Source organism: Cryptomeria japonica, chromosome 5 (assembly GCF_030272615.1).
Source record: "Cryptomeria japonica chromosome 5, Sugi_1.0, whole genome shotgun sequence".
Taxonomy (NCBI): domain Eukaryota; kingdom Viridiplantae; phylum Streptophyta; class Pinopsida; order Cupressales; family Cupressaceae; genus Cryptomeria; species Cryptomeria japonica.
This window is the reverse complement of record NC_081409.1, coordinates 457,219,131-457,363,309: the sequence shown is the minus strand read 5'-3', so window position 1 is coordinate 457,363,309 and position 144,179 is coordinate 457,219,131.

Genomic DNA, 144,179 nt, shown 5'->3' with positions numbered 1-144,179 from the left:
GACCCTATCTGGTTCTACTTGCTTTTCCTCTTTTCCTTACACTCCATCTTCTTCTTCACCTACTACATCTTCTACCATTATAGGAAGACTGAGGTCTTTTTGGTGTTTGCAACTTGTTTTATTATTAACCGATTCCCAGTAGGCTACACCCGGTTCATCTTTTTCTTGCTTGTTGTAGGTTTCCTCGAGCTCCTCAGGGGATTCATCAACCCTTACATTGATACTTTGAACAATTTTCTGAGTCCTTTTGTTGTAGCATTTGAGAGCTTTTCTTTTAGTGGAATATCTCAGAAATATTCCTTCATCACATTTAGCATCAAACTTGCTTAGATGCTCACCTCTCCTAATATAGCACTTACTGCCAAACACTTTAAAATAACTCACATTAGGAGTTCTTCCATTCTAGTACTCATAAGGGGTTTTGTCTTTACCTTTCTTAATGAGTACCCAGTTCATGGTATAGACTGCAGTGCTTATTGCTTCTCTCCAAAAGGTGTGAGCTACTTTTCCTTGGATCAGCATAGTTTTGGCCACTTCCACTATAGTCTTGTTATTCCTCTTTGCTATAACATTCTACTATGGTGTCCTTGGGGCAGACAACTACCTCTTGATGCCATTCTCTTCATAGTACTTGTTGAATTCATCATAAGTGAATTCACCTCCTTGATCAGTTCTTAGGCATTTTATTCTTATGACGCACTCCTTCTCCACCAATGCTCTGAAGGCTTTGAACTTTCCAAATGCCTCAGACTTGTCTTTCAAGAATGTGACCCACATCATTCTTGAGCAATCATCAATAAGAATCATGAAATATTGATCTCCCTTAATGCTTCTAGTTTTCATCGGACCACACAGATTAGTGTGCACTAGATCAAGTAAGTTCTCTGCTGAAAAAGACTTACCTTTGAATGTTGAGGAAGACATCTTCTTAAGTTGACATTCTCTGAATAAAGCATTCTCTGGTTTGTTCAGCAAAGGCAATCCTCTTACTGCCTTGATCTTACTAGCCTTTACAATATTATCAAAATTCATATGACAAAGTCTCCTATGCCATATCCAACTATCATCAAACCTCACCATCAGGCACTGACTAATCTTAGCATTCAGCTGAAACAGGTTTCCTCTGGTTTTCTTACCGATGGCAATAAGTTCACCACTTTTTCCAACTATTCATGCAGACTCCACCTTTGAAATCTGGAATGATTCCTTTGTCATTCAGCTGAGTAACACTCAAAAGGTTGTGCTTAAGGCCTTCTACCCAGTAGACATCATATGCACTTCTCTTTCCATTTAGTGAGATGGATCCTTTTTCTTTCACCATGCAAGGTTCATCTTTGCCAAACCAGATAACACCTCCATCATATTCTTCTAGAGACAAAAGCTTTCTCTGGTCACCGGTCATGTGGTGAGAACACCCGCTATTAATGATCCACTCATTAGAGTTGTCAATGCCCGAGACAAGGGCTTTTTGATCAGACACCTCCTCCTTTACAACTACAAACACTATGTCTTCATTCTCTTCATCCTAAGATTCTTCATCAGTAACACCTTCATCTACTACAATAAGACAATTTATCCTACCTCCTCCTTTATACTCTCTAAATCTTTCCAGTTTATCCTTATTGTCATTGTTAGGATAGTTAACAGCTATATGTCCTATCTTATTGCAGGAAAAACATTTTAGAGGAAGCTTACCTCTGTATTTTCTGGTGCCTTTTGGAAGTCTCTTGGCAATAAGAGCTTCAAACTCCATTAGAATCTCCTCATCATCCATATCTTTTCTTGGCCTAGATTCATAACTGGTACTAACCTCTTTTCCTTTTCTGGTTGGTGCAAAGGAAACAGATGCTCTAAAGGCTGACTCTGTCTTCTAAACACTACCATCATAGCTATTCAATCCATATGCAGTCAACTTTGCAATGATAGATTCTAGAGATACCTTTGTCTTGTCGATAGACCTTAACTCCTGAATAGTGGCAACCTTGATTGCATAGACCGGTAACAATAATCTCAGAACTTTACTGATAATGTTGGAATCGTCAGTTGTTCCACCAGTGCTCTTGATATCTCCAACCACAGTCTTGATCCTTATGCCATATTGTTGAGTGGTATCACCTTCAACCATCCTCATATCTTCAAATTTTCCTCTGAGGCTTTCTTCCTTAGCCTACTTGACATGCTCATCACCTCCATTAATGGTTTCCAGTGTGTCCCATACATCCTTAGGATTGCCCTTATCTTGTACATCAATGAACTTAATATTGCACAGGCTGCTAATAAGGGCTTCCATGACTTGCCCATTTTCTTGAATCTCTCTTTTCTGATCATTGGTTAGAGTGTCAGTGGGGATTACATAGGTATTCTCAACATAGCTCCAGTATTGAGCACCCAAACTCTTGATATAAATCTTCATTTTGTCCTTCCATATTTTGAAGTTATCCCTATTGAACTTAGGACCTTCCCTCTTCATCATTAAAGTGGGATCTTTTGCCTCAAGCGGTTAAGCTTATATCACTAAGGACCTGGAATTGCTCTAATACCAATTGATGAATAATGATGAGCAACTAAGGTCCTGACCGGTACTGAGATGGGGGTGGGGGGTGAATCAATACACACAAAAACTTCACAACATTTTATCATATCAAAACACAGCTGACTGGCTGTCTTCACCACTTAGAATAACCATGGCTATACCAGTTAAGCATAGATACTTTAGGCAGCATTCTACAGATCTCAAATCTTGATGACTACTTTACTGATATAATCATGCATGAGTTGTATCTATAATACCATAAACATTTAACACTGCTTGCATAACTAACTTAATCAGAAACACACAATCATCACATGAAAAACTCACAACCCATAACATAGAGATTTTTCACATGGAAACCCAAATGGGAAAAACCACGGTGGGGATGAATACCCACAAGCTTGTTTTGAACTCTTTTGAAGTCCACTTTGTTAGGAGCCTAGTCTGGTTAAAGACTTTACAATAAGGTTTTGTTAGGAACTAATCATGTTAGGGATCACCCGGTTAAGGGATGGCTATAAACCCTATTAAAGGTTGAAACCCTGTTAAAGGTTACCTCGCTAGAGAATTTAAAGAACTCAATGAACTTGAGTCACCTGGTTAGAGGATTTGCAACAATCCTATTAAAGCTACCTGGTCAAGGGATTTTCCTTCTGTTGAAATGGTTAGAATTCAACAGGTAAAACTCTGATCTGATAACAACACTACTAGCTAAGGCAGATCCTTTTCAGCTCTTCTCCTCTGCAATTAGACTCTGCAGATTCCGCACTCTGGTTTGGCAAGTATCTCAGCATGAAGACACAAACACATCATTTGCCAACCCAATCAATAACAAACATCATGGACCTTATAGATAACAATTAGGTCGGTAGCATAAACCCTAAACCCTAAACATTTTAGGTTTACAATTACAAGCGGTCCAATACTGACCGTTAAATCTATTGCATAGAATGAAGCGATCTAAAATAGATCTCAAGTCATTCTGCATCGTCCAATCTTCACCACATCTAGAAAATGGTAACCCATCATGCACTCTTCATACACCACTCATAACATTGTGCATTCCCGAGATAGGCATTCAATGCATTCGATCTTCACCGCAAGATCCTCAAGGAAATTCTTCATGTGCACATAGCTGATGTGGCATCCCGATCCTTATCCTTATTGTTCAGAAAACACCATCAGTTGCATCGCACAGGCCATACCGGTAACCCTAGAGCTGAACAAAGATTACCAACCGGTAGTCACACTTAGTGAACCCTGACACCGGTCCACTCCATCCCAGTTGACCATGACCGCTTCCAATCTTCATACTGGTGCATATTGGTTCACCTGCTTGAGCATATATTGACATCAATGACAACATACATTGTCACTGCTTCATCATATGCCAATAGAGGTATGTGTGGCAATTTCACCTTAATGTGAAGGCACTTATCACAGACACCCAGTTGATTAGATTTTCCAGATCATCGGTATCATTCCTACAAGCATAAAAGAATGAAAATATTATGGCCCCAATCCTTGCTCCTCTTAGTCAAGATAGACTTCCTCGAGTTGCTCAGATGGATAATAATCAAAAACCAATATAAAACATAGCACACAAAGAAAATTTCATGCATAGCTCAAATTGTTTAGTGATTGTTTTCAGTAATGTTGTTTGCTTGTGTACTCAGTGATAAAACTCTTTAGTAGTCAAGAGACAGGTGACTGACTCAGAGTGGATGACCAGGTTTCACTGATGTAAAGTTGACTTGGTTGATACTGCTTAGGACATGTAATGTGCTCTGTTGATTAACCTAAGACTAGGAAATTAATCAGTTTCAAACCATGAGGGTTCAAACAAACAAGGATGTCACAAAACTGATTGAAATATATACACAAGCGAAAGAGAAGATGCATGAAAGAGGGAATGCCAACATTGCATTGATAGATGGAGCGCTCGAGTACAAGAGGTGCCTGTTTGCCAGGTTTTCACCTGCTTGGCAAAGATCTTTTCTTTTTTTAACAAGGTGCATGTTTACCAAGTTTTCACTAAGGCATTTTCTCTCTTTTTCTTTTTTTTTTCTTTTTCTTTTTTTTTTTTTCTTTTTTTTCTTTTTTTTTTCAGGTCTTTTTTTTTCAAGACTTTTTATGATTTTTAGATTTTTTTTTTTAATTTTTTTTCTGGACTTTTTATGATTTTTTAGGTTTTTTTTTCAGGACTTTTTTGCTGTACAGGTTGTTGGAGCAGAGAATACTAGGTGAAGAGCTTTTTCAAGTGGATGGTGTTAATCAGTTCACGGAGCTATTCTCCTTCTGATGTTGAGAGCTGATAGGCACCAGAGCCAAAGACTGCAGTAACGATGTAGGGATCCAACTAGTTGGGTTAAAACTTCCCTTTGTTGTCTCGAAACTGTTAATTTTTAGGATTTTCTCTCAGAACTAGGTCACCAACCTGAAATTCTCATTGTCAAACCTTCTTTTTATATCCTCTAGACATTATCTTTTGATACACTTTCAGATGATCAAACGCCACTTGGTGACGTTCATCCAACAATTCGAGTTCTTGCAATCTAGATATTCTATAGTCTTCATCAGTAACAAGACCTTGCAAAGAAACTCTTAAAGATGGTATTTCTACTTCAATAGGTAATACTACTTCGGACCCATACACCAAAGAAAAAGGTGTATCCCTAGTAGGTGTTCTAATACTTGTTCTATAAGCCCATAATGCAGGATTGAGCTGCAGATGCCAATCCTTCCAAGATTTATTCATTGTTTTGTGTAAGATAGTCAACAGGTTTTTGTTACATGCCTCAGCTTGTCCATTACCTTGAGGGTAATATACGGATGACCGGTGTTGTTTAATTTTGAATTTCTCACAAAGCCCATCTAGATCTTTATTCTTGAATTGTCCTCCATTGTCAGTCACGATGGATGAAGGTATCCCATACCTACAGATGATATGGTTAAGGATGAATAGAGCTACTTGTTTACCAATTGCTTTGATGAATGGAACCACTTCTACCCACTTAGTGAAATACTCAGTGGCAATTATGATAAACTTGTGTCCATTGGATGATGCAGGATATATTTGACCAATGGAGATCAAACACCCATTGCTGAAAAGGCCAATGTGTAATGAAGGGTATGAGATCCTTTGCTAGAGCATGTATGAGATTCCCATGTAGCTGACACTTCTCACAAGTTTTAGAAAACTTTATAGCGTCCTTCTCCATGTTTGGCCAGTAATAGCCAGCCCTTAGTAGTTTCCAAGCTAAAGTAAGACCATTCGAATGAGATCCACAAATACCTTCATGGACTTTTGATAATGCATGTTGGGACTCTTCAATTTCTAGACACCTAATCAAAGTACTATCCAAACCTCACCTAAATAGATTGTTAGTGATGATGACGTATCATGAATCGTTTCGGGTTAGGTTCCTTTTCTCATTGTGGGTAAGGTTTTTCGGGGATAATTTGGTCATGCAAATAACAGTAAATGTGGTTGTAGTGGGATGAGTCATGTCCAATAATAGAATAGACTATCTGGGACTTAGGAGAATCATAGGTAGGGTAATGTAACTCTTCCACAAGGAATTCAAAGCGAAAGTTAGACTCTTGTAACTTTGGTATGGATGCCAAGGTGGCCATAGCATCTGTTGCTCTATTTGCGGATCTGGAAATCTGTTGGAATGATACAAAAGTTAAATATTTCTTGAGATCATCCACCATTCTCTTATAAGGCATCAGTTTCTCATCTCGAGTCTAATATGCATCATTGATTTGATTGATGATTAGCTGAGAGTCTCCATATATGTGTAATTCCATAACCTTCCATTCGATAGCCAACTTGATCCTATTTACCAAAGCTTCATACTCTGCAATGTTGTTTGTACAAGGGAAAAGAATCTTATAAGCCTTTGAGATTGAATACTTTTGAGGAGTAATAAAAAGTATTCCAGAACCAGAACCATTTTGAGTGAAAGACCCATCAAAGAACATCTTCCATGATTGTTGAGTAAGGTGCATTATTGATTCATTTGGAAATTCTATATGCAGCGGTTGAGTGTCTTCAAGTGGAGCATCAACATGTTGATCTTCAATTACCCATCTTTTGATGGCTTTGTGTTCCACATATTCAATATCAAAGTCTGTAAGAACCATGACCCATTTAGCCAATCTTCCTGTAAGTGTTGCTTTGTTGAGAAGATATTTGAGCGAATCAATCTTAGCTACTAGCTTGATGGAATGTGCTAACATGTAGTTTCTCAATTTTTGTGATGCAAAGACCAATGCCAAGCATACTTTTTCTATTATATTATAGTTCATTTCATAAGACACCAATGTTCTACTGATGTAATATATAGATCTCTCTTTTTTATTTTCATCCTGTTGTGCCAGAAGTGCCCCCAGTGATGAATTAGTAGCTGATATGTATAAGATCAATGGTTTACCCTAAATTGGTGGCATCGGTATTAGTGGATTGGATAGGTATTATTTGATTTGTTGAAGGTGTTGTTCACATTCATGATCCCAGTTGTATATTACTCCTTTCCTCAATACTTTTGTGAAAGGTTGAGCTTTGTCTGCTAGCTGAGAAATAAATTGTCTGATTGATTGGAGACGTCCCTACAAACTTCTCATTTGACTGATGTTCATTGGAGGTGGAATTTCCATTATATCTTGGACCTTCTCAAGATCAACCTCTATTCCCTTCTTTGAAATGATGTATCCAAGCTATTTCCTTGATGTTACCCCGAATGCACACTTTTTTAGATTTAGCTGGAGTTTGAATTTTTCTATTTTGTCTAGTATAAGACCTAGCTCTTGAATATGTGTGGATCTCTTCATAGTCTTTACTAAGGTGTCATCAATAGAGTCTTCCATATTCTTATGCATCATATCATGAAAGATAGTAGTTACCGCTCTTTGGTAAGTTGCTCATGCATTCTTTAGCCCAAATGGCATGACATTCTAGCAAAAGGTTCCCCATGCATAGGTGAAAGCTATCTTTTCTTGATCCCCAGGAGCTATTTTGATCTAATTATAGTCGGAGAATCCATCCATTAGTGAGTACATCTCATATGCAGCAGTCATATTGACTATCATATCAATGTTTGGCAATGGAAAGTCATCCTTCAGACAAGCTTTGTTGAGATCTCTAAAGTCTGTGCAAACCCTAATAGATTTGTCTTCCTTTGACACTAGTACTATATTTGAAATCCATTCCGCATAGTCTATAGCTCTGATAAATCCAGCTTTTAACAATTTTTCTATCTCAGCCTTGACTAGCAGTGCCATGTGAGGGTGCATCTTACAGAGTTTTTGCTTGACTGGTTTAACTCTTGGTGTGATAGAAAGATGGTGCATGATAAGATTAGGATCCAGGCCTAGCATATCAGAGTACATCCATGCAAAATTTATCTTCTTTTCTAAAAACAGATGAGTGAAATCTTTCAATTTTTCTGCTAATAGTGATTGAGCTAAGTGAATGATGTGTGGTGTCTCTTGACTCCCAATGTTCATTGGCTGAGTTGGCTCAATCAATATAGAAAACCTTTCCTAAAAATGACTTGGCAGTATATCAAGTATCTCACCTTCAAGCACCTCAAAGAGGTTTTCACCCTTAGGTACGTCCTTTATTTTCTCTTTTTTAGATTCTGACACCACCACAATGTGGTTTTTGCCATCAGATCTTAAAAATTTTATTTTTCAGATTTTTGCGACTAAAATACTTGATATCTATTTCAGTCATGTTCTCACTCTGTTCACTGGTGGAAGAGTCAATGGGTTCAACTGTGTTGAGGTAATAGGCTAGCATGTATTCATTGGCAAAAGTAGGTACACTCATGGGTTGGTCTTGTACACTATAGTCAATTAATTCATGATGTACCAAGGATAGAGTGTAGACAGGTTCAAGGGAGTTCACAGTATTGTCATCACAACTACGAATCAAAAAGTCAAGTTCTAGAAGACTACCTTGCGTAAATGTCTCGAGACCAGGAAGAGTCAGGACATGATTATTAAAGTGTATGTTAATATTTAGTTGACCTAATCCAATAGACCTACTTGTAGCATCGTTCTCTATGCTAGACTGGACTTCATATCATGGTTCGATAGTAGCAAGATTAGTAGATAGATTCTCATCATTTACATCATATGATTCAGAGGTTGATGTTGAGTAAACATTGTCATAAATAGGACTATTGTCAGAGTCATCTGAGCCATCAGATGAAGTTTCTAAGTCTTCTTCAAGTGATTGAGTGAATGTTTGTATGGTATCAACACCTACATCTTTAGTGTTGCAAGTTCCTTCAAGATTTGGCTCATTTATCATTTGTATCTAACATACCTATTGACATAACCTTGATGGTTTTGTGAGTCTCAATCGTCTACTCCATTCAGCTTCCTCTAGACTAATGACTGGTTCTTCTTCTGTAGCTTCCAATTCTTCTTGTGTAGTCCCAGACCTGATTCGTTTAGTCTTATTAGAGGGGTATATAATAGATGAATTTTTTTTTGGTATTCTTCCTTCTTTTAGCCCTTGTTCCTAGTCTTCTTGTCTTTTTAGTCTGATTTCTCGTATCTCTTTTTCTAGCTTCAAGTGCATCAGCTCTTGAGTGTCATCTGTGATATCACTGGACTTTTTTGGAGTTTCTATAATGGATATATCAAAGAGGTAGTCTGGACCCCATTCATACTCATTTAATTCAGTTTCTAAATCATCTACTTGTTGCCTACTAGTGTATGTGACTAGAACTTTCAGTGGTGCAAACAATTCTCTGATTCTTTCTACTTCGTCTCTCATATCTTCTAGAACTTCAACTCTTGTATTGTTGTAGCTGACACATCAAAACTTGAGTACTGACTATTTCTTCTCTCTTTATTTCTAGTTCCTCTTTTTTATTTTCCACACTCTTCTTGAGTTTGTTTAGTGTTGACTTCCTATGATGTTGAAAGCGATCTCCTTTTCTTCCACTTAGACTTAGAAGCATGTTTTTGGTTTGATGTCTTTTTGGGATTGTATCCCAGTCCAACCTTATCATTTGTAGATTTTGTTTACAGCTAAATTGGTTCAATAATACCCTCTTGATGTTTCCCAGGGGACCAGTACCTGAATATCCCATGCGTTGGATCATTTTGTAGCCGGGACCATATTGGGTTGGGGAAATCTCACAATGTCATACTTCCTCTTTTTGACTATCTTCCTCGAAAATCCACTTAAGAACAACATCCTCTTCTATTTTATCTGCCAGGGAAGTAGAAGACTATACAAAAAGACCATCTTATATGATATTCGAAGTTAAAGTCTATGTTCTCATAGCCTCTGATGGTTTGCCCAACTGGTTTAGTGATGGAGGGAGAGAGACTAATGAAAGTACTAGTTCTATCTTGTATCCATCCATGCCAGCATCTGTGATTTTTAATTTGTTTTCTAAGTCCTTCATCAAGGTTTCTGGACTTTCATTTGTAGAGGTTTCTCTATTATGAGGCACAAAGGTATCAACATCTTTTGTCAATGCATTATAGGGGATATTTGTATCAGCAGGAATACTGACTTCAACTCAGTTATAAGGAAATTTTAAGCATTGATGGTATGTAGATGGAACTGCCTTCATTTCATGAATGCATGGCCTACCCAATAAGATATTGTAGATATAGGAGGATCAAGTACCTGGAAAATGGCATCTCTTTCTATAGGTCCCACCCTGATTGGTAATAATACCAGACCTTTAGAGGTCCTTTCTTTTTTATCATAGGCTTTAGTTGTTATTTTCTTTGTCGGATCAATGACATTTTTAGAAAATCCTAGTTGTGTAAGTAGACTGTAAGTACATATATTCAACCTCATGCCTCCATCTATCAAAACACGTTTAACTCTGTGTTTATGGATCATGGCTTTGATATGCAATGGTTAGTTATGTGGATGATTTAGCGAGTTGTCATCTTCTTAAGAGAAGGTCAGATAAAGAGGTGAAGTCAGATGACGCACCATAGATTGAAACTGATCAATATCTAAATCTTTTGGAACATTAGTGGTGAGCAAGGCCTTGTCCAAGATCTCTTTGTGAGCAGAAGATATTTTTAGTAATTCAAAGATGGAAATTTGAGCATTTGTCCTTTTTAGTTGGTCAACAATGCTATATCTAGAGGATGATGATGAAGTTAGCTATTTAAATTTATCAAATGTTGTTTCTTTTTGTTTGTTTGATGAGGTTGGTAGATTTGATGGTGTTTGAGCCGAAGTTGAAGAACTAGCTCCTTGGAGAGTGACTTTCTTTTGAGAATGGGTCATAGCATTTGCATGTCGTGATTCATGTTGTTTGTCTTTGATTATAATCAAATTGCAATATGTAGGTTGGGAAGACTCAATCATGTTGATCACATTGTCATTGCTGGTATAAGTGTAATTTACATTGGCACCTCCTTTTGTCTTTGAGGAATCACCTTGTCCATAAATAGGTAAAGTATCTTTAAAATTCTTTGTGATTAGCATTTGTTGGGTGATTCCCAACATCAATTTTACCAGTGTCTATGGGATCTTGAATCTCATGCTTGAGCTCCATGCTTTTGTTTGTGTTATGACCTTTGTTTCAATGGTAGTTGCAGTATTCATTTTCTCTCCACCATTTTGGTTTGACTTCAGGATCAGACGACAATTTAATAGTCTTCTTTTTCCCTAGCCATGAAAACCTTCATCATTTTTTGGAAATCTTTATCCTTTTGACATCTATGAATGTTAGTTTCTAGAGGTTTAGAGTGTTTAGATTCACTTGATGAGGAATCATTATCGGTACCATGAATACTAAGGTTGTCTTTGACATTTTGTTCTATTCCAGATATAGTGAGAGATAAAGGTTGATCAAAAACTGGTATATTTGATGATGAAGGTGTATTAGTGAGTGGGTCCTTTACGTAAAATGGGCTATCTTGATATGAAAAGGATTTCCCTTTTCCTTTGGCATCTTTCTTACAAGAACTTCTGGTTTGAACAGGCATTTTTATTGACTGATGTGACCTAAAGTTGTTTGTGATGCAGAAGTCAAGATCAAATTCAGAGCTAGTTATTCAGTTAACGTATTGATTGAGAGAAGCAACTAAGATTTACTTTGGTTTCAGGAATGATCTATCCTATGTAAGACATTTATCTAAGTTGATTCGAGAGAAGTGACTAAGACTTAGTCTGGTTTATGGAACAATCTATCCTGTATAAGATGTTATCTAAGTGACTTAAGTTTGATAAGTATTTGATTGAACTAGCTGAAAGATGATCAAAAACATCGTGCAACACAAATGGCAGAGGTACACTATTTTGATCTGTTTATGCTCAAGATGATGATAACCAGTTTTATGCTCGCTGTAGATTGTTTTAGGCAAGTTTGACTATTCTGGACTAACAAAATCAAAGATTCGTACGATAGGTTTTACAGGACCAGATGACAATTTAATAGCTTCAGGATGATGAGAATAGTGTTTCGTACGAGTTGTTGCCTAGTACCGTACGACGGATGGGTATGTCTGAAATGACAAACTGATCAATGCAAGGGTTTATTGTATGACACAAGATGTAGGCTCAAATGACAGTTTCCTAAACAAGACAATAGATAATAAGGTCTCATACGATACAGAATCAGGATAAAATGACAGACTATTAGGATTGATGGAATCTCATACAAAAATATGTATGTAGCAGGATGATAAATCAGAAGACTCATATGACTGTTTACTGGACAGAGGCAAAATTTTGAGTTTTCAATGACTGAGTATGACCAATTTTGACGTGGACTAAGTTTCGAATAGGATAGACTAGTTTTGACACAAACAGTTTTGATCACTAAGTTTGTTTCTTGTTTTCTCCAGTTTTGGTATTCCAATTTTAGTTTGAGGGATGAAAACATAGAAAACATGTAATATGAATAATAACTCCAATCACAGCATGCAAACCCTATGAAAATTGGTGAGAGAAGAAAACCTTTTCTTGTAGACTCAGGTACACACCCAATAGCTAATCAAAATACGGCCGCTGAGTCTCACACAATGGATTCTCAATGCTGTATTAGCCGACTCCAAATGCTAATGGGGGCACAAAATGAAAAGTATCTTGGGAGAGTTACTATCTCTCTTGCACAAAGATTATCCCCCCTTTCAGAGATGAACTGGGTAGCTTCTAATTTTAATTGGAACTAGTAAGGGATTCATTCGACACGTCGAAGTATAAACTCAATTAAGAGGTCTAACAACCTTGAAAACCAAGGTTTAATATACCCAAAGGTATAGAGGAGAGCTATTCTTGAGCACTGTCATTGACTTGATTTTCATCAAATCACATTTGTTTTATAGTGGGTTGGAGTACTTGGTGTTTAGTCGTTCCCACTTGGGTCGTTCCCCTCTCACTGACCGTAATGGCTATAGAGTTATTAGCTCCTCAGGAGGGTAGGCCTACTAAAGATATACAAATCTCAAACTTAAAGAAAATGCCTCAAGGGTCTGGATTTTTTATTGTCTATACAGACAAGAGCATACTCTCCTACCTCTTAGAATTTTCTTAAAACACAAAATACAGATTTGTTCTTTAACCAGATAGAAATTTAGGTGCCTAAAAATTGAATTTAATGAATGCACAATGTTTGCTTGAATCTCCTCAGGCAACCTGCAAAGACAATGAATCAGTAGTCATATTGTCTTTGTGCGACAAGCATATTCTTCAACAGGTGTTTTGCAAAAACTGATTAGGCTGTAAAAATTTCTCAGATAGATAGATAAAAAGCCAGGGTCAGCGTCAGTATAATCAAAATTGAATAGAGAACCTAAAGAGTGAAATCTGCCTTTTTTTTTTACCAAAAAAATACAGATCTGTAAGGCAATTTTCACCGACTCATATGATAATTCATACAAGATCGTACGATAATTGCAGTTTATCATCTAGAACTATGGGAAAACTCATATGACAATTCACAGAAACTGTATGGATGAAAATCTGAAAAAATTAAAAATCTAAAAAATAAAAATTAAAAAGTTAGTCTCTGAGGCCGAAAAATTAGTCTCTGAGGCCGAAAAATGTAGTCTGTTGCCCCACGGTGGGTGCAAGAAATGTGTGTGTGAAAAAGTGAAATAAGTCTATAAGCTGCAAGACACAACACTTGAATTAAGTCGTTACATGTATGGTTAGACATATATAAGCATGAATATGAAAACCATAACAAATCGACCCATTTCCTTCTAAAAGATGCGAGTATAAGATTGCTCTCAGATTTGTATAAGCAATACCAGTGACTAGACTACATCAAGACGAAGGATTTAATTTATATGAGCATGATATGAAGCTAAATGGATGCAAGATGGATGAATAGTAAGCTATATGAATTCAAGTAATATGGATTCAAGCAATATGGAGTAAACTAAATATGAAAAAAAGCTCAACTAAGATGAAATAATCTCAAAAAGCAAGCACAATATATTCAATGAATCCAGAGAAAAAAGTGTATAATAATAAACCTCCAGGGTGTTTTGAATGAGACCTGAAGGCTGAATTTATAGAAATTCACAAGAGAGACCAAGAAAAAGCACAATTTAGGATAATTGAAATAACGAAGAAATTAGATTCAGTTAACCTTGAGATAGATTCCAATTATAGTTTAAATGAAATACATTTAGAAAATAAGTTTGAGTTTGCATTAGAAATATAATTCAATTAATTCCATGCACTTGAGATGAAAATAGGTAATTCCATGCATATTCTTTGATTTATTCAAGAAAAGAGTCTTTTCAATGCAACTGAACTTCTTTTTCTCAAAAGCTTTGAGTTCTAATTTTAGAGAATGATTAAATTCCTTTAAAATGCTTTTCTAATTTCAAGTTATCTCAATTTAGAAGAAAGAAATAATATCTAAAGTTTGATTTCTCTTTTAATTCAATTCTTTTATTTTATTTTCAATTTACTCTTGCTTTGTGATTAATTCCTCTTTTGTGACAAATTAATTTATTTTTTATGATTAAATGGCAAATTTATTAATTAAATAAATATGCTAGGATATTTAATAAATTAAATAGGATAATTGATCAAAATGATATTCTTGGAATGATTTAATTAATTAAATAAATATTTAATTAATATAGAATAATTCACTTGCCATGTGACATTTAATGATTAAAGAATTAATAATGCGCTCAAAGTTGATTTAATTTCTTTTGGTTAGGACCTTGGTGATGTTGTCAAAAATAGGGGCCCGTGGTTTAGATGATCATTTTTAGGGTATTACATGTACACTATCTCTTTTGAAATACGCCTCAGCACAGGTACTTCACCGGTTGCATAAAAACTAGTTACAACTTGAATATCTTCCTTGGTTATAGTATGAGTCCTTTCTAAATACATGTTTTCTCCATGAACTCAACACAAAATAATTCGGATATGTTCTTCTTCAAAATCTTCAAGAAAGTAAGTTGCGTTATGAAAACCTTTTTCATAAACCCTAATATATTCTGATTGAATCTTCATAATTTTCATCACAAAGGGATTTCAACTGAGAATATATTGACAATGATCCTAAATCCTCAATCTTGTAGTCAATGTAGCTGGATAAATCTCCTTTCACTACAACACCACTTGGAACTTGTGATAAAGCATTGTAAGACACAACTTGTTCCGCTTCAACAACTTCCATAGGTTCAGATGTAATCATTAATCTCTCTACTAGTTTAGAAGATGATGCCATTCTAGATAAACTAGATTCAAAGAAGGATTTTTCAAAGAAATACCTTATTTCATGAACATTGCCTCTTTAACCGGTTGAATGCTCAAGTGCACACCAGTTCAGTCTTCTCCAACCTTGAAATTTACTTGATTACTCAAATCACAATGCAACTTCGACAAATATCAGCCAACAATCCTTTCTCAACTCTGCAAGAACTCAAAAATTCTTTCTCGAATGCGTTAGGGTAAAAATAACAAAGTGAAAACTCATTTTTATCCTTTTTACCTACTGCATTAAATGCTCACCCATTAGGGTTACAAACCCTAATTACACTGCTTAATGATACAGAGATGTAAAACCGATTGATAACCGATTGACAAAGAGTTATCAAAATTTTATTCATACAAATTCTCTTACCGCTCATTCGTTTTTAGGGATCCAGAGGTGGATTTATTGTTAAGTTCCCCTTAGTCATATTAAAAGGCTTAATTCACCAGTGCAGGATTTTCCACATTTGGGGAACAAACATTTTCTTCTCCAAGTGAGTCATCACTTTTCTTCTTCCATTTTTGATTCATTTCTTCTCTGGTTTCTTCAACATTAACTTTTTCCTTTCCTTTCTAATCTTTAGAAGGGTTGACTAGTTTTCTCTTTCTGGATCTACAAAAACTTTCCAAGTGTCCCAGTTTGTAACATTGATAGCAGGCCATACCAGATGATTTCCAAGGTCCTACATTACCACTCTTGGTTCTTCTTCTACAATTCATAGCCACATGACCAAAGTTGTTACAGATGGTGCAAATGACATTTGTTACCTTTTCCATCTCGAATGGACTAAACCGGTTGTCATAGGGTCTTTTCCAGTTCATGTTGACTCGGTTGTCAAAATTTCTCAACCAATTACCATTTGGTTTTAAATGCATATGTGGTAATGGATTATTCGCTCCATATCTGCATTCAATTTATCTATGTCCATACATTCTACATGTGAAGCAACAACCTTCAAATTTCTTAGACACATACCTAACATTAGTATTGTAGCTTATATTTCTATTAGGTTTGTCTCTACAAACATTTGCAGTGCGACTAGGTTTATGGCAAGAAAAACAAACAGGTTTAAAGACCTTCTTACCGGTAGGCTTTTTGACCTTAGGAGAAGATTTATTCTTAAGAGTGTTGCTCTTGGTACGAGAGGATTCACCTTTTTTAGATGTGTGAAAACCAAGTCCAGAGGTATCACCATTCATCCTTTTTGATTGAATTTGTTCATCCAACAAGATAGAGCTTTTGTTGAACTTCTCCAATTTCCCATTTGCTTCAATGAGCTGTATGGTGAGATCTTCATTATGTTTGGACAGGTTCTATCTTAGAGATGATGCTAATTCAAGATGTAGTTGTAGGTTCTCTTTTTCTTCTCTTTCTGCATTCAAATGCTCATGCAAGGTAGCATTCTCTCACTTGATCTTGGAAATCTCATGATCTCTCTCTTTGATAAGATCTTCAGCATCTCTTCTGGCTTCCAGTTCCTGACTCATGCGGATAGTAAGACCTTCTATCTCTCTCCTTTGATTTAGCTTTTCACTATTTAGTTTTTCAACTTCCTCAGCTAAAGCATCAATATCGGCCTCATCTGAAGAACTATTATCAAATATTTCTAACAGTTGTTCAGTTAGCTCTCTTCTTTTAACTTGAGAAGCTCTAAGTTTGACCCTTAGGGTTTCAAGCTCATTCCTACTAGCCTTAAGCTCTCTAGCCATCTCAAAGTAGCTCCTATCCCCCATGATAGCTTTAGGGTTTTCTTCTAAGCAATTAGCCTTTAAGGAAGTTAGGCATTGATACCAATTGATGGACTTGTAAAGTACTGAGAGGGGGGTGAATCAGTGATACCAAAAATAGTACTATTTTAAACACTGGTCGGTAGATAAACTTAACAAGTTTGTTAAACAATATGCATATAATCAAAAATGATATAACAACATCCACAATAAGTAAAACATCCACCATAACATAAGTGTTTATACGTGGAAAACCCAAATAGGTAAAAACCACGGTGAGATGGGACTCACAATTTAACTATATGCAGTAATAGATAACTGACCAGTTAGGGTCTACAAATGCTCTACTAGGAGTGAATCATGTTAAAGATCCCAAGGCTTAGTTAAAATCTATACCCTATAAAAGGTAGTACCCTGTAAGGAGTAACCTCGGTGGAGGATTTCTAAATCCAAACTAATGGATTACCTGGTTAAGGGATTTGAACAATGAAGCTTGTTAGAGCTTACCCGGTTAGGGGATTTGATTGTTGCAGTGGTTAGAAAACAACAGGTGATGTGATCTAGTGGTAGCACAACTTACTTGTATAGATCCTCTTCTGCGCACTTAACTCCTCTTTACCAACATACTCTATGATTTAACACTTCTGCCTTTACACATAGCATATCACTTTCACTCATTTTAAAAATAATTCATTGTGATGTCAATATATAGACATTTAGATTTCATGTCGGTCTCTAGAAATCATAACAAAATTACCTAGGTGTAGTGTATCTGTTCAAGTGATCATAACTCATCACAAAAATACCACCAAATCTTGTTGGTGAGGATAACTCATCATGACTTGTGATAACTCATCACATAATCAGCAAATATCGATTGGAATAATCAATACTGGTTGGAGTTAAACATATAAATTGTTATCCTTGATGCTCCTATGGTAATCTCTACTAGATCTCCATGTTGTTACTGAGTTATGTCGATCCACCGGTTGTCTCCTATGCATATACTAGTTGTCACCAAGTACCAGTTAGAAATAAACCTCTAGTATACCGATTGTAGTATATACAACTTTGAGTTACACCTATAGAAAATATAAATATATGTGTGTATATGTGTTTCATCAATGACAACATATGATGAATTAATTACAATCATCATCAAGCCAACAATTTATACAAACCCTAAGGCCTAAATCAATTGGTTGGACACCTAAAGATATTACAATAAGATCATTACATGATTTCATATTACAATGATATACCATGTCGGCTTAAGACCAAAACAATAATAACAAATCCATAAATCATCTCAAGGCATCCCGGTAATGTGTAGAGTACACGTTAGCATGATACTGGTCCATAACCTAGATAGGTACCGGACCTATTCTGGGTCCACCACGCCAAAGCAATGTATTCAAATAGTTGAAGAATGATCAAAGACATCTTTAGCATCCTGAAATCCATGAAGAAGCTGCACCAACACCAACTATGCATCCTATCATGATTCCTTAATGAAAGCTCTATCGGTAAAGCCTTGAACCAGTGCCGGTAAGGGTTTACCAGAGTGTATAATAGCATCCAATTACCAAGCTAGTACCAACTAACCAAAACATGCTCATGGAGCATATAACACATGAAATCAAACATACTTCACTGATCCAAACATGCCGGAAGTGTCCAACAGATAGTCTCTTCTGCCAATAACACTATATCTTCTACCATTAACCAAAACTTGTATGTTGGTAACCAACCATAACAGCTAGTGTTGACATCAATGATAAAACATTAATGCAACACATAATCAATTCATCCATAATGCCAACAATCTCCCCCTTTGGCATTGATGGCAACACTAGATGCGAAAAACACCCAAGTACCAAGAAATGCCAAACAAGTCTCCCCCTGTGGAAGACAACCAACAATCAATAGTTCTCCCCCTATGAATGATATCTTTGTAAGGTTCTGAATTATTTTTCACATTACTATCACTCCCCCTTTGACATCAATGCCAGAAACCTGACAAAAATATCAAAGAAATGATATAAACCTCTGATTCTCAAAGCTGACTACTCCCCCTGAGTATTAGCACCACTCATCAATGTCGAAATGAATAGTATCTCTGATAATACATGTCGGACTGATGACAAAATTCATCAATCAAGTCTCTATCAGAGGGGCAGAAACCCCTAACCTGTCTCTCAAATACTCAAATAATTTCTTAGATAGTGGTTTAGTGAATATGTTTGCAATATGTTCTTTAGTTTTCACATAAACCAATTTGACTTCCTTTGCTTCAACCTTGTCCTTCATAAAGTTATACTTTATTGAAATATGCTTAGTCTTAGAGTGAAATACTGGATTCTTAGACATGTCAATAGCTGCAGAGTTATCACAGTAGATAACTACCAGTTCACTAAAATTTACCCTGATATCCTTCAACATTTGCTTCATCCACAAGACTTGAGTTTGTTGCAACATACTCAGCTTCTGCAGTAGATAAAGAAATGCATGACTATTTTTTGTTGATCCATGAAACCAGTTTCTTTCCAAGAAAGAAAGCTCCACCAAAATTTCTCTTCCTATCATCAATATCTCCTACCCAATCTAAGTCAGTATATGCACATAAAGTAAAATCATCATTTCTAGAGTACCATAAACCATATTCTATTGTTCCTTGCAAATACCAGAATATCCTCTTTACTGCACATTCATGATTTTCTTTAGGATTACTTTGATAACTTGAAATAATACTTACTGCATTCATAATATCAATTCTAGTCTGAGTTAGATATAATAGACCACCAATCATAGACTTACACCTTGTTGGATTTACCGGTGTAGAAGTAGCCTTGATAGATAATTTCTCACTTGTAGCCATAGGAGTACTTACCAGTTTGGAATTCTCTATACCAAACTTCTTCAACAATTCCCTTAGATACTTAGTTTGATAGATAAAAATCCCTTTATCACTTTGAGTAATCTCCAAACCTAAGAAAAATTTCACCTCACCAATCATGGACATTTAAAATTCATTCTTCATGTTGTTAGCAAATTTCATGCACAGTTTATTTTCTCCTCCAAAAATGATATCATCAACAAAAACTTCAATAATCAAAATATAATTATCAGTAATCTTATAATATAGATTACTATGAGCACTACCTTTAGTAAAACCAAGCTTCAAAAGATATTTATCCAACCTTGCATACCAAGCTCTAGGAGCCTATTTCAAACCATATAAAGCTTTCTTAAATCTACAAACCATATCTTTATCATTTGTCAGTTAAAATCCATTAGGTTTCTCAATGTAAACTTCTTCCTCAAGCTCACCATTCAAAAATGCACATTTAACATCCATTTGATAAACCTTATAGTTCTTATAAGCTGCATAGGCAAGAAATAGGCTAACAGCTTCAATTCTAGCTACAGGTGCAAATGTCTCACCATAATCAATTCCTTCCATTTAAGAATATCCTTTACAAACTAATCTAGCCTTGTTCCTTATAACTTGACCATCCTCATTCAATTTATTCCTAAAAACCCATTTAGTTCCAATAACATTCTTATTTTTAGGCCGGGGAACTCTGAAGCTTAAAATAACTTCTAACTTGCTTACCCAATTGACATTCCTTACATACCGGATTATGAGGCTTCATAATCTTAGGTATAACTCTAACTGCCTTAGTTGAATTGATCTTAACAATAAAATCAAAATTAACATGACACAACCTTTTATGCCATAGCCAACTCTCATCAATATGAGCAATCAAACATGTCTTATTACCAATGTTCGAGTGAAAGATATTACTTCCTGTCTGAATACCGGTTGCAATCTCCAAACCAGTCTTGTTAATGATTTTGCATTTTCTATCTTTAAACTGAAGTTGAAAACCCTTATCAACCAATTGACCAACACTCAAAAGATTATGCTTCAAACCTTCTACATAATAGACATTATCAGTGTTATGCTTGCCATCCAAAGAAATAATACCTCTACCTTTGATCATATATGTCATGTCATCTCCAAATCTAACTTGACCACCATTGTATTCTTGCAGGGACAAAAATTTCCCTTTATCTCTAGTCATATGATGTGAGCATCCACTATCAATTACTCATTCATCCTTATCTTCAACTTTTTCTACCAGGGCTTTTTCTTCATTCTTAATAGTCGCTTCTGGTTCATCTTCCTTCAAAGCATACAACACCCATTCCTTTCCATTTCTAGATCCACTAGTAGAGTCTTTTGTCGGTTCATCTTTAGAGTCATCAGTTACTCCTTCCTCATCTGCTATGTAGCATTGTTTACTCTTCTTGAATCTATATATGTTCGGGTTAGGATTAAAAGATTTCTTAACTCTTTCCTCAAACCTTGTATTCCTTTAAGGACATCTAGATGCAAAATGACCAATCTTATTACATGAAAAACATTTAAAAGGTGATTTTCCTTCATATTTACTTCCATTTGGTCCTTTAGGTACTCTTCTAGCAAATACGGCTTCAAGTTGCTCAAGTTCTTCATTTTCTTTCCTCATGTCTTCCAATTCTTTTGCATATAGGGCTTTCCAATCACTTTTTCTGGTAGATGTTGATGATGATGCATGGAAAGTAGGTTCAGACTTTGCAGCTCCAGAAGATCCAAATTCTTCAAGATCAAAAGCAAATAATTTTCCAATCAGAATGTCTCTATTAACTAAAGTGTTTGCCATTCTTCTTAACTCATTAATTGCAGTTGCATTCATCTTGTAAGGTGGTGGAAGGGCTCTCAAGACTTTGGAAACTATTTCATCTTCACTTAGAAATCCTCCACAACATTGAATTCCCATAACAATCTCATTTACTCTTTCCATAAACATTGGAATTCTTTCATTATCTTCCATTTCCAAGTTTTTATATCTTACCCGATAACCATCAAGTTTAGCAATTTTGATAGTAGGGTCACCTTCATTTAGAGTTTGCATTTTGTCCCACATAACCTTAGCTGATGATTTGTCATTCAATCCCATGATTTTCTAATCAGTAATTGCATACAAGAGGGCTTCTCTAGCTCTGCAATCATTTTCAATATTCGTGTTCAGGTCTGCAGTAGCAGGATTGCCAGATGCCCGATCATAAGGTGTGTAACCTTTCTCAATGATCTCCCAAATATCCTTGCCAAGACATATATGATGAGTCTCCATTCAAATTTTCCATATCCCATAATTTTTTCTATCAAGCTTAGGGATTTCTCTTCTGAAAATAGTTATCGGTGGATTAGAAGTGTTAGCTACCATAGGATCTACCTCAAGCGGTTAAGGTTTACAAAAGAGGACCAAATCTTTGATACCAACTGTTAGGATAACTGGTGAATGACTGAGAGGGGGGTTTGAATCAATTGTTAATAGATTATAACTTTTAATCCACAATACAACCTTAAACAAATCAAGTACCGGTAAAACATATAAAGATGCTGGTAGGAACAGATGCTGGTAAACAATACAACTTAACAATTAACCAGATAATTAATGCAAAGAAACCATACCACATAACACCATGATTTGTACGTGGAAAACCTGGAAAGGAAAAAACCATGGTGGGAAGCCTACCTATAGTTAGATGATACTTCTGCAGTATGTATATGTTACAATGAGGGGCTTGCACTTGCAGGAAGGAAAACTACCTAGAGTGTATCGCTCATTACAAAATATTCTCACTGACTACAGAGAGGCTGCAACCATCTCAAGATAAATGGACAACAATCCAATAGAGTGAATTGCTAGAAATAGAATCTATCATGCCTGATTACAATCTTGGTTAAGCTCAGTGTCAGAGGACTAAATCCTTTTTTGAATCCAATTTTATCACCAATGATCGACCAACTCTTATACCTGAATGATATTACAATATTCACACATTACATTCCTTGACCATGACTTTTCCAATAACCATGATACGCTAAAAAGAGTTTCTACCTCTTATTTATATAAACCCTAATGCCTAAACCAATTAGGTCAGCCACCTAAAGATATTACAATGATATTCCATGTCGGCTTAAGACCAAAACAATAACAACAAATCCATAAATCATCTCGAGGCATCTCGGTAATGTGTAGAGTACATGTTAGAATGATACCGGTCCATAACCTAGATAGGTACCATACCTATTCTGGGTCCACCATGCCAAAGAAATGTCTTCAAACAGTTGAATCACAATCAAAGAACATCTTCAGCATCCTGAAATCCATGAAGAAGCTGCAAAAACACCAATTATGCATCCTGTCATGATTCCTTAATGAAAGCTATGTCGGTAAAGCCTTAAACCAAAGTCGATAAGAGTTTACCAGAGTGTATGATAGCATCCGATTACCAAGCCAATACCAACTGACCAAAAAATTCTCATGGAGCATATAATACATGAAATCAAACATACTTCACTGATCCAAACATGTTGGAAGTGTCCAATAGATAGTCTCTTCTACTGGTAACACTAGATGTTCTACCATTAACCAAAACTTGTCTGTCAGTAACCAACCATAACAGCTAGTGTTGACATCAATGACAAAACATCAATGCAACATATAATCAATTCATCCATAATGCCAACAAGTTAGGTATGTAGATTGGTAGTGCTCCAATTCCAAGTTTTTCTATAAGTGGTACTCAGCCTCAGGCGGTAGGTTCCTCTAGGAGTCATCCTTTATTGTTCAAGGGTTGACATAATTAGCCAAAGAAGAATTTTAAGAGTCAAAACTATTCCCATGGTGAGGAATCTCAAACAGGGAAGGATCATAATTAGAAATGCCATAAGCAATTTCTTTCTAGTCTACCGACACATAGTTCTTAGCAGAACTCCAATAGGGGAAGTTTCCAATAGTCTAATGCACCTATGGCAAGATGAGATTTTAGTAGGGTAGGTTGCTTCACATATTGGCAAAAAGGCCACATTGTATTACATTGTCCTTACAGATTAGCACAGATGTATGGTTAGAGGTAGGATGTTTCAAAGCCTACTATGGGAGATGCAGGGAGATCCCATTGATTTTTTGTGTCGATTGATAACTGTCAAGTCGAGCATTAGGGTACAATTGTGGAGACTTCAGGTGTAGGTGATATCTCTTTCTCTATGTTGTTTGATTTGGGAGGTTCACATTCCTTTATTTCTCCTTCTTTAGTAGAGTGATGTGGGCTCTCGATGGAAAAGCAAACCAATAAGGGGCAGCTTGAGTTAGTTATTGGTTCCAAGGTGGTTGTGGATTCTTTTGTTCATGGTTGTACATTGGACTTAAGAGTCATAACCATTGCTAGTGATCTATGTGTTCTTCCATTGGGTTCATATTGTGTTTTGTTAATCATGGATTGGCTTTAGGCACACCAGGCTAGCATAGATTACTGCCAAAAGATGATGTGGTGTTTGGGAGATCATGGTGAAAAAGTAGAGTTAGTGGGAGTGTAGTGACCCGTTTCTCTTCATATGATTTCTACTATGCAATTGAAGTGGTGTTTGTGGCAAGGGTGTTAGTTTTTTAAGTGATGGTGAATGACTTGGATGAGGGAGAGATTCAAGATGGTTCTCTTCTTAGTCATCCTATTCTTTGGGAGTTTTTAGATTTTTTTCCTAGTGAGATTCTAGGTATGCCACCTAAGCATGGAATTGACTTTTGGATTAACATATCTCCCAAAGAAGAGATCTCTAGAGCGCCTTATTAGATGACCACTCAAGAGTTGAGTGAGCTTCAGTTATAGTTGAAGGAGTTGTTAGCTAAGGGGCTCATTTGTCCTAGTATTTCCTTGTGGGGAGCACTAGTCCTATTTGTTAAGAAGAAGGACATATCCATTCATTTGTGTATAGACTATCAATAGTTGAATAAAGTGATGGTGAAGAACTATTATACCATTGTTGAGGATAGATGATCTATTCAATCAAATAAATGGTGCTAAGGTCATTTCTAAGATAGATCTTAAGTCAGGGAACCATCAACTTTGAATTCATGAGGTGGACATGCATCGAATATCTTTTCACACTCGCTATGGGCACTATGAGTTTATAATGGTTCTATTTGGGCTTACCAATGCGCCCTCCATCTTCATGAGTCTTAAGAATGGGGTGTTAGGACCTACCTTGATATATTTTTACTTGTGTTCCTAGATGACATATTTATTTATTCAAGGACTATGGAAAAGCATGAGGATCATTTGAGACAAGTGTTGTAGTGTGTCTAAAATAACCATCTGTATGCAAATCTAGCAAAGTGGGAGTTCTTCTAGACTGAGGTGAAGTACTTGGATCATGTCATTTCCAAATAGGGTATTGTTTTGGATCCTTCTAAGATTTAGGCGATTGTGGATTGTCCAGCACCCACTAATGTGGTCAATTTTCATAGTTTAATGGGCCTTACAGGATATTATTGATGGTTTGTTCAGGGATTTTTTGAGGATAGGGCATCCCATTACTTCTCTTCAAAGGAAAGGGAATAATTTTATATGGATAGAGTAGTGTAAGGCAAATTTATATACTATTAAGTAGCATCTAACTAATGCACATATTCTAATAGTGCTAGATCTAGCAAGAGATTTTCTTATGTTTATCGATGCTTCTCTAGAGTGACTGGGAGCAATGCTCATGTAGGATAGACATGTAATAGACATGTAATTGCCTATGGGTCTTGCAAACTCAAGGACCATGAGATAAATTATCCTACTCATGACTTGGAGTTAGCGGAAATTGTTCATGCTTTGGTAAGGTGGAGACATTTTCTTCTTGGGCATTGGTTTGAATTGCATAGTGACCATTGAAGTTTGCATGCAACTCAACTTGAATTCCAAACAACGGTGATGGATGGAGTTCCTCTACGAGTATGACTTTGAGGTTAAGTACATTCAAGTGAAAGAAAATGTTGTGGTGGATACATTGAGGCATAAGAGACATGAGTTGTCAATGATGACTCTTAGTGAGGATTTGAGGAGCTGGATTCTCAAAGAACTTCCTTCAGACGCTTGGCACTAGGAGGTGAGAGTGGAGATTGACTCTGGGGAATTTCTAGAGGGGAGATATGTAGATTATTCATTGGAGTTAGATGGTCTTGGTTGCCATCTAGGCCATATTTATGTTCTGCCATCAAAGGGGTTACACATTTTGATTTTGACAGAGGTACATCATGCACCTTACTCGGCACATCTAGGTGTCAAGAAGATGCACACAAACCTTTGACAGTTGTACCATTGGTCTGGTATGAGATGTAATGTAGCAGATTTTGTGTCTAGATGTTTGGAGTTCCAAAGAGTGAAAGCTAAACATCAACATCCCACAAGGTTATTGCAGTCGAACCTAATTCTGGAATGGAAATGAGACATCATTTCAATGGAATTCATTGTGTGTTGGCCAATTTATTCTTGCAGTCATAATGATATCATCATCATCATTGACAGGTTGACCAAGGTGGCACAATTTTCTTTGATTTTATTTTCCTATAATGCAACATCATTGGGTTGAGTTTTCATGGACGACATCGTGAGGTTGCATGGGATTCCCCATTAGATTATTGTAGACGTATAAAAATGACCATATTCCTAAATGAATATTTTATGTTCATTTCTCTATTTAATTAAATCCAATTTAATTAAATTACCCGCATTCCTCTATTTAATTAAGTAAATTACTCAATTTATTTATTATTCAATTAAATCCCCCCTATCCACTTTTAATTAAATTCAAATTTAATTAAATAGTTATCCTAAATTGAATAAATCTAATTTATTTAATTTCCCCAAATTGCAACCAAATTGAATTAAATGAACTTTATTTCAATTAAATCCTATTATCCCTCCATCCACTTGCATTTTCCTACATCTCCCACTTGCATTCTAAAATCCCTTCCTAATTTCTTCTAGACTCTTCTAATCGCTTCTAATTAGCCTAACCCATCTTCTAAACCTTGTCACATCCCTAAACAAGGGGAGGTCACTTCTCAAACCCTTAAAGTCTTTGATAACCATTAAAGGCTTCAAATCTTCAACCACTTAATATCCCCAAAGTCTCCCAAACCATTAATGATTAATTCAACCCTCTTACATGGTTAGAGACTTTTTGCCTAACTTAACCTTCATCCAACCCAAGGGTCTCATCAAGCCTTTAATGCTTTGACCATGATTATCTCTTAATCATTTTCACAAGGGTTTATCCTTGGATTAACTCTTAATCCAATGGGTAAGCCTAACTTAAGCTTAACCCTTATCTCTAGATAACCATAAGGTCTTCTCAGGCATTTAATGCCTCCAACCCCTTCTCTCAACCCAACCCTATGTTGACACTTGTCACCATTTCATTGGTGCAAATTGTAAACATGGATCCCCAACTTTCAAATTCAACCCTTGATCAACTCTTTCAATCCTGACCATCCATTGCCCTATTTTTGCTATAAATAGAGCTCTCATTCCTCCATTTTAAAGGATCATCAATCCAAGTTTGTAGTATCATACTTATGCTCAAATACATTCAAGCTTTCATTTCATATATGCTCATCATTTTAGCCTCTCTTTTAACTAGGAATTAGTTTAAATATGCATGTTTAGAATACTTTCTATTATCATTAGCTTAAATCATAGACTAATATATCATGTTAGGATAGTATTTATATTAACCTTGTCATCTTATAATATAGTTTATTACATTTCTAAAATCATGCATAGCTTAGGATGCATCTCATATTAAAACCAACAAAAGCATCCCTCGTTCTTGCATTTGTCATCCCTAAACCATTTTGCTCAGTGATCTGAGAGAAAAAACATTGGTTTGAGGGACATTGTAAGATAGAGAACCATGAGACCCACCTTGGGAAGCTGAGTGATACTTCATTACTCCATAGCTTGCACCAAGAAGTCCTGTGGGTGTGTGAGCAAGGCTCCCTAGAGCTCCGTTTTCCACATATTGAGTTCTATCGACCCGCTTTTCCTGCATACATTTCTAGCGCCCACCGTGGGGCTCGACCCCATATATCAAATTGGTTTTTGAATTTAACCACTTTTGCAGGCACGTGCGAAAAATGAATTAGCACGTTAAGTCAACTGTTTAGCGCATCCGGTTAATAGCCTAGCGCATTCAGTTCGTTGTTCAGTGCATGGAGTCCATCATCTAGCGTGTGAAGTCCATATATTAGTGCATGACTTCCACTAATCTTTTCCTGTAGGTCTCGGCGCGGGAGAAAAATAGAGCAGCGCTTTCGGTGCACAGAGTAGCACATCCCAAAGACAGTATAGCGCATCACAGGTTTTTTTAGCGCATCACTGAGATTTTGTAGTGCATACAATTTGTTCTATAGCGCATCACAGATAGAAAAGAAAAGAACTAAAATTTGTAACCGAAAGTTAAAAATTAGACTTGTGGAAGTCCACCAAATCATCTAACGTTTTTTTTTCTCTGGTTTTCTTGCAGGATTCTAACAAATTTGTTGCAAAAAGGAGCTTAATCTTAAAATATTTAGATAGTTAGGATTTTCACTAACTTAGTTAAAGTTAGTTTAAATTTTTAAACGTCTTTTATTCTTAAAATTGAACTCACTTATTTCTTTTGGGCTATAAAAAGAACCACTATCAGAAATTTTCTTGCTTTTATAGGAGAAAAACTTTATTTTAGGCTCTAAAAAGAACAATACAAACTTTCCTTTTTTGCAAAAGTAGAAATAAAGGGAACCTCACCATCCTTTGGTGTATAAAAGGATTCATTTTCAAATTTTGCAAAGGAAGGAACGTCACTTACGAAGTTTTGTTACAATCAAAAGAGGGAAGTTATTCCCCTTTTTTCGATTTTCTTTTGTTGACCATATCGAAAATTTTGCTTTGTCGACCAAGTTCCTTCACTAGATTAAATAATCATTGCTTTGAGGAACTAAAAAGAACACCATGTTTTTTTGGAGCAACATCTCCAAGTAGAGATTAGCAAATCACTGAATTGAAGGCTTAAAAAGAACTTTGATTGCCTTGTCCCGAAAGTGGAAGGTGTATTATTCATATCCAAACCTATTAAAACATTGGGGATTTGAACACATCCTCGTAGAACATACACTTTTTGTTAGATTAGGCAAAATGGTTGTACTTTTTGTGTCGTGCTTGCATTTACTACTTCAGAAAATCATCCATCAAACCTAAAAAATTCACAACAAAATTCCAAAATTTACAAAAGAAACCAACCAAAGGAAAAATCAAGGTAGTTTAGCGCATAAGAGCAACTTCTTAGCGCGTGAGGTACTTTTGTTAGCGCATCCAACCATTAAGTTAACGCATCGGTTCCAAACAGTAGCGTTTTTATCCCAAAACAAAACAGTGTGAAAACATTTAGTGCATCAGAGAAATAGTCTAGCACATGGAAGCACCAGCTTAGCGTGTGGAGGCTAAACATTAGCGCATCAGGTTCACAAGTTAGCGCATTACAGGCCCAGGCTAGTGCATGACTTTTTAAATAGATAGAAAACAATTTTTGAACAGTCAAAACTTTAGCGCGTGTCTGGGGGCAGCCTAGCGCGTGTGGTCCTTATTTTAGCACGTGAAGTAAATTGGGTAGCGCATCTTGTCTCTATTTTAGCACGTGACCAAAATCAAAAAGGCAAGGGGCAAAACAGTGAGGAATTTTAAAATTTTTGAAAACATTTTCAGAAGTCTTTTTCCATCAACATCATTTTTCATCAAAAGAAGAGTGGCAAAAACAAACCGTTAAAAACTATTTCTTGAGCTAAATTTGTGTCAAAATAAACGTTGTAAAAATCCTAAACTGATCGCACAATAAAACATATCTATCTTATCATAATCCGGAAACCTCATCATCAGTATCAAGAAAATCCTTTACCATCTTACGGATTTCATCTCAAAAACACTTGTTTAAAAAATTTCAAGTTGTCAAATCAAGTCTCCATATCGGGAGACTTTTATCCATATCATTTGACATGCTTTGTCGTGAAGGGGCATCTAAACCTTCACTTTGATAGAGTAAGATTTGAAATTTTTCAAACAAGATCAACTAAATCCAAACAAATCAAAGGAAACCATTGATCACTCATGCATGACTAATCCCCATATTCTGAGAAGAAAGAACCTTTATCGTAACATCACGTTGAAGAAACAACAACCTAGTTTTTCCAAGTTCATCAAGAGAAATAAGTTTTTATACATCAATCGTCAACTCTTCAAATCTCATCGGGTATTCCTTCATCACGTCAAACATTATATCCAAAACAAATCCAACGAATTTGACAAAGAACCTTTAAAAACAAGAGCCTACTGTCAAAAGTCTGCTTTTAATCAAATCATAAACCGCGGGGGAAAGATCAATCCAACATTCTTGCCCGACGAGTGTATCACTTATAACACATCTTGACCAGAACCACCCACCCCTGAGCAACATATCAACGAGGATTTTGTCCCCTTCATCACTGAAAATTTTTACTAAAACGCCTATTACTCGCTCTCAAAGAAACCAACAAAGCGAGACACACGCAGAGTCTAGTATGAATCGAAGGTTGTCAAATCCTTTTGAAGTTCCACACTTGGAAGAGACTGAAATTTCTGAAGCACTTCTTCAGGAATGTCAAGAAAACCCTTCATTCCAAAAGCTTGTAGAAAGGCTTATGGAAAATGACAAAGAAAAATATCTGCTCATGCTCACAAGTAAAGGCGTTAAACTTCTCAAAAATTTAGACACAAACATCTTTCAAAACAGTTCTTGACAATATGCATATCAAGAACAACAAAGAGAAGAAGAAGCTCGTAACTTTGAACAACACATACCTGAGCAACACATTCTAGAACAATGCATACCAGAAATGCGTATACCTAAGCTAGAAACTCCAGAGCAAAATATACCATTTAACACACCTTTTCAACTGCGAACTAATACAAGGGAAGAACTCTTCCCTCGACAAGACAATATACTTTTGGCTGCTCTTACTCAACAAATGCAAATGTTACAATGAAAAATACATGACATGCAACGAGGGACAATAGTGCGGTACTCTTTAAATGAAATATGTCCTTATCCATTTGACAGAAGATTGAACATGGTGCCTTTTCCTCCAAACTCAGACGTTCCCAAATTTGATAAATATGATGGGAAAAGTGATCCCCGAGATCATGTTCGAGAATTTTGTACAATGAGTCTTGAATTTGCTCATGATGACACCTATCTGATGAGGTTATTCCCAAGAAGCTTGGGAGGGCAAACAATGGAATGGTTATCCAAAATTACACCACCTATCAGATCATTTGATGAATTGGTTAACAAATTCATAACCCAATATTCCTATAACATTCAACATGCCATAACCATGCTAGATGTTTGCAACACCAAACAAAAGAACAATGAAACATTCATGATGTACCTTCAACGCTAGCAACGTATAGTGTCCAGTTATCCTCAAGATATTCCTAAAAAGGAAAAAATGGAAATCTTCATTGACAATTTGAATGGTGAAATGAGTTACAGGCTAAAACTTCAATGCATACCATCTTTCGCTAAATTGATTGAAATGGCATCCAAGTAGAGGAAGCATGTGTCAAAAAGGGAACACTCAAATTCTACAAGGAAGGAACAAACTCATCAAATTACACTAACCAGAACAACACCAACCTAGACAAATCTTGATTTTGGACTCGAAACAAAAACGAAGGCAACAATGAATCATATGATCCCAAATCAAAGCAACCAGTGCTTCCATTATCCAAAAATTCTTAGGCTATGAAAAATCCTAAAAGTACTAATCCAAATGCTAACACATATGCACCAAACACTGATCAAGGACAACTCAACACAAACAACACCAATGATACTCAAAACAAAAACATGAATCCAGGACCTAACAACAATTCACGGAACAACACATTCAATTTCCAAAAGCGTATCTTCACACCACTGGGGCAATCACTAGAATTCGCATTCAGAGAACTTTTGGCAAACAAGATTCTTTCTTTGCCTCCAATCAGCAACTATGAACCCCAAATCAAACCACCTTGGTGGAATGGTTCACACTATTGTGATTACCATTGTAACAAGGGTCATCAGACAAACGATTGCATGAGATTGAAACACATGGTACAAGATATGATTGATCGAGGTGACTTAATGATAGATGGTCTTAAAACAAATGGTGATCATAGAGCCTTTAAAAATCCTCTCCCAAATTACAACAAAGATGGAGCTTCAACCTCGGATGATACACGCGGAGCTCGTATCAACCATATCTACAACAACACCATAAATCACATATCAGCTAAAGATCATCAAGTAAATGTCATCACCATCCGAGATCAGCATAATCATGAATCTGTCAATGTAACAACCCGAACTCAAAAATATGTCTTAAAAGGACATACGTCATCTGCAACTACTACATCAAAAATCCAATATGACTTGGTTAGCCAACTATGCAAAACTCCAGCTCAGATATCTATACTAGAATTGCTGAAACTATCACCAAAGCACAAAGACATATTGGAACAAGCACTATTGGAAACCAATGTACCTCAAAATCTGGATACAGACAGATTTCAAGCCATGGTCGCCCATATGACAAGACCTCATAACCTCACCTTCTCAGAGCATGACAATACTTCCTTGAGCCATCCGCATAATACTCCTCTCCATATCGAAGTCAATGTTTGCAAACACTGAGTAAAACGAGTCTTAATAGATGGAGGAGCCGGACTTAATATATGTACTTTAAAGCTTATCCATGCATTAGGCTTTTCAGAAGAGTCTATTGATCCTTGTAAGAAGATTACCATAAAGGCATATGATGATGAGAAAAGGTCCTCTAAAGGAATTGTGATGTTACCCATTCAAGTAGGACCAGTGCAAAAGGATACTATGTGTCAGGTCTTAGACATAGATCTTACCTACAATATTTTGTTAGGACGACCCTGGATACATGAAATGCAAGAAGTGCCTTCTATGTATCACCAGTGTGTCAAATTTCCATATGATGGACAAGAAATCTCCATATCTACTGATCACAATCCATTTCAACATTGCAACACAATGGGGGCAGCCCAAGACAGTTTGGTTCCTCATAATAGAGAGAAACAAAGATCTTTAACATCAGATCTACAAACAGCAAAGTCCAACTCCTTCTTTGGAGACTTCAAACAGAAAATGCAAATCAAAGACCAAGGCATAGGAGAATACTCTTTGGAGCCCTTATGTTTGGCCAAATTGCCAACATCACCTAGATCTCATGGATTGCCTACTACATCAACACATCTGGTCACTCAGCCCATCACCAAATTTGATGGTACCTTCATCCAATTGGGCACACTAGCACATGAATCAGAAGACAAGGATGTTCTTAGCTGGTTATACAAAGATGAGGAAGAAGATAACAGAGCAGCTACTCTGGACATTGTTCTACCAACACACCTATATGGAAAAGGATACTTAATCATGCAGCAAATGGGATATGATGGTAAAGGACCTATTGGGAAATGCAAAGAAGGAGTCACTGAACCCATTGATCTTCCTTCACAACCCAATAGAGATAAGATAGGATTAGGTTGTGAACTCACTTTCCTATTAAAAAGACCACCCCGCCTAACTACAAAACCTCAATGGAAAGTAAAGAAGAAGTACAAAGAAGAATCCTGGCAGGAAGCACTCTTTGAATCAGCAGAAACAATCCGCAAGGCACGGGAACGTCAAGATCAGAAGTTTAATCAGGAAAAGCTTCTAAACCACAAAAGGGCCATATCTGCAGCAGTAGCTCATATTCAAACACCAATATCTCAAGAACCAATAAAATCATCTCTGGATACCTTTATTTCTCCCTAAAAAGGCACAGTCTATGAACAAATCCAGAAATTAGAAGCCGGATCTGACACAGAATCAACAAAAACTATCAAAATGGTATCCATCATCAAAGATTTGTTTTCACCATACAACATACAAGTTTACAGCACTGATAAAATCTGGGATGAGGCCTTTGAGACTGATTCCAATGAATATGAATGGGGTACCTGCTCCAATGCTACTACAGATATCCCTAATGATACTGATTCCATATTCCTTTCTCAAGAAGAACATAACGCAGAAGATAGACCTCTTGAATTTGGACCACAAAATATCTATGACACCAAGCAAAGCGAACAGAAACATTATGAACAAGTCTATATGGAAGATAATACCATCGAAGACCTCGACAAAATCTTGGACTTCTTTAAAACCAAGAACAATCACGATGAAAACTCTGTCCTAACACTCACAGTAGCAAAAATTGATCCACCTAACGATTTCTTACCGCTTGTCTTTCCTGACCTCATCGACTGGGATGAACCTGAAATCCATGATATACCAATTTTCCCAAATGATGAATCTGTTATCCACTACCTATGTACCGTAAATCCGGAAATAGGCTCTACTAGTGAACAAAGTAACGATGTCTACAAACCAGGGAGTGCCAAGTCTCTCAATCGCAAAAATGAACCAAGTAAAAGATCTAATGTTGAAAACCAGTCAATGGCAGCTCTAGATCACAAAAAAGTAAAAATAGAGGATGCATCTGAGGGTGAAAACCTTTTTAAGGCACCTAACGATGGGAGACTTGACACTCTTCCTGAGCACTTTCATGAGCAATCACCTATATTGATTGAGCCCACTCAATCAATCAACATTGGTACCACAGAAGTAGTCAAAAACATACACCTTGTAGAATCTCTGATAGAGGAGGAAAGATCAGCATTCATCATTTTCTTTAAAGAACAACAAATTAACTTTGCTTGGTCATATGCTGATATGCTTGGAGTTGATCCACACTTGATCATGCATCACTTATCCATCTCTTCAGGAGTTAAACCAGTCAAGCAAAAGCTACAAAAGATGAATCCACAAGTGGCACTCATGGTCAAAACTGAACTAAAGAAATTATTAGACATTGGATTCATCTGACCCATTGACTATGCAGAATGGATTTCTAACATCATTCCAGTATCAAAACCAGATTGTAGTATCAGAATATGCACTAACTTCAGAGATGTCAACAAAGCTTGTCCAAAAGGCGACTTTCCTTTGCCTAGTATCGACATAATTGTAGATCTCACAGCAGGCCATGCAATGCTCTCACTAATGGACGTTTTCTCAGGCTATAATCAAATCAAAATAGCTCCAGAAGATCAAGATAAAACCGTGTTCACCTGTCCTTGGGGAGCGTACTGTTGGAATGTTATGCCTTCTAGCTTAAAGAATGCAGGGGCCACTTATCAAAGAGCAATGACAACAATATTCCATGACATGATGCATACCTTCATGGAAGACTATGTGGATGATTTATTAGCTAAATCCTTCACCAGAGCAGAACATCTCAGCATCCTAACAAATATCTTTGATCGATTGGAGAAATTCCAAGTCAGGCTCAACCCTAAGAAGTGTGTCTTCGGGGTTACATCAGGCAAGTTACTAGGCTACATAGTCTCAACTAAAGGTATCAAAGTAGATCCAGCAAAGGTACAAGCCATTATGGAAATGCCATCACCAAAGAATATCAGTCAACTCAGATCTCTCCAAGGATGACTTCAATCAATCAGGTGATTCATTGCTCAGCTAGCAGATAAAAGTCTACCATTTAACCATTTACTACACAAAAATGTACCATTCAAATGGGAGACCAAGTGCACAGAATCTTTTTACCAAATCAAACAGTACCTGATGAATCCACCAGTTCTAGTACCACCAGTCGCAGGAAAGCCACTTATCCTATATATCTCAACAATAGATATATTGTTGGGCGCACTATTGGCACAAGAAGATCAACAAGGAAAGGAAAGAGCCATATATTACATCAGTAGGACATTGAATGGCTATGAACTCAACTATACATTCATTGAAAAGGCTTGCCTAATAGTGGTCTTCGCATCTCATAAGTTCCAACATTATCTGCTAGCACACACCATTAAGCTGGTCGCAAAAATTGATCCTCTCAAATATCTACTCAGTAAGGCAACTCTTACAGGCCGATTGGCTAAATGAGTCATGATTCTTAGTGAATTTGACATCCAATACACAGAAAGATGAGCCATCAAAGGACAAGCAATTGCAGATCAGCTGGCTGAAGCACCACTACCAGGAAAACAAACCATGGAGATTGAATTTCCGGATAGGGACGTTCTTGCTCTTTCTACCAAACAATGGACCCTATACTTTGATGGATCCTATACACAACATGGTTCAGGTGCTGGCATTCTCTTCATCACTCCTGAAGGACACACTATACCAAGATCATATAGGCTTATGTTTCCATGCACAAATAATGTGGCCGAATATGAAGCATTTGTTATAGGTATCAAAATGGTCATAGAATGGAAAATCATAGAGTTAAAGGTCTATGGAGACTCACAATTAGTCATCCATCAAATCAACAATGACTATCAGACAAAAGATGACAAATTACTACCCTATAAGCGAATGGTAGATGACTTCAAACAGTATTTTGTGTACATCACCTTTGAGAAAATACCAAGGTTGAACAACAAAGCAACCGATGCAATGGCTACTATTGCCTCATTACTACAAATTACAGAGCAACAGAGTTGTTAGAAGTTCTTGGTAGAGCAACTGTTCTCCCCCGCCTATGACCACTCTGAATCCCATGTTATCTATGCCTTGACTGGTTTAGATTCTTTGTTATATGGACCAATATACGACTACCTCAAGAAAAATATCTTACCCATTGACCAATCCCATAACCAGAAACGTAATTTTATCCGGCAAGCTGCCCGTTATACCCTTACTACTAATACTTTGTATTGTCAAGGTCTAGATGGTACTCTTCTTCGTTGTCTTGATCGTAATGATTCTGATTCTGCTTTACACGAGCTTCATGAAGGTATTTGTGGCACACATTCAAGTGGTACTACTCTTGCTAAAAAACTTCTAAGAATGGGATACTACTGGCCTACAATGGAGAAAAACTCATATCACTTCGCCAAGAAATGTCCTAAATGCCAGATCCACGGTAATCTGATACATGCACCAGCACAGGAACTGCAGCCATTTACAACATCCTGGCCCTTTTGTCAGTGGGGACTAGACTTAGTTGGCAAAATTCATCCTTCATCTTCAAATGGACACAAGTTTATTATAATAGCAACGGAATACTTTACCAAATGGATAGAAGCAGTTCCCATGACCACAGTGACTGGGAAACAAATTGCCTCTTTTATCCTCAATTATCTAATTTGCAGATATGGCATTCCAAGTTCAATTATCACGGATAATGGATGGCCTTTCAAAAACCAAGATGTACAAGAACTATGTGAACAATTCAAAATCCAACATCTGTTCTCTACACCATACTACCCACAGGGAAATGGTCAAGTGGAAGCATCTAACAAGACAATACTGAAAATCCTCAAGAAAATAGTAAATGATGTCAATAAATATTGGCACGTCCAACTCAATCCAGCACTTTGGGCATATAGAACCAGCATCCACACACCTACAAGAGCAACACCATACTCATTGGTATATGGATCAGAAGCCATTTTACCCCTGGAAGTAGAAATCCCATCTCTCAGAGTCTCTTTGAAAGGTTTAATCCCAGATGAAGAGTATCGAGTTAACCGACTGCGAGAACTTGAACTATTAGATGAAAGACATCAGCATGCTTACACTCATTTCAAAGCATATCAAAAATGCATGTGCAGGAGCTACAATCACAAGGTCATCCCCTGCAACTTCAAAGTTGGTGACCTAGTCCTCAAAGAAAATCCAAGAAATCAACAAGATCGAGAAAAGAAAGGGAAATTTGAACCTAACTGGTTGGGTCCCTGTGTTATCATATCAGTCTATGGATCAGGTGCCTATCAGCTAACAACTTCAGAAGGAGATGTGCTCAACGAACCAACTAACAACATCCATCTAAAAAAGTACTACACTTAAGTAGCCTAGTGCACGGAAAAAGCCAAAACAAGCAAAAAAAAAAAAAAAGATCCAGAAAAAGCAAAAACACAAAGTACAATAAAAACAAATGGTGAAAACCTAGTAAACAGGCGCTCTTGTGAAAGAATGGCTCCTCTATCTATCTCCATACCATTTTATCCATACAAACACTATCGGCCATCACCCAACACTTAGCACATATCCATTCAGGACATACTTAGCGTAGTCACTATCTTGGGTTATCCATATATATACTTTTACCACATTCCACCATGGCTTGGAAATCACTGTACATATTCACATCAAGAGGCACACTCAAACTAGGGGCATTAAAATTGTCAAAAATTGTGAGCATTCAAGACATCAAAACTATTTGCAAAACACAGAAGCATGGCATCCAACAACCAAAACTACACTTCATCGCAAAGCAAAACAAAGAAACACAAATATACCTAGGATGGATGATTTTTTGAAGTACTGAATGTTGCATTATCACATACAAATCTTGACTATTTTTGCATTTTGAACTTTTTAAATTATTGGATTCTCTTCCTTTTCTCACTAAATGCTTCAAAGCTAGAGATCATGGGGAACTTCCAATATTTTCTTAGTCTTCTGTCTAGGAGCCGATCAATTGTACTGTGTGAATACTTGCCTCGAGATGTGATACATCGAATATCACTGAAGGCCTGATTCCACTTCATGCATACAAATGATTTACTCTTGTCTGTTTATACACAATACGCACTAAGGTCATCCTGGTTCAATTATACCTTGATGCTTGTGCTATCTTGCAAAATCAAATATCATGTAAATTTTTCTCAGGTCATTATGGTTCAATTATACCATTGTGCTTGTATAAATTTTCAACATATCCTAAACAAATCAATGCTCAATGATGATACCTACAAAGAAAGAAAACAACATATGGCTATATCGGATGACAAATACAGAAGGAGGATGCTACCAAAAACATAGTTGCATATCATTTTAAAATAGCTGCATATCATTTTACAATTAATTGCATATCATTTTAACATAGTTGCATATCATTTTACAATTAATTGCATATCATTTTAACATAGTTGCATATCATTTTACAATTAGTTGCATCTCATTATCATACATCTCACAAGATACATTTCATAGCATATAAAATCATACATCTCATTTTCAAGATACATTTCACAAAGCATACATCCTGCATCATACATTATATCATATATTTAAGCATTGCATCATCATCACATAAACGAAAAGAACACATAAGCACATGCAACCATATCAACATACCACATGATCAAAGATAATGATGCCGTATATATATATCTCAAAAATGATCAAAATGTACACAATATATCATCACTATGTCCAGTGCGAAGAATACAATGATCAAAAATACAACAGAGACCATGTCTCTCAGGTATGGCTATCCCTTGACAGAGATGGTTTGGCTCCAGATGTGCCCACCCCTGGATCTCCAGGAGGGTCCTGTCTCGATGGCCCTGTCACACCTCAGCTCTTGGACTGCGACCCAATATCTCGAGATCGACTGGATCTCGACTATGTGAAGCTCTGTACTCGGCAATCCCTGGGTACCGCAGCCTCATAATGCCACCAGTAATACTCCACCTCCTAAGCTCTCAATGATAGATCTCTTAGGGTGTCTCTCATCGGACCACCTGCCACTGCTCTCTGTACACTGGCTGCAAGCTCCTCTACTCGCCCCCTCCACTCTATCTCTATATCCCGCTCAGTGGTCAACTGTGCAATCTACTACTGATATGTCAAAACCTGTGCCTGCAGCTGCTGTACAGTCACCTGCAGGGTCCGAATCTGAGCATCCTCAACATGAGTAGGGACTCGAACCTATAGCGGTACCTATGCAGGGGCATCCCCTCTCACTCTACCTGTCCTCAGTGCTGGAGGTGGGAGCACATCCATCCTCCTCCTCTGTGTTGGTCACATCACCTCATTAGTACCCCCCACTGTAGCTAACACCTCCCCCACCCTCCCCTCTCCACCGACTCCAATAGCTAATCCACCTCTTCGTCTGTCTATCACCGCCTATCTAACTGCTCTCTCCACACCTCTATCTCCTCTCCTTCCTCTATCTCCTTGCCTCCCTCTCACTTCTCTCCCTCGTCGACCTCCTCCATCCTCTCCATCATCCTCATCATCTCCCTCTCCATCCTGATCGTCATCATCGAATGTCGGCCGCATCTCCTCAGGATCAGATATCCTGGCTACCGCTCGCATAGCAAACAATCTCGTGAACTCATCAGTCATGCCCGCATCCAAAATCTCTGGGGCATAATCCCATATCTAACCTGCTATACTAGCAAACTCCTCCACTTCCACCGCACTATCAATGGTCAGGCCCCACTCTGATATGTCCTGCTTCCGCCGTGCATATAAGCAAGCCCCCTGAGGTATGCCTTGTTGTCGACCAAACTGTCTCAAAACTCTGGTCACCACAAACCTCTCAATAACAAATGGGGTCCTCCCAATCAGGTATCTCGTCATAAAAATGTAAGAAATCTCCAGCCCGTCCTCCGCCCACACCTCACACCCTGTATACGGTCACCATGTGACCATATTGATGTCATCCAACACCCTCCTCCTATGCTCTAGTTTGCCCAGCTTCCGCTGGACAACTAGACCCCTGTATCCATATGCATATGCACATCCCATGGGCCTATCTCTTTCTGCTAATGGCCTAGCAGCCGGAATGTGCTCCCAGCACCATACCTGTAACAGCGTCACGCCAGCCGATAAACTGCCATAACCTAGGTATACCACCTCATGCAGGCCCCTGTACAAATGGGCTAGCATAGTCGATCCCCACGAAAACCTATGGCCCTGTGTAACCATCTCCTCTAAAACAAACCCCCATCCCATAGAGAATCCCTTTGACTTGTGATCAGGACAAAGGAATCCACCAATAAACCCTGTCAGTACTGATGGAAGTGGTGCATAATCCAGGTCTAAAAACTCCTGCCATGGGATCTTGTATCCATAGACTGTTTCATCGTGAAAAATGCGGTGCAGTGCCTTTGTACCACCCTCCTCTGACTGCTCATATGGTAGTAGTGCACCTACTACTGGTATGCGCAGGATCCTGTAGCAGTCCTCTGGTGTGACTGTCATCTCACCTGTGGCAAAATGAAAGGTGTTCATGTCACTATGCCACCTCTCTGCAAGTACTGTAAGTAGCCCTCGGTTCACAGTGAACTAAGGCATATCCAATAGGGATGTCAACCCACATCTCTCAATGATCTCGAGGTCGGCCTGAGTCAACTGCGGTATCAATGTCCACAGCCTCGAAAATCGCTCCCGCGACTGAACCACGCCTAATCGCTCCTGTCAACAAGCAAAACAAATTCAATATCAGTTTCCACATCAAAACAAAGATATCAAAAACAAACTCACATCAACAACATGAAACAATTTGCTCATCTACATCAAGTTCAAAATCCTATCATTTCATATCAACTTGTAAAACAACTCAAGTTATTAGAAACCATATCAAAACTTGTAACACAACTCAAGTCTCCAAAATCACATAAACTTGTAAAACAACTCAAGTTTCCCACCCATATCAACTTCTAAAACAACTCAAGTTTCCAACCCATATCAGCTTGTCACACAAATCAGGCTTCACACATTGAACTTGACACAAGAGTGCAAAAACATATCATATTTTGATCAACACAACACATTGATATCTATACATAACTCGACATATCGCAAATCAAAACAAGTTATATCGACTCTCATATTGGACAAATCCATAAAAATCATAACAGCACGACACAACAATTTCACAAATCAACTCATCTTGCAAAAAAAAATTTGGATGCGCTAAAATAGGTTCCCGCTGCGCTAAAATCCACCCACGCGCTAGGCTATTTTTCCTACGCGCTAATCTATTTACCCCATGCGCTAGACTGACTCTACATGCTGATCTTTCCCCCAATGTGCCACCTACCCTACCCTATGCTCTAAAACCTATTTATGCGCTAATCTATGCCTCGCTGACGCTACCTATTCGACCCTATGCGCTAGGTCTACCCTATGCGCTAAAACCCCTAACCCATGCGAACCCCTGCAACCCCCATGCGCTCGGTCTACCCTACGCGCTACCCTGCTGACCTGACGTGCTACCCTATGTTTGGCATGCGCTATTTTAACTCCCTGCACTACCCTACATTCGGCATGTGCTATTTTAACTCCCTGCACTACCCTAGACTTTCTATGCGCTACCCTATTTTGTTTCGAACGCAGCCCTAAAAATCAGCTTCATGTGCTACCTAAATTTTCGTATGCGCTACTTTGCGACTTTGACGCGCTAAAATGCTAAAACCAAATTTCAAAAATCAAAAAATGATAAAAAATGACCAAATCAAAAATAAAAAAAAGGGTCAAAAGTGTTGACTTACTGGTGGTCCATATGCGGCAGGTCTCCGATACCTCTGAATGTGCTCAAAACGATGCTTGGAATACGGAATAGGCATTTTGACTTTAGACCAAATTCTCTTTCTCCAAAGTCAACAATGCACAAATGAATCAAAGTAAAACACCTTTCCCCTTTTATAGGAGGAAAATGAAATTAGGGTTAGCCAACCGGACATGTAATGTGGTCGGGGTCTCCCCTATACCCTACACAATGTACATTATCGGAAGATGAATCAAATTCCACATTTCATATCAACAAAATCATACACACCAAACACAAATCGCCAAATCAAATCAAAATTTTCAAAATATTGATTCATCTCCTGAGGGGGCATCATGCATCAAATCAAATATGGGGCACAACTTGCAAGAGCGACACAAAAATTGCATTTGATCATAAATCATGATAACACATCATTTTCTTTGAAATAACATGTGCACACACGTCACTTCAAAGAGGGGCAAAATGTAGATGTATAAAAATGACCATATTCCTAAATGAATATTTTATGTTCATTTCTCTATTTAATTAAATCCAATTTAATTAAATTACCTGCATTCCTCTATTTAATTAAGTAAATTACTCAATTTATTTAAATTAAATTCACTAGACTTCTTTTTACCATTTAATGAATAAATCATTTTATTCAATTAAATCCCCCCTATCCACTTTTAATTAAATTCAAATTTAATTAAATAGTTATCCTAAATTGAATAAATCTAATTTATTTAATTTCCCCAAATTGCAACCAAATTGAATTAAATTAACTTTATTTCAATTAAATCCTATTATCCCTCTATCCACTTGCATTCTAAAATCCCTTCCTAATTTCTTCTAGACTCTTCTAATCACTTCTAATTAGCCTAACCCATCTTCTAAACCTTGTCACATCCCTAAGCAAGGGGAGGTCACTTCTCAAACCCTTAAAGTCTTTGATAACCATTAAAGGCTTCAAATCTTCAACCACTTAATATCCCCAAAGTCTCCCAAACCATTAATGGTTAATTCAACCCTCTTACATGGTTAGAGACTTTTTTCCTAACTTAACCTTCATCCAACCCAAGGGTCTCATCAAGCCTTTAATGCTTTGACCATGATTATCTCTTAATCATTTGCACAAGGGTTTATCCTTGGATTAACTCTTAATCCAATGGGTAAGCCTAACTTAAGCTTAACCCTTATCTCTAGATAATCATAAGGTCTTCTTAGGCATTTAATGCCTCCAACCCCTTCTCTCAACCCAACCCTATGTTGACACTTGTCACCATTTCATTGGTGCAAATTGTAAACATGGATCCCCAACTTTCAAATTCAACCATTGATCAACTCTTTCAATCCTGACCATCCATTGCCCTGTTTTTGCTATAAATAGAGCTCTCATTCCTCCATTTTAAAGGATCATCAATCCAAGTTTGTAGTATCATACTTATGCTCAGATACATTCAAGCTTTCATTTCATATATGCTCATCATTTTAGCCTCTCTTTTAACTAGGAATTAGTCTAAATATGCATGTTTAGAATACTTTCTATTATCATTAGCTTAAATCATAGACTAATATATCATGTTAGGATAGTATTTATACTAACCTTGTCATCTTATAATATAGTTTATTACATTTCTAAAATCATGCATAGCTTAGGATGCATCTCATATTAAAACCAACAAAAGCATCCCTCGTTCTTGCATTTGCCATCCCTAAACCATTTTACTCAGTGATCTGAGAGAAAAAACATTGGTTTGAGGGACATTGTAAGATAGAGAACCATGAGACCCAACTTGGGAAGCTGAGTGATACTTCATTACTCCATAGCTTGCACCAAGAAGTCTTGTGGGTGTGTGAGCAAGGCTCCCTAGAGCTCCGTTTTCCACATATTGAGTTCTATCGACCCGCTTTTCCCGCATACAATTATATCAGACCGAGATCTCATTTTCACTATATATTTATGGAGTTCTCTTTAGCATGCCTTGGGAGCTCAGCTAAATTTTAGCTCAATATATCATCCTAAGATGGATGGGCAAACAGAGAGGATGAAATAGGTACTTGAGGATATGCCTAGGATGTATATCATGGACTAGCAGTCTCGATGGGAGGATTAACTATATTTAGTGGAGACTACTTACAATAATGGATATCATAGTCCTTTAAATATGTCCCCTTTTCAATCTTTGTATGGTCATCCTTGTCGTACACCTTTGAGTTGGAATTGATTTGAGGATCGAGGTTCTTTTTGGACCACATATACTTAAGGAGATAGAGCAGTAGGTAACACATATTCGTGAGAATTTTGTGATGATGCATGATAGGAAGAAGAAGTGTGCATATGCTCACTATGTGGATTGACAGTTCTCCGTAGGTGATAAGGTTTTTTTTAGAATTCGCTCATGAAAGAGTCCTATTTGTTATGGAAAAGGCTCTAAATTAGCACCTCACTTTTTTGGTTTGTTCGAGATTCTAGAGAGGATAGGTCCTTTGGCTTAATATCTTGCTTTGTTTCCTAGCTTGACTTGCATCCATTATGTGTTCCATGTTTCAGTTTTGAGGCCTTATTTCCCTGATGTGACCCATATATTAGATTGGAATGCTTTGTAGGTAGAGGATAGTCAACTTTCTTTGGAGCCTTTGCACATTCTTCAGCATCGGAGGTTCACCCTCAAGGGTCATGACATAGAGAAGGTAAGGGTCTAATGGGACCTGAATGATGAGTCTTCAACAACATGGGAGGATGTAGCATAGATGAGAGAGCTATTTCCCTATTTGTTCTTAGGCTTCCAGGAGTAAGCCTAGTTCTACTGGGGAAGAATGTAGTTCCCTTCCATGATACACTCTTTTATGATGTTCATGATGGATACTTATGGACTTGTTTATATTTTTTCTACTTATTGCTTGATGTTAGACTCCTTATGATGATATTTGATGCATTATGTTTCTATGTTGGACGATGTTATACTTATAACTTGTGAGGATGTTAGGGTTTATGTCTAGCTACTTGTGTTTATTCATCATTTAGTAGATGTGGTTCACATTTATTAATTATGTTGACTTGTTATGTGCAAACCCTTATTTAATGATTATATTAGATATGATGTTGATGTTATCGATGATGTTATGTCCTTTCCATGACGTCTTATTATTGTGGATGTGAAAGGGATAATGTCACATCACTCATTTATAGTAGGGTGTGATCTTGTGATTCTCTTTCACATGTTTGGGGTTGTATATATATTGTGTACATATGTTTGGTTTTATGTAGGCTGCAGCTACTAGGCATCGACTCCACCTGGTCTCACGGGTTAGAGTGTGCCTTTAATCCCAATTGTAGTTGATTGGAGGTGACATTAGGGTCCTAACACATTCTAATCCTAGTTAGTGTCATGTGTGTTCCTATATTCTTGACTTGAGTCATCTTGTTAGGTTTTGTGTGGTTTAAGTATGATGTATTTTATTTAATTTTATTATTGGTTTGATATTATATGGTTGGGGAATAATAAATATATTATAATTTATAGCCCTATGTGTGAGTAATTAATTATGTGATATATATTATGTCTCATATTATTATATTAATATTATTTTTGTGGATTATGTTATTTGAGCATTTATGTTATATATGGAATTAATTACTTATTTATATTTTATGGCTATTCGGGAGTTGTAATTGTTGATTGATATTATTATCTTTTCTTTTCAATTGTTCATGGGGAGTGATGTTGTGTTTGAATAGAGGGTTGCTAAATGAATCTTGAGTGTGAGAGGAAAGTGTGGTTTTGGTTTTAAATGTATTTGGTCATTTTTGGTGGAGAGTGGTTTTGTGGTTGGTAAAATTTTCATGATGGTGTTTTTGCTCAAGTTTTTAGAAAATAAAAATGTTGAAAGAGTTTGAGGATCTACATTTTGTTTTCAAAGGTTGAATCTTGATCTTTGGTTTTGAGGGAGTTTTCTTGTGCATGCTTCAAAGTGGATTTGGAGTCCTCAGATTTCATTGTTGTTGTGTGTACATTAAGGAAGTTGGATTTTTGTGGATTGATTGGTGTGTCAAGGATTGATCATGTGGGATCATTTTCCTTCTCAACTCTTTTATCCTAGGGCGAACCCACAATAGTGGGTTACACTTTTTTGCCAACTTTGAGACTGAAATATTCATTTTCAGAAGAAAAAAAAAAACTTCAGATTCAAACACCTATTACTTCTAAACCATAAGGAATTTGTAGATGACATGAACTAGTAATTTGTTTCATTTTGTATGTAGATTCTAGAAATAATTTTTTGATAATTTTTGGAGTCAATTTTCTTCCATTTTTCTATCTCCCTCTAAAACTAGTTTTTTTCAAAAAACAACATTTTTAAAGAGTGATACTCACTTTGTATAGCATAACTTTTTTTCTATAATAGATATGAATGTGATTCTTTCGAATTTGGTTTTTAAACATCCATATCTAGTGTTTAAAATTCATTTTGTAACATTATCTTCAATATTTCATATTTTATTAATATTTGAAGTTGAGTTAACTGTAATTTTGGCATATGTCCATTTGATATTACATAACTTGTTGTATATGTAACGAAAATAAATTTTATTTTTTATGTTGGAAAGAGGACTTCAATACCTAGTGCATAAATATTTTTCATAATTTTTTGGGTGACGTTTACTATTTTCCCATAAGCATTGAAAAAAGAAGTTCATGCTTGGTGAAAACCCTACATTCATAAGAAATAAAATAAAAAATATATTAATTAAATTAAATATATTAAAAATTATACTATTTGGAAAGCTTATAATAAGGGCTAAATACTTAAAAAAACAAAAGTTCTAAATGAATTCATTTTACCCCCCAAAAGATAATGTAAAATTGCTTTTTTTATCAACATTTGGTAGATGCAAAGGAGACTACATTGCAAGTATGATTTAGAAGTAGAGAGGTTCTATCCAAGAAATTTTGATCTAAGAGCCTTTGATCTTACTCTCTTCAATTAATTACTTAAAATGGGACCTCTTAAATATTAAATCATTATATTTTCTATAAAAATTATGATTTCACCAAAAATCGGGATGTAGGAAAAAGTGGGAACCAACATTGTGAGTTCACCCCCTATTCTTCTTTCTTTCAGTTTGGTGTTGTGTTTTTCTCTCAAATATGTGTTTTTGCTTCTAGAAAAGAGAAAAGTTTGTTTGTTTGATTCTTGTATGATATCTTTAAAGTTCTTAAAAAATTCTAGGTCTTCCTTTTGTATTTTGTTGATTAGATGTAAAGGTGATGCAAAGTACACAACAAGAAATGTTCTCAATGGGCCACTTCTTGGTTTATACACCCAACGATTGATTTCTCACTCCTAAGTGGTCCAATGGCTTCCTAGATGGAAAAACTGATCTCCTAAGTGTGTTTCACACCCCACACTTCTCCCATAGATTCTAGGGACCTTACACAACTCAAACCAAAATTGGGTTTTAGGGACACTTTCCCTAAATTTAACCAAAGTATGGAAATCTGGCCTCCAGTCTACAAATCCTAAATCTAATGATTGGGATAGTTTATTTATGTCTATTATAAGAAAAATCAACCACAAATTGGGTCTTGGACCTCCGCAAGGCTAAGAACGCTTATAGGGCTAGAGGATCCTAGTAGGTCTCTTTAGCTGGTTTATGGGCAAGAACTTGTAAAACTCCCAAAGGACTAGACAAAAAAAATCATTTTTTTGGATACAATTTTAGGACTTACAAAATATCCCAAAGTTGTAGGAATTGAGCCTATTCCATCATACCCCAACCCTTACTATGTTCACAGACCTAATAGGCCTAATTAGGCTTGGTTAGAAAAGTAAGTATCAAGGAATGGGTGCATAGAACCAATGTAGCACTTTGATTGTGTTATACTACTTCAAAATGAACAAAATCCACTATCAAACTGGTCACCTTGCTTGTTTGGCAGATTGTCCACACAATGGTCTCATCGCTTAAGCTAAATACATAGAGATATTTAGCCTAGGACTTGGTGGTTGAGGAAACAAACAAAATCCTCTAATCTTGAGCCTTCAGGGTCTTACTATACACTCCCCTAACTTGAATTTTCCAAGTGGATATGGGATTCCACTACAGAAAAGACAAGTTAGGGTTACATCTCTACACTAACCCTGAAATTAAGGGTTTCTAGAGCAGTCTGAACAGAACGAAGATAAAATCTCCACTCTGAGAACCATAGGAAAATAAGAGGTAATATAATTCACTAACATTCCATGCCCAAGTTTTTGGTTTGGCAATCCATACTGGATTGTACTACCTCAGAAGAGAGAAAATTGCTCAAGAAATTCAGTGCTTTTCATTCAATTTTCCACCAAAAGTGTCATCCAATCTCTCTAACCTTCACATGGAAGGCTTCAAATGCTTACATAGACCCTTTTCAATGAATCTAACCACCTTTTTGAAAGTTTATGACCATTGGAACCAAAATGCAACTTCTCGGAGCAATATTACAAAAAGTTGTTGACAACATTTTGACAATTTTGCAACTTTTGGCAATTTGCATCCTCCAAGATTCAAAAATGTTTTAGGTTCTATTCTAAAGTTATTTATTTACTAAAATAACATCAAAACACCTATGACATCCTATTCTAAGGTCCTATTGGTCTAATGAGGCCCAAGGTTGTCTTCAGGTACCTTTGGGACTCTTAGCCAAACAAGTTGGACCAAAAACATTATTAGGTGGATCCAAAGGAACAACACCATGATTACACCCTTTTAACCTCTTACTACAACCTAGTGATCTTAAAGGGTCTAAGATATGTCTTGGGTGCCCTGCACCAAAAGGGTACTCTCATTTTGCTTCTTTAAGAGGCTATTTTTGATGTTTTTGTCTTTTGAAATTAATTTTTGGTCTTATTTTTAAAATTATGTTTCTAGGTAGGAAACACACCCTTCTCAAATGGGAATGAGTCATTTTTTGGGTTTAGTGTCATTCTTCGAGTCTATTGGTGGGCTCAAATTTGACCTAAGGTTGTGATCTTACTTATGTTGTAAATGCACTAGATCAAGAGCGCTAAAAGAATTATCAAAAGCGCTAGAAGAAATGTCATATGCACTAATTCATGGGACAAAGGTTCTACTTCACAGTTTTTTATTCTTGGCTTGTATTTTAGGGTCCATGTCACTATAGGTTAGACTAGAGGTTTGCTCGGGGGTCTATAAATTTATGTGGTAGTTTTACAAAGGCTAAATGATTGATTGTGAGGAATTTATGTGTTATAATTTCTTTCATATGTATTAATTTATTGTGGCTTGTTTGTTTTGTATTCTTGATGATACTTGTGAACTATTGGGATTGGGTAATGTGTTATGGATTAGTTATGATGTTGTGGTTCAGATTTTATTATTAAACCAATGTATTAAAGATTTAAGTGGATGTGTGAGTTTTTTTATGTTTATGATTTATGATTTATGTTTGAACCCTAGGTTTTAGGAGCATGTTAGGGGAAGTGGCTTCCAAGTGGGTGTTGGGGCCCTAAGTAGCTACCATAGAATCTCATTGGAAGTTTCCTCAATCAAGTGATAATCATAATTAATGAATTATGGGGTTGGGTAATTCTCACATTAAAAAAATAAGTATATTTCCCCACTCATGTCCTAGACTACTAGTTTAGGTTTAGGATGAGTTTCGGAGGGCTTGTTAATATGACCATTCTTCCATGTCTTCACAAAAGGATGAGTGAATTCTGCATGGGTATCACTTGGGCATCAGGGTCTAGTGAGAGACTACCAAGGAAACCCTTGTTGATGGAATGCGATGACACTCTTCCCTATGTGTGTCCTAGGACCTTAACCTCTATGTTGTGTGAAGCCTCTGGTGAGCCTGTGGTTTGTGGTTAAGCCTATGTCTTATGATGGCTTTTAGTCTTTCAAGTATATTAATATCTTTGTGATTGTATATGTTTCCATGGTTGTGCAGGTGTCTTCCTAGGTCTAGTGTGTGTCTGGGGCCTTATGGCATTCTCCAGAGAACATGGGGTGGACCCTTTTGGTTCCACATGGTCGGGTGGTTGATGTATTCTTCCATTGGGATATCTTGTGGATGTTCGTGAGTGTGATGGATGTTCCTACTTCTATTCAATTCTAGTGATATGGATTCATGGAGTGGATGTGATCTTTATTATGTTAAATAAATATCTTTGTACTGTTTAATTTGGATATCTTTCATGTAATTGATGTAACATGATATTCTATTTATAATAATTGATGTATATCTATAATGTAAACCATGTACATGATGTAATATGTAATGTCGTGATGTTTCATATGATTCATTCTATGTGGAATTTGTATTGGCAATATTTTAGGGATGTGTTGATTCATTGTATATATAAGGTTAATAACTTAGGAAAATTTGATAATGGTGTATTAAAATGATGTAATATCTTAGTAGCTTTAGATAAGTTATATTTTATGATTAAAATTCTATGGTTGAAATGATTACTTTCTTATGCTAAGTTTAGTGAAAAGGCATAGTTTAAGTAGGAATGTATCATGTATCATGTTTCATTATAAATATTACATATATCTATACTATTGTTGCATTTCAGTATTGTCGTTACAATACCCTAGGGAATGGTAGTAAACGATGTAAGCTATCTTTCCCTTGTGCTTAAGGTTATGTAATAATTTTAATATGTTATATGCATTTTCTTTGCTTCAATGTAATGTTGCATTAAATTAAAAAAAAAACTCTAAGTTATCTAGTTAGGTGGTTAGTTGGTTAAATTCTCTATGGTTTCTTGGTGGGTGTTACACAACAAAAAATGAGACTATGGCTCAATGGAATTAGGGTTAAGAATAGGTTTTAATAAGGTGGAGGGTTAAATAGGATTAGGTTTAAGATTAGGTCAAGGTTAGGGTTTAATTAGGGTTAGGTTAGGGTTTTAATTCCATTAGGATTAGGATTAAATTAAAGTTTTTAGAATTAGAATTAGAGATAGGAATACGGTTGGGGTTAAATTAGGGTTAGGATTAAGTTTAAATTAGGTTTTACATAAGGTTAGAATTATGATTCAATTAGGGTCAAATTTAATGTTAGATTAGGGTTAAGGTTTTGGTTAGTATTAATATTAGATATTTAGTTTAGCTGAGATTATAGCTAAAATTAGGGTTGCCATTAGAATTAGGGATAGTGTTAGGGTTAAGGTTAAGTTAGAGTTAGGGTTAAATAGGGTTAGGGTTCAATTAGGGTTATAGGAGAAATATTCAAGTTAGGATTACAATTAGGTTTAATATGGTTAGGGTTAGAGTTAAATTATGATTAGGATTTGAATAGCATTATGGTTAATATTAGATAAAAAAAAAGGTTAGGTTTGAAATTCAATTAGGGTTAGGGTAAATGTTATCTTAGGGTCCAACTAAGGGAAATATTTGATTTAAGGTTATGGCTAAAATTATGGTTGTAATTATAATAAGGGTTTGGATTAGGGCTGGAGTTTAATTAGGGTTAGGGTATAATTAGAGTTATATAAAAAATATTTGAGTTAGGATAAGGTTGTGGTTAAATTATAGTTATGGTTAGGGTTCAGTTAGGGTTATGGTTAACATTACCATGGGTTTAGATAGGGTATGGTTTAAGTTTCAATTAGGGTTATATTCAATTTAGATTAGGATAAATGCGAGGGTTAGAATTACAATTAGATATAGGAATAGGGTTAGTGTAAAATTAGGGTTTCGATGAATATTAAATTAGGTTAGAATTAGGATTAAGTTTCAATAAGGATTAAGGTTAGGGTTAGGGTTTAATCAAATTTAGTGTTAGTATTATGATTAATATTAAAAATGGATTAAATTATTAAAATATTTATCCTTATTTCTAACCCCAATTCTATCTCTAATTATAACCCTAAACTTATCTCTAATCATAACTCTAATCCTAACCCTACCCCTAGATATAATCCTAACCCTAACTCAAACCCTAAACCTATTTATATCTCTAACCCTAAACTTAACCCTAACCCTAGTCCTAACCCTAAATGTAAGCCTAACCCTAACCCTAACCCTAACCCTAACCACAACCTTATCAAAAACCCTAATACTAATGTCTAATCCCAACCATAATCATAACCCTACTACTAACCCTAACCCTAGACCTATTTCTATCTCTAATCTCAACCCTAACCATATCCCCAATCCTAAATCTAATTATAATGTAGAATACTAGCCATACCCTCAACTGTTACCTTATCCAAAACCCTAACCCTAATCTTAACCCTAATTTTATCTCTAATCATAATCCAAACCCTAACCATGACCCTATTGCTAACCCTGATTCTATATCTAACCTTAAACCTAACCCTATTCCTAACCCTAATCCTTCCCTTACCCCTAATTATACCTTCAAATCCAACCCTAATCCAGTTAATATCTTATGTATTGTAGTGTGACTGTTGCTACCACACACACACAATAAATTTTAATCTAAATTAAATATGTCAATATATATCGAGGCATTTAATTCTTTCATCGTTAAAATTTAATTATAAAGTATTAAATTTAAAAAAATCAACCCCTCAATATATCTTGACATATTTAATATGAATTAATATTTAAGATATATATGCTAGTAAAACTCATAATTGCAACTTTTGCAACAACTTTATTTTATTTACTTCTTACTTTAACCATATATCAAAGACCCTATATGACTCATTATTTTTTTACATTAATTAGTTTACTAACTTATTTATTTACTATCCTTTTTCAATAATAATTTATTAATTTATTTACCTAATAAAACAAATGTTAAATAATTTCACATGAAAGATAGAAAATATTACTAATTTACATATTACTAACAAATGCTAGATAATTTCACGTGAAAGCTAGTTAATTTTACTATTATATTTTATTGGGGAGGAAATTTGAACTCCCAAACTTTGTCTTTAAACTACAACACTCTAACCATCATAGCAAGCACTTTGTATATCAAGTAAAATGAAATGCATATATTTGTCTTGCACTCATTGCTATGTGATATCAATGGCATGTCACATTCAGCATGTTTAGTATTTAATGGTAGTCTAAGGATGTTTTTCTCTTTTGATTATTCTTCTATGTCAATGTAAGGAAGTTAATTAGTAAAGTATGGATATTGTAGACACTTAAATTAATTACCTTTTAATTAATTTAACCTTACTACATAATTAATTTATTTAATTATGTTAGCCTTTATTCTTCTCAGTATTAATTCAATTTAATTTAATTAATCCTATCACTATAGTCCATATAATTGATCTATTAAATAAATCAATTATTCCCTATTCTTCTAAAGTTATCTAATTAATTATTTCTTCTAAAATCCCCTTAGTTAATTGATCTAAATTAACTAGCTAAATCAAGTGATTCCTACATGTTGGTGAAGTCAATGCAAGAATCTCAAATCCAACCAAAAAGCATAGAGAGAAAAATAAGAGAGTTGATGAGGAGTTTCAATGAGTTAAATGATACACTTATGCCAGGGATTTTGGATGAGAATGGAGTTGTCAAGCCTTTGTAGCTATGGAAGGAAGAGGAAGAGAGAATCATCAACACTCAGGTGGAACTAATTTGTGAGGATTTGGATGCTGATCTGTTGGAGAACATTATGGATAAAATTGTATGCACAGGAACATTCTTTGAGTCTTTTGAAAGAGAAGCAAATCAAGTTGTTGTAAAGTATACTCCATATAGGGAAAAAGTTGATGAAGTCATGAGTTTTAGGTGGCCATTTGATGAAGAATACAATGAATGGAGCAAGACATATTTGAATGAGGAATAATGACTGCAAACAGTTAGTTAGCCAACTTATTGATGTGACAGTTTGGCAAACAGTTTTTTCTTCTTGTAGCGGTTACCTTTTTAAACGTGAGTAACAAAAAGGTGGGCCCGTATTAGGATATTTTTTGGCAATAACAAGGAAGACAAAGTGCATAAAGTGTTATAATGAAGCAGTTAAAGATATTTGGTCTTGGTTGTGACATTCCTCAAAAAGAATATATTGTAACAAGAATCATGTCTGTCCAATCATTTTGATGACAAATGTATCCTCTGGCCCGAAGCTTTTTTGCTCTCGTATTTTCTATAAAAGGGAATTCAAGGCCAAGAGATGGGGTTCCTATTCCAACTTTGTACCAAGTTTTCTAAATCAAAGTCATAGGTTCCATTAGCCAGTTTTAGGTGCAAATGAGCAAAGTGTAAAGTCTTTTTTGCAAAGAAAAAATAGAATGAGTCTTGTGTCATATTTTGTGTAGGTTTTGAAGGACTGAATTGTATATTGTCTTATGACAGAGATAGCATTTGAGGTAATTAAATATAATCCAAACCTATTTCTTTCCATTGTATGATTCTACTATCTTTTGAATGAATTATAATCAAGGGTTTATTTCATTCATTGTATTGTTGTGAAGTATGTGATTTGTGTTTATGTTGTGATCTAAGGGATCAATTAAATGCTTAAACAAAATTGCAGAGTGGTAGGCTTGTGCAGGGATTTTGATAAGTAGTTTGGGTTTGGGTCGTAGTAGAGATATATTGTAATGTAATATATTCTTAGTTCAACATGCTATTAGATAAATTCTATTGTAATTCATCTTACATTTCATGAGTTTGACTCCCCAATGGAATAAGGCACTAGCTATAGCTTGTCTTAGTCTTTACAGTTAGTTTTGTGCTCCGTTCATATATATTTGCTATGAATTATTGAATATCATAATATATTTTATTTCATGTTTGTTACTCTATGTTTTCTTTGTCTCATGCTCTAATGGGTTGAGGATCACTGAATAATTTTCCATTCTTGAGCATTCTCCCTCTTTGTTGAGCCTGTATATGAGATTATATGCTTTGTTTTAGTCCAATTTATGAGTATGGCACAAAGATTATAAATTCAGTAAGGGATCCCCCTCTCGAGTTTTTTAGAGCCCAAAGTGTAGAAGGGTTTGTTGAATCCTTATCACTTGGTCTAGGTTCTAGAGGATATTGATAGTTGGAGTTGGGTTCTCCATGGATATTTGAAGAATCAGCTTGGTTTCTACCTTTTGCAGTGTAAACCCTTTGGGGAACCAACAAAATGTATCAAGTTGGCTATGAACATTGAAAGCAATAGAAGAGCTTCTAGTAAGCTTGGAAGAAGAGCGGATCCTAGGTTCTCTAAAACTGTAAAAGATAAAGTGGAGAAACCTTTAGGATCAAAGCCTAAAGAAGAAGATAAATGGGACAAGGTGCTTAGTACCTTCAAGGATCTCAAGTTAACGATTGCAAAGAATGACAAAGGTACTACACTAGAGAGGAAATAGTTTAATGAATTTAACATACCCCTAAGATTACAAGACTATCCATACAACACAAATTGGAAGGATGGTAAGCCAATTTAGCAGCAACAAAAGAACAAACAGGAGCAACAGACTCCTGATCCATTGCAGAAACACTCAATAAATATAGTTGAAGATACACTTTGGTGTATTGTCTTCTAGTCACCCCACTCACCTGAGTATTGTGTAGTTGCACAATTTATTGATTTCAAAGAAGAACTACAAGAAGAGAAAGAAGAAGAAACATTTGAGGATAGCAACATTGACTATCTCACAACCACTTCTTATCTTGAAGGAGAAAAATATTTTATGATATTGAAACTCAAGGTTTGGATGCGAATAACCAAAGGCAAAGAAGTGAATCATATCATCAATAGGTTTTTTCTAATGAAGATCTTGGTGTAGATGATCGAGTGTGTAATGTTAAACAAGGAGAGGATACAATATCCTTGAGAAGACCTTCTGATGAGGAGATTGCCTAAATAACAGCTGCTATGGTGGCTCAAGTTAAAAGTAATTACCAGTAAAGAAACAAAACAATCAGTGAAGATCAAGGTAAGCCTTCTGGTCTATTCATCAAAGATCTGAAAGTTAATGGTGAGGAGGTAAAAGAAGATAATTCAAAGAAGGATACAATCAAAATCAAGGAGGTCAAGAAAAGGGAATGGGCTAAGAAAGATCAAATTTTAGAGCCTAATGAGGAATTTGCTGCACCCAAGGTGAAGACAAAAGCAATTAAAAAGTCTGCTACACCTATTGGAGATGACCTGAAGTAGAAACAAAGTATTGAAAGCAACAAGATGAAGAAAAATGAAGAAAAACCAGGTATGCCTCTTTAATTGCCAGATTACACACCTATTGATATGTTGGAGTTGCTTTCTCAAATTATAGTTAAGGTTCCTCTACAAGAAATGTTAAGAATAAATTAACATAAGGAGAAAGCCATGGCTTGGTTCTATTGGTAATTGGAGGAATTGATTATGTGTTGCATTTATTTTTTTGTCATTGATGGCAGCACCGGCTATTTTGGTTGTTTACTGATTTCTGGTAGGTTCCGATAGAGCAATTGGATTATGATATTGATCTGGTATGCTTTGGTATGCTTCATTTTGTGGAAATGGTTTGGATATGTCATTCATGCTATTCAAATATGTATCACGATCAGTTGGTTTGGGATTTGATGACTTGGGAAATATTATTTGTTCTAGTAAGCCTTTTGGTCACCGATAAGGGTTCTACAGGCAGAGCTTTGTTGAAGATCTTTTGATGCATGTGATAAGTGGTATTGGCGTCACTTCTATATGGCTTTTAGGATGCTAGTGGTTATCTTGTTCCTTTTCCTATTGATCAATGGTGTTGTATTTGGGTCCAGACCTAATGCTATCTTATTGGCTAGGTTATGGACCGGTTTAGGTAATGTGTTGGTGAATGATCCCGGTGTGTTTTTGGTTGGATCTATTGATTAGATTATGTTGTTTTAGTCTTAGGCTGACTTGGTTGATCATTGCAATGTGGGTTTATGTTATGAATTTATTGTATTATTTTTTAAGTGGCCAACTTAATTGTTTAGGTCCTTGGTTGTTATAAATATGATGTAAGATCTCTTTGCAGATCGTGGGTTTTCGGGTTATAGGTTTATATGTGTGTGAATAAGGTTGTAATCATATGTAGAGCTTTTGGTTGATCATAGGTGATAGAATTGGGTTTGTGTAAGAGGTTTAAGACCTCTGGTACTGAGCTTAACCAGAACTGTATTCAAGCATAGGAGATGTTATTCTTCCAGTTCACTCTTCTTTCAGGATTGTAGTCTGGATTTATTTTGTAGTCAATGAGGATCCTTTTGTGATGAGCAGTGCGCTCTAGGTTGTTGGCCTTCCTGCATGTGCAGGACCCTCTTTATGTAATCACATACTTACTACAGAAGTATTATATGTATGTGGGTAGGCTTCCCACCGTGGTTTTTCCCTTTACCAAGTTTTCCACATACAAATCTTGGTGTTATCTTTTGTGGATGGTTGGTAAATGTTTTGTGGATTATATTTGTGCTTAACTGTTATATCTATTATTCCAGTATTTGGTTTATGTATTCTGGTAATAAGGTTTGAATGCTTAAAGTTCTATAATTTGTTAACAACTGATTCACCCCACCCCCCTCTCAGTTGTTCACCGATTATCTGAGTTGTCTAACAGGGTCAAAAGTGTTTCCTCTTCTATCAAAATTGAACATAAGAGTGATATTCTTATTGTAAAGGAACAAGGAAATAAAAATGAGATTAAGGAAAAGGAACTTAAGGGAATGGTTTCACAAATTCTTCAAATTTATCTTGAGGATACTGTAGATGAGTGTTCTAGAAATGTGGATCCCTTTTTCTTAAGTGTTATCACAAATGGGGGTGTATTGAAGAATTGCATGATTGATTTTGGAGCCTCAAACAATGTCATGCTAGTGAGAATTATGGTGGCCATGGGTTGAAATGTTGATACCACTCAGGACAGATGTTGTGTTATGGATTCAAGAGAGGTACCTGTGATAGGTACTATAAGGGCACTGCCTTATAAGCTTGCAGCCTTCCCTGAGAAGGACTTAACCATGAGTGTCTTAGTTGTAGACATACCACCTTATTATGGGATGCTATTGTCAAGAAAGTGGAGTGCTTCTATGGGTGGAAGCTTGCAGTGTGATTTATCTTATGCAACCTTTTGTATTGATGGTGAGAATGTAAAAATTGAGAGAGAGCCAAGGGTATCATATATGGTGGTGCATGACTCTGATGAGGACATGACATGTTTTGTAGACACTAACATCAATGCATTCAGAATTGAAGACTCCCTAAGAGAAGAAAAGGAACAACCTGCACCATTGGATAAGGAGGTAGAAAAATCATTAGATGATGAAAGCTTTTGGACAATGTATTTTGATGGAGCTAGTCCAAAGGAAGGTTTAGGTGTAGGTGTATTGTTTATCTTACCCCATGGAAAAACTTTCAAATTTTCTTGTACTCTATACTTTGCATGCCAGATAATGTGGTAGAGTATGAAGCATTACTTTTGGGATTGACATTAGCTGGAAAAGCATGGGATAAAGAATCTCAGAGTCATTAGAGATTCGGAATTGGTCATATCCCAAATTAGGTCAAAGTATGCATCAAAAAAAAAAGATTAAAATAGTATAGGAATGTTGTATGGGATGAAATTGAGAACTTTGATGCATTTGGCATTGATTGGAAAGAAAGAAGTCATAATACGATGGCAAATTTACTGGCTAATATTGCGTTAAGGCCAGAAGATATAACTTTTGCTGGAATCTGAAAATTTGAGGTTCAAACTAGACCATCAGTCCCTGACAACATTGAAAGATGGAAATTTTTCAATGATGATGATGATATTCTAAGATTCCTACATTGTGTCGATGAATATGAGAATCAGGAGATTGATTTTGGTGCTTTTGTACAAACACTAGATGGAAAACAAACAATTTTTGGGAATGAGGTGATACAGCTGAAGACAAACAAGATTCTCAAAGGCTTGGTTGTGTTAGAAAGAGTGTTTCATAGTCAGGATGAGGCTAAATTTGCTAGTACTACCCCACATCCTTGGGATTTGGAAGAATTTAACCTTGGAACTGAGGGAGCACCAAAGAAGGTGTATATTGGTAAATAGATGTCACCTAAGGTGAGGAAAATATTGATTGATCTATTAAGAAATCATAGACATGTATTTTCTTGATCATATGATTACCTAAAATCTTATAGGGAAGACTTATTCCAACATTAAATTCCTTTGAAGGAAGATGCTAAGCCTTTCAGACAAAAGCAAAGGCCAATTAATCCAGCCATAGCACCCAAAAATGCAAGAAGAATTTTTCAAGCTTAGGGATGATGGGATTGTAACACCTATTAGACATTCATCATGGGTGTCTAACTTGGTACCTATAAGAAAGAAAAATGGAGATATTAGACTGTGTGTTGACTTCAAAAATCTTAATATATCTTCATTAAAAGACAACTATCCATTGCCTAACATGGAAGCTATGTTGTAAAGGATCACAGGATGTGAACTTATGTCCATGATGGATGGTTTCTTAGGTTACAACCAAGTAATGGTTAAGGAATCAAAGCAGTATAAGACAACGTTTACTACACCTTAGGGAACATATGTTTATGTAAGAATGCCTTTTGGGATAACAAATGCAGGAGCAACATTCCAAAGAGAAATGGATGTTGCATTTTCTGATATCATCAATATATTCCTGGTTGTTTATTAGGATGATTTAACAACTTACTCTAAGAAGGAAGATGATCATTGTGGCCATCTTGAAAAAAAAATTGATAGAGTTGTTGAGTATGGTATATCCTTAAACCCAAAGAAGTGTGTTTTTGGGGTAATTGAGGGTAAGTTTCTGGGCCATATTGTGTCAAAATATGGTGTAAGGATTGATCATGAAAGGGTACTAGCAATTGATAAGGTACCTCATCCCAAGATAGTGAAAGGTATTCAATCTTTCTTTGGGCAGATAAATTTTCTCAGAAGATTTGTCACTAGTTTTGCTGAAATTAGTAGACCTATTTCTAAAATGTTGAAGAAGGGTGCAAAGTTAGAATGGGAGGGAGAACCAACTAAATCATTCCAAGAAATAAAGTAAGCCATTAAGAATGCTCATGTCTTGAAAATGCCAGATTATAATAAACCCATGAAAATTTTCTCATTTGCATCTTTCCATACTGTTGCTGCAGTTTTGTTGCAAAAGAACTCAGAGAGTTTTGAACAACCCATTACATTTTTTAGTAAACCTTTGCAAGCTCCAGAACTAAATTATGATTTAAATGAAAAGAAGGCTTATGCACTAGTGAAGGTTGTTAAAGCTTTCAGGAGTTATCTAATAGGAGCAACAGTGGTTGCATATGTGTCTAGTGCAATATTAAAGGACATCTTCACACAACAAGAGGTGTCAGGAAGAAGATGTAGGTGGATCACTAGGATCCAAGAGTTTAACATTGATATACAAGTCACTAAATTGGTGAGAGGACAGGAATTGGCCAATTTAATGTCTCAAAGCAATCTAGATGCCAATCATATAAACTTTCAAAAAGAAGAGAACAAAGCTTATATCTATGATATGGATGGTTGTGAGTGGTATGATAATGTGACATATTACTTGTAGAAGATGAAATATCCTGAAGATATGAGTGATAACAAAAAGAGGAAATTGAAGTTACATGCTATAAAGTATGCTATTGTTAATGGAAATCTTTGGTGGAGAAATAGTCATGGTGTTATGCTAAAATGTGTTGACCAGGACCAAGCTCAGAAATTGTTGACAAAAATGCATGGTGGATTCTGTGGAGGGAATTATATGGCCAGAACAACTACACATAAGATATTGAGGCCTGGGTTTTGGTAGCCAAAAATTTTTAAAGATGTGCATCAGTTGGTTAGAAACTGTGATCCATGCCAAATCTTTTCTGGGAAATTGAAGCTTTCAAGGAATCTGCCATTAAAGCCAGTAGATGTACAAGCTCCATTTCAGCAATGGGACATAGATTTTTCTGGAGAAATAGAATGTAAATATAGTGGTGGTCATTCTTGGATTTTGGTAGCCACTGATTACTTTACAAAGTGGGTAGAGGATAATCCAACCAGGAGAGAAACTAGTAGGGTTATCATTGATTTTCTTATAGACAACATATTGACAAGATTTGGATGTCTTGAAAGGATAGTGTCTGACAATGCAATGAGTTTCAAATCAAAAGAATATACTGATTTCTACATAAAATATGGCATTCAGATATCTCACTCATCACCATACCAGCCACAAGGAAATAGAAAAGCATAATCAAGCAACAAGAGCTTGATGAAGATTATCAAAAGAGTCCTAGAAAAGAACAAGAAGACTTGGGACAAAGTTGATACTTGCAGTTTGGGCAGATAGGGTAACAGTGAATAAAGCAATAGGATGTGCTCCTTTTGGCTTGGTTTATTGAATGCATGCAAGGTTTCCCCAAAAAGATATGATGGGCATGTATAAGTTTGTCCAAATTTATGATAATGATATAGATGATGATATGCAGTTGATGGTTGAAGCATTGATAGAACTAGATGAGATTAAAAGAGAAGCTCATGCTAAAAATACAAAGTTACAAATGAAAGTGAAAAACTTATATGACAAAAGAGAAATTGCAACAAAGTTTCAAGTGGATGATTTGGTTCTGATGTGGAATGCCAGATTAGAAGATAAAGAAAAACATGGCAGATTTGATGCCATTTGGCTTGGTCCATATCTAATTCAGAGAAAATGGGGAGAAGATTCATATTTTCTCCAAGAAATAATTGATGATACTCTTGAATTGCCTGTTCATGGACAATTCTTGAAGCCCTACTTTTTCTTAAATTAGTTCTTTTCCATGAGCAAAAGGTTAGGTCATGTAAATAGTAGAGTAGATTTCCTTTTTATTTGAGTTACCTCATCTAGGTAACTTCTTGTTTTTGTCTGCTCTGCAAATGGTTTGCTCCACCTGAGATTCTGAATTCTTGCTTCCAGTGAAATGAACATCCCCAACGAAAGCCATCGATAGTCCTACAAAATGATAGCAAAAATTTGATGTTCTTGTGAAAACTTTGGTCATTTTGAATTAATTATGCTCTTTGTTATTTCCCTCAAGCTTAGGGTTTAGGGTTTATGCATTTTTTATTAAGTCCTATTGTTAAACCCCTTAAACCTGTTATAATTATGCATTACTTTATTGACTTAAGTCTGAGGATCATCTTGTCGTTGAAGGGGCCATGTCATTTTCCTAGGCATTAATTTGTTTGGTCGGCCCCTTGTTATTTTTCTTAAGTATAGTGTGCTATATTTTTAGCCCCATGGTCGAGTCCCCTTTTATTTTTATTAGTGAGCGCTTTAAATTTTTCGTAAGTTTGAGCCTTATATTATTTTTTCCAATGTCTTTATGCTAAAGATTGAACTACTAAAGAATATTCTAGTTGCACATGCATTAAATGGATGGTGATGTTTTAATCATAATCAAAAAGGTTCTCGATGGTTAAGCGGCTAAAGTTGGCAGTCACCATGGCAGTAAGATAAGGTTTGAGCATATCAGACAGTCCTTGCGACCCTGCAGTCAAAGATGCGAGGAGGAAAATCACCTCGGCATCACGAGATGATGCCATGTGTCCAAGGTGGACCGAGGTAACTCGATGGTGGGACTGTTGACTGCGGTGGGATGGCAATGAGCTGGATGTGCTACGTCATACTTTTAACAGGTTCGCTTACCATATATGATAGTCAATGTCAAATTGACCAGTATGGTTTATGCGATTTGCTAGCATGGAAATGATCAATGGTTGAGATTCAAATTCGATTCAAATACAAATGGAGCCATTTTCTTCACTCACACGAGCAGTAATGGCAGATAGGATGGTGACTCTTCATTCCAAAAAGTAATTAAAGGCATTTTCTGGGCTATTTTGAGTCACCAAAGCATTCAGAGGAGATCGAAGAGTGATTCCAGGGCCAAAGAAGATTTGAACGATATCCTGTAGTGAAAATTTAGGGTTTTCTGGTGAGTTTAAAGAAATAAGTTTGTTTGAGATTTTCTCATCTGTTTCAAAGAAATTAAAGTTGTGAATTGCATGCAAATTGTAGGGAAAGAGATAAATTGTTCTAAGGCTAGAGATTAGATATAAAGAAGTGAGAAATTTCCTAAATTGTTGTTGGAATTAAGTTTTCATGCTAGCCCTAGTCTTTTCCTTCCAGATTCAAAGAGCTATAGTAGAAACCCTAGTCTAAGAGATGGAACCTCAGAGAAATCATTCAAGACAAATAGAATATTTGAAAATAAATCTTTATGATGATTTCTTGGATCAATTGGAACCTTCAACCAATGATAGATATACAGGATAGAGGTTGGTGAATGGTAAAACCCTAGGGGAGTGTTTGGTAGATAAGGCTTTTAACATTGTAGATGCTCAGGTGCCTATGTCTAGAATTGACATGTTCAAATTGTGGTCTGGGCAGAGGAATTTAGCTTCTCCATTATCTAGTACATGGCAGTATGAATTAGGCAGATTGGTGGTGCCTAATGTGTTCATGGATGTTGATCTACTCAAAGAAGTTACAAATAGATACGACCATATTCTAAGGGTCATAAGAGGCAATTAGGGAGAAATTCTACTATATCACAAGAGAGGAATTTCAAGAGGTATTTGATTTATATGAGCCCTCTGCTCTCTTGGTACCTATAAATTTGGAGGAGTTGAAGGAAGAATACCAGAAAATGAAAAAATTTATCAGACCTAACCTTCTTCCAGCCCATTTGGCAAAGGTAGGTGAAACAAAATTTTATGTTGGCCCCAAGTCAGTCGAGCCATTTCCAATTGATGCCTTTTCCCCATATTTCAAAGCAACAGTTTATTCATTATATCAAGTCTTAGGATTACATCCTATTATAGTTATGCCTATGGCATTCATGCACATGGAAATTCTGATTCAACATCCTGATTTCATAGTGGTTTTTTACTATGCCCATTACCTTGAAGACAAGATTCATGAGGGGTTGTAGGACATTAAGAGTGGTGTGTTGGATAGCCATTTCTTATGGTATTCATTGTTGATGCACATGTTCTCATATAGGAATGTAGATTATTTTGAAGGCACCATGAATTTAAGAAGGATAGTTGATGGTGAAGAAATTCTAGTGCAACTTTGGAGTATGGACATGTCTTGGGATAGGCCAAAAGCTAGCTTTATCAGATTTGACAACTATTTTGCATCTAGATTAAGGGAAAGATTGATAGTGAATCCACCTAGGATTCCAACATAGTTTTATGATTTTTTAAGACCTAAGGGAAGGTTGCCACTTTTGAGAATTGAGCATAATTGGGGGGATGTTATCCCCTACCCTATCAGCACAGTGATTAGAGTGTATAGTTTCCCTGGTGAGCCTCATGTGTTGCCTTTTCATGTATCTTTTAGACTAGGATTTGCAGTGGTAATTTGGAAAATTGGATGCATTCATGACAAATAATTGAAAGGGAGAGGTAAAGGAACCATTTTCCCTAATTTCACAGTCATCCCATATTTCATGATCACTAAGGGAGGGTGGATTCATTTTGACAAATTGTTTGCACCATATCATATGGGGGTCAGCTCAACAAGACACAGTGATCCTAAAGCTTTCTACATTTTGTTTAGGACCATAATCAAAGGAGGTCCACTTCCACATGAGCATAATTTCCCTAAGGATATAATCAGGAATGAATTTGATTTTATGGTTCGAGATGAAAAGAAGGAAAAGTGGGTTTCTTATAGGAAACTGTGGAGTATTGTTCAAAGGATGGATCCAAGTTATGATCCATTAAAAGGTTTTAGCCCATTATTTGCTAAAATTTATTTTTTGATGAATAACTTTGAGGAGTTAATGCTCACCCTAAAAGATAAAAGAGCTAAGCTAGAAGAAATTAATGGCAAGCAAGTTGAGAGAAGAGTTCAACAGGCTCCGACACCACAAGAAGTAGCCCTGCTACAACAAATGAGAATAACACCACCAGGCCCACCACCTTTACTAACACATAAAACTAGTGGATTAGAAGAGGATAGACCTGTCAACTCACCTTTAGCTAGTAGGCCCTTTTTCAAGAGGGTAAGGAAGGAAACAGACAATGAGGAAGAAAGCAAAAGTGAGAGTGATGAAATGTTGAAGAGAAAAGGGAAGAAAATAATGAATAAGGAACCACCCCCTAAAATGCAAGTAAATCCACTTAAGGGGATTAAAATAATTGATCTTGAGGAACCAAATAGGAGTCCTTCACCACCACATGTGCCCCTTTCACCTCCAAGATAGGTAGAAGAACAAGTTATTGAACAAATGGAGGAATCACATATAGAAGAACAACAAGAGGAGTATAACATTGTTGTAACAGATGCAAATTTGCAGGTTGGTATCCCTCCTATGCCAAGGATTTTGGAATTAGATTTGACTCCTTTGGATATCCAAGGCAGAGCTTTCAAAGATGCAATAAAAGAGGCTTGTGATAAATTTATTGAAAATGAGGCGTTTTTACAAAGCCAAGCTTTCTTCTAGCTAGTATGGAAGATGAAGATTGATGAATACAAAAGGAGATATGAAGAAAGGAAATCTCAAAAGCCAGATAAAACTGATCAGGACAATCAAGATGAAGTAAAGGGTGAGATGATGGAAGAATTTAGGAGAATCATTATTGAAGAAGGTAGAAGAATCGTCAGTCAAGCAGGGGTCCTAATTCTACCTGACTAGGATATTGTCGATGTAGTGGCCTTTGATGCCATCAGAAAATCAAAATAGCATCCTTTGAATTCTGAAGAAGAAGCTAGGTTGGCATTAAAAGGATCTGAATTTGTGCAAGATTATGCCATACTAGCCATTTGGTTATTAGAACAAGGGCCTAGAAGACCTGATATTGGTGATATCAACCCTAATTTGAGGGGAAGTTTAATAATTAAGAGAGCTGTGGATACATCAAATGTGGAAGCTCCAAAGTTAACTATGGATGCAGCCAAATTGGCCCATGAGACCACTAAGAGAGAAGAGATAGAGAAGCAAGAACTTATGAAGAAGTTTGAACACCTTTTTGGTAAATATAATAAGGTGCAATAGAGATGTACTGAGTTGCAATCTAAGGTTCAACTTTTGGAACAGAAACAATTGGAAGCATCCCCTATTGCCCCAATAACTACTTTAGCACCTTCAACATCAAGGTTTCCTCCTATTACCCTTTTTGATGTAACAATTCAATGTTCTTCATCAAAGCCATTTGTTGAAGAACCAACCAGGTCAACTGATCCAACAAGGTCTCAACTATTGGAGAAGATCACGAAATTGGAGAATAAACTAAAGGAATCAAAGGATCAGTCTACCTTTGAGCAAACAGAAATAGTTAGCTTTGTGTTAACTCATTTGAATGAAAAAGTTGACAACAGGTTGAATAGTATTCATTCTTTATATTCTTTTTTGTTTAATATTCAAGGTTTTGATCAAGATAAAGAGGTGGCAATACCTTTGTTTACCAAATGGTTACAAAGGATAAATGAGCTTAGACTAATGTCAATGGCTTCTAAATATCATGTTGAGAGACCACCCATACTTCATCCAACCTATTTATTGGTGAAGTCAATGCAAGAAGCTCAAATCCAACCAGAAAGCATAGAGAGAAAAATAAGAGAGTTGATGAGGAGTTTCAATGAGTTAAATGATACACTTCTACCAAGGATTTTGGATGAGAATGGAGATCTCAAGCCTTTGCAGCTATGGAAGGAAGAGGTGGAGAAAATAATCAACACTTAGGTGGAACTAATTTGTGAGGATTTGGATACTGGTCTACTGGAGAATGGTATGGATAAAATTGTAGGCATAGGGACATTCTTTGTCTTTTGAAAGAGAATCAAATCAAGTTGTTGTAAAGTATCCTCCATATAGGGAAAAAGATGATGAGGTCATGAGTTTTAAGTGACCATCTGATGAAGAATACAATGAATGGAGCAAGAGATATTTGAATGAGGAATAAAGACTACAAACAGTTAGGCCGTTAGCTAGCCAACTTATTCATGTGATAGTTTGGTAAATGGTTTTATCTTCTTGTAGTGGTTACCTTTTTTAACATGAGCAACAACAAGGTAGGCCCGTATTAGGATCTTTCTCAACAATAACAAGGAAGACAAAGTGCATAAAGTTTTATGATGAAGCAGTTAAAGATATTTGGTCTTGGTTGTAACTGTTAGGATAACTGATGGACAACTGAGAGGGGGGGCTAATAAGTTATCAATAGACTATTAAACTTTAAGAACACAAAACCTTTTACTAAAATGCACATATATAATTAAGCATAAACATAAATCATAGAACAATTATCAACCATCCATAACACATAACACCATGATTTTTACATAGAAAGCTTGGTAAAGGGAAAAACCACAGTGGGAAGCCTACCCACAGTCAGATAATACTTTTGTAGCAAGTATGTGATTACAATAATAGGGGCCTACACATGCAGGAAGGCCAATAGTCTAGAGCACACTACTCATCACAAAAGGAGCCTCACTAACTACAAAATAAATCTAGACTACAATCTGAAAAGGTGAATGAACTGCAAGAATAGCATCTCCTATGCCTGAGTACAGTTTTGGTTAAGCTCAATACCAGAGGTCTTAAACCTCTTTCACAAACCCAATTCAATCACCTATGATCAACCAAAAACTCTACATATGATTACAACTTTATTTGCACACAGATAATCCCATAACCTATATACCACGATCTACAAAGAGATCTTACATCATATTTATACCAACTCGGGACCTAAACAATTAGGTCAGCCACCTAAAAGATCACTAGTACATTCGGGGCTAATTTTCGATGGCCTCTCATTGGAATTCGGACTTCTTTTCATCAGACTGTCGACAAATGAAGTCGTCAAAAACTCATCATCAGACTTCCCGATAATTCCATTTAACGTTGGAATTCCAATGATATCATGAACTCTTCTGATGGTGGCCATGATCACTCCTCCGGTCAAAAATATCATTGGATGGACGTCATAATTCTGACGCTCCCCCATGAATATGCATCGATGGTCGTCTGACAAGGAAGTGTCGTAGGACATACAGCATCCTCGTCGGATGTTTCTTTAGTTGGTGTCATAATTTTGACGGATACCAAAAACTTTGCACCAAAGAGAATGTTGTTGGTCCGACAGTTGGGCCATTAGTGCAAAGTTTAATTGGGGTCAAAATTATGACGACTATTTGTTTAAAAAAAAAAATTGATTATTTCGTACTGTGACTGCAACAGGGGGTAAGCGATCATTCAATTTGATTATTATGTACTGTGACTATAGCAAGATAAGGAAGGTGGTATCAGCCAAGTGTTTACTTAATGTATTCTGACTTACTAGAGTGGAGGTGTTTTCCATAGTCTAGATCCTCCCGAATACTAGTGTATCAAGCTGGAGGGTGGGTGTTGTCTACAATCTATTTCAAGTGGTGTCCTCATCGATCTACACATACCTTTGTTGGGGCATCCAAGAGTGATATTCAAATATATATATACGGTTACCAACTATCTCTATATATACACCATCCCTCTAAAGTATATCCAGGAGTGGTTCTCCTTATCTAGACATAAAGCACATCTCATTGATATGTACAAGGAATGATATTTTATCCCCATCAGCTACCAATAGGGGGCATAGGTTTCAAGATAATATGAGGGGCACTAGTTTCAAGCTAATATGAGGCACACCATGGTTGAGATGGTCCAACTCCTAAGAGGATTGTATGAATCACTGAGTACTGGTAAACCTATTAAAAATGCGATCAAAGGGAGCAGCTCTGGTGCTAATAGGGAATTAGCTAACCCAAATACAAGAGCCTTTAAAGCTAATTTTCTAGAAAAGGAAGGGACAACACCAATGGAATAAGAGCAACCCAATTAGGGAGATGAAATGACAAGACTTCATAATAAATACAATGCCCTAAGTGATGGCATATAAAGCGACACTTCCTTTAAAAAATAGTATGAGATGAAGACAAGGAATCACAATTCTCACCTTTACTGTATCTGATAGCTCTTCAGCAAGATCTTGGTTGCAAAAATTGGCCGCATGTTTCCTTTTGAATCCTAAGTTTGAAGAAGAGGCCATCAAGTTTGCCAACTTGCATCTTGAGGGGATGACTCACAAATGGCGGTATCATGGCATGATGGCCCAAGGGAAAGATTCAATCACTACCTTAGAAGATTTCAGTGAGACATTGATAAAGTGATTCGATAGAAAGGATAGAGAAATTCATTTCAAAAAGCTAGCACAATTGAATCAAGAGGGCATAGATAAATAGAGAATACATAAGATTTTGAAGGAGTGGCGAGACTAAACCAAACTTATAATTGCAAAACCTAAAGGCTAGACCTAGTGTCTTGGGGGCTCATCATAGATGGCCTTGCCTATGTGAAGGTGCAGAGACTTCGTAGTTCTTGAAACTATTTGAAACTCATCTAACATGATGGTATATAAAGGAGTGGGTATGCAACCCTTTCTAGGGTCCCTTTACCCCAGACAGTTTTCTTGTCAACTGCCACCCACTTAGGTGAAACAGATACGATGACCTAGCTAAAACAAAAGGTCCATCTATAACCCATAAACCAATGTTGATTGTAAAATAGTGATAAAAGTAAAACCAGTCTATATGCTTCATCAATGGATTATCTCTACCACAGTTATGTGATCTCCCAAGAGTTATAAACACAATTTTGATTCTTACAACTCTCATGATAAGAATGACTCTTAAATCATACAATTTTCAAGTGATATAAAGTACATGATTATACTCATATTTACAAAACATGATCATTAACCATTACTAGTTACCCCCTAATGAACACCCCACTCAATTTGCATTATGGAATCATATAATAACATTGATAATCAAAACAAGATCAATATAATATACCTAAATTTGACATCATTTCAATCATCTAGTAGGAAGCAATGGTCCTAAAACCATCATAATAAATCAACATATGACTTACGAATCTGCTACTTCGGAACCTTGAGAAGAATGAGAATAATTAAGAATCTCAAACTTGGAATCTTTGAATATGGACCTGATGGTTCCAAAGTCCTCTTTTGTTTGAAATCTTTGAATATGGACCTGAATGCTACACCAACACCAGATGAAACTCTCAATGTACCCACCCCTAAAAATCATAGTTGTTGTCACCTCATGAAACGTTATGATTTCAAGATAAGCATAGGATGGGTTTGTTAAAAAGGCTTTAGAATCTTTCAAGAAAATGTGGTTGGCATGCTGAAACCCTTGTGAGAAAAAAACCACACAAAAGATAACAATTCTTATGTTATTCCTTCAAATGGGATACAAGAATACTTCTCTCTAAATTCCTGTAGCACTTTACTACTGCTACAACCTACAAAACAACTTGTCTAACCTCCGAGACCAAGCTCCAATTCACAAAATAAATAAAGGTGAAAACATGGGATGGTTTTGCAAAACATTTTACAAGCCCAATTTCACATCTCACCAATGTAAAAGGTATGCATTTTGATTTCACAATATAGAATGGTTTCTCAACTTGTCTGTTATGTTTGTCACTTGAGGATAGGCCAATGGGGAGATTGTTAAATTTATTTGTTGAAGGGTTTGGGGGAACTCTATGAATCACTAAACACTTTCTTATCAATAATGAGATTTGTGGTATTTTTTTATTTATTGAGAGGTAGAAATCTTTATAGCTTCTCTCATTAAAACTTCCAAAACACATTTGTTTTTGCTAATTCACATGGTTTGATGGTGCAGGAGCACCCTAGGGACCTAGGTTTGGCCAAAACGGTCAAAATTTGATTTTTTTTTTTTTTTTTTTTGGTGTTATTTCATGTAAATAAGGCCATTTGAGGCCATTATGATGTATTTGGACCTAATTGGGGAAGTTTGAGGTGCATTGGGCAAAAATTGTAAAAAGTTGTCATTATTGTCATGACAACTTTTTAAAATTTGGTTGGGAGGTTTCTTTTGGCGGTTTGAGATTGTAACCCACTTGGATGGGTATAAATAGGCCTTTGTCACACCACACAAGTTTGTCTTGTTGAATTTTGAAAGTTTTACTAAATGAAGTTGGAGATTTTTGTTGATACAAAAATGTTTTAGTTTGATTCTCATTATTTTTAATTGTGAAATTCATCATGTTTTCATTACAAGTTGATTAGATATGGTAGAGAAGTGAATTACCTTCATTTCATATGTTGTAGCATTCAGATCCATTGAAATTTGAAGAAGATATCACTACTTTTCCAGAAACTATCAAAACCCTCACTGGGGTTTCCAATGATTGGGGAAAAAATGTATTTTTGGCCTTTTCACCATTAAAACTCACACCACTAGTTGAAAAGGCTCTTGTAAATATGTATTTTCATTTATCTTTCTTGCAGGTCTCCAAAACCTCTAAGACACATGCTAGATTTGATTGATTGGTTTGATATTCATCATGTATCAGACCTCTGGGATAGCAGCATAGAGAAAGTGGAATATATGATAGGTGAGAGTGAAGTGTCTTGGATGGAATGTTGGAAGAGATGTGTAGGACCCCTGCACACCCCATAGAAGAATTTATAAGCCATAAAAATATGCCATATACCAAATATTAATGACTTTCCTAAGGGTACCAATTGTGATAGTCACAATTTTACTAGTGATACTACCTACTCAAACAAGTTGTGTTTGGAAACCCCGGGTGTGGATATGTAATGGTAATGAAATGTCCTAAGAGTAGCCCTTACACCAGTATGCACAAACCTTGGTGTCACAACGGTGTTGGTGTGGCCTTGGGCCAATGGTGATTGACTGTTACAATTAGGACAATGATCTCAAACACAATTTATGGTGTTTATAACTCTAATGTCCCAATCTACTTGTATATATTTTCACAAAACAATGAACAACCCAACCATAGCTATTAATAAGATTTCCCCATAAAATGCATGCAAAACATATCATCATTAATAGGATAACTAACTTGCATTTAGTAAGAGACCTCAATTAGTGGAGTTTCATGCTAAAAAGAGTACTCGCAATAAAGATATTGAAATCAACGAGACATTATGCATTCAAAAATCCACAAGGAAGATCTAATATTTATGAATGAAATTGCAAATCAATCTAAGTTACATGTTTGATATCTTACTTCTATCATCGCAACATAAAATGTATATATGCACTCAACATACCTCTTTGCTTGTTTATTTGAGAATGTTGCTAGGAATTAATAGGTGAATGATACATTGATCTACACATGAATCACTTGTACTTTTTGTAATACCCTAAAAATGGTCACCTAAACCATGGGCCCCTAATCTCGACAACATCACCAAGGTCCTAACCAAAGGTATTAAATCAACTTTGAGCACACAATTAATTAATTCTTCAATCATTAAATGTCACATGGCAAGTGAATTATTCTATATTAATTAAATATTTATTTAATTAATTAAATCATTCCAAGTAAATCATTTTGATCAATTATCCTATTTAATTTATTAAATATCCTAGCATATTTAATTAATTAATAAATTTGCCATTTAATCATAAAAAAGGAATTAATTTATTACAAAAGAGGAATCAATATGCAAAGCAAGAGTTAAATTGAAAATAAAATAAAAGAATTGAATTGAAAGAGAAATCAAACTTGAGATATTATTTCTTCTTCTAAATTGAGAACTTGAAATCAGAAAAGCAATTAAATAAATTATTAATCATTCTCTAAAATTGGAACTCAAAGCTTTTGAGAAAAAAAGTTCAATTGCATTGAAAAGACTCTTTTCTTGAATAAATCAAAGAAATATGCATGGAATCACCTATTTTTATCTCAAGTGCATGGAATAAATTGAATTTTATCTTCAATGCAAACTCAAACTTATAATCTAAATGCATTTCAATCAAACTATAATTGGAATCTATCTCAAGGTTAACTGAATCTGATCTCTCAATTATTTCAATTATCCTAAATTATGCTTTTTCTTGAATAATCTCAACCGCTCGTTGCTAATTGATCTTGCTCGTTGGTCTCTCTTGTGATTCTCTATAAATTCAGCCTTCATCTCTCATTCAAAACACCTTGGAGATTTATTGTTATTATTCAGTTTTTGCTCTAGAGTCATTGAAGATATTTTGCTTGCTTTTTGAGATTATTGCATCTTAGTTTAGCTTTTTGCATATTTAGTTCAATTATGATTGCTTGAATTCATATAGCTTACTATTCATCCATCTAGCATAATCTTTCATCCATCTAGCATAATATTTCATCCATCTTGCATCCATTTAGATTAATCTCATGCTCATATAAATTAAATCATTCATCTTGGTGTAGTCTAGTCACTGGTATTGCTTATACAAATCTAAGAGAAAGTCTATACTCACATCTTTTAGAAGGCAATTGGTTGATTTGTTATGGTTTTATAATTCATGCTTATATATGTCTAACCATACATATAATGACTTAAATGAAGTGTTGTGCCTTATAGCTTGCAGATACTTATTCCACTTTTCACACACACCATTTCTGGTGCCCATCGTGGGGAAAAAGACTACATCTTTTCGGCCTCAAAGACTAACTTTTTCTTATTTTTCAGATTTTTAATTTTTCGGATTTTTGTCTGTACATTTATTGCAAAATATCATACGAGATTTCCCATATGCCCAAACGACAAACTGAAAATATCATATAGTCTCATACAAATTATCGTACAACTCAATGAGAATCGTTGTACGGTATTCTATATTTTTGGGTTAAAAGCATATTTCATTCTTTAGCTTTTCTTATTCAATTTTGATCATATTGACACTGACCCTGGCTTGTTGTTTGTTTTTTCTGAGGAATTTTCACAGCCTAATCAGTTTTTTACATAACACTTGTCGAAGAATATGCTTGTCAAACAAAGACAATATGACTATTGATTCGTTGTCTTTGCAGGTTGCCTGAGGAGATTTGAGTAAACATTGTGTATTCTTTAAATTCATTTTTAGGCACCTAAATTGCTATCTGGTTAATGAAGAAATCTGTCTTTCATGTTTTAAGAAAATTCTAAGAGGTAGGAGAGTATTCTCTTGTCTACATAAACAATCATAAATCTAGACCCTTGAGGCTTTTTCTAGATTTGAGATTTGTGTACCTTTAGCGGGCCTTTCACAGAGGGAAAAAGTAATCACCCTGTGAGAATGACCCAAGTGAGTACAGTCGGACCTGGGCATTCTAACTCACTATAATAAATAGGCCTCTGGTTGATTAAAGTCTCAGAGGATGGGATTATTTGTGTTTTCTCTTTGAGATCTCTCATATCAAGCATTTTGTAGGGCCTCACGGTCTCAATCATGTTTACGTGACTACAACTTGTTTTGGTACCTTGTTGGGCTATAGGCCTCAATCATGCTTGCGTGACTTCAAGGGGTAATTTCAAACGGAATTCCTGACTAATAACTATAAGATAGAGGCTACCTGGTTCACCTCCGAAAGGGGGGACAATCTTTTTGCACGAGAGATAGTAACTATCCCAAGATATTTGCCATTTTGTGCCCCCATTAGCATTTGGAGTCGGCTAATACAGCATTGAGAATCCATTGCGTGAGACTCAGCGGCCGTATTCTATTAGCTATTGGGTGTGTACCTGAGTCTGCAAGCAAAGGCTTTCTTCTCTCACCAATTTCCATAGGGTTAGCATTTTGTGATTGAAGTCATTATACATATTGCATGTTTACTATGTTTTCATCCCTAAAACTGAAACTGGAATACCAAAAACTAGAGAAAACAATAAACAACTCAGTAGTCAAAACTCCACCTATATCAAAAACTAGTCTATCTTAGTCAAAACTTTGTCTGTATCAAAAACTAGTCTATCTTAGTCAAAACTCTGTATGTATCAAAAACTAGTCTTTCTTAGTCAAAACTCTATCTGTATCAAAAACTAGTCTATCTTAGTCAAAACTCTATCTGTATCAAAAACTAGTCTATCTTAGTCAAAACTCTGTCTCTATCAAAAACTAGTCTATCTTAGTCAAAACTCTGTCCGTATCAAAAACTTGTCTATCTTAGTCAAAACTATGTCCGAATCAAAAACTAGTCTATCTTAGTCAAAACTTTGTCCGTATCACAAACTAGTCTACATCAACTGTCAAAAAAACTGTCCATCTCAAAACTGGTCATCGTCAGTCATTGAAAACCCTGTCTGTCAAAATTTTGTCTCTTTCCAGTAAACTACCGTATGAGTCTTCTAATTTATTGTTCTGCTAAATACTTGTTTTTGTACAAAATTGCATCAAGTCTTATAGTTTGTCATCTGAGTCTCAATTTTGTGTCGTACGAAATCTGATAATCTATCATCCTGCTTAGGGAAGTATCATTTGATCCCTATTCCTATGTCGTACGAAAAAATATCGTATTTAGCAGTTTCTCATCTAAGGTATACCCACTTGTTGTACGAACCTAGACAGAAACTCATACAAAATACTATTTTTATCATCCTGAAGCTATTTAAACTGTCATCTAGTCTTGTAAAACCTATCATACGAATCTCTGATTTTGTCAGTCCAGAACACCCAAACTTGCCTAAAAATAGTCTACAGTGAGCATAAAATTGGTTATTATCATCCTGAGCATAAACAAATCTAAACAATGTACTTCTGTCATTGTATTGCATGATTTTGTTGATAATCTTTCAGCTACTTCAATCAACCATTTATCAAACTTAAGTTACTTAGATAAATGTCTTACATAGGATAGATCTTTTCCAGAAACCAGACTGAGTCTTAGTCACTTCTCTCAAATCAAACTAGATAACTTAGATAAACATCTTACACGGGATTGATCTTTCCTCAAATCAAACTAAATCTTAGTTGCTTCCCTTAATCAATACGTTAAATGAACAACTAGCTCCAAATTTGATCTTGACTTCTGCATCACAAATAGCTCTAGGTCACATCAGTCGATAAAAATGCCTACTGAAACCAAAAGTTCTCATAAGAAAATTGACAAAGGCAAAGGACCATCCTTTTCATATCAAGATAATCCATTTTACGTAGAGGACCATGTCACTAATAAACCTTCACCATCAGATATACCAGTTTATGATCAGCCCTTGTCTCCCACCCTATCTGGAACAAAGCAAGAAAGACGAGCTACTAAACACAATACTTATGATGATCTTAGTATCTAGGCTACTGATAGTGATTCCTCATCAAATGAATCTAAAGCCTCTAAACCTACCAAAACTGATATTCATAAATGTCAAAAGGATAAAGATTTCCAAAAAATAATGAAGGTTATCATGGCTAGAGGAAAAGAAGACTATTTTCTAGAACTAGCGAAGCAAGGTGCTAAACTTCCTACTGGTTATAACATTGAGGTTCTCACCACTAAAGAGGAAGAGACACCCTTAGCAATGGTAAATAAATAATTACAAGCGTTATAGACTAAGATCACAGAACTAAAAAACAAGGATAAATCATCAAAACAATATTCTTTGGACACAATATGCCCATTTCCATTTGATAAAAACCTTTACATGCCTTCATTTCCTTCACAAGTGGAGATTCCAAAATTTGACAAATATGATGGAAACTCGGATCCTCAAGACCATGTGAGAATTTTGTGCTTTACGTATGGAGTTCATGCATGAACAAACATATCTCATGTGCCTTTTCCTGAGAATTTTAGGAGGGCAAGCTATGGAATGGTTCTCAAGCCTACCTATGGGAATAAAAACTTTTGAAGAATTAATCCAATTGTTTCTACAACAATACTGCTATAACATTCATCACCCAGTCACTATGATAGAACTTTGCAATACCAAATAGAAAACAGGAGAGCCCTTTCTCACTATCCTCCAAAGATGGAGAAGTTGTTCTCTAGATATTCACGGCCTATTCCAGATTTTGAGAAGATGGATATCTTCGTCAACAACTTGATCCCTGAATTGAAATAAAGTATCCAAATGCAATTATACCCTTCATTCAACAAAATGGTAGACAGTTCCCTCAGAATGGAAGATGTGCTTATAAAGAAAGGAGATATCTCACTTTTGAAAGAAATGCAACAATGTTCTAGTTCCAAAGAAAAGAACAAATATTGGAAATATGGCAAAGACAACAACAAAAACATTGTTAATGATGGAGTGGTAGACACTATTAAAGAAAAATCAAAATCCATGATATTTAACTTGGCTAGTGGAACACAAGCACTTAAAGCAGCTGAAACTACAATACAAAATCCTTCGAAGAAAGTAAAAGAGTGGTTTAAAGAGAAACCTTGGCTTTCGAAACCTACAAGCGACTTCACTCCTCTAGAAGAATCATACGAATCAGCTTTCAAAACTTCATTGGAAAATGATCTTAGAACCTTACCAAACAATTCTATGCCATATGATCCCGAAGTCAAACCAAAATGGTGGAGAGAGAATGAATATTGTGAATACCATCGAAACAAAGGTCATAACACAAACAACTGCATGAAGCTCAACCATGAGATTCAAGATCTCATTGACACTGGCAAAATTGTTGTTGGAAATCACACAACTAATGTTGATCACAAAGATTTCAAAGATCCCTTACCTATTTATGAACAAGGTGATTCCTCAAAGTCAAAAGGAGGTGCCAAAGTTAATTACACCTATGCCAACAACGACAATGTGATCAACATGATTGAGTCTTCCCAACCTGAATATTGCAGTGTGATCATAATCAAAGAAAAATGAATCACAAAATGCAAATGCTATGACTTGCGCTCAAAAGAAAGTCACTCTCCAAGGAGATATTTCTTCAACTCCTTCTCAAACAACATCAAACCTACCAACTTCTTTGAACAGACAAATAGATACAACCATGGCTAAATCCAAACAGCGAGCTTCATCATTCTCTCTTGGTTATAACATTGTCAAACAATTGAAAAGAACGAACACTCAAATCTCCATCTTTGAATTGCTTAAAATCTCTTCTTCTCTTAAAGAGATCCTGGACAAATCCTTGCTTACTACTAATGTCCCAAAATATTTAGATATCGATCAGTTTCAATCTATGGTGGGTCACCTAACTTCACCTCATTATCTCACTTTCTCCAAAGAAGATGAAAACTCGTTGAATCACCCACGTAACCAGCCATTACACATTGAAACTATGATCCATAAACACTGAGTTAAATGTCTTTTGATAGATGGAGGTGTTGGGTTGAATATTTATACCTATAATCTGCTTACACAACTGGGCTTTTCTGAAAATGTCATTGATCCAGCCAAGAAAATAATGATCAAATCTTATGATGAAGAAGAAAGAACCTCTAAAGGTCTGGTACTATTACTAATCAAGTTAGGACCTGTAGAAAGAGATGTTATTTTTCAAGTTCTTGATATCCCTCTTTCATACAACATCTTACTGGGCAGGCCATGGATTCACAAAATGAAGGCAGTTCCATCTACATATCATCAATCCTTAAAATTTTCTTATAACGGAGTTGAAGTCAGTATTCCTGCTGATACAAACTTCCCCTATAATGCATTGACAAAGAGTGTTGATACCATTGTGCCTCATAATAGAGAAGCCTATATAGCTGAAAGTTCAAAAACCTTGATGAAGGACTTAGAAAAGAAATTGAAAATCACAAATACTGGCATGGATAGATACAAGATAGAACTAGTACTTTCACTAATCTCTCTTCCTCCATCACCAAGACAGCCAGGAAAACCATTAGAGGTTATGAAGCCACAAACTTCCACTCCAAATGTCATATATGATGGTCTCTTTATACAATCCTCTACTTCTCTTGCAGATGAAATAGAAGAGGATGTTGTTCTCAAATGGATTTTCAAAGAAGATAGTGAAAAAAAAGCAGTAAGACATTGTGAGATTTCCCCGACACAATATGGTCCAGGATATAAGATGATTCAACACATGGGATATTCAAGTACTGGTCCTCTAGGAAAAAATCAAGAAGGTATTATTGAACCTATTCATCTACAAACTAAGTCTACAAATGATAAAGTTGGAATGGGATACAATCCAGGAAAGACATCAAACCAAAAACATACTTCCCATCATCAGTCTAAGTGGAAGAAAAAGATACTACTTTCAACATCACAAAAAGTAAACACTCAACAGACTCAAGAAGAGTATGAAAAAGAACAAGAAGAACTAGAAATAAAGAGAGAGGAAACATCTGATAATCAAGTTCCAATGGTATCAGCTACAACACTACAAGGAGTAGAAGTTCCAAAGGATATGAGAGAAGAAGTAGAAAGAATTAGAGAATTGTTTGCACCACTGAAAATTCTAGTCACATACACTAGTAGACAACAAGTAGATGATTCAATGAGTATGAATGGGGTCCAGATCATCTCTCAGATACATCTAGTATAGAAACTCTAGAAGAGTCCAATGATATCATAGATGACACACAAGAGCTGATACGCTTAAAACTACAAATGGAGATAGAAGAAATCAGACTAAAAAGACAAGAAGACTATGAACAAAAGATGAAAGAAGGAAGAACACAAGAAAATTCTTCACCTACTATATCTCCCTCTAATAGGATAGAACAAATCAGGTATGGAACTAGACAAGAAGAATTGGAAGCTATAGAAACAAGACCAGTCATTAGTCTAAAAGAAGCCTAATGGAGTAGAAGATACAAATTCACAGAGCCATCAAGTTTATGTCAACAGGTTTGTCAGATACAAGTGATAAATGAACCAAATCACGAAGGAACTTGTAGCATAAAAGATGTAGGTATTGACATTATACACACATTCACTCAATCATTTGAAGATGAGGCACACACTTCATCCTATGACTCTGATAGCTCTAACAATAGTCCTATTTATGACAATACCTATTCAGCATCAAACTCTGACTCCTCTATCACAAATGTTGGGAATCTATCTACCGATCTTGTTACTGTCGAACCACGATATGTAGTCCAGTCTGGCATAGAGGATGATACTAGAAGTAGGTCTATTGGATTTGGTCAACTAAATATTAATGTACACTTCAATGGTCATGTTGTAACTCTTCCTGGTCTTAAGACATTTACGCAGAGTAGTCTTCTACAACTTGACTTGTCAGTCCGAAGTTATGATGATAATACTGTGAACTCCCTCGAACCTGTTCAAACTTTATCCTTGGTACATCCTGAACTAATTGATTCTAGTCTCCAAAACAAACCTATGAATGTACTTATATTTGCCAATGACTACATGCTAGCCTACTACCTTAATGCAATTGAACCAATGGATTCTTCCATCAGTGAGCAAAGTGAGAACATGACTGAAAAAGATATCAGGTATCTTAGTTGCAAAAATCAAAAAAAGAAAAAATAAAAGATCTAATGGCGAAAACCACATTGTGGCAGTGTCATAATCAAAAATAGAGAAAATAAAGGGTGTACCTAAGGTGAAAACCTCTCTGAGGCACCTGAAGGTGAGATACTTGATATACTACCAAGTCACTCCCAGGAAAGGTCTTCTATATTGATTGAACCAACTCAACCAGTATATATTGGGAGTCAAGAGACACCACATATTATTCAATTAGCTCACTCATTATTAGTAGAAGAGCTAAAATATTTCAGCAATCTCTTTTTAGAAAAGAAGATCAACTTTGCATGGACATACTCTTATATACCAGGCCTAGATCCTGATCTTATCATGCACCATCTTTCTATTACACTAGGAGTTAAACCAGTCAAGAAAAAACTTTGTAAGATACACCCTCATGTGGCACTACTAGTCAAGGCTGAACTAGAAAAATTGCTAAAACTTGGATTTATCAGAGCTATAGACTATGAAGAATGGATTTCAAACATAGTACCTGTATCAAAGGTAGACAAATCTATTAGGGTTTGCACATACTTCAAGGATCTCAACAAAGCATGTCTGAAAGATGATTTTCCATTGCCTAATATTGATATGATAGTGGATATGCTTGTTGGATATGAGATGTACTCACTAATGGATGGATTCTCCAATTATAATCAAATCAAAATAGCTCCTGCAGATCAAGAAAATATAGCTTTCACCTTTGCATGGGGAACCTTTTGCTGGAGTCATGCCATTTGGGCTAAAGAATACATGAGCAACTTACCAAAGAGCAGTAACTACTATCTTTCATGATATGATGTATAAAAACATGGAAGATTATGTTGATGACACTTTAGTAAAGACCATGAAGTGATCCACACATATTCAAGAGCTAGTCCTTGTTGGCATTATGTGAACCAGTATTAGGAAATAATGACATTATGTGTTGTCATTGATGTCAATATGGTGAAGAGAAGAGAACCAGTATAACATTGTGAACTGGCATTTGTGCCAAAGTGAAGCGGTGTGTTTGTTCAAGGTGAACCGGCATATGGTTATGGGAACCGGCACATGGAAGCGTTGTATGACTACCGGTAGGTAGTCTCAACTACAAGGTTTCCAGTTGAAGTGCTTAAAGCCTGTGTGGCTCAACTGGTGACTGTTTGTGATGAGTTAGCATGATAACAAAGAACAAATCATGTTGCCACGTAAGCCTTGTGTGCATGAAGGAGATTGTTCCTATCTACCTCAGGAATGTGTGAAGTCTATAAATGGTAATGACGTGTGATGGGTTATCAGCCGCTATGAAATTGGTGGAAAACAAACAATGGAGAAGGTCTTGAGATTGGATCAAGACTATTGTATTTAATGCAGTGTGCTCAACAGTCAGGATTGAACTATTTGAATTCCTTAACCTAACAGGTTTAGGGTTTAGGGTATATGCTACCAACCTATTCCTATAAGGTTGATGTTGTGATTCTTTCTAGGGTTGTTGGCAAAAAAATTTTGTGTGTATCCAAGAGAAGAGATACGTGATTCTTGCCAGACCAGAGGAGAGAAGTGATACCTGTAGAGTGTAAGTGCAGAAGGTGAAGAGGAGCTTAAGTGGATCTACATTGGCATTGAGTGTTGTTACCAGATCATTGTAATACCTGTTGATCTCTAACCATCTCAACAGTTGGAAAATCCCTTAATAGGGTGGCTTTCACCGGCTTGCGGTAAATCCTTTAACAGGGTGACTCAAAACCATTGAGTTCTTGAAATCCTCTAACAAGGTAACCTTTAACAGGGTTTAACCCTTAACTGGGTATTCTAGCCATCCCTTAACCGGGTGATCCCTAATAGGATCGGTTCCTAATAGATCCTATTGTATCAGTCTTTAACCAGACAAGGCTCCTAATAGAGTGGACTTCTAAAGAGTTCAAAAACAAGCTTGTGGGTATTCATCCCCACCGTGGTTTTTCCCAGTTGGGTTTCCACATGAAAAATATGTGTGTCATGTGTTATGTCTTCTCCATGTGATGCTTTGTTGTTTTCTGTCAAGTGGTGAATCAAGTTGATCTAGTTGCTCATATGTATATCTTTGATGGTAGATTACTTGTTCATGCATAAGGGTGAAATGGAAATGAAGTGCTAGATTGTATGAGAAGATAAGTGTCAACCAGTTTATGCTTGTCTCAGTTATTCTGAGTTTTTCTGGTTGTACTCTGTTTAAGGACCGGTGTTACTATTTGTGTGTCAATGCACAGTGTCTGCTAACAAACTAGTTTAAGAGTGTGTTTTTGTCTGTACTGATTCACCCCCCCCCCTCTCAGCACCGGTTTGGTACTATTTGTTCATCTTTGAGTTATTAATTGGTATCAGAGCATCCTCCAGGTCCTCTATGTCATAAGCTTAACCGCTTGAGGTAAATATCACAGTCTAATGATGAAGAGGGAAGGTCCAAAGTTTAACAGAGAAAATTTCAGTATATGGAAAGATAGAATGAAGATATACATCAGAAGCATGGGTGCTCAACACTGGAGCTATGTTGAGAATGCCTATGTTGCCCCTATCGATACTCTCACTAATGGCCAAAAGAGAGAGATGCAGGAGAATGGGCAAGTCATGGAAGCCCTAATTAGTAGTTTATCTGACATTGAGTTTATTGATGTTCAAGATAAAGTAAATCCCAAAGAGGTATGGGATACACTTGAAAATATCTATGGCGGTGATGAGCATGTTAAACAAGCTAAGGAAGAAATCCTTAGAGGAAAGTTTGAAGACATGCAGATGGTTGAAGGTGAGACCATTCAATAGTATGGAAAAAGAATCAAAACCATTGTTGGAGATATCAAGAGTGCAGGTGGTAAAATGGAAGATTCCACTATGGTAAGCAAAGTCCTGAGATCCTTATTACCGGTCTATGCAATAAGGGTTGCTGCTATTCAGGAGCTGAGATCAATAGGCAAGACTAAGGTATCCCTAGACTTCATCATTGCAAAGTTGACAGCCTATGAGCTAAATAGTTTTGATGGCAGTGTTCAAAAGACTGAATCAGCTTTTAAAGCTTCTGTTGTACCATCCAGAAAAGGAAAAGAAGCTAGCACCAGTGGTGAACCAAGACAGAGCAGAGAAATAATGGTCTCGCTCTGGAATTCAAGAATGGAGTGTGAAAAATCAAAGGAAATAATGGTGAATTGGTGGCCATCGGCATGTAGACCAAAGGTAACCTATTTCAGCTGAATGCAAATATAAGTACATGTCTTATGGCTAAATTTGATGATAGCTAGATATGGCATAGGAGACTCTACCATGTAAACTTTGATAACATTGTGAAGGCTAGTAAGATCAAGGCAGTTAGAGGGTTGTCGATGCTAAGCAAACTAGATAATACCTTATGTAGAGAGTGTCAATTAGGGAAAATGTCTTCCTCAACCTTTAAAGGTAAATCTTTCACTGCTGACAATTTGATTGATCTTGTGCATACTGATTTGTGTGGTCCTATGAAAACTAGAAGTGTGCAGGGTGATGGGTACTTCATGATTCTCACTAATGACTGCTCAAGAATGATGTGGGTCACATTCTTGAAAGATAATTCTGAAGCCTTTGTAAAGTTCAAAGCTTTTAGAGCATTAGTGGAGAAGGAAAGCGGTAAAAGGATCAAGTGCCTGAAAACTGATCAAAGAGGGGAATTCACTTTTGGTGAATTCAACAAGTACTATGAAGAACATGGCATCAAGAGGCAACTATCTGCCCCCTAAACTCCACAGTAGAATGGCCTAGCAGAGAGGAATAACTAGACTATGGTTGAAGCAGCTAGAACCATGTTGATTCAAGGAAAGGTAGCTCACACTGTAGACGTCTAAAAATGGTCAATGCTTGTGGAGTCATACTTTAACATTTGCGCATTGCCTTATTTTAGGGTTCTTGCATCGCATTAACATTTCTTCTATGTTGTGCAATTGGTCTTTATCATTTAAATGCATCGAGTCCTTCTTCTGCATTCCTCATTTTTCTTGCTTTCGAATTAGGTCTTGTCGACAGCAATCTTCAGTCATGATTTTGGTCGATCTTATCCTGTCGCATCATGGTGCGTGCTCATTTATCATCATTTTGGACATCATCAATCCTAATCGATGATAGAATTAGGGTTTTGTCCTCTTGTCAATCTCTTCATTTTGTGATCGATTCGTCATCGATCCTTGTCCTTGTCAATCTCGTCATTTGGTGATCGATTTGTCATCGATCCTTTTCCTTCTCAATCTCGTCATTTTGCAATTGATTTGTCATCGATCCTTTTCCTTTTCAATCATGTCAATTTGGATCGATTAGTCAGTGTTCCTTGTCAATTGGCGCCTATCAATTTGATCTCCTTGTCAATCTTGGTCAATTTGTCATTGATTTTTGTCAACCAATCTCAATCATTTATCAACATTGGTCCTTTGTCAATCAGAATCATGATCGAACCTACATTAACTTCTTGTTGTCTTGACCTAATTCCTTGTCCTCTTATTTCTAGGGTTTTATGATTTGTTCATTTAATCCTTTTCTTCTTCTTTGTGGGTTAAATAAATCTATTTATTTAATCCTAGGTCTCTTTCTTGAATTAATTAATGGATGAAAACCTATTAATTAATTCACCTAATTTCTATTTCATCTTTTTCCTCAATTTTCTAATTTGCTAATTTCTCCTAATTCCTAATTTCTATTTCAATCTTATCATAATTTGTCATAATTTGTCATACATTTTGCATAGCAACTTGCCATAATTTGTGCATAATTTGTCATACACCTTGCATAGAAATTGTCATACATTTGTCATAATTTTTACATTCTTGATTTGAATTTCCTTTCAAATCTCTTCATGCTAATCTTGTCCTCTCTCCAATTTGTCTATAAATTGGATGATTTTCTTCAATGAGGAGAGAATCAATCACATTTTCGAGTAACCTTATGCTATGAATTTCATCTCTCAACAACTTGCTTTCCACTTGCATTTTGCACTTGTAAGTGAGATCCACATCAAATTTGAAGGTGAAAGAAGAACAATGGAGCCACATGAAGGAGATATCTGCATCGGTTCACTCCGATTTCATTTGATTTGAATATTTTTTCTTTATGTCTTCATTGATTGGATTGGGATTGCTTTCATAGTAGCTTTAGGTTTTGTGGTTGTCCTAATTGCTATTGTTTTGATGATTTTCAATTTCCTGATCTACATTTTTGGTGAACCCGACGTGAACTAACCCCTTAACCATTTTTTGAGTTCTTTTGAGCTGTTTGCAGGTGAAAAACTCAAGAAACAAGGTGACTCAGAGCTATCTGGACACTTTTGCGCCTCTGTTGACATTTTCTGCGCCTGTGTTTGATTTTTTTGCACCTGTGTTTGAGTTTTCTGCGCCTGTGTTGAAGTTTTATGCGCCTATGTTGATTGGTTTTGCACCTGTGTTGAGGCATTCTGCGCCTATGCAAGGCCAGAAACAGAGGTGAAATCACTTGTTTTTGCTCACAAATTTGTTTGTTTTCATTCTGTTTCTTGCATTCTGGATTTTCTTTGGTACTAATTCTCTGTGCAACATCTTGGCATTACGTGTGATGAAGACTAAAAATGCAACTACTAATGAATCTTATGCAGGATGCGGTCAAAGACTCTCATTAAAACATATTGGTTGTGATTTTTAAAGTAGTTGCACATTTCATTTCTTAAAGGTTAATGAACACCATGCATGCTTTGTCTATTTTTAATTTGATTGCATGTTTTAACCCTTAGAACTGGGCCTGCCTCCCAATTTGCCTGGCACTTCGCACAGGCATTGGTGAGAGGGAATGACCCAAAGTGGTGATGGGCTAAAGCCAAGCTCTTCCAAACCACTCTAAATAACTGTGCATGTAACGAAAGTTGTAGACAACGAGTGCTGGAATGGTATTGCGATGATTTATTCACCGGATCAATACCCACCCAAACGAATTCCCTTACTAGAATCTCTTGTTTTTAGATGCCAAAATCCTTCTATTTGTTGGCTCAGGCATTGTGATACGCGCATGCCAAAGACACCTCTCATGTACTCCTCAGTTAGAGATAGCAAGTTCTTGGGAAGTGATGCCCCTTGAACTCGAAGCTTGGTATGCCCGAGAAGTGAGTGCACTGTAAGGGGGAGCCAGTGCTACCAAGCATCTAGCTATCTAGCTGAGTGTTGTATTTTATGGTTAGAGGATTCAATAGATATTGCCCTTGCCAGCCATAGGATTTGTTGTGAATGTGCTTGATTGTCTTGAGTCAAAGTCAAACAAACATTTTGTCTTCCGTGATTGTCAAAAGTTAAATAAAAAACAAACTTTCAAAAGTGCTCATAATCAACTTGGGTTTTCAAAATCACCAACCTTCAATTCAAAACAAAAGTCCAAATTTGTCCAAGACATTGAATATCTTTGTTTCAAAATTCATGTCACTTTAGGCTAGGTTTTGCATAGTCCAACTTAGGTCCTAGGGCATATTGTCATCTCCCTTCATTTTAGTTCTTTTCATTGCAAGCGTCCTCATTTTGCACTTAGGTTCAAAATCATTTCCCTAAGTTTGCATTTCATTGTCATATCCAAGCTAGATTTCCATTTAGGTGACATTCGTGCATTGTCCTTTTCATGCTAAAATTAGGTCTTGCCTAGGTTGCATTTTGCATATTCCAGGTCATTGGTCTTCGCATATCCTTATCATTGTATTGTCATCTTGTCCTGGCTTCATCTTGTCATATCATATCCTTAGATCATTTTCATGTCATATCCTAAGTCATTTTCATCATCATTGCCTTCTTGCATTTAGTCTCAAAAATTTGGTTTGTCAAACTTAAAAAAATCAAAACTTTGGATGATACCCTAAGTTGTTGTTAAGGAGTCTTGACCTTGTCTAAAATTTGTTCTTTCATTAATATCATTTTTGTCAAACCTAGCTTAGTATCCAAGCATATAGGTGAGACATTGTCAATTTGTCCTATTGTCATTTGGTCCTTTGTCCTTTAAGGTCTTCGCTTCATTCAACTTCCCAAGGTTGAGTCTTTAGGTTTGCATTCCAAAAAGTTTGTCAAAATCTTGAAAAACAACAAAAACATAGGTTGCATTCTTGCCATAGATTGCATTTTCATCTATTTAGGTTGCATTTAGTTGCATATCATACATCATCCTTTTAAAATAAAAAAAAATCCCAAAAATATTGCATTTGCATAGTGACATGCCTCTTGAAACAAGGTCAAAATCTAAGAAGATGGGCGAACCAACATATCAACCCATTGACAACATATCAAACTCACAGTTTCAACCTAGTCAAACATTACAAATTGAAGGTTCGTCAAACACATTATTAACACAATATGGAATGGTTCAACTTGGACCACCTCCATTATATGAGCCAGTGTTTGTACCCATGAAACCGAGATATGGGAGTGTTCCACCAACGCCAAGGGAAAATGCACCTTTTGACTGGAATCAACTGAACCTGCAACATGAAATTCAAACTCAAACTTTTTATGATGAAACAAGTCTCCAAATACAAAAACTAGAGGAGAAACTAGCTCGAGAAACAAAGATCATTGAACAAAAGGAGAAAAACAGTGAGAAGATTAGATCCCAAATGTCCAAAACATTTAAAAAATTTCAAGGTCCAAACCCAAACTTTGAGCCAATTGATGTAAGATCTCTTATTGAACAATCAAACATACCATCTCTCCTCTCACAAATAGAGACGATGAAACAATTTCAAGAAAAGAGACAACAACATTATGTGCCTCCACAACAAGAACAAGAAGGTGTTTACTATCAATCACATTTTCAACCATCACAACCAATTTTTCAACAATTCAAACATTTCCAACAAACACAACCAATGGTCCAACATATACAGCCAACACAACCAATGGTCCAATTTCAGCAATATGTCCAACCAACTGTTAATTATCAACAACAAACTCAGTATCAACAGCTACAATCACAAATTCAAAAACAAAACTTGCAACATGCACCAAGCCAAATTTTGAACATGTCAAACCAATTTGATCAACATCTAGTTCAAAATCAGAACATGACATCAGATCAGAACCAACTCCTTTCCAAACAAGTTCAAATTCCAGATACAACTATGTCAAAACCTTGAAAGAAAGGTGACCTTATTGCAAGGATCTTAAGGAAATTACCAAGTGAGTTCTTTGAGGAATATCAAGATAATACACTTATGTCTAGCAATGCCTCATCCCCCCACAAACAAATTGACTCTCCAATGGCATCTATCCCTACACCTTTAGACGTTTCAAAAGAACCTTCCATATTGTCCTCATCAAAAAATACACCCAAGGATGAAATTATCCAAGGGCTATCCATAATTGATTGCCAAGATAATCCAATTAATGATGCACATCCTTGTCATGTTTCAAAAATACTAGACCCAATGTAACCATGCACTTTATTGCCATTACCTATTTTAGAGGACCCCATTCAAAGTCCCTCTTCCTCATGTTCAAGCATTGATTCCTTACCAAAATCCATCACAAATGTTCAAAGTGCATTTCCTTCATGCCAAAACATTGATTCCTTGTTAGAATCCCCCATGCATATCCAAAGTCCAACCTCATGTCAAGAGGATAATTTAGAGCATGAAGAAATGAGTCCTTAAAAAATCAAGATCAAGATCCCGAAACCTTATCATCCCATCCAATTGTTGACGAGGACCCCATGTTCCCAGACACTCATGATGATTCCCCTATTCTTGTCCATCCTATCCAAAGTCCTATTGACACTCCATTCCCCAAGCAAGATCAAGATATCCCAGTCCATCCAATCCCAAATGATCCCCTTCCATTTCATGAAAAAAATGTCCTTTCAAATCCCATTGGCATTCCACTTCCTAAGAAAGATCAAGATATCCTTTCCATCCTTTATGATGATCCCATTAAAAGTCTAGAGCAAAGCAACTTTTAAGAGGATTCCAATGATCTTCCTCCTTGTCAAGATCAAATTATTCCTTTAAATCCTCCACAAGATCCTTTTGTTCCTCCATCTCCTTGTCTTAATGCTCCGTATGCAGTCCAAGATCTCATTTCTTTTCATGATCCCATTATTTCTCCCATTCCATCTCTTGAAGAGCCTGTCATTGAACCATGTCCACTACACAATCCTAATCCCCCTCATGATTCTAACGTGTTAGTGCAAGATGTTCATGTACCCTCGACATGCATAATGGGTTCTTCCTCTTTGGTGCAATCTGATCCACTTCAAGATCTCATTATTTCTCTCATATCATATCCACCTCATAATGGACTTGCGTCTTCTTCCCCAAGAAAAGAGTATCCTACAAGGCAAGATATTCATAAAGGCAAAGGAGTAGATCTCCATAAGCAAGAATCCCTTCATGTTAAAGAAAATATTAAGGGTCATGGCCTCAGTGAAATTCCTCAAGACATGGGTACCCCTACTAAATCCAACATCCCTTCAAAATCCAAACATATCCCTTCCCCTTTATCCCTTCCATCCATCTTAGGTCCTTATAATATCCCTGCATCTTGTATGCAAGGTCAACAAAGGCACACATATTTGAGTAACTTTCATCCATGCAAAAGACCTCCACTTCATTCTTATCCATCCATGCATTCCTTTCCACCTCCAAGCAATTTGGATGCCAAGCATAAAAGTCATAAGTCTAAAAATCCACATGTATTCAAGGATCAACATGTCCAATCTAATCAACATGTCAAAGAAAAGGAAAATATGCTCCAAAAAGAAAAGGAAAAATCCAAAAGGTCACAAAGGCCCATTGCTCAAAAACAAAAGTTAAAATCTATATGGGTTCCTCAATCCCTTGTGTTGGCAATGCACTCCAAGGAACCACAAAAGCATGAAAAATCAAAAACCATGTGGATCCCTAAGCGGCTCCTTGAAGCACAAAAGCCTAAAGAAACATCCAACTTGGCATCCAAAGTTTCTATTCCTCCATCCAACCCTCTCAAATTTGTTCCTCCATCACCTTCTTCATCCATTTTGGGCCCTTATGTTCCAAAATCCCAAGCTATTCCTCCATCCAAATCTCACAATCTAAGATCCATTTTTCCTCCATCAATCCACCACCCATCAAGGTGTGTTCCAATGTTGATCTTGCCTTCATTTCCATCCAGTGAAGCCCAATTCTTCTAATACCCTATCCATTATCCAATGCATATTTTCCATCCTTCGATCCCTTTGGTCCAATCCTTTCCTTAGTTCCATCTCATTTTCCATGTCCTTATCCTACCAACGTCTTTGAGCATACTTTTATAGGTCATGGTCCATTTTTTTTTCAAGGCTACAATCCAAACAAAAAGATGCTTGAATCCTTCTTCCATCCCCTATCATGTGTCCATTTTCGACTAAAATGTCAAAATCAAAAAAAAAGTGAGAAAAAAAAAAAAGTAAAGCAAAAATAATTTGTCCGTTGGTGAAAACCTGGCAAACAGGCACCTTGGGAAAGTACCGTGATGAAAACCTAGCAAACAGGCATCATGCGTAATCTATGAACTTCTTGCATACCGTACTTGGGGATAGGTTTTATCCTATCATATCCTTTTGTCCTTCATTGTTCCATTATCCTATCGAACCCTTGTCATTACCCTTCATATCCTATTGTCCCTCATGTCCAGTTTCCCCTTCCACCTTTGATCTTGACAAGGCTAAAGATTGTCATGAGCATCATGCATCTTGTTTGCAGCTTTTAGTCCATCATAGCTTTTGTTCTTTATCCATTTGCTTATTATAACCTTTCATCCATATTCCCTAGCTTATTGCAACTTTCTGCTACTATCCCTTAGCCTACCCCGACTTTCAGTCCATGTCCTTTATCCATTCTTGGTCTTGCTTATCCTATCCATATCTTATCACTATCCATACACTCTTTTTCATTCCTTTATCTTGATCTAACATAAGGACGCAAAATTTAAACATGGTTTGAAAAACCTCTTGACATGTCCCTCATGCCATGTTCCTACTTTACATTGTCATATCCAGTCTCTTGTCCCATCATGCAATAGCCCTTGAAAATTGCATCCGTATTGTCTCCATGATAAAAGGCCTTTGTCTTCCCTCTATCCACCATCATTTCAGCAAGCCTATTTATTCACCTGTCATATTCCTTGCCTTGCTAGACACTGGGGGCAAAATCATAAAAATTGAAAAAATGTCCTGAAAAAATCTCTAAAAATCAAATAATGTCCTGAAAAAATCTCTAAAAATCATATAATGTCCTGAAAAAATCCCTAAAAAATCATATAATGTCCTAAAAAAATCCCTAAAAATCAAATAATGTCCTGAAAAAATCCCTAAAAAGTCAAATAAAGTCCTGAAAAACGAACAAAAAAATTGTAAAAAAACTCGAAATTCCTACAAAGTGAAAAACATCAAAATCCAAAAACAATTTCTTTGACATTTTGCATTTTGTCAATAAATGGTCCCCTTTGTGCATAGATAGATTGCTGAGCATACATCCAACGACAATCAATCAAACATTGTGCTTTAATGAAATCACGCATTAACAGATGAACTGTTCGACCAAGCAAGCATTCAACCTAATCACAGTTGTCACATCAATCAAAATAGCATCAATATTACCATTGGTCCTTGTCATCATTAGCATGGGTCTTATACAGGGTGTGGTATACTCGAAACCAGACTTTGTCCTGTCTTTGATGGGGTACTGCATTCCCTGAAACCATACAGCATGATCATTCTTGTTTTCCACTTTTGACAGTGACGATCAGACTGTTTGTTTGACTTGGTTGAATTTGTGTGTCTTATCTTTTTACTGATTTATCTTTGGCTTTGATCATGTTCCTATGTTTCTCGATGATGTCACTGAGTGATTTAGAGTGACCAGGATGGTTCATAGTCCCTTTCCTTTTTTTATTGTTGTGTTTGTTGTTTGTGGAATGTTTGTCACAAACTGGGGCAACTATATCATCGGGTGTCTGTGATAAGTATGTTCGCTTTGTGAACGCCACACATACCTCGACCCTTGATGTATGCACCCTAGGATGCTTCACTCATTCCTTGTGTGTGATGTGTCTGTCTTTTACAAAAGGGGTTGTGTTCCAGCTCTGGCCTTCAATGCCATGATGCTCTGCATCCTCTTTGCTACAATAAATAAAGGTTCTCACCTACTTATGTGCATTTGTGAAAGCAAGTTTTCCTTCATCTCTAACTGTCCTCTATCTAATTTCTTCTTACTAACATTTCTTTCGTTAGTCTGGTCGTGGTCTTTTGCGCATTCCACTGCTTGTCCTTTGTGCATCCGACCTTCGATTTTTGATCCATTCAAACCTATCATCTTCTGTCATTCTTATCGATCACTTGGCCTCTTTTCTGGATTTTTCCAACCAATTCCTCGAGGGGGCATGCATATGTCATTGTTATTGTCTGGGGCATTTTCATTATTGTTCTTTGAAACAACGCTTAGAATCGCATTGTCTCAAAGAGGGGCAAAATGTAGATGTCTAAAAATGGTCAATGCTTGTGGAGTCATACTTTAACATTTGCGCATTGCCTTATTTTAGGGTTCTTGCATCGCATTAACATTTCTTCTATGTTGCGCACTTGGTCTTTATCATTTGCAAGCATCGAGTCCTTCTTTTGCATTCCTCATTTTTCTCACTTTCGAATTAGGTCTTGTCGATAGCAATCTTCAGTCATGATTTTGGTCGATCTTATCCTATCGCATCATGGTGTGTGCTCATTTATCATCATTTTGGACATCGTTAGTCCTAATCGATGATAGAATTATGGTTTTTCCCTCTTGTCAATCTCATCATTTTGCAATCGATTTGTCATCGATCCTTTTCCTTGTCAATCTCATCATTTTGTGATCGATTCATCATCGATCCTTGTCCTTGTCAATATCATCATTTTGCAATCGATTCGTCATCGATCCTTGTCCTTGTCAATCTTGTCATTTTGTGATCGATTCATCATCGATCCTTGTCCTTTTCAATCATGTCAATTTGGATTGATTAGTCATTGTTCCTTGTCAATTGGCGCCTATCAATTTGATCTCCTTGTCAATCTTGGTCAATTTGTCATTGATTTTTGTCAACCAATCTCAATCATTTATCAACATTGGTCCTTTGTCAATCAAAATCATGATCGAACCTACATTAATTTCTTGTTGTCTTGACCTAATTCCTTGTCCTCTTATTTCTAGGGTTTTATGATTTGTTCATTTAATCCTTTTCTTCTTCTTTGTGGGTTAAATAAATCTATTTATTTAGTCCTAGGTCTCTTTCATGAATTAATTAATGGATGAAAACCTATTAATTAATTCACCTAATTTCTATTTCATCTTTTTCCTCAATTTTCTAATTTGCTAATTTCTCCTAATTCCTAATTTCTATTTCAATCTTGTCATAATTTGTCATAATTTGTCATACATCTTGCATAGCAACTTGCCATAATTTGTGCATAATTTGTCATACACCTTGCATAGAAATTGTCATACATTTGTCATAGTTTTGCCATTCTTGATTTGAATTTCCTTTCACATCTCTTCATGTCAATCTTGTCCTCTCTCCAATTTGTCTATAAATTGGATGATTTTCTTCAATGAGGGGAGAATCAATCACATTTTCGAGTAACCTTATGCTACGAATTTCATCTCTCAACAACTTGCTTTCCACTTACATTTTGCACTTGTAGGTGAGATCCACATCAAATTTGAAGGTGAAAGAAGAACAATGGAGCCACATGAAGTAGATATCTGTGTCGGTTTGTTCTTATTTCATTTGATTTGAATATTTTGTCTTTATGTCTTCATTGATTGGATTGGGATTGCTTTCATAGTAGCTTTAGGTTTTGTGGTTGTCCTAATTACTATTGTTTTAATGATTTTCAATTTCTTGATCTACACACACCTTTTGGAGAGAAGCGGTGAGCACTGCAGTCTACACAATGAACTGGGTACTCATCAAGAAAGGTAAGGATAAAAATCTATATGAGTATTGGACCGGTAAAACACCTTTGGTTAGCTACTTTAGAGTGTTTGGTAGCAAATGTTACATCAAGAGGAGCGAACACCAGAGCAAATTTGATGCGAAATGTGATGAGGGAATATTCCTAGGGTATTCCACCAAGAGCAAAGCTCTCAAGTGTTTCAATAATAGGACTCAAAGAATCATGGAAAGCATCAATGTAAGAGTTGATGAAACCTCTAAGAAAACTAAGGAAACCGGTAGTAAGCAAGTGATAAATGAACCGGTTGTAACCTTCTGGGAACTAGTTGTCAGCAATCTAAGTACCAATAACAGTGTTCCTACACTGGTATATGTAGATGTTGATACTGATGGAGATGAGGATGAAGAAGAAAAGAAAGAGGAATCTATCAAGACCAATCCTCAGTATGTTAAGCTAAATCATGATCCTAAGAAGATCATAGGAGATAAGGATGCAGGAATCCTTACAAGAAGAAAGGTCAAAGAAAACTCATGTATGATCTCTGAATTTGAGCCTAAACATTCAAAGAGGCGCATAAAGATGAAGACTGGATCAAGGCAATGGAAGAGGAACTTGACCAGATAGAGAAAAATGGTACATGGTCTTTGGTACCCAGACCGGAGCATAAAAATGTCATTAGTACTAAATGGGTTTTCAAAAATAAGCTGAATGAGGATGGCACAGTGATTAGGAACAAAGGTAGATTGGTGTGCAAAGGATATGCCCAAGAAGAAGGAGAAGACTATGGAGAAACCTTTGCTCCTGTAGCCAGATTGGAAGGAGTCTGTATGCTTCTTGCATATGCAACTTTTAAAGGTTTCAAAGTATATCAAATGGATGTAAAATCTGCATTCCTAAATCGTATACTTGAAGAAGAGGTGTATATAGAGCAACCAGATGGGTTTTCCCTATCTGAAGATAGTGACATGGTATGTAGGCTACATAAAGCCTTATATGGTCTAAAGTAGGCACCTAGAGCTTGGTTCGAATGTCTGCATTCCCATATTGTGAAGATTGGATTTGAGAGAACAAGTGAAGATAGCAATATCTACTTGAAGTCTGAAAGAGATCGGATCCTAATCTATTAGGTATTTGTTGATGACATTGTCTTTGGTGGAGATGACAAGATGAGTCATGAGTTTGCAGATGAGATGAAGAAAGAGTTTGAAATGTCACTTGTAGGGGAGATTAAGTTCTTCATTGGACTGCAAATCCAACAGATGAAAGATGGAATCTTTATCACTCAGTCCAAGTATGTCAAAGAGGTGTTGAAGACCTTTGGCATGGAAGATAGAAAACCGGTTGGTACTCCGATGGTGACCGGTTGTAAACTATCCAAAGAAGATGACTCAACATTGATTGATGAGAAGGAATACCGATCAATGATTGGTAAGTTGCATTATGTAGTGCATAGCAAACCAGATATTGCACATGCAGTTGCCATTACTGCAAGGTTCCAGAAAAGCCCAAGAGAATCCCACTTGGTTTTAGTCAAGTGAATTCTTAGGTATATGAAGGGAACTGTTGATTATGGATTGTGGTATCCATATAGCAAGGATTTCAACTTAAAAGTATACACAAATGCTGATTGGGTAGGTTATGTAGATGACCAGAAAAGCACAACTGGTGGTGCATTCTTTCTCGATGGAAGACTGGTTTCATGGATGAGTAAGAAGCAGAGTTGTATCTCTCAGTCTACAGCGAAAGCAGAGTATGTTGCAGCTTTCATGAACTGCACTCAGACAATTTGGATGAAGCATGTGTTAAATGGCTTCAAATTTCCTGTATCTGAACTGGTAAGTATATTTTGAGACAATACTAGTGCAATTAATATCTCCAAGAATCCAGTTTTACATTCTAGAACCAAGCACTTTGAGCTTGAGTATCATTTCTTGAGGGAAAAGGTTCAGAACAAAGAGATTGCACTGGAACATGTTTCCAGTAAGGAGCAGTTAGCAGATATATTCACCAAGCCTCTCCCAAAGGCTACATTTATGTACTTAAGAGGTGAACTAGGGGTGTTGCCCCTTTAGGAGGTAAACTAAAGGCATATGCTCCACATCAGTTAGGTATTGCATAGTCAAATTTTTTTTGGATTGATGTGTTGAAGGATGCTACTCCTCAGGGGGAGCAGCATAATGGAACAGGGCAGCTTGTGCCTCCGCTTTGGCATTATTTTCAAAGGGGGAGAATATGTGAAGCGAAGAAGATATCTGTAGAAATTGGGGGAGAAGATGTGAAGCGAAGAAGATATCTACAGAAAATGGGGGAGAAGTTGTAAAGCGAAGAGATATCTTTCTATATTGCCATCAATGCCAAAGGGGGAGATTGTTGGCATTATGTGAACTAGTATGAGGACATAATGACATTATGTGTTGTCATTGATGTCAATATGATGAAGAGAAGAGAACCGGTATAACACTATGAACCAACATTTGTGCCAAAGTGAAGCGGTGTGTTTGTTCAAGGTGAACCGGTATATGGTTATGGGAACCAGCACATGGAAGTGTTGTATGACTACCGGTTGGTAGTCCCAACGATAGGGTTTCCAGTTCAAGTGCTTCAAGCCTGTGTGGCTCTACCAGTGACTGTGTGTGATGAGTTAGCATGATAATGAAGAACAGATCATGTTGCCATGTAAGCCTTGTGTGCATGAAGGAGATTGTTCCTATCTACCTCGGGAATGTGCAAAGTCTGTAAATGATGATGATGTGTGATGGGTTATTAGCCACTATGAAATCAATGGAAAATGAATGATGGAGAAGGTCTTGAGATTGGATCAAGACTGTTGCATTTAATGCAGTGTGCTCAATGGTCAGGATTGAACTATTTGAATTCCTTAACCTAACAGGTTTAGGGTTTAGGGTTTATGTTACCGACCTATTCCTATAAGGTTGATGTTGTGATTCTTTCTAGGGTTGTTGGCAAAAAAATTTTGTGTGTATCCAAGAGAAGAGATACGTGATTCTTGCCAGACCAAAGGAGAGAAGTGATACCTGTTGAGTGTAAGTGCAGAAGGTGAAGAGGAGCTTAAGTGGATCTGCATTGGCATTGAGTGTTGTTACCAGATCATTTTAATACCTGTTGATCTCTAACCACCTCAATAGTTGGAAAATACATTAACTGGGTGGCTTTCACCAGCTTGCTATAAATCCTTTAACAGGGTGACTCAAAACCATTGAGTTCTTGAAATCCTCTAACAAGGTAACCTTTAACAAGGTTTAACCCTTAACCGGGTATTCTAGCCATCCCTTAACTGGGCGATCCCTAACAGGATCGGTTCCTAATAGAACCTATTGTACCAGTCTTTAACTGGACAAGGCTCCTAATAGAGCAGACTTCTAAAGAGTTCAAAAACAAGCTTGTGGGTATTCATCCCCACCGTGGTTTTTCCCAGTTGGGTTTCCACGTGAAAAATATGTGTGTCATGTGTGATGTCTTCTTCATGTGCTACTTTGTTGTGTTTTGTCAAGTGGTGAATCATGTTGATCTAGTTGCTCATATGTATATCTTTGATGGTAGATTACATGTTCATGCATAAGGGTGAAATGCAAATGAAGTGTAAGATTGTATGAGAAGTTAAGTGTCAACCGGTTTATGCTTGTCTCAATTATTCTGGGTTTTGTCGGTTCTACTCTGTTTAAGGACCGGTGTTACTGTTTGTCTATCAATGCACAGTGTCTGCTGACAAACCGGTTTAAGAGTGTGTTTTTGTCTATATTGATTCACCCCCCCTCTCTGTACCAGTTTGGTACTATTCGTTCATCTTTGAGTTATCAGTCCTCATACTAGATAGAATGGAAAAATTCAAGCTTCGGCTAAATCCTAAAAAGTGTGCATTCAGAATGACATCAGGGAAATTAGTTGGTTACATTATTTCAAAGAAAGGAATTGAGGTTGATCCTGAGAAGGTCCAAGCTATAATGGAAATGCCACCTCCAAAGAATATTAGTCAAATGAGAAGTTTACAAGGAAGTCTCTAGTCAATCAAATGCTTTATTTCTCAGCTAGCAAATAAAGCTCAACCCTTCACAAAAGTATTAAAGAAAGGAGTAACATACAACTGGGATCAAGAATGTGAACAATACCTTCAGTAAATCAAAGAATACCTGTCTAGTCCACCAATATTGATGCCACCAATTCAAGGTAAACCATTGATTCTATACATATCAGCTACTGATTCATCACTGGGGGCACTTCTGGCACAATAGGATGAAAATAAAAAAGAAAGAGCTATATATTATATCAACAGAACCTTGGTATCTTATGAAATGAACTATACTATAATAGAAAAAGAATTTTTGGCATTAGTCTTTGCATCACAAAAATTGAGACACTACATGTTAGCACATTCCATCAAGCTAGTGGATGCTAGTGGCTAAGATTGATCCGCTCAATTATTTTCTCAGCAAAGTAACACTTACAGGAAGATTGGCTAAATGGGTCATGGTTCTTACAGAGTTTGATATTGAATATGTAGAATGCAAAGCCATCAAAGGACAGGTAATTGTAGATCAACTTGCTAGCGCTCCACTTTAAGACACTCGGCCTTTGCATATAGAATTTCGAGATGAATCTATCATGCACCTTACTCAACAATCACGGAAATTGTTCTTTGATGGGTCTTTTACCCAGCATGGTTCTGGTGTTGGAATAATTTTTATTACTCCTCAAAAATATTCAATCCCGAAGGCTAACAAGATTAGCTTCCCTTGCACAAATAACATTGTAGAGTATGAAGCTTTGGTAAACAGGATCAAGCTAGCTATTGAATGGAAGGTTCTAGAATTACACATCTATGGAGATTCTTAGCTAATCATCAACCAAATCAATGATACATATCAGACTCAAGATGAGAAACTAATGCCTTATAAGAGAATGGTGGATGATCTCAAGAAATATTTTACTTTTGTGTCATTCCAACAGATCCCCAGATCAGCAAACAGAGCAGCAGATGCTATGGCCACCCTAGCATCTATACCCGAGTTACAAGATTCTAATTTTTGCTTTGAATTCCTAGTGGAAGTGTTACATTACCCTACCTATGATTCTCCTGAGTCCCAGATAGTCTGTTCTATTATTGGACATGACCCATCTCTCTATAGCCACATTTACTCTTATCTACGAGACCAAATTATCCCAAAAAATCTTACCTGTAATGAAAAAAGGAACCTAGCCTGAAATGCTTCACTTTATGTTTTTATAGCTAATGATCTATTTAGGAAAGGTTTGGATAGTACTTTTCTTAGGTGTCTAAAAACTGAAGAGTCCCAATGCGCATTATCTAAAGTCCATGAAGGTATTTGTGGATCTCATTCAAATGGTCTAATTTTAGCTCAAAAACTACTAAGGGTTGGCTACTACTGTCCAGACATGGAGAAAGATGCTATAAAGTTTTCTAAAACTTTTGAGAAGTACCAGCTACATAGGAATCTCATACATGCTCCAGCAAGGGATCTCATACCCTTCATTACACATTAGCCTTTTCAGAAATGGGTGCTTGATCTCATTGGCCAAAGATATCTTGCATCATCTAATGGACACAAGTTTATCATAACTGCCACTGAGTACTTCACTAAGTGGGTAGAAGCGGTTCCACTCATAAAAGCAACAGGTAAACAAGTAGCTTTGTTCATCCTTAACTATATCATCTGTAGGTATAGGATACCTTCATCCATTGTGACTAACAATGGAGGACAATTCAAGAACAAAGATATAGATGAACTTTGTAAAAAATTCAAAATTAAACAACACTGGTCATCCATATATTACCTTCAAGGTAATGGGCAAGCTGAAGCATCTAACAAAAATCTGTTGACTATCTTACACAGAACAGTAAATAAATTTGGGAGGGATTGGCATCTACAGCTCAATCCTGCGTTATGGGCTTGTAGAACAAGAACACCTACTGGGGCTACACCTTTTTCTTTGGTGTATGGATCCAAAGCAGTCTTTCCTATTGAGGTGGAAATATCATCTTTAAGAGTTTCTTTGCAAGGTCTTGTTACTAATGAAGACTACAGAATATCTAGATTGCAAGAACTCAAATTGTTGGATGAACATCGGCAAGTGGTGTTTGATCATCTAAGAGTGTATCAAAAGAGAATGCCTAAAGGATATAACAAGAAGGTTCGACAATAAGAATTTTAGGTTGGTGACCTTGTTCTGAGATAAAATCCTAAAAATCAACAGTTTCAAGACAACAAAGGGAATTTTGAACCCAACTGGTTGGGTCCCTACATCGTTACTACAATCTTTGGCTCTGGTGCCTATCAGCTCTCAACATCAGAAGGAGAACATCTCTATGAATCGATCAACACCATCCACTTGAAAAATTTCTTCACTTATTATTCGCTGCTCCAGCAACCTGTACAGATAAAAGTCCTGAAAAAAAATCATAAAAATCATAAAATATCCTTTAAAAAAAAAGAAAAAAGAAATCTTTGCCAAGCAGGTGAAAACCTGGCAAACAGGCGCCTCTTGTACTCAAGCACTCCATCTATCAATGCAATGTTGGCATTTCCCACTTTCCTGCATCTTTGATTTTGCTTGTACATATCTTTTAGTCACTTTTGTGACATCCTGGTTCTTTTGGAACCCTCATGACTTGAAACTGATCAATTTCCTAGTCTTAGGGTAATCGTTTGAGCAATTTACGTGTCCTAAGTAGTATCAACCAAGTCATCTTTCTGTCAGTTATATCTAGTCATCCAATCTGAGTTAGTCACCTGTCTCCTAACTACTGAAGAGTTTTATCACTGAGTAAACAAGCAAAACAACATTACTGAAAAACAATCACTAAACAGTTTGAGATTTGCATGAAATTTTCTTTGTGTATTGTCTTTTATATTGGTTTTTGATTATTATTTTCTCTGAGTAACTTGAGGAAGTCTATCTTGACTAAGAGAAGCAAGGATTGGGGGCATAATATTTTCTTTGTTTTCTAGCTTGTAGGAATGATTTTGATGATCTAGAAACATCTAATCAGCTGGGTGTCTGTGATAAGTGCCTTCACATTAAGGTGAAATCATCACACATACCTCGACTCCACTTATTTGTATGCTACAAGGAGGTTGGCATCATTTCTTGTTCTATTTTGAGGGAATTTCTTTAATATGCAATCTAGATGCATGCATAATTTGTCCAAGGATATGAATGAAAAAAGGGTCATTGCGGACAAGATAATTAATATTGTACATGAAAAGATAGGAACTCTATTTTTCTTGCTATGTTTGTAAATGCTCAGTGATGAAAATTAAGCATTTCAAATCCAGTGACTAGGTTTAGTTTTCATTCAATTTTCATTTTGTGCATTTTGAGTGATTTCTACATGATAACAATGATCTCTTTATATTCTGAATGAGAGTTTGAAGCATCGTCATTTCTCAGCTAAGTGGTCTCTTTTTCATCATTTCTCCGATCAAGTACTTGTGTATTGAGATGTTAGTTGCATACATAAGAATATTATATAGATCCATACATTTCATTATACACGCTTATTTGTATTCATATTATTGCATAGAAAAATAAAAATTTGCATTACTAGTTACTCATTTTCATCATTTATTTGCATATGAAAAGAAACAAAAAATAATAAACATCCATATTCATCTGCATTACATACATCCATATTGAAAAGATATGTATACATATAGAATAAAGCATATAGAAAAATATCTCATAATCAATCAACAAAAGTACGATGAAATCAAACCAAGATCTCGTATATATCATCATAAATATCTCAGAGTACAAATAAAATTCTCAGGGTACAAATGATATCAACTGTCATGTACAATCTCCCATTGGAGAAAGAATCATATAGGCTACAAAAAATGGGGTATATAACAAAATCTAAGAGCTATAAAAATCTCTCTCTACCTCTCCCTCATCGCCAGGTGGTGGAGGAGGTGGAGCCTGCTGACCAGCATCCTACCTAGGTGCTCGAGCTCCCTCAGATCGAGCCATATACTAAAAATATGGGACAACCTGCTATGCTATAGGAACTGCTACACTATAAGCTACAACATAATAAGCAGCCTGACTCATCTGATGCAAAACCTCTCGCTAAAGAGAATCTCGCTCTGCCCTCATCTCAGCGACCTAACAATCGCGCTCAGCTCTAACCTCTATCAGCTATCGGTCCCACTTTACAAGTTGTGTTTGAGCCACTATCAACTATGACTATAGACCTACTACTCTCACCCTCATAGACCGTGTTGCATCAACTGCCCCCTGCTCCCTCATAGGCTCTCCACCTCCATCTCTGCCTCCATCTCCACCCTGCTCATCCCTCCTCTGTCGCACCTATCTAGGAGCTACTTGCCCTCCTCTCCTCCACCCTTTGTTGTCCTAGCACCACTAACCCCTACATCAATAGCTTGGAGGGATCCACCCTCTCCTCTCTGCCTTTGTCTCCCCCTAGTTGGTACCCTATTTTTGCCCACACTAGGATCACCACCTGCCCACCAAGGAGCCTCTGCTCTTCATCCCTGTCCCTATCCATGTCCCTATCCCTATGACTGTACTTGTACCTCTGCAGGGGCCTCATCCCCAGCCTCCTCTATGAGAGGTGCATGCTCAGCTAGATCTGTAAACCTAGGGAATGGATGCCACTGGAACCAATCCTTGTACTAGGGCAATACCCCTGCATCTACAATGTCATCCAGGTAGTCCCATCAAATTCATTGTAACCTTATCAGCTCCTACATGCTCAATGCATAGGACAACCTAAGAGCCCATCCTCATCTCTCCTCCTCCCCATAACAGACATAGGTTGTGAAATCCCCTAAGGCCTACCATACAGCCTCATCACTTAAGATACAATGAATCACTCAATAACTATCATCGACCTGTCGATAAGAGGATGAGTCATGAACATGTCACATCGCACATCTCTCTAGACACCCCACAGCTCAAGACCCATGTATGATCTTCATACAACAATGATCAGATCATCAAGTTGTCATCACCAATACTCTATCTTGCCCAGATGGGGTTGAGTAGCGTATCCAGAATATCTATAAATGATCGGCTGTGTGGATCTCTGGCATCATCCGCAATAGGTTTGTAAACTGGGATATGCTCCTAGGCCCATATCTATAAAACCAAGACACCTACTGCCATGCTCTTCCCCTCCTTGTATATAATCTCATGCATCTCATGATAATGTGGGATAATAGACAAGATCCCCACCCTAATCTCTCAGGATGATCCAAAAGTCTCTCCAGCATCCTATCCCAGCCACATAAGAAACCTTGTTGTCCTCTACCTGGCATAACGAAGCAACCAATGAATCCTGCCAATACACGTGCCAGTAGAAACTTCTCACTATACCTAGCCATCATATCATCCCAACTAATAGCCTGCACAAGGATGTCCTCATCATGAAAAATGCGTCTCAAGGCTAAGATACTAGGATGCTAAGCAGAATCATAGTCAACTTTATCCCCAGCAAATGGAATTCTCAAAATCCTATAAACATCCTCTACAGTAATGCTCATCTCTCCCACTAGTAGATGAAAGGTGTTATGCTCTAAATGGAACCGCTCAACAAGTGCAGTAAGCATCCCGTGATTCACACAGATATTTGGCATCTGTAAAAGATGAGTAAAGCCACACAAATTGATATGTGCTCTATCTATATCAGATAACTCATGGACTAGCCTCATTGTAGGAGGATAGACACACCAAAACAGGACATGTGGCAATCGAACCTGCAAGAATCAAACAATAGAGAATCAGAAAGTCATTCAAATTTTGCTACACAACAAATTAAACAACACGCAAATCTAAATACATCACTTGCAAAATCAAATTTTCATGTTTGAACTCTTAAAAATGCTCATTGTTTTCCATACGACATTTCACAATCTAAGCAGAAACTCGTAATAGTTAGAAATTCATGTAGCATGACAAAAGAAATACACTCGCACGATAAAATGGTCTATCAAGAAAACACTCGTACGATACGCGGGGATGTCCTAGACGAAAAAACTAATGGCCTAAAATGATAAAACAATAAAAGATAGTTTGTTGTACGAGACACAGTATCGTCTCTCATGACAAAATGATAATGATCGGTTTTTAACGCCATGAAAATATAAAAAATTAAACAAAAAATCAAAATTGATGAAATTAAAAGGCAAAAGATTAGTCTCTTACCGTTGGCTCGTAGTTTCGTGGTTGATTATGACGTCTCTAGCACTCGAATCGATGCTCCTGGATCAGAATGACCATTTTTCTTCACAGAAGGCTTTTCAAATTTCAAACTTAGAGAGGTTAAAATGAATTGAAAATGACACTTGGACCCCTTATATAGCCAAAACCCTAATTTTTCAACTTGCTCCGATGGACATGAAAATTGTACCCTTAGCTAATTTGTCCATCCCGAACCCATTTTCAAGATCGAAATCGAAATCTAAGATCATTCTTCTATTCAATTTTGCACAACTGAGATCACTTAGCGCTTTCATCACATTCTCATTTTTTTCTTCAATTTGCGCTCAATTTCACATCAATCATCGCTAAATCTTCAAATGATTCCTTTGACTCAATTTTTGTGCTCAAGTAATTATCATTTCCAACAATTGCCTAAAATCATGTACCATCGCTATCTTTCGATTTTGCTCCTAAGGGGGCATACTCATGACCTCACATCTTCAATGTCGAGAAAATTTTGAAATCTTCATCAAAAGTTAAGCAAAAATCTTTTTCAACTAAAGAAAATCAAACAAATTCTTATCGCTAGGGGCATCTCAGCTTTATCACTTCATATCAAGTTGACATCTCTCAATCATCTGAATCAAATTAATTGCTAGGGGCATATCAGTTTCATCGCTTCAATTCAAGTTGATATTACCTTCATCTAAATTAGTCTCTTAATGTTAATCAGTTTCATCACTTTTCATCAAGTTGATTATTCATTTAAAATCAATCAAAAGTTTAAAGAGTATCTTTGATCACACGCTCAATCTAAGTAGGTGTTTAGTTTCATCGCTTCAAATCAAGCTGGAAAGTTTATCTTCGCTCATCATGTCTTGATCCATCAAGTTCAAGATCGATTTTATCTTCACTCACTATGTCTATCTCAATCAAGTTCTAGATCAGTAAGATCCGCTTCTTGATCAATCAAGTTCAATTTCAGTATCTTTGCTCTTCATCGGTTCTAGTTCAATCAAGTTCAGGATCAATGTCGCTTTAATCAACTTTGTTTAGTTTCATCGCTTCAAATAAGCTGAACACCTTGCTCTTCATCTGGTTCATTATCAATCAAGTTCAGAACTGATATCTCCTAGACATCAACATATTCTTTGAACCAACGCGTTTCTCGCACATTAATTCAAAGAGGGGCTACTGTAATACCCTAAAAATGGTCACCTAAACCATGGGCCCCTAATCTCGACAACATCACCAAGGTCCTAACCAAAGGAAATTAAATCAACTTTGAGCACATAATTAATTAATTCTTCAATCATTAAATGTCATATAGAAAGTGAATTATTCTATATTAATTAAATATTTATTTAATTAATTAAACCATTCCAAGTAAATCATTTTGATCAATTATCCTATTTAATTTATTAAATATCCTAGCATATTTAATTAATTAATAAATTTGCCATTTAATCATAAAAAAGGAATTAATTTATTACAAAAGAGGAATCAATATGCAAAGCAAGAGTTAAATTGAATATAAAATAAAATAATTGAATTGAAAGAGAAATCAAACTTGAGATATTATTTCTTCTTCTAAATTGAGAACTTGAAATCAGAAAAGCAATTAAATGAATTATGAATCATTCTCTAAATAGGAACTCAAAGCTTTTGAGAAAAGAAGTTCGGTTGCATTGAAAAGACTCTTTTCTTGAATAAATCAAAGAAATATGCATGGAATCACCTATTTTTATCTCAAGTGCATGGAATTAATTGAATTTTATCTCCAATCCAAACCCGAACTTATAATCTGAATGCATTTCAATCAAACTATAATTGGAATCTATCTCAAGGTTAACTGAATTTGATCTCTCAATTATTTCAATTATCCTAAATTGTGTTTTTTCTTGAATAATCTCAACCGCTCCTTGCTAATTGATCTTGACCATTGGTCTCTCTTGTGATTCTCTATAAATTTAGCCTTCATCTCTCATTCAAAACACCCTAGAGATTTATTGTTATTATACAGTTTTTGCTCTAGAGTCATTGAAGATATTGCGCTTTTTTTTTTAGATTATTGCATCTTAGTTTAGCTTTTTGCATATTTAGTTCAATTATGATTGCTTGAATTCATATAGCATACTATTCATCCATCCAGCATAATCTTTCATCCATCTTGCATCCATTTAGATTAATCTCATTCTCATATAGATTAAATCCTTTGTCTTGGTGTAGTCTAGTCACTGGTATTGCTTATACAAATCTGAGAGAAAGTCTATACTCGCATCTTTTAGAAGTCAATTGGTCGATTTGTTATGGTTTTATTATTCATACTTATATCTGTCTAACCATACATGTAATGACTTAATTGAAGTGTTGTGCCTTACACCGTGCAGATACTTATTCCACTTTTCACACACACCATTTTCCTGATACTTTCATCCCTTGGTCAAGGTTGCGTACCCCCTAACACTTGACGATTTTTTCCACCCTCTTGATTACTTGAAGTTCATGCTCAAATCACACTAAATCACAATAGTTAGTATAAAATAGTGATCAGAGCCAAGGAAGCCCAAATTTACTCATACTCAACATAATAAGAAATAAATAAATCATCTGGACCATTATTCATCACATAACCTCTTTTCACATCATGGAAGGCCAAAATTACAAGGATCATGCTTATTCAAAGGAGCCATTGTTTAGAGCCACCAAAATATCAACAAGAGTAGAAGCTATTAGGCTCATACAATTTTAGGACATATAAAGAGTCACCTTAAAAAACCCACACTAATTGCAAAAGATCAAAATCTTTCCTAGAACAAAAGTACAATATAACATAAGGATGGTGATAGACTATCAAATAGAAGAATGATCTCCTTATCCTTAACTACTCCCAAAATATTAATTATCATATAGAAAATATATATTAAAAAATATTTAACATCTAAAATATAATGTTGTTATTCTTTTCCTCTGTCAATTTTGTTCCATCAAATCTTTTATCTAATACTCTTTTAAAAATAGTGAACCTTACCAACATTAGAAATGAGGTGGATGTTGATTTAAAATTTAAAAATAAAAAGTGGTGAGTATGATCAATGATGCTAAGGTTCTATTCATATTGTGTAACAAGGCACAATAGGCTAGGGATAGGAAAGATTGACTTGCTACTATTCAATTTCATATGATAGTTTAATATATATTGTGGACTTTTTTAGACCATCCATCCTCTCTTTTATACATGACAATACATTTCTTTTCATTGACCAAAGGTGGACAAAAATATTTCACCAAAAGGATATCTTAACCGATTCTCATTGAATCAGAAGTGAGAAAAAAAAATGAAAAATTGTTGAAATATAATCTTCACAATTCAATCATCACGAGTGCAAACAATCCAGTGAGGAGGACAAAGTTGAATAGTGTGATGAGGATCCGAGCCATCCAATCTTGGAGGCATAATATGAGACTCTTTCTAAACCAATGCTAAGGGCTATTATGATTTGAAGCTATTCTTAAATCCTCACATTTTGTTGTCGCATAAGAGAAATGTGAAGTAGAACTCGACAGAGCAGATTTAAAGTCTTAGAATGAGGTCGATATATATATATATATATATATATATATATATGGATGGTAATATTTGAAAGGATATATGAAGGATATATGAAGGCCATGGTAGAAGAGAATATTTACTTCACACTAAGTGAAGTCATGGAGGTAGTTACCATGGATGTAAAGTGGGGAGTGTAAAGGAGTCTTTGGATTCATGAAGAACATTAAGGAGAAAAGGTTAGTTATATAAAGGAAAAATAAAGAAAAAGGGAAGTGAAAAAGAAGGGAGGAAGAAAATAGGGAACAAAGTGAGGAAATAAAGAGGGAGATCTAATTTATTTTGGTATGTAGCCTCTACTACTCTTTTTCTTGTTGAATGATTTTGCAATATTTTGAGAAGACTGCAAGGCGTGAAATAATGCTCATAAGGCATGAAGGAGCTATGTAAAGTACAAACCATACATGAAAGGCATGAATCATACATGTAAACCATGAAGTAATACATAAATACACATAAGGTACAAGAATATATGAGAAAGGTTCTCATGGAGTGGACATGCTAAAGACACATCGATCATGAAGCATAAAAGAGAGAGGTATTCATGGAATAGACATCTGAAAATATGTCATTCATGAAGTAACAAAATGCTAAAGAAAATGTCAATTAATAAAAAAATTTACAAGGATGAGGCATATTCATAAGTTTTGCAATCACATCATGGATATCAACATTAGAAGCAACTCATACTGTTAGTGTACATACAAGACAATATGGAAGTTCATTATACCCAGCAACTTGTGGTGGTGTTGTTCATGTTGGCTCTGTTGGACCCTGCAATTAAGATTCAATATACATTATTCAATAATATTAATTGTGCAACATAATGAAATATTGAAAAGTGTGTTATCTTATTGAGCTTCACTTGGTTTCGAGAATAGTTTAATATTCTCTACTTAACAGGGCCAACCACATGAAGGTGGAAGCTCATTTGGCCCCTCCCCCCCCCCCTAACATCACTCTAAATTTCTCGTTAACATCTAACATTAATTCATTCTTTCTTTCTACCATTAATAAAATATAACATTCATTCATTAATATCACATAACATCATTAACACATAACATTAATTAACATGCAATATTCATCAATATTAATTAACACACATCATTCATAACCATTCATTAGCACATAATTGCATTCATTAACACATAAAAATCAGTCATTATCAAATAAGGTAGATTACAATCATTTTTTTATTTTTTTTTTCTTTGAAGCTATGAAAAGACTAAGTGGAACATCATTTTCTTTATCATTTCCCCCCTCTTCAGTTGTTCTGCCCTCTGCTTGTGATCTCAATGTATGCCTAGTCTTATACTAAGGATGAGGACACTGAAGCAAAGGGGGGTCCTTTGCAATAACAAATAAATGGGTTAAATTCAAAATATTTCTTATTATTGTTACAAGTATTTCATTAATTTAGAGAACATAACTTTTGTGCTCTTTACCTGATGGGGCCACATCATTTTGTCTAGCCTCAACCTCAACATGTTGAACAACCTCTAGATCATCTGGAGTTGAAATCCTAAAGGTTACATTAATGTTGAACACCAATTGCAATTAGATTTGTTTATTGGAATAACAATGGTCCTCTTTACCTGATTGGGGAACATCACGTTCCTGATGTTGTGTACCCAGACCATGCTCCACTTGGTCACCACCGACTACATGCTCTACAATATTAAAAAAAAAGGTTACAATAATTGCTACTCTAATTACAAATTAAGATGTTTAATTGTATTAATAATTACATAAATAAATTTGAATAGCAAATGAATACCTCCACTACTAGGATGCACATCTGAACCTTCATGTGCAGGTGGTGTTTCACGATTAACAAACTACATTCCAATGTCATGCACATTATTATCATTGCTTGCTTATTTAAAACAAATATAGTCACTTTATGTTGGAACTCAACATCAATTAGATTATTGGTAAAGTATTAAATTTGAAACAATTTTCATTTAGCTTATTTACCTATGTGACGGATGCACCAGAATCTTGTGTTTGCCCACTCAATTCTCGTAGCCGATCAGCCACGGCTGTATAGCCTTGCTGGTAGGCAATTCTCTTGTCATCTATGGGTGCTCTATTGAATTCAAAGCCCTGCATTTTTGCTTGGTATCATGAATTTTTCTTGCATTGTTTGATCAAAAAAAAATCGTTTGCAATTTATAAATATTTTGATGCGATATTTCATTTATAGATACTTACAATTCATGCAACAAGTTTCATATTGTATACACCTAAAAATGGTCTGAAGATAGTTAATTAAATACACACTTATTTGATTAATTCCCCTTCCCAATTAATTGAATTCACAAGATATTTAATTAATTTCTCTATTCATCTACTAGTAAATAAATCTAAATGATTTATTTATATAGTTCATCTCATATCCCCCTTTGATTAATTAATTCTAAATTAATTATTGTCTCCCCATATTAATCAATTCTTCTAATCCCTAATTAAGATTAACAAACTCAAGTTTGTTGAGATTAATTACCATTTTCCAATTATTTGAATTTCTAAATTCAAATGAGCACATGGCTCCTAACTTTAACCACCTAGCCTAACCATCCCCTAACTTAACCCATTCAATCAAATCTTGGGTCTAACTAACCCTATCCCATCTTGCACATCCTAACCTCCTTATCCTAACCTCCCATGGTGTGGATATTCTCTCCTTGAGACACATGGCACTTTTGCCACATATCTCCTCCCTTGGACACTTTCCTTTTCATGAGCAAGGCTCCTTGACACTTATCATCACATAGATGACAAGTGTCCCTTCCTCCAACCTCTTCTCCAACTTCCTCAATCTTGGCCCTTGATATCTTCAAATCAGATCTGGATCGTCGATTCCAGCCACCTCAGCTTTGGCCTTGGAATTCTTATAAATATCCCCCATTTTGGAGCAATAAGGATCCCATCTCATATCAATTTAGGCATCATTACTATAGGCAATTTGCATTTCAATTATCTAGCATTTAGCTTTTGGATTAATCATAGCATGTTAATATAGTTTCTTAAATCATACATTTCATATCATCTCCATAGTCAATCATGATCAAATAGCTACTCAACTCTTGAGTTGCCACTTTGGAGTTCATTGCTCTGCTGAGAGCCCATCAATTCAACACCTTCAAGGTCCTCAAGAATAGAGGAAAATGGGACATTTCAAGGAAGGCTTATGGTTTGCATCTTTGATTTAGTTTTGAAATTAAGCTTTTCAATTATGTTTTTATTATCTCATTATATGTGTATTCCACTTATACTAACAACATTTTTAGCATCACATTTATTGGCACCCACCGTGGGGCCTATCCCTGTTGATCTTTAACAAGTTTGTTTGCAGGAAATTTCATTGACAGGTTGATTAGCTCTTTCAGAGTGCAGATTAGCTCTCTTGGGCTCTCGAATCATGTTCTTGGTATCTATTGTGGCGTTCTGGCACCTCAAATGGCGTTTATGGGAGATTCCTCAACTCAATTTTTATGTTTTCCTGTACTTTAGCACTTTCAGTCTGTACTTTAGCATTTTTGGTATGTATGGTGGCATTTTTGGTACATTTGTCAGCGTTTTTGGTCTATTTAACAGCATTTCTAGTGTGTAGAACAGTGTTTCTGGTGTTCAGATCAGCATTTCTGGTGTGTAGAGTACCGTTCTTAGCACATATGATGGTGTTCTTGGTCAATTTGATGGCATTTTCAGTTTTCTATTGATTTTGCAAATATTGTATGTTGCATTTCTCATTTCTTCTTCTGGACTATCATTTTCCCGAACCTAATTTGCAGATTGTTGGTTTTGCATGTACTTATTTCGCTGAAAAACAAACTATTTCACCACCAAAGAATGCAATATAAACTACTAACTTTGTTTGCAGTCGCGAGATTTTTCACTTATATTTGTTAAACTAGGCACATAGACTAATTACAATGGAAATGAACAACCATGTCTTATGTGTTTTGATGATAGGCGAGTATGCTCTCACCTTTCTTAGGTGATTAGAAAACAAAACTCATCCTTTGCTTTCAATAGTGCATTTCTTTAGCAGGCCTGCCCTCTCGAGGAGTTATTAACTCTTAGCCCTTAAGGCCGGTGAGAGGGGAATGACCTAAGTAGGAATGGCTAATGCCAAGTACTCCAACCCACTATAAAATAAATGTGTTTTTGATGAAAATCAAAGCAACGACAGTGCTCGGGAATAGCTCTCCTTCGTACCTTTGGGTATATCAAACCTTGGTTTTCAAGGCTGGGAGACCTCTTAATTGAGTTTATACCCCGATGCACCAAATGGAACCCTTACTAGTTCCAAGTAAATTAGAAGCTACCCGGTTTACCTCTGAACATTATTAAATTCTTAGTGCATGGAGGGGAAAGAATCTCTCCTTAAGATACTCACCATATGTCCCTCTTGAGCATATGTGTGGACTCCCCTTTTGAGACCTTATTGCTAGGCTCATAACGGGACTCCACTGGCTCTCGCAAAGGCAAAAACACGGGTGCCCTTTAGAGGGTGACAAGGGTGTGTGAGCTGACAGGGTACCAAATTGTGGGCTAAGAACTAATAATGAAGCCAATCTCCTTAAGATGGACTGATTGATGTGTTCTCAAATTGTTCAAAACCCGTGAAAACTTGGGCTTTCTTTAAAGCTTCTTGAACATACACTTTATGTGTCCTTTGGGACAAAAATACAATCTGAATTCTGTGTTTGTAAGTCAAATCAAGATATCATCCATTGAAATACAACAAACAGTGAAAACTCAAACTTCAAACTGTCAAATTCACAAGTTTCACAACAGGTTAGCTCTTTCAGTCAACACAGTCACATCCATGGTCCAAACAGTCACATTCATAGTCCAAACCTTAGCTCTTTTGGTCCAAACATTAGCTTTATCAGTCCAAACAGTTGCATTCATAGTCCAAACATTAGCACTTTTGGTCCAAACAGTCACATCCAAAGTTCAAACAGTCGGATCTACAGTTCAAACTATTGCACCTATGGTCCAAACAGTTGCATTTCTAGTTCGAACGTCAGATCTTTTGGTGTGAATGCCAAATTTCTCATAGTTTAATATTAACTCTCCAAGGTTGAACACATTATAGTTTATGGTCTAAACATTCAAATTTTTGGTCAGTTTATCAGCATTTCTGGTCAGTTTGTCAGAGTTTCTGGTAATTTTGCCAGCGTTTTTGGTCCATTTGGCAGCGTTTCTAGTCAGTATAGCAGAGTTCCTAGTCTAAACAATAGCTCTCTTGGTCTAAAGGTCGGATCCCTTGGTCTAATCAACAACTCTTGTGAGTTGCATATCAAATTGCTCATGTTGCAGCATCAAATCTCCTCGTTTGTGCTTGCTAGGTCTACATATCCATTTTCTGAGTCTGAAAATCACAAAATTGGGTCAAAACAACAATCTCTTAAGTTCAAACACCTAATTTGCTAACGTACACATCATTATTTGACCTTTAGAGTCACTATATTGCAGAGCAGAGTTTCTGGTCTGTTTGTCAGCATTCTTGGTTTGTTTGTCAGCGTTCCTGGTCTGTTTGTTAGCGTTTTGAGTCTGTGTGTCAGTGTTTCTGGTCTATTTGTCAGCATTTCTAGTCTATCTGTCAACATTTTTGGTCTATCTGTCAGCATTTTTGGAGTGCAGAACAGTATTTCTTGTCTATTTCTCAGCATTTTTGGTCAGTATAGAAGAGTTCTTGGTCACTTTGTTAGTGTTTCTGGTAAACTACATCAAAATCAGAAAACAAAAACAACCCATTTCTCAAACAATCAAACATAGAGAGTAGGTCATCTTGTTGGGTCATTCTCTTCTATCAAAAATAGATTCAAGAACAAGACACACAAAAGTCTCAAGTATTCACCTCAAACAAGTTAAAGATCAAACACCTTAAAGTGTAACACCACATTGTCTTTGATAAACTGATCGTTCAAACATAGTTTCTCATCAGGATCTATCATCCTTTAATCATGAAACTACAACCCTTGATCAAAATAACCTCATTCTCTATCATAGGATATATCATTCCTATTCAACTTGGTCATATGAAAAATCACAAAATCTGCACTCCAAAACTAAGATTGAAAAACTTGCAAACAAGCAAATACTTGAAAAGATCATTTCGTGTCTATCCATCCACAACTTTAACCTCAACAATTGATCACTTATTATAACACATTAAATGAGATTTAAACCTCGAAAAACATTCAAGACACGTGTATGCCCGTTCTAACCAGGGCTCGGAGATGAAAGATTGCAAAAATAGAAATAGAAACATTTGAAATAACTGAAGACTATAGAAACATGGAACACGAAGATCAAATACAAGTTGAAGAGGAAATAACAGACCAACATGTCAGAGATATCAAAAAAGATCCTCAATTTGATAAATTTATGCAGAAAATATTGGAGGGAGACAAAGAAAAATATTTCCTAATGTTAGCAAAATCTGATGCTAAACTCCCCCAAGATTTTGATGTGCACAACTTGACACAAAAGAGAAATGAACCCCCCCCCTTAATAACGAACAATACAAGGATATTTTTGGTCTCAAACTCAATGACACGTGAATTCCTAGTAACACTAGAAACAATGAGGAAACTTACATTCCCACAAGGGATGAAGTAGAAATTCTAAATAACGCTCAATCCAATGAGGATACAAGAAGGGATAGAGATGATATCAGAAGAGATCAAGATCCTCCTAGAATGCAAAATCATTTCTATGCAAGAACAAATCATGTGGATAATCCTATCACAACTCTCGCACAACAAATAAAAACACTACAAACGCAAATTGAAGATATGCAAAGAGGAAATGTTAGAAGATACTCACTTCAAGAAATTTGTCCTTATCCATTTGACAGAAACCTACACATGAAACCATTTCCTATAGGTTTTGAAACTCCTAGATACGAAAAAATATGATGGAAGCACTGACCCTCAAGATCATATAAGGGAATTTTGTACAATGAGTAAGGAGTTTGCACATGAGGATACATACTTAATGAGACTATTTCCAAAAATCTTAACTGGACTAGCTATGGAATGGTTCTCCAAACTTACACCTAGAATTAGATCATTCTCAGAATTGGTGGATAAGTTTGTTTCACAATATTCTTATAACATCCAACATGAAGTAACCATGCTAGACCTATGTAACACAAAACAAAAGAGTGGAGAACCCTTCGTGACATTCTTACAACGATGGAGGCGGTTAGCTTCAAGGTATCCTCGTACAGTGCCAGAGTATGAAAAAATGGACATATTCATAGACAACTTAAAAAATCAAATGAGTTATTACTTAAAAATGCAAGGAAATCAAAGTCTCATGAAAATGATTGATAATGGAATCAAAATGGAGGAAGCCATGATAAAGAAAGGTGAGTTGAAAATATTCAAAGAAGGAGTTCACCCTCCTAACAACACTAACAACAACAATCACAATGATAAACCAAATTTTTGGAATAGAAATCGTAATATCGTCAATGATGGGATAGTGGATAACAACAGTGTAAAACCAAAGCAACTAGTTTTTAATTTATCCAATCACTCAGCAGCAGCTCAACAAAACAACAATCACCAAAAAGCAACTATCAAAAACTTCTTTCGAAGACAATTTACAAACATTGGTGAACCCCTTGGGTCCACATTAAAAACACTCATCACAAACAAATTGATTACTTTACTAGAAGAAAGAAACTTTGAACCTAAGGTAAAACCTATTTGGTGGAATGACAACCATTATTGTGATTTCCATCGAAATAAAAGACACCAAATAGATTCTTGGCAATGATTAAAACGTGTCATCCAAGATTTGATTGATAATGGAATAATAACTGTGGATGGACATACAACAAACGAATCTCACACAGCTTTCAAAACTCCACTTCCTAATTATGAGAAGGGTGAATCATCAACAGGGCAGAACGATAAAGGTAAAGCAAAGGTAAACTATGCTCATGCATATGACAATGTGGTAAATGTAATCGTAGTTAAAGAGCAACAACATCATGAACCTACTCATGTTATCACACGAAGCAAAGCCAAAGTGGTTTTTTGGGGTCCTACAACAAACACGTCATCCACTATCAAACAATACAATCTAGTGGATCAATTACAGAAAACACCTGTACAAATATCCATCTTAGAACTTTTAAAGCTTTCACCTGCACACAAAGAGATTCTGGAATGAGCATTAGTAGATACCACAGTGTCCAAAGATCTTGATATTGATCAATTCCAAACCATGGTGGGACACCTCACAACTCCTCGCTACTTATCATTTACCAAAGAAGATGACATGTCCTTGCAACATCCCCACAACACTCCTTTGCATATTGAAGTCCTCGTTCACAAAATGTGAGTTAAACATGTTCTAATAGACGGTGGAGCTGGCCTAAATATTTATTCATTAAGTCTTGTTCGTGCCTTGGGATATTTAAAAGATGCAGATGATCCTTACAAAAAGATCACCATAAAAGCGTATGATGAAGAAGAACGTTCCTCCAAGGGAATTGTGATACTACCCATCAGAGTGGGACCTTTACAGAAAAATATAGCATGCCAAGTTCTAGACTTGGACTTATCATATAATATACTCCTGGGGAGACCATGGATACATGACTTGCAAGTTGTCCCATCAACCTATCATCAGTGTGTCAAATTTCCCTATAATGAACAAGAAATCACAATATCTGCAGATTCAAATCCATTCCAATATTGTAGCAATCTAAAAATAGCTCAAGAAGTCATTGTTCCTCATAACAGGGAGGCGTCATCTTTGAACACACAATCCAAAGAACAATCATTTGCCTCTATTTTATCAAGTATGGAAAAACAAATGCAGCTAAGAGATCGAGGAAATGGAGAATACTCAATATCATAATTACCACTCTCTCCTAAATCCTTTGGAAAACCATCAAACTCTAAACAACAACCAATTGTGAAACATCTTCCGATATTTGATAGAGCATTCATTATTGTTGGAACCTTATCAGAGGAGATAGAAGACAAAGATGTGCTACAGTGGCTATACAAAGATGAAGAAGTTCAACAAAAGGTCAATAATGTTAGAATACCTACAGAAAAATATGGAGAAGGATTCAACATTCTTCAAAAGATGGGATACACTGGAACAGGTCCTATAGGAAAAAGAAAAGAAGGTATCCCAAAACCTATCCAACCTCATACTTAGCAAGCTACAGACAAAGCAAGCTTAGTGTATGGACAAGTTACTTTACCAGAAGACATATTCTCTAATCAGCACCAAGAGGAATATGAAAATAGACAAGAACAACTTGCAATTGAAAGGGAAGAAGCATCTACAAAGCAACAAGCCCAACCAAACATGAAATGGCAAAAGACACAATCCTTAGATCAACAAGAGAAACAAACCAATAGTACCTCCCAAGCAGCATTAACTCTCAATCAAAACAAGCATGAACCTAGTAGTAATCAAGGAGAGCTGATAGTAAAGTTGACAGAACTCAATCTCAGTCCAGAAGAAGTTGAATATGAAAGAAGGAAAGATATAGCAAGACAAATAGAAGAAACACATCAAAAGATATATGAACAAATTTGTAGATTGCAAGCTACAAGTTGGACAGATTCTGATGAATGGGAATGGGATTCCTATCATTCTGAAGAATAAGCTAAAGAAAATTGCTTTAAAGAAGATGTAGGATTCAATGCAGTTCACACGTATGCAAGACAAACGTTAGGAACTAGTTCACTTGAATTAGAATCACATTCGGCTGACTTGGACTTAATTGAGGATGATTAAGAACTTCTTGGGTGAGGTCATTCTGATGAGGGTACCATTCTAGACATTGACATACATATCGAAAACTTTGATAACTCAATCATGACCCTAAATACTTTTGAAACATCTCAACCTAATGATCCTTTACCTCTACTCCACCCCAAACTTATTGAATGAGAAAATGAAGGACATACTACCATTGATACCTTTCCAAATTACTATGCCATATCCATATATCTTAATGCAATCGAACTTGCAAAAACTTCCACCAGGAATTTCAGCAACGCATCTTCCAGCCAAGTGGGTGCCAAATCTCCTAGTTGCAAAAGCGAAAATAAAGAAAACAATATCAGGTCTAATGTTGAAAACCATTTCTTAGCAACATTAGATCAGGAAAAAGTAAAAAGAAAGGATGCATCTAATGGTGAAAACCTCCTCGAGGCACTAGAAGATGGGAGATTTGACACTTTACCTGAGTATTATCAAGAAAGGTCATCGATTTTGATTGAACCAACAAAAGCAATTAATATTGGGACATCAAAGTAACCAAAGATCCTACATCCAGCAACTTCTCTGTCAAAAAAAGAAATGAAAGAATATATGCAATTCTTTAAACAACGACAAATCAATTTTGCCTGGTCATATGCAGACATGCTAGGATTAGATCTAGAGCTTATTATGCATCACTTAAATGTCAATCTAGGAGCCAAACCAGTCAAACAGAAATTAAGAAAGATTCATCCACATATTGCTCTCCTGGTCAAAGCAAAACTAAAAAAATTACTGGATGTAGGATTCATCAGACCTATAGCATATCCTCAATGGGTATCAAACATCATTCTTGTTTCAAAGCCAGACAAAAGTATTTGAGTATGCACAGACTCAGAGATCTTAATAATGCATGTCCAAAGGATGACTTTCCTTTGCCTAACATTGACATCATTCTAGATTTAACAGCTGGACACTTCATATTTTCTCTAATGGATGGTTTCTCCAGATACAATCAGATTAAAATAGCACCTGAAGATCAAGAAAAGACAGCTTTCACATGTCCGTGGGGTACTTTCTGCTGGAATGTCATGCCTTTTGGACTAAAGAATGCAGGTGCCACATATCAGAGACCTATAAAAATGATATGCCATGACATGATGCATACATTCATGGAAGACTATGTGGGTGACATCTTGGCAAAATCATACAACAAAGAAGAACATATCGAAATACTAGAAAAGATCTTTGACCGGTTAGAACAATACAAGATATGACTAAATCTTAAGAAATGTGCCTTTGGTGTCACTTCAAGAAAGCTATTGGGATACATTGTTTCAGCTAGAGGTATCGAAGTAGATCCAGCTAAGGTCAAAGAAATCATGGAAATGGCATCTCCCAAGAATATAAGTCAACTCAGATCACTACAAGGAAGACTGCAATCAATCAGAATATTTGTGGCTCAACTACCAGATAAATGTCAACCATTTACCCATCTATTACATAAAAATGTTCATTTCAAGTGGGACCATCAATGTGAGGATGCATTCAACAAGATCAAGGCATATCTCATGCAACCACCCATTCTAATGTCCCCAATTCTGAACAAGCCATTATTGCTCTATGTATCGATCACTTAAGTATCATTAGGAGTTTTGCTCGCACAACAGGATAATGAAGGAAAAGAGCGAGCAATCTACTACATCAGCAGAACACTAGTGGGATACGAGCTCAACTATTCCCCAACAGAAAAAGCATGCTTGGTGGTAGTTTTTGCTTCTCAAAAATTAAGACACTATCTATTATCTCACTCCATCAAGTTGATAGCTAAAATCGATCCATTGAAATATTTGCTCAGCAAGGCAACATTGATAAGACGACTAGCAAAATGGATCATGATCCTAAGTGAGTTTGATATTGAGTATGTAGACAGAAAAGCTATCAAGGGACAAGTCATCGCAAATCAACTAGCAAAGGCACCCCTTCAAGATGATCATCCTCTATAGATTGAGTTTCATGACGTTGATATCCTAACAGTCACAACAAAAGCATGGAAACTATACTTTGATGGTTCATATACGCAGTACAGATCAGGAGCAGGAATTCTATTTATCAGACCACGAGGTCATACAATTCTGAAAGCATACAAATTAAGCTTCCCATGCACCAACAACACTGCAGAGTATGAAGCTTTGGTTACAGGTATCAAAATGGTTGTAGAATGGAACATTACACAACTTCAGTTCTTTGGAGACTCTCAGCTTGTCATCAATCAAATCAATGATGACTATCAAACAAAACATGACAAACTCTTGCCTTACAAAATGATGGTGGATGACTTCAAGAAATATTTTGTTGAAATCACTTTTGAACAAATTCCAAGAAATGATAACAAAGCAGCAGATGCCATGGAAACACTTGCTTCTCTATTACAAACACGGGAAAATCAAGAGCGTTATGAATTCCTGGTTGAAGAGTTGTTTTACCCGTCTCATAATTGTCCCGATTCCCAAACCATTTGTCAACTTATTGGACATGATTCCTCCCACTATGGCCAAACTTACACATCCCTAAAAGATAACATCTTACCTCCTGACTTATCAAAAAATTAAAAGAGAAACTTTATTCGCCAATCCTCCCATTATACTCTTGTCGCAGATACCCTATTTAAACGAGGTCTAGATGGTACTCTTTTAAGATGTCTCGAACAAGAAGAATCTAAGAAGGCCTTAAAGGAAGTCCATAATGGCATTTGTGGCACTCATTCAAGTGGTCTTACCCTTTCAAAAAAACTCATATGCTTGGGCTATTATTGGCCGAATATGGAACGGGATTCTTTTCAGATAGCTAGAACATGCAAACAATGTCAGATCCATGGGAACTTGATTCATGCACTAGCACAAGAACTTCATGCTTTGGCAACATCTTGGCCTTTCTGCCAATGGAATCTTGATCTAGTAGGAAAAATAAATCCTTCTTCATCTAATGGTCACAAATTCATCCTTGTAGCTACAAAATATTTTACAAAATGGATCGAGGTAGTACCTCTCACAAATATCATAGGAAAAAAAGTTGTTGCATTTATCTTGAATTACCTCATCTGTCGTTATGGAATACCAATGACCATTATCACTGATAATGGGCAACCATTCAAGAGTCAGGATTTACAAGAGCTATGTGAGAAGTTTAAGATCTAGCATAGATTCTCCACACCCTATTATCCACAGGAGAATGGGCAAGCAGAAGCATCTAACAAAACTAATCTAAAAATCCTCAAAAAGACAGTGAATGATGCTAGGAAAGATTGACATATTCAATTAAACCCTGCTCTTTGGGCCTACCGCACCAGTATCCGCACACCAACAGGTGCCACACCTTTCTCTCTTGTATATGGATTAGAAGCCATATTGCCAATTGAAGTAGAGATACCCTCTCTACGTGTATCACTAAAAGGACTTATCCCAGATGAAGAACAACGAGTATCTAGACTACAAGAGTTAGAACTGATCCATGAAAGAAGACAAAGTGCCTTTGATCATCTAAAGGTATATCAGCAAAGAATGTGCCAAATTTATAATCACAACGTCAAACCATTAATCTTTCAAGTGGGAGAACTAGTACTAAAGGAAAATCCACAAAATCAGTCAGATCAAGAAAAGAAGGGAAAATTTGAACAAAACTAGTTAGGTCCATTTATGGTCACGGTAGTATTTGGGTCATGGGCATATTAGCTATTAACACAAGATGAAGATCAACTTGAGGAACTCATCAATAGCATGCATCTGAAGAAGTTTTATGTCTAAAAAATCCAAAAACAGTGAAAAAGCAGAAAAATCCAAAAACAGTGAAAAAGCAGAAAATCCAAAAACAGTAAAAAATCAAATATGAGAAAAAGTGCAATAAAAATAGATGGTGAAAACCTGGCAAAAAGGTGCTATCTGTCAACTAGCTCTGCCATCTATTGGTTCATGCTTTCTTTCACTTGCATTCTTTTCCATCAACGTTGTTCATATTCATCATAAAGCCTTTGTACATACACAGGCATCTCAGGTGATTTCTCGTCATGGTTTGTATCATTGACTATATCATAATAAGGCTTGTTTCTAGGCTGGGGGCAAAATCTTGAACCTGGTTGGGGGCAAAAAGTTGCAATCAGTTTGAGCTTAATCAAAGCAGGTAGAACAACAGTCAAACAACACTTGTCAAGCAAAAAAAAACTGAGATACATCCAACATTGAACATAAGATCACATTGTCAACCATTAACTATCACATATCAATCTAAACATGACAAAACACATATCAATGGATGATATATCTTCACTCATGATTTTAACACTTTGGCAATAATGGTTCAACTATTTTATTTTGATTTTCGCTATCATGATTTCTGAGTAACTCCGGGATGTCTTTGACTAGAGGAACGAGGAAGGAACATGTTATTTTTCTTGTCTACTGTCTGTAAATTAATCATTAATATGTGCAAAGTTGTCTAAGGAAATGATCATCAGAGTATCATCGAAGACATTTTAGACTTGCATAAAAAAATGGTTAATACTGCCTGTTTTACGCAAGCAACACGTTGATCATCTTGGTTCAATTATAACTCGATGCTTGTGCTAACTTGCAATATCAAAACCCAGGAAAGTAGTGCTCAGGTCATCATGGTTCAATTATACCATTGATGTTTGCACTCACTTCCCACATTTTAAAGGCTCAATGATGAAACAAAGTAATGACTCCATGACTAGTCCGGTCACTGCATTGCATTTCATTTTTTTTGCATTTGCATTTTAAGATAGATTTGTATTTCATTCTGCATGAGATCACAATGCTCATCTTTTCCAAGGCCAAAGCTAACATGGTGTTATCTCTCTTATTACATGATTGAGTACATTGGACAATGACAAAAATAATCAATTCATTCATCCTACATGATAAGTTAGTTCATCTCATATAACCATTGCATACCAAGGCATCATTCATCTAAAGCATAAACTCATTCATTCATTTAGTAAGACCATTGCATGGCATTCATCAAAATAGCACCATTTCATTGCATTGCATCCATCTCATATTAACATGCATGAGAAAATCATAAAAATATCATAAACATAGAAAGCATTGCATCGCGCCAACATCACATAGAAATTATAAGTATCACCATATATATTTGCATTTGCATACATCATGTAAATACTGCATCATCATATATCTATCATTTAGAATTCATAAGCATATAAAAATTAAAGCATACATCATGAAAGTAACTGCACATCATAATCATATGTCAAATAGAATGCATCCATCATTTCATAGGTCATGTAGAGCAATTAGAATTAACTGCATATCATATCATCAAAACAAGGTTAATGTCCAAGGTACAATGATATCACAAAATATATGAGATACATCACAAATATACATCATAGGAATCATCAATATCTCATCACAAAAAGGTGTGTACATAAATAGATCAATGTCCCATATCAATGTGACCACTCAGACGTGGAGTGGAACTCTGTCCTGATGTGGTAGGTAGAGTAACACCAGCTAGTACTCTTGTACCTGAGTCCCCACCTGGGGGAGCTCTCTAAAGAGGCCCTGTCACTCCTCGACTCTCAGTCTAGCTCTACCCTGATCACCTGCTTAGCTATGAAAATTCTAGAGCCCTCCGATCAAGAGGAACAACAGTAAAGTATAAAGTCCTGTAATACTCAGCCTCTCAGATCCCCTAGCACATCATCTTCAAGGTAGTCTTCCCTGAAGTAGACCCTCCTAACAACTGTACCTGTGCCTCAGCCTGTTGACACCTATCCATAGTTGCATCTCTCTCGACTAGGAGAGAATCCATCTGAGTCTCTAGCTCAGCTATCTGAGAGTCCCTATCTGCTAATCGACTCTCTAGCTATTGAACCTGAGCCTGTAAGTCCGTAATCTGAGCCTGTTGTTGATGAGACAACATCCTAATGAGGATCCATTGAGATGCCTCTGCCTGTGGCTGCTCAGCCTGTGATACTATCATAGGTACCTGCTCAACCGGGGGAACCTCCTACTCTGGGACCTGATGCCCCTGATCCTTAGGACCTGATCTCCTGCATCTGACCACCCGAGCCATCCAATTTGTATATACATCTCTGGCAGATCTAGAACTACTGGCTCCTGGTGTGCCTGTCGCTGCCGCTGCCACTGCTCGACCATCTCCCCCGTCATCATCCCCCCATCATCATCTCCTCCATCATCATCTCTGGCACCATGATCTCCTACATCTCCTCCATATCCATCCCCATCTCTGCTATCATCTCTCCCCTCACCATCCCTCCATCGTCTAGGAGCTTTGCATCGTAGCCTCTCATCATCCTCGTCAAAAACTGGCTCTTGCTCATCCAGACATGTCAACCTCGGAAACTTGTGTACAGTACAGTGCATAGCATGCTCATGTGTCATCCCGCTTCCATCACACCTGGAAGATGATCCCAATCAACTAGCTCCAATGATCGATACCCTACGCAAGCTTGGTCATATGAAATAGAAGGCCCCCAAGTAGCCACATCCAATCTCCAATGAGCATAATGAGTTGTACCCTGTGGCATCCCCTGTATCCTGCCATACTGCCTCAACACCCTCATACAAAGGAATCACTTGATGATATAGGGTGTCGACCCAATCAGATATCACATCATGAATACCTACAGCATCTCCACTACATCCTCAGGCCAAATCTCACAATCCCTGTATGGTCTCCATATCATAGTATCCAGATCATCCAAGGCCCATTGCCAATACTCTAATTTGCCCAGCTTTCATTGGACAATAATACTTGGATACCCCTTAGCATAAGCCTGCCTATAGGTCTATCTCTGTCAGCTAATGGTCATGTGATAGGTAGATTCTCCCAGGCCCATATCTGAAGCACGGTCACCCCTGCTGATAACGCAACTGATCCTTGATACAAAACTCAGTGCAAGTCATGATACAAATGCGCCAACATACATGACCCCCATGCAAAGTGGGTCCCCTTTGTCACCGTCTGCTCAAGCAAACGACCCCATCCAATATATAATCCCTTTGACTTGTGATCAGGACAAAGGAAGTCTCCAATAAATCCAGCAAGCACAGTTGGTAATGTGGCATATCCTAACTCTAGCGTCTCCTGCCACACAATATCATACCCACTTATCTCATCATCTTCAAACACTCTGCAAAGTGCCTCTGTCCCACCTTTCTCATTGAGATCATAATATACTAGATCACCCATCACAAGGATGCACAGAATCCGATAGACGTCCTCAAGTGTCATCGTAATCTCTCTCGTTGGCAAATGAAACATGTTATGCTCACTATGCCAATGCTCTGCTAAAGCTGTCAATAATCCCCAGTTTATTAAAGGTTAGGGCATGTCAAGAAGGGAAGATAAACCACACCTGCCAATGTGGTCTCGCTGCGCCTGACTAAGGCAGGGTATCAACATCCATGTCTTTGAGAAACGCTCCTGAGACTAAAGAACGGTAAAGTGCTCCTGCAATCAAATTATCTCATCATATCAGTTTCTTGATTTATCTATCTATCAAATCAATCTATCTATCGGTTTATTTTGCTCAATTGAGATTTTTATCAAATCTCGTTGGGCCCCTATCAATGACGCTCATCTATCATGAGGTTATTATCAAACTTATCTCATCTCATGCATGCATCGAGATAATCAGAACTGATCATCGAATTTATCAATCAAGAGCATCTAATTTTATCAATTAGATAGCTAATCAAATCTTACCCATCAAAAACCAAAATCAAATTGACAGCAAAGTCAACCAATCGATCAATCAAATCATTTTCTCAAAAAAAAATATCAAAATCGAAAAACCAAAAAATCAAAAACAAAAAAAAAAATGAAAACTCGTCAAAACCGAAAAAATTGAAAAATTGTCAAAACCAAAAAAAATAGAAAAATCATATAGAAAAAAAATCATAAAAATCAAAAAATCGTCAAAATTTGAAAAAAAAAAAAAAGCTCCCCCCGGAGCCCCCATGGCGCCAGTGGCTCCGGCCGCAGTGCCAACGGCGGCTACGGTGGCGCCCACGGTGCCTCCCGCAGCGCCTGCGATGGTGCCAGTGGCGGCCGCCATCGGGCCTTTGCCTCCACCACCGCCTTTTCCCGCCCAAATGCTCAAATTTCAAAAAATCATTTTTTATGTTTTTTTTTTTTTTTTTTAAATGCAGACATAAATATATTAATTTTTTCAAATGCAAATTGGAAAATTTTTGAAAATCCAAAAATCCCATTTCGGAAATTGAAAAACCCATCTCAAAAATATAATTTTTTTCCCAACCCATCTGGCGAAAATGCTAAAAAAATGATTATTTTTATGCAAATAGCTAAATTTTCAAAAATCAGTTAAAAATTTACAAAGCTAGGTTTTCTCAAAGTACGTATCGATGGACCATATGTTGGAGGACGCTCGTATCGCCGAACTCGCTCGAACCTATGCTGGTGGTATGGGATCGCCATTCCTTCCTCCAGAGCATTTTTTCTCAAATGGCCGCAGTGCACAAATGAGGAGTGGTAAAAGGAATTCACCTTTTTAAACTCATAATGGGGCATTTAAGTGGGATTTTTATTCCACTTATTTTTAATCATCTAATTAACTAATCAGCCTGGCAGGGCAGCATTTTCAAATTTCTTAACGGGAAATGAATCGGATTGACTCTAAAAATCTCTAAAAATCGAAAAATCATTAAAAATCTAAAAATCGAAATAATTTCAAAAAAATCAAAAAATTGTGAAAAATTCACAACATTCGAAAATTATCCGATTCATCTCCCAAGGGGGCATCCTCGCATTGATATCTATCAATCAGTGTCTGGGGCATCATATCGAGATTTATCATCTCCAAGATCGAAATCGCTCATATAGAGATTCATCATCTCCAAAATCGAATCAACATCGTATCGAGATTTATCATCTCCAGAATTGGCATCATATCAAGATTTATCATTTCCAAAATCAAATCGACATCATATCAAGATTTTTCATCTCCAAATCAAATCAGTATCATATCAAAACCAAATCCGCATCAAATCAAGATCGAATCTACATCCTATCAAAATCAATATCAACAACATCATCAATCAAGTTTTCTTTGAACCAACGCATCATCACACATCACTTCAAAGAGGGGCAAAATGTATATACCTAAAAATGGTCTGAAGATAGTTAATTAAATACGCAGCTATTTGATTAATTCCCCTTCCCAATTAACTAAATTCACAAGCAATTTAATTAATTTCTCTATTCATCTACTAGTAAATAAATCTAAATGATTTATTTATATAGTTCATCTCATATCCCCCTTTGATTAATTAATTCTAAATTAATTAATGTCTCCCCATATTAATCAATTCTTCTAATCCCTAATTAAGATTAACAAACTCAAGTTTGTTGAGATTAATTACCATTTTCCAATTATTTGAATTTCTAAATTCAAATGAGCACATGGCTCCTAACATTAACCACCTAACCTAACCATCCCCTAACTTAACCCATTCAATCTAATCTTGGGTCTAACTAACCCTATCCTATCTTGCACATCCTAACCTCCTTATCCTAACCTTCCATGGTGTGGATATTCTCTCCTTGAGACACATGGCACTTTTGCCACATATCTCCTTCTTTGGACACTTGCCCTCTCATGAGCAAGGCTCCTTGACACTTGTCACCATAGAGATGACAAGTGTCCCTTCCTCCAACCTCTTCTCCAACTTCCTCAATTTTGGCCCTTGATATCTTCAGATCAGATCTAGACCATTGATTCTTGCCACCTCAGCTTTGGCCTTGGAATTCTTATAAATATCCCCCATTTTGGAGCAATAAGGATCCCATCTCATATCAATTTAGGCATCATTACTATAGGCAATTTGCATTTCAATTATCTAGCATTTAGCTTTTGGATTAATCATAGCATGTTAATCTAGTTTCTTAAATCATGCATTTCATATCATCTCCATAGTCAATCATGATCAAATAGCTACTCAACTCTTGAGTTGCCACTTTGGAGGTCATTGTTCCACTGAGAGCCCATCAATTCAACATCTTCAAGGTCCTCAAGAATAAAGGAAAATGGGACATTTCCAGGAAGGCTTATGGTTTGCATCTTTGATTTATTTTTGAAATTAAGCTTTTCAATTATGTTTTTATTGTCTCATTATATGTGTATGCCACTTATTCTAACAACATTTTTAGCATCACACATATAACCACCAGAGTCAAGTTTGTGTTGCCCATGCTTTTCTTGTCTTGCCTTGGTTGCCTTTGACATGTCACTCAGTCTATGAAAAGTTTGAAATATGTTAGATTATATAAATATAAAGAGTAATTAATTAGTACATAATTACATTCTTAATAGTATCTCGTACCTTCTTTTGGCATCTAGTGTTGTATTTCCTTTTTCCTTTCAATTCTCTCCTTGGCATCCAAAATCAGGTCCTTCCACTCCCTCTCTGGAATCATGGGGGGATGCTCGTACTTTAGGTTCTTCTCTAAATGGTTTTTGTATTGGTCCCTCACATACTTTAGATATGTGCCAGCTTTTTCAAGGAGCTTGGTTTTGTCAAAGGTGTCATTTCCAAACCTCTCAACCATATGGTTTGTCAATTCATCTTTTAACCTTTTTTCTTGGTCATTCCACCTTTTAAAGAAAAAACAAACCTGTTAGATTCAGAAATGAACTGAAGCTACATTTATTATAGCTCAAGAAATAGATCAAAGGAAAACTATTCTATAAATGATATGAAATCAAAATAGTGGATTAGGGTTAGTTCACATATGATGTACCACCTTTTATGTATGGTGGGCCCAAATATCTGCAATGCAATGTCACTAATATTTTAATAAAAAATATCATTTCCTACAAAAAAATTCATGGGATCATTAGTCCAAAATGAGTGATTAGAAAGTAAATTATAATTAGACTATATATAATAATAATTTTAAAGTACCTAGAACCTTCTGGATCTTTAAGGGAATCATTTCTTCGTCGCTCACCACCAATGTGGCCTGCAACGTTCCCTTACTAGCAATACGAGAAGATCCAGGAAATGATGGTATGTTATCAGCAGTAGTCACCTCTGGCACATCCTTATGTGCATCTTCTGCTGCAGAAAATGAATCCACTATGAAATGCCCCCAAGAAAGAATGCTTGAAGGAAAATAAACACATAACAAAAGATAGAGCAAAAGAGGGATCTTCCAATAGTGGGCGGGCCAATATGATGTGCAGTAGAGGATGTATGCATGCTACGTGTTGCCAACATTGTAGTCGGCAATATAGGTGGGGCTAACCTCTGATGAGGCATCGACGACATTTGCACAGGAACATTGATAGCACCTGAAGAATAATACATTAAATATATGAAAAAGTACAAGAATTGTAAACAAGGATGAACCTTTGTTATGAACATTGATAGTATCAAGTATGATGTATTTTGGGTACTCAAAGTGATAAGCCAAGAAAATCATCATCGCCTGAAGTACCTGCATCACCCTGATCATGGCCACCAGTTTCATAAGGATGCATAAATCGTTGTAAAAACAACATGTACATATTTTAGTTAATGACATAAAAGAGAATAAAATATAAACCATTATTGAACTTTTGTTATAATTAAAGCTTTCATTACTGCTTACTTGCAAGTTTTGTGTTGTCTACATCAATACTTGCACCCTCTCTCGTATCCCAATAGGGTTTGTGGAATTTCCAGGGTCATCATCACTTAATCCTATTGAGTCCACATCCCTAGAGAGGTGCTCAAGTACTACAGCTTCCTTTCCCTTTCCCCGAACATCTGTCTGTGACAAGAATATCATTAACAATTACAAAATTAGTCTAAAACACTCAAAAAAATAACATAATAATATAACAGTTTGCTTCTATCTAATTTGTACAATTATAATGAGGTTTACCTGCTCGGTAGAAGTGTCGTGACCTACATCCCTATCTGTGCTATGTGATGCATCCATGTCGCCCTGTGACAAAGAAAAAATATAAAAATGTTAGCGAAATTAAACTAGTAGACTTAGCAAAAAAACTTCATAATAAAATGGTATATTGGAGTCATTAATTGGAGGTTGGTTAATTTATATGGTATATAGTACATACCACCCCCATGATAGTAACTTTCTTTGTATCTATACGATTCAAATTGTAATTGATTAGAAGCTCTTCCCCTACACTTATTGTTTTTATCGCACATACGAATACATGATTTCCCTCGCGTGCCTCAAATATGCAATTGGGTTGTTTATTAGTTGACCCAGGTCACGAACTATTTATAAAACCTGCAATATTCCCTGTTGCTTTTGGCCTTCCATCAATGTATACAGCCACTTGTTTACTTTGATCATTATCTTTCTGCTGTATATAATTTGTTGACAGTGCATACCTACGCATACTTTTTTTATATCGAACAATTTGCATCCAATTATTGTAATTGTAACAAGGTCCGACAAACTCCATCAATTCAGAAAATTTGTTGTAATAGACCAATATGTCATCCATGGAAAATAGGTCCAAACCATGTAACAACAAAGGTGCTATGTGATATATCCTATCATTAACATAAAAATCAATGTTTATTGGAGGAAGTTCCTTGGGTACCCATTGTTTATGTAGATGTGTGTACCTCAAGGGCACCTCAATGTTGCCTTTGGTCTCATCATCATAAGAACATGACCCCCCTTGAGCAAGGAAAAATTTCATGTGTTTATTGAATTTTCTTCTAATCGTTTGACCTCTAGTTGATCTCCCTATTGTAGACCTACTACATGTCTCACTTTCATTTTCTATTCCTGCATTTCCCTCACTCGAGGAAGACACATCTGACAAATACCTATTTGGTGGTACCTGCACACCATCAAATGAGAGAGTTAGTTGGTAATGAGAGATATTTTTTGCAAATGAGGGTAATGCTGATTTAGAAGTCAGCCCTAAAGTTGATGTTGAGATTAAAATTTGAATAAGTCCAACTGGGGCCTCAAGTGTTGATAATTGTATTAGATTTGTTTCTAATGTTGAGGTTTGAAAAACTGAGGGAGTTTGTTTTCCAAGTAATCTTTAAAAAATAAATTGTTTCTATAGGGTGTATTGACTTATACCTATTGATCCATGAGACTATGCAGGATCCTCATCAAAGGGGTTCAGGTTCCTACACATATAATTCAATTATCTTATGTTACCTAAAAATTACATAGTACACAACATGAACTTTGTAGACAAAAAGAGTATTAAATAAAAAAAAAGATGTTGTCATCATAATCATTGTAATTTTTTTAATTCCTTACCTTTACTTTATGTAGACTATGCAGGATCCTCAACTAAAGGGTTGATGATGTTTGTAGTCAATGACCTATTCCCACCAAGGGTGACAGCATCACATAGGGACTATACATGAAATCAACACCATCAATTAAGCATCATAAGCATTACATTTGTAAGTTGATAAATAATAAATACATATGTATCATAAGCATAATAAGCATCACATGATGTATCATCATATATGTAATTAAGAATCATAATTAGCATCGCATATGTGTCATCATAAACATGTAATCCATCACATATGTATCATAAATCACCATCCATCACATAGGTAATAAACAATCCACATTCTATAAATAAACACAAAGTTCAAAAAATGTCACATGTATCATCGTAAACATGTAATCCATCACATATGTATTTTAAATCAACATCCATCACATAGCTAATAAACAATCCAAATTCCATAAATAAAAACACAAAGTTTAAAAAATGTCGCATAAATAGTCACTCTCCCTATCTCCATCTCCTCAGGGTGGCATAGTTCTACTATAAGGACCTACTAGAGGTCATGAAACATGAATTAAAAACATTAAAAGTTGCATCATGAATTAATTATGTAATGGCATTAGAATTCAAAACATAATGAATTAATTATGTAACCATATAAGTCAAAAAAAAATCTATCACGAAATCAATATTAAATAGATAATATACTAATCACATATCTCATACATTTCATTCATCATCATGATCATCATCACCATCATCATCATGATCATCATCATCATCATCACCACCACCACCACCACCACCACCATCATCGTCTTTGTCATCACCATCACCATCACCATCACCATCACCATCACCATCATCATCATCATCATCATCATCATCATCATCAGCTTCTTCTTCATCATCATCGAGTAACTATCGATTGTGATCATCATCTACATCATCTTCTACTTCTTTGGTATCTTCTTCTTCCATCACATTATACTTTATCGGCCTTCCTCTTCGATCATGTCTAACAACAAATGACCAACCCAGTTTATGTGGAACCTCTGAGTAAAATACCTGTTCACATTGGCTTGGAAGAACATAGGGCTCATCCCCAACTGATTCAAATGACCTTGTATTAACCATTGTAAAACCATTATCATGTTTAATAACAATTCTATCAGGATCATTTTTATTCAATCGTAGCCTGTACCATTTGATGACAAACAAAACTAATTTGAAGGAATTAAAGTCGCACTCAAGTATATCATCCAAAATGCCATAGTATCGATTTTGAGACTCTTGAGGATGTATGTCATTTCTTGATGAAATATTTGTCACCTCAAAGACTGCAGTTATCCCAGAATCACAAGTTTTCTTTGTGTCATCCAACTTTTTGATGAAAAATTTATGACCATTGCAGACATAGCATTGTGGTGTTTGACCTGCAATATGTCAAACATGTAAAAATTATTGCATAGTGAGTTCATAAACATATGGGTGATTAATAAACTTATACGTACCTGTTTATCTCTTAAACCATATGCTAAATCAATTTCCCTTTGCATAACATTAGAATCTCCATTATGATGAGCTTCTTTAACCAATGAAGCCACACCTTCCCATGTTAATGTGCGAGCAGAATGTTGACAATGTTCAATCCATATCGTCATCCAATCAAGATTGTTTGCAATATACAAATGTAGTGCATCCCACTCTCGATCAACTATACAAAAAATAAATAGACGTCTTACAACTAATTTATTTTGAAGATTAAGAATTAATTAACTACAATAACATCTTATAATTACCTCTCATTTTCCTCAATCTACCTTTCCCCATCAAGTACTCTGCTTTGAATTTGTTAATGGGGTTGGGATCCCAAATACGATCCATGTGGATCTTTGCTACAAACTTAGGAAGATATCTAGAAATGTACACCATAGTCTAGTATACCATATATCCCTCCACCATAGAACCCTCAAGATGTGTTCTTTATCGAACCAAAGCCTTCAAAAATTTCAAGTGCCTCTCAACCATCCACATTGACCTAGTGTGTATAGGTCCACACAATTCAATCTCCTCAACTTGGTGTATGAGATAGTGTTCTTGTGCATTGAAAAAAGCTGAAGGTAGACACTTTTGCATTTCACACATTAGATGAGGAATTTTTCTCTTCCAATATTTAATATCTTCTTTATGGATTTCTTTATATGACAACCACCTACAAGATATTCAAGACGCAAAAAAATATATTACATAACAAGTAAAACAAATCACAAATATAATATCTATACAACGAGCTGAAGAAATATCACTACTTACCTCATGTATTTTTCAAGATCATATATGACTTGCTTGACATTATTCTCGAAGTCGTCTGGGAGAGGTAGAACGTACTACAACAATTATAAAATTATCTTTTCATTTATTTCTAACATAATACAATTAAAATTACATGCACAGTATACAAATATATAGTAAAAAAACAAGAACATGAATTACCTTAATGAAGGTATGCCAAACATGCATTTTCATCCCTAACCCAAATTCACTTTTCTTTGATATGAGATTGTTTATGTTCGCAGCAAATCTTGTGGGAAATCGAATTTTTCATATGAATTCTTTTATAGAATTGCTTTGTTGGTACGTTAATAACCAAGGAAGCTCACTTATATTAATCTGGTCTCCATGGCTATTTGATTGAATGACATTTTTTATTGCATGATTGGAATCATGAATGTCACTACAAATTTTGACAATTTTTTCTTTGTCATCCCTTCCATCCAATATTTTCTATAATGTCTCTGTTATATTCTTTCCAATATGCATAGTATCAAACAAATGCACAATTTGTAACTGCTTGTAGTAGGGCAACCTACTAAATTGTCGAGGATAACTTTTTAGTCCCTTAGGAAGGTGGTCATTTATGCCTTGACGACCTTCACAATCATCAATCACATCATCAGTGAACAAATCACAATAGAAAAGATGTTTAATGACATAAACCATTAGATGGAATCGCATTACCTTGATGATTAATTCTATTATATTCCAACTTCCATAGGTGAGGTGTCATTCTTCGTGGCTTTGATGTATTCTCTTCTTTCCCATTTCTAGTGTCCTAAAATTGCGACACTTGCAATTTCGACTGCATTTGGGTCTTCACAATGGCGATGCAACACGGAACCTGAATGGAGACCCCGAAACTTGTTCATGACATCAAAAATTGCATTTTTTAGCACCCTGGCCTGATCCTCCTTGCACCTCGCTGTCCCTGGAGGTGGGACCATGGCGCCCAGCGCCTTGGTCCTTCAGGACTAGGGCGCCCAGTGCCCTGGTCCCCCAGGACCATGGCGCCCAGCGCCCTGGTCCCCCAGGACCATGGCGCCCAGCGCCCTGGTCCCCCAGTACCATGGCGCCCAGTGCCCTGGTCCCTGGCCCTATTTTGGGCCCGGTCTCTTATGGGGCTTCGGGTCTTTAAGTTTGCAAATGGGAAAATAATATTTCTTGGTCAGCCTAAGGTCGGGAAAATTAGTCTTTCAACCCTAATTGACAATTATATAAACTACATTTCCTCTCTCAAAAAGGGAGGAGGACATATATGTGCAAAGACGCGGAAGCAATATTCAAACATTCAAGCATTCAAGCATTCCTTCAAGCAATTGATCATTCTAAGTCTCCATTCAAGGCTAAGTGTTGCATTCAAGACAAGGATTCAACCATTGAAGAGGAGATCACATACAACCTACAACATACTACATACATTACACCTTCGCATGTAAGAATACAAACATTCTTACAACAAGGTATTAGTACTTGTTTACATTACAAACATTTACATTTACAGCATTCTCATTTCCTGGTTAATTCCAAAACTGGGGTTTGACCTAAAGGCAAACCCCTCATCCCTAACCCCCCAATCGTCCTCTCTTTTCTGTGTGTAGGTTGCAGGTACATGGCTGTAATTGAAGATCTGGAATCCTTGTGCAGAGACGAACAGATCCACCTTCGTTTCGCGGATTTTTTGGAGGACCGTGTGCACGCCGGGTGCCATCGTCCCATCAACTTTCGCTCAAATTTGCAGAACAGCACCGTCTCGACATTTTACTGCTAATTCCAGGTCCGCAGCTTCATCCCATATCCCTATCTCTGTTTATAAGCGAATATTTCCTACTTTACATGCATTCCTAGTTCAATCTTTCTATCCACATTTCTTTACAAAAGAGGGTATCCTTGATGTCTTAACCCTTGAAACTCATTTAGAATCCAACCTTGCATTGTGTGGGATTGGATCTTGTGGGTTTCAACCCCTCTTTTGAATTTAAAGTCTCTCCCAAGTGAAAACCATCAACCCTAGTGACTCTCCCTTCTCTCTCCTTGGAGTTGGGGAGGGGAGAACGACTAGGGTTCGATTTTTCCGCTTTACACCATTGAAAAGATGTTTTTCAATATTTCGATACTTATGATTTTTGTGGACAAAGTGCCTATACTCATCAAACACCTACTTTCCTAAACTTTTTGAATGATGAGATTTCATATTTGGACCACAAACTGGACATGCAAATTTTTCCTTTGTTTGAAGACCTACAAGATAATGTATAATTGGATTAAATATGTTAATTTTTTTAATTATAATTATCATGCACAACTTGAACACTATAACATACCACAAAAATTTGTTAGCCCTAGGGTATCGTGTATTGTCCATACAAGCATTGCATGGAATTGAAATTGTCTTTGTCTTATTGGTCTAGAGACATCATACATAGTGACACCATTCCATAACTCTAGAAACTCATCGATAAGAGGCTCGATATATACATATATACCTTTAACTTGGTACTTACCTAATCAAATGAACAAAAATATTACATAATTATAATGACCATTTTACTGCAATATCTATAATTAAATGTAGATGACTATATTTAAATGATAAAATACCTGGAATAATCATTGCCAACATTATGTGCTCCCTCTTTATTGACATCCATGGAGGAATGTTATTGTTGATAACAAAAATAGGCCACACTGAGTAAATATATCTCAGCTCTCCAAATGGATTGACACCATCCGCTGCCAATGAAAGCCTGAGATTATGAGGTTCTTCTTTAAAGTGTGGCCACTTTTCCTATATGTCCATAAATGTTGAACCATCTTCAGGCATTTGAATAATGTCATCTCGACTTCCATTGTGTGCATGGTAATCCATAAATTGTGCCAAGCTAGTGCACTTGAATAATCGTTGCATACGTGGAATAATGGGAATATAGCAAAGAACCTTATGAGGAACCCTTTTTGTTATTTGATTTTCTCTATATCTACTGATATGACATTCAGGGCATTCAGTTCAAAATTCATGTTGTTTGTGATATATAATATGATCATTGGGACAAGCATCTATTGCTTGATACTCCATTCCAATATCTTTCATAATGGAAGATAATGCTCAGTATGAGGGAGGTAGAATATTTGATGGTGGTAACAAAAACTCACCTATCAATCTATAGCAAACAAAATATAATTTGTTAATATAAAGAATATTAATGGTACAGCATGATTCACCATTTATTAACTATAATCACATATATGACATACCTTAACATACGTGAGATTGTTATGTTGGATAAACCATTCATAACCTTCAAGTTCACCAACAACAATATAGAGGAGAGAAGAGTTGTCTGGGAGCCTTTGTAAAGGGCCTCAGATGCCTTCTCAAGTAGAGGGACATCATGAACAACATCAAGGTCATCTTCATCATCATGATCAGCTGTGCCACTACTAAATGTGATATGGATCAATGTATTTGTACCATCATCTTCAATTGTGTTTTGTGGCTCATGATCATCATCTTCCATGGGATCATTATCTTTAGCTTTGATATTCACACCTCCATGTTCCTCCACTTTGAATACCATATTCTCTGGGTTGTGTTGATCCATATCATGTACTCTGGGGTGCTCGACCTATATAAAATTGATAAACATAAATAAACCATGATCATGATCTCATCATCAAGTGATTTCTTATGTATATAAATTTTTAAAATGATATAATGAAAAACTTACCAATGGATGATAATCATGTCCACCTTCAATGTGACCATGCAAGCTACAATTTTTCTTAGTTGTTTTGATTAGAAGTCATCTAGTCTTTAACCCTTACAAATTTTGCAGGGACAATAACATTTTCCATCACCTTTTCTTTTCAAGTTCGACCACAGTCTAGCAATTGTCTCCTTATTTTGTTGTTTGCTGATATTGTGTGACATGGTCTTTCTTCACATGCAAAACAATTGGGCTATATAAATAGTTATATAGAAGTTGAAATGTTAGTTATGAAATCACGTTTCAGTATAATATACCAAATTAAATTACTTGAACATAGAAATTATGCAAATTGAACCAAAACCATTTCTCTTCTTTTTCATCTCAAAACATATCTAATGGCTTTGTGGTGATTTAGAGTAGGTGATATGCCCATTGAGAGTCATAGACCCAAGCTAGTCATAGACCCAAGTTATAGAGAGTTATAGACCCAAGTTAGTCTAAAGGGAAAGTAACTATCCATTTCCATGTTCATGCATACTTACATGACTAATGTTGCCCTTGTGTATCATAAACATTGGAGAGACCTTATTTGACTTGCCTAATCAATGTGGTTGTTGTCCTAATATGAAATACTGAGTTCTACCCTTGCCTCTGCATCAAACTTCTCACATCATGTTTCTTCACCAAAACACACTTTTTTGCTTTCTAGGTTAGTTGTCTTAGCTTAGTTGGTTGTTGTCGAGTCTTTGTTGTTAACTTTTTGTTCAAAGTTGCTCAAGAGTTGGCCAAGTCTTTCTCTTTGAAATGAAGTCAGGTTTAACATTCCCTTTGCCTAGCCAAGGCATAATGCCTTCCACTTCTATCAATCTTGTCAATGGGTGCCCAAACCCAATCACTCCCATTTCCATTTCCTTCCATTTCCACCTCCCCTAACACTCTTCACTTCCATTTACCATACCTTCTAACTCACCTACCTTCCTATCCTCTATCCTTTAACCACCTTTCATACCCCATGCCTTAACCTCCTTCAAATCTTAACTTAAACCTACCCTTCCATCTTACACCCTCACCTCCCTCCACTAACTTCCTTTCCACCTTACCCCTACCCCTATTCTATCCTAGCATCTCCCTTCCCCTCATACCTTATATCTCACACTCCCCTCCACAATACCTAGCCCTTGACCCCTTTATTCCCCTAAAATCACCTATTCTAACCCACATCCCATAAGTCTTACTTCCTTTATTTCCCTAACCTTACCTCTACCACACACCTATTAACCTACCTTTTCCATCTTATCACCTACCCCGATCCTAGCCTACCCATATCCTATCCCTATCCTAACCTACCACTCTACCCACTTACCCTTTTTCCTTGCCCCTTATAACTCCCATTATAACCTACATATAAAAGAATGGGATAAAAGAATGTGCCTATTTTGTAACACTGGAGCAATAGAATTGGAGTGGCATTTTATCATGAAATGATTAGCATATAGTGACATTTGTGCCATTTACTAAGACATTTTAAAAATAAATAATTTAAACATGCTTTTTGAGGAAACAAAACTCAAAAAAATGATAAGTTTTCTAATTAATATTCACTGAAGAAGAGCACATCTTGAGAAGAGGCTACATGTTGTTTAAAGTCATAATGCCCTGATTTATAGGGTGTGTGTTGTCTATGGGTCCCATGGGCTTCTTTGGCCTTGTGGTTGTTATTAAAATCTATCATCATCATTTCACGTGGCATTCAAGGTATCTTTGTGTTCATGTCAACTTTTCTTCCTGTTTGGGCTCCTTTATTGTGAAAATGAGTTTAACTACTAAAAAAAGTTGTGTGTAAACCCTTATACGCCTACTGCACCACCAAAGAAGCCACAAAAATGGCAATAATCTGAACCACGTGAAGAATCATGCATATGAAGGGCAATCCCAAAGATTCAATGAGCAGTCGAAGAGCGAGTTAAGAAGAGTTTTCAACCAAGATCAGAGATTGAGGTAGGATTTCAACCCAAAGCCAACACCTTACATTGCAAAGTAAAAAGTATTTGCATTCAATTTAGATTGTTTATTGATAAATATATAATCATTATCAATTACTTACGAGATATCGTAATTTGTGAATATTACATAAGGAGGGCCAAAATAAGATGTTTGCAGAGATATGATGACAACCCCCAAGGGTTAATAGTCATAGAAACCACATAGATGTCAGCCATTAGGTAGAAGACAGTGAGTAGAACAATGGGAAGATGATCAAAAATATATGGAGCAGCAATGTTACAATCCAAATAGAAGTTTTATAGCAGCCAAACATAGAGATTAAAAGATCGTTCCTAATGGATAGGTCTGAAGTGCTACAAACAACAAAGGTGGAAAGAAAAGTTTTAGAGATGAAGAAAACACATGCTTAGAGGGATTTCATTGACACCAAGGAGTAGAGATTTATTCTTGGCCTTGAATTCCTATGAATGCATGCAAACCATTGCCAATGATAAAAGATATTGGTTTGTATAAACAACCAATAATGGAGAATATGACATTCTTAGGAACATAAGAATATAAGCATGAATCTCAGAGTAGTCATAACATCAAAAGATAGTCCAATGATAGATTTTGAGATCTCTTTATGGCAAAGAAATTATCAAAGGGTGACAGTTAAGATTTAGGAGAAAGTGGAGGCAATCAAAATAAGTTTAATATAAATGAAAAACAAAGATCAATAATACAAATCATAGCAAGTATGTCCAATGATAACAAAGAAATTCACCACAATCATATGGGAACAATGCCAAGTTGGTAGTTATGTATTCCAAGACAGTTCAAGGAAAAAGGCATTGGAACTTGTAGAAGTTTATTTATCATTCAAATGGTATGAGGTAAAAAGGTTTTATGACAAAAATATAACTATGTGGTCAAAGAATCATGTTAAGACATAAAGAGGTAAGGTGGTATCCTAACGATCAAAGTATTACAATTACCAATATTATGAAGAGAACTCACATGAATATATCTAGTCACCTATGCAAACATTTTAGTCATCTTGTGACAGTCAAAGTGGGAAATAGTAATAATTCTTCATGATGGGAGTCCATTAAAGGTGATAGTCAACATAGTGAAAAAGCCTAATCATGTTTAGAGCAATAGGCAACCCTAAGAACAATAAAAAATAGTCATGTGATAATGCATAGGACAACTTTAATGCCCAAGTTTAGAGAGCATACAAGATGAATAATGATAGTCTATTTGATAAAATGTCATTGTTGTGTGAAGATGACGATCTATGGCTATTGTGAACAATGTAGGATGCAGTCAAATTCAGAGCATAGTCAATGATATAAAATAGTGAGCATTATCTTCAAGATCTTTATGAAAAATCATAAAAATTTTAAGGTCTGCTACAAGTCTAGATTAGTCAAGATTGGGAAAGAGTTTCGTTGATCCTCTGTTCATGCTTTCTAGTCCATTAGCGAGATTGGGAAAGAGTTTGATATTGAGTTTGGTGTTGGTGGAAGGTTTAAGGAGGTACATTATCATCATAATTAATGTTAGAGAGTGTTGTGAAGAAGAATGGCCATGAAAGGAGTGACATTCCTAAGTGTTTGAGACTGTCACAAAAAGTGAGTGTTGCAGCAGTGAATCTTCCTTTGACATTAGGGTGGTTGGGAGGGTAAAGACCCACATATCAACTATCTACTTTGACATCCTAGGATGGTTTCCACCTACTCTAAAGCCTTGTGGACACTCTATGTCTGATACTAACATATACATAACATGTGCCTCTCATATAACCCTATGTTGGCTAGGCCCCACCATAATTAGAAGATCCTAACTACTTTCCTAAACCTTGCATTGACTATCATAATTTGACAGTGAGTTGAGTTAGTCCATTAGCAAGATTGGGAAAGAGTTTGGTATTGATTTTGGTGTTGGTGGAAGGTTTAAGGAGGTACACTATCATCATAATTAATGTTAGAGAGTGTTGTGAAGAAGAATGACCATGAAAGGAGTGACTGTCCTAAGTGCTTGAGACTGTCACAAAAAGTGAGTGTTGCAGAAGTGAATCTTCCTTTGACCTTTGGGTGGTTGAGAGGGTAAAGACCCATGGTGGTATATGTTGAGTGGTTGGGAGGGTAAAGACCCACATATCAACTATCTACTTTGACATCCTAGGATGTTTACCACCTACTCTAAAACCTTGTGGTCACTCTTTGTCTGATACTAACATATACATAACATGTGCCTCTCATATAACCCTATGTTGGCTAGGCCCCACCATAATTAGAAGATCCTAACTACTAAAAACACTAGATTCTCCCCTAAAAGGTTTTTGAGTCATAGAAGGCCTAGCTTGATAGCCCTATAGTCTCTCATACCTAAAATATCCTTGTGTTGATGATGGTCACATGTGACTACCCTATGGTCCCTACTATGCTCTAGACCTTTGTCCCTAATATTGATACTATCGGGTTTATCTTTGAAATCCTATAGTAAGTCTAAATTATCCTTTGAAGGATGGGGAGGCCTATGGACAATTTAGTCCCTTGATCAAGGTTACAAACTTCTCTCATGCCTCTTGTGTCCTCCCATGTACCTCCTTTTCCATAAGAGACTTTTCCATAGCAACCCAAAAGTCATTTGGATTGGCCATGTGTAGGAAAACTGAAATTTTGGGCTTTCCACCCCTAATGAAATAATTGACAAGTAACTTGGCTTGAATGTAATATACAGACTATAAGAACTCCAAAAACTAAACCTCATGTTGAGCCACTACGAAACCTCATTATGTAAATTGTGAAACTCATCTATGCATCTCTGTCAAAAATATTTTGAAATAGAACACACTTTGAAGCACTCCAAAATGGTATCCCATGAGAGGGTTTCCAATGTGAGTTGGTGCATTTTTTCCTTTGAGTACCACAAGGTGGAAGCAAGTCCTCTCAAAAATTGCATTGCAAATTATGCCTTTAGGTTGCTCACATATAGATGCAACCCAAAGCATAATTCCAAGCTAAGTAATCAAGACTTAACATCAACCCCATTTGTGGATCTTAAAAATGTAGAGGATTGGAGATGAAGCAACTCTCGAATATGATCCTTTGGCTCATGATATGTGGATCTTAAAAATGATGACCATTGAAAGAACTCGGTGCCAACTAAAAGGAAATGAAGGCTGACATGGATCTAAAAGGAGAATAGTATTCAAGCACAAGTTGTTGAAAATTCCAAATTTTTTTTTAAATAATAAACATATCAAAAGCTAAGTCGGCTATCATAAGGGTACACCGCTCAAGGAGAAAGGAAGAGAAGAAAGAGGTTATGCCTATAAAGAGGATAATTGATCATTTCATTTTATCAACCATGCAATTCAATCTTATTTATCTATTTTTCTACCAAACAATGAATATGAGCTAGGGAAAAAAATATTATGAGTAGTAAAATTCATTATAATAAGGATACAACTTGATCATCAACCAAGACAAATGCAACCTCCTATGTAAAGTTCAAACAATTTCATCACTACATCAAGCAAATTCGACACATTGTCACAAACATTTAGATTTTTGGAGCAAAATTTTGATCAGTGAACAACAGATTTTGGGCATCAAATTTGTAAGTTATTATCATTAATTTCTTGGTAAGTATAATTTTGACATATTTTTTGATCATTTTTATCAGATCCAAGTTCAGTTTTATAAAATTTTAGACATAAATCAAGATTTTAAAATGGTTTTAATTGAAAAAATTTAGAAAACCCTAATTTGGCTTATTCATGTTTTAATCAAAATTCATTTGCAAATTTGATAAATATCTTTGAAGCAAAGTCTGATTTTTCACTATCAAAGTTTTAGGATTAGAATTTATAGTTGTAGTCACATAAATCTGTCCAATTTAAATTAAATAAATATTCCCTATTTATTTGATTAAAAATACACTAGCCATCAATTAATTAAATTAATATTTAATTAATTCACATTCAAACATTCTCCTATTAATTAAATAAATTATTCAATTTATTTTAATTAATTCATTATACCAAATTCACAAAATCAATTAAATGAATAAATTATATTTATTTCATTTAATTCCCTTTTCCTCTTTTAAATAAATTAAATAAAACATTTATTTAAATCATAAATCCCCCCCACTTGCATTTTCCTACAAATGCAACTTGCACACATTTATTGAAATAAATTAATTTTATTTTAATTAAAAATCCTATTTTCCTTCACCCACCAAATCCACTTGCCTTCTAAAGCCCCTTCTAGATTCTTCTAATCACTTCTAAATTAACCTAATCCATCCCCTAATTAGTGTCACATTCCTAAGCAACTTGGAGTCACTTCTCAAAGACTTCAAAGTCTTTGAAAAGCATTTAATGCTTTGTGTGTTCAACAATTTAACCTCTAAAGTCTTCCAAAACTACTAATGGCTCTTACATGACCATTTATGGCTCTTACATAACCATTTATGGTTATTTTAACTTGCACTCATGTGTCTCCTCAAGCATTTATTGCTTTGACCATGGCTATCCCTTTTGCCTTTGCACAAGATTTTATCCATTGGATAAAAGCTTTATTCTTTGAATAAACAATTTATTCACTCAACCTAACCTTGACCTTAACTCCCAAGTTAACCTTCAGGTCATGTCGAGCATTTAATGCTTATTCCCTCTCCTCTCAACCTATCTCATGTTGACACTTGTCATCCTAAGATTGGGTTGAAAGCCCTCACATGGATTGAATAGCATTCAATCCTAACCCTTGTTGAGATTACTCAATCTCAACCATC